The sequence below is a fragment of the Elephas maximus genome, chromosome 8 (assembly GCF_024166365.1).
Source record: "Elephas maximus indicus isolate mEleMax1 chromosome 8, mEleMax1 primary haplotype, whole genome shotgun sequence".
Lineage (NCBI taxonomy): Eukaryota > Metazoa > Chordata > Mammalia > Proboscidea > Elephantidae > Elephas > Elephas maximus.
Window position 1 is genome coordinate 65,224,432 of NC_064826.1, and position 144,179 is coordinate 65,368,610.

Genomic DNA, 144,179 nt, shown 5'->3' on the forward strand with positions numbered 1-144,179 from the left:
GTGGAGACTGGAAGAGTTTTAAGGTGCCTAATGGAAACCATGGTGACATAGCAGTTAAGAGCTTGGCTGCTAACGAAAAGATCGGCAGTTCAAATCCACCAATTGCTCTTTGGAAACTCTATGGGGCAGTTCTACTCTGTCCTATAGGGTCACTATGAGTCAGAATCTACTAGATGTCAATGGGTTTGGTTTTGGGTTTGAAATAGTAAAAGCCTAGATTGCCTTGAAGAGACCATTGGTGGAATTATGGACATCGAAGGTAATTCTGGTAAAGGCTCAGAAGGAAGTGAGGAGAGCCGTAATACCAGGGATGGCGCAGATGGCAAGAAGTAGCAGCAGAGAAACAGCAGGAGCAGAACTGGGAGACTGGCATGAGATGGTGTGGGAGCCAAACTATGGAGTAAGAGAATGGGGTGCCTTCTTGATGGAGGCTTTCTGGTGGAGTGGGGTGCCTCTGGGGACTTATTGGTGGAGTTAGGCTTGCCAACCCACAGAGTGAGAGAGCTTATTGCCTTCAGGCAGAGGCTTACTGGTGGGGTTGGTGCTCCAGGCACTAAAGAGCTTTGTAACATTTGCCTGAGCAGGGCAGAGGCTGAGTTGACCCAAGAAGCCTGAGGACCAAGGGGTTGAGAGGACAAGGAACCAGAAAGCAGAAGCTGACGAGATAAGGAACATAGGAAGCACAGCTGCTTAGGTCTCAAAGGGTAGGGCCATGATATCTAGGGTCTCAAAGGGTGGAGCCACAGCCTGCTGGGACTCAAAGAGTGGGGCCACATCCTCCTAGGTTTCAAAGAGTCAGATCTACACCAACTCAGTTCCGGAGTGTAAGGTTACCATTCATAAGTGCCCGGGGCTTGGGGCTGAATCTGCTGCCCAAATCAGAGGGGGTGGGGCTGAAGAATGGGGCCTACCAGGGCAGAGGGGGTAGGGTTGCCACTTAGATGGACTAGGTGAAGCTGAAGCCCAGGGTCAAGGACCCTCCACCCAGAATCCAGAGAGCATGGCCAACACCCAGAGTCTGCAGAGCAGGAGCATTGCCTAGATGATCTCAGAGAACAGAGGATTATTTTCAAGCCTCGAGGCACTCAAATACAACTGGGGGAGAGCTGCCTCCTCAAAGTAGAGTTGACCTTAATGGCATGGATGGAATAAAGTTTCGGGACCTTCATTTGCTGATGTGACATGACTCAAAATGAGAAAAAACAGCTGCAAACATCCATTAATAATCAGAATCTGGAATGTATGAAGTATGAATCTAGGAAAATTGGAAATCATCAAAAATGAAATGGAAGGCATAAACATTGATATCCTAGGCATTAGTGTGCTCAAATGGTCTAGTACTGGCTGTTTTGAATCAGACAATCATATAGTCTACCATGCCGGGAATGACAGCTTGAAGAGGAGTGGCGTAGCATTCATCGTCAAAAAGAACATTTCAAGATCTATCCTGAAGTACAACGCTGTCAGTGATAGGATAATATCCATACACCTACAAGGAAGACCAAACAATACAACTATTATTCAAATTTATGCACCAACTACTAAGGCCAAAGATGAAGAAATTTAAGATTTTTATATGCAATCAGGATGCATTGATAATTAATGGTGATTGGAATATGAAAGTTGGGAATGAAGAAGAAGGATCAATAGTAGGAAAATATGGGCTTGGTGATAGAAACAATGCTACAGATGGCATGGTAGAATTTTGCAAGATCAGGGACTTCTTCATTACAAACACATTTTTTCACCAATATAAACTGCAACTATACACGTGGACCTCACCAGATGGAAAACACATGAATCAAATCAGCTACATCTCTGGAAAGAGATGATGGAAAATCTCAATATCATCAGTCAGAACAAGGCCAGGGGCCAACTGTGGAACAGATCATCAATTGCTCCTATGCAAGTTCAAGTTGAAACTGAAGAAAATCAGAGCAAGTCCATGAGAGCCAAAATAGGATCTTGAGTATATCCCACTTGAATTTAGAGAAGACCATCTCAAGAATAGATTTGATGCATTGAACACTAATGACCAAAGACCAGAGGAGTTGTGGAATCACGTCAAGGACATCAAACATGAAGAAAGCAAGAAGTCACTGAAAAGACAGGAAAGAAAGAAAGAACCAAGATGGATGTCAGAAGAGATTCTGAAACTTGCTCTGGAATGTCAAGCTGCTAAAGCAAAAGGAATAAATGATGAAGTAAAAGAACTGAACAGAAGATTTCAAAGGGCTGCTCGAGAAGACAAAGTAAAGTATTATAATGACATGCGGTGGAGATAGAAAACCAAAAGGAAAGAACAGACTCTGTGTTTCTCAGGCTGAAAGAACTGAAGAAAAACTTCAAGCCTTGAGTTGCAACAGTGAAGGATTCTATGCAGAAAGCATTAAATGACGCAGGAAGCATCAAAAGAAGATGGAAGGAATACACAGAGTCACCATACCAAAAAGAATTAGTCGATGTTCAACCATTTCAAGAGGTAGCATATGATCAGGAACCTACGGTACTGAAGGAAGAAGTCCAAGCTGCACTACACTGGTGAAAAACAAGGCTCCAGGAGCTGAAAGAATATCAATTGAGATGTTTCAACAAATGGGTGCAGTGCTGGAAGTGCTCACTTGTCTATGCCAAGAAATTTGGAAGACAGCTACCTAGCCAACAGACTGGAAGAGATCCATATTTATGATTATTCCCAAGACAGGTGATCCAACCAAATGTGGAAATTATCAAAAAATGTCATTAATATCACACCCAAGTAAAATTTTGCTGAAGATCATTCAAAAATGGCTGCAGCAGTATATCGACTGGGGACTGCCAGAAATTCAGGCCGGATTCAGAAGAGGATGTGGAACCAGGGATAACATTGCTGATGTCAGGTGGATTGTGGCTGAAAGCAGAGAATACCAGAAGGATGTTTACCTGTGTTTTATTGACTATGCAAAGGCATTCCACTGTGTGGATCATAACAAATTATGGATAATATTGCAAAAAATGGGAATTCCAGAACACTTAATTTTGCTCATGAGAAACCTGTACATAGATCAAGAGGCAGTTGTTCGGATAGAACAAGGAAATACAGAGTGGTTTAAAGTCAGGAAAGGTGTGTGTCAGGGTTGTATCCTTTCACCACACCTGTTCAATCTGTATGCTGAGCAAATAATCTGAGAAGCTGGACTATATGAAGAAGAATGGAGCATCAGGATTGGAGGAAGACTCATTAACAACCTGCATTATGCAGATGACACAATCTTGCTTGCTGAAAGTGAAGAGGACTTGAAGCACTTACTAATGAAGATCAAAGACCACAGCCTTGAGTAGGGATTACACCTCAACATAAAGAAAACAAAAATCCTCACAACTGGACCAATAACCCACGTCATGATAAACGGAGAAAAGATTGAAGTTGTCAAGGATTTCATTTTACTTGGATCCACAATCAACAGCCATGGAATCAGCAGTCAAAAAATCAAAAGATGAATTGCCTTGGGCAAAACTGCTGCAAAGGACCTCTTTTAAGTGTTGAAAAGCAAAGATGTCACCTTGAAGACTAAGGTGCACCTGACCTAAGCCATGGTATTTTCAATCACATTGTACACATGTGAAAGCTGGACAATGAATAAGGAAGACTGAAGAAGAATTGATGCCTCTGAATTGTGGTGTTGGTAAAGAATATTGAATACACCATGGACTGTAAAAAGGACCAATAAATCTGTCTTGGAAAAAGTACAATCAGAATGCTCCTTAGAACAAGGATGGCATACATACTTTGGACATGTTGTCAGGTGGGGTCAGTCCCTGGAAAAGGACATCATGCTTGGTAAAGAACAGGGTCAGTGGAACAGGGGAAGACCCTCAATGAGATAGATTGGCACAGTGGCTGCAACAATGGGCTCAAGCATAATGATAGTAAGAATGGCACAGGACCAGGCAGTGTTTGGTTCTGTGCTACACAATGTCACTGTGAGTTGGAACTGACTCGACAGCACGTAACAACAACAACAACAGTGCCCGTTATTCCTTTTTTCCCTCCAATTTCTCCCATGTGTAATGGAGATGTCTACCTTGTGCCTGTTCCACCATTGTACTTTGGAAGCAAATAACTTGCATTCTAGATTTCACAGATGAAGAATTTTGCCCCAGGATAGAATTTGGACCTGGAGTTGATTTAAGACTTTTGGGATGATATGATGGGGCAAATATGTTTTACATGTGGCAAGAGTATGAATTTTGGGGGCCAAAGGGTGAAATGTTTTTACAATTGGGAGGTGTTATGGATTGAATTGTGCCCCCCGAAAATGTGTATCAATTTGGCTAGGCCATGATTCCCAATATTGTGTGTTGTCCACCATTTTGTGATCTGATGTGATTAACCTATGTGTTGTAAATCCTAACCTTTATGATGTGGGTTATGATGTTAATGAGGCAGGATTAGAGGCAGTTATGTTAATGAGACAAGACTCAATCTATAGGATTAGGTTGTATCTTGAGTCAATCTCTTTTGAGATATAAAAGAGAGAATCAAGCAAAGAGGAGAGAGGCCTGATACCACCAAGAAGGAAGTGCTAGAAGCAGAGTGCATTCTTTAGACCCAGGGTCCCTGCACTAAGAAGGTCCTAGACCAGGAAAAGATTGATGACAATGGTCTTTCCCCAGAATCAACAGATAAAGACTTCTCCTGGAGCTGGTGCCCTGAATTTGGACTTCTAGCCTCCTAGACTGTGAAAGAATAAATTTCTATTTGTTAAAACCATCTATCTACTTACAGTATTTCTGTAATAGCAGCACTAAATAACTGAGACAGGAGGTAAGCAGAAGTGATGCGTGTCATTTCTAGCTCTTGGTCTTAAGACATTAGGCATTCTGATCACATCAGAATCACATCAGATAACAAAATGGTGGACAATCACAAAATACCAGGAATTGTGGACTAGCCAAGTTGACCCATTCTTGGGGGACACAATTCAATCCATGACAAGCAGTTTCGCCTTACTCTAATTAATAGAGTAAGTTATGTTTTTTTTCCTAGGAGTTTGTCCTTTTCATAAAGTTTTCAAATTTGTTGAAATAAAGTGGTTCATCAACTTCTTTTTATATTTGTATGTTTATAGCAACTGCGTGTCTCATTTTTCATTTCTGACATTGGTTGTTTGAGCCATCCTTTTTCTTGATAAGTCTCAACAGATGTGTATTCATTTTTATTAATCTTCTTAAAGAATAAACTTTGACTTTGTCCATCTCTCCAGTGTATGTTGATTTTCTGTTTTATTAGGTGTATTAGTTATCATAACAAATTACTCCAAAACTCTGCACCTTAAGACAACCAGAAATTTTTATCATGATACACGGTTTCTGTAAGCAATGTGGATACTGCCTTTTTTTTTTTTTTTCCCTAGCCTTGGAAGTTACACATCATTTCTAGACTACCCTATTGGTTACATGTCAGTCATATATGATGTGGGATAGAACTATGCAAGGACACTAATGGCAGGAAGTAAGGATTACTGTGGGCCATCTCGGAGCTGGTTAATTATCTACATTAAATTTTGCTCTTATCTTTACTATTTTGCTTCTTGAATTTTCTTTGGGTTTATTTTTCTGTTTTTTTCCATGAATTCTAATGAATTTGCTTACTTCTTTAGTATCAGCTTTCTTCTTTTTAGTGCATACATTTAAGAGTATAAATTTCATTCGTGTCAATTTTAGCTGCTTCCTATAAGATTTCCTATATAGGAATTTTTTTATTTTTCACTTAAAATCATTTTTTAATTTCCATTTTCTTCTTTTGACTCACGGGTTATCTAGAATTGTTACTTGATTTCCAAATCTATGGGATTTTCTAAGTTTTTTGAAAAAAAAATTGAGTCCAAGCTTGACTGTATTGTAGTCAGGCAACATATACTGTTATTGAGACTTACTTTATGGACCAGGATATAGTTAATTTTTGTAGATGTTCCCTGTGAACTTGAAAATGTGTATGCTCTATAATTACTTGGCACAAGGTTCTATATAAGTTCATTAGGTCATATTTGTTAATTGTGTGTTTTTAGCATCTGTCCTTACTAATATATTTTTATTTGCTACTTGTATCAATAAACAAGAAATGTGAGATGAACTCCACCATTGCTATAGTCTGTTTGTATTTTTCTCCTCACAATTCTGTCAATTTTTGCTTTATATACTTCAAGGCTGTATTAGAAGTTACATAAAAAACAAAAAATACCTGTTGCCATTCAGTCAATTCTAACTCATAGTGACCCTTTAGGACAGAATTGTTATATCTTCCAGGTAATCTTTTTTTATCCCTGGCAATGCTTTTTCTCTTATGGTCTATTTTGATTGATAAGGATATAACCCACCCTTGGCTGTTTTAAAGTTTTTGAGTTTAATGTCCTGAAGTTCCACCAAGATTTGTCGAGGTGCGGTTTTCTAATTCTCAGCAACATTACTTCAAACATTTTCTCAACCCAATTTTTTCTTTTTAACTTTCTTTCTAGGGGTGCAATTTGCTATTTGCTAGATCTCACTTTAACTTCCATATCTCTTTCAGATTTTCCATCTCTTGGTTTCTCTGTGTTATATTGGGTATAATCTGTTTTGAACTATTTTCATTTCACTAATGATCTCTTCAGCTCTACCTAATCCCTAGTTAAATTCAGTAATTGTGGTTTTTCTTGTATTTTATAGTCCCTTTTAGTGCCCTTGACTCTGAGTTGGAATCAACTCAACAGCACACAACAACTACAAGAGCCCTTGACAACACCCATGATGCTTCTTAAAGATTGACCTCAAAAGGTTAAGAATGAATTCAGGTACCCTTACAATAAAAAAATAAAAAAATAATTTTTTTTTTTACAATAATTAGCCCACATGCATCAGCAAGCCATATCGTTAGGATTGAAAGAGACTTCCCCAACTGCTCATCCTCAGAAGGGAAATAAAAATCACCCAATCTCCCCCTAATAAAAGTCACAAAAAGGGGAGACGGGTGCTTGGGTATACTGAATCCCATTATTGACTTGCTAAAGGTTATCCTGGTTTTTGACCTAGAAAGGAATACATCTATTCATTTTCATTATACTAAGTTTGATTTGGTTCTTAGGCAGGACTTTAGGCTGGAACTGTGTTATTCATTTCTAATTCCTTAGGGCTAAGTCTGTTCAACGTTGCCTAATAAGTATTTTTATTGAATTAACCAGATGAGCAAGTTGAAAACGGTTGAAGATAACTACCCTGAGGCTTCATTCAGATCCAAGAGATTAGCAATACTTGATATACACGTGTCAGTAGAACTACTAACTTATTACAAATGAATAGATACATCCAGCCCTGCTCTACGATAGCCAGCGAAGCTCATCTCTGACAGAGTTCCCAGAATCTGATGCCCTGTGCATCCGTACTCAGAAAGAATGCAAGTTAGAGGAGGGCTTGGACCATCTCGTAACACCAATGCTTGCTTTTATCTGTGGAGCTGAGCACTTGATTAGCAGTTTATGCCCAGCACAACTGGGGAAAGAGGAGAATTGCAAATATTTGAACATTAGCTTCTCTCCTGGACTGCAGGAGGCTCATAATATCACAGTCGTACATGGTAATTTTGCTGTCACACTTACCAAGGGGCTTTAGGTGGGCATGGAGACCTTGCTTACCAAACACCACAACATCTTATTGTAGGAGTGCTAAACAAAGAGTTGAGAGGTTTGGCTTCTGCTTAGACTGTCACTAATTTGACTTGCAATTTGGTAGATATTATGTGTTCTTTTACTTCTATGCATAAAAAAAAAATCCAGACACACGCTTGTTGGTGTTTGTTATTTACTGACAGTTCCAATTTCCATACACTTAGGGGTTTTTTGTTTTTTTTTTTTACTTTCATGAATATCTGGAGTCTAGAGTTCACAGTACAGAGCTCCATGAAATATCGTGCCAATGAGAAGTTTTTCATGATACATGGAAGCCACAGTACTGCCCTGAAGCACAGAGCCATTATTTGCATATACTGTGCTCACCCTGGGCTTCTTGGACAGCACATTCTGGATGCGAAGTACCTGTCAAGAGAAGACATTCATTAGTATACAGTAGGAATACACAGCCATCCAGTAATGCTTTCCTTCCCAAATTCCAGGACTCAATTTTTCAGAGATCAGTAAACTAAAATCTGTATATCTTCAATAGTTTTATCTTATTCTGATTAAAGTACTAATGTCCTAACGATATCTATCTACTAAAGCAAATTGGTTATCTGATATTAGCCAAATCCCTCAAAATATGGTTTATGCAATTTCAATAGTTTCAGGTGTCTCTTATAGAAGGAGGTAAGAGCCAGTGGATGTCCTTATCTAATTATTGAACAGACAATGGCCCTCCCTCTGTAGGAAGGTTCTTGCCTTTGACTGAGTTCCACAGCATGGGGAGGGAAAGATAGGACAAAATAACAAAGATATAATCCAGATACCCAACCAACCCAACTGGGTAATCAGTGGGATGGCAGTCGTCACAGAGCGGGGCCCTCACACCCACAAAGTGGTGAAGGAGTTTAAGGAATAAATACTTTGAAATTCAATCTAACACATCACTGCCTAATACTGTAACTGATCCCCATGGTTAATACACTTTGCTAATTGGTAAATATATAAGAGCTCGTGTTTCCAAGCAGCCTGGATGTAGTTCTCTTAAACAGAACAAAATAGGAATTAAAAATAAAAAAAATTGGAAATTTATGTGTCTATCCCAGACCCAGTGCCCTCGAGTCCATATAAACCAGAAAAACCAAACTCATTGCTGTCGAGACAGTTCTGACTTACAGCAACCCTACAGGAAAGGATAGAACTGCCCCAAAGAGTTTCCAGGGCTGTAAATTTTTATGGAAGTAGACTGCTACATCTTGCTCCCACTGAAGGCTGGTGGGTTATAACCTGCCAGTCTCTTGGTTAGCAGCCAAGCGCTTAACCACTACAACACCAGGGTTCCTATGAGTCTGTGTTGACATTTCTTATTAGAATAGAGGTTTATTTTGTTTTTGTTTTTTGTCTTTAGGAAGATTGTACGCCTTGATTTCAGGTTTTTTTACACAAAGATACTCAAGCTTGGATCTTTGTGTAGAAAACATGAGATTCAACTGAAGTAACGGGTATCAGTGATTTGGAAGTAAGAAGTCTTATTTAAAATATACAAACGATTAAACTTGAAAATAGGTATAAAAAAGGTACTCCAGACTATTAATTTTCAAATCATTCTATAGATCATATTTTCATTTCCTTAAAGCAGACATGAGGAGTCCCTGGGTGGCATAAATGGTTACACACTGGACTACTAACTGAAAGTTTGGCAATTCAAACCCAACCTGTGGTGGCTTTAAAGTAAGGTCTGGTGATCTGCCTCTGAAAGGTCACAGCCTTGAAACCCCTATGAAGCAGTTCTGCTCTGCACACATGGGGTCATATGAGTTGGAATTGATTCTATGGCAACTAACAAAATAAAACAAAAAACATTGTTATTGGGCATTTGGGGGAAAGGTTTATCTATGACTTCTTAAGGCATATTTCTGAGGCAAGGGTAACTTGCTAGCTTAGGGTAGCAATTCTTTGACTCTAGGCTCAGGCTGCACATCTGTTTGTTTTTATATTTTCTGGTGTTCTATTTTTAAGAAGCTATGAGTTATATGTCAATAAAAGTCTTATTTTTTTAACTGAAGAATAGCAATGTTGGAAGCAAAATAAGTACATGTTCTAATTTAGCCACTGGGCCAATTCTTGGCCTAGTATTTGAATCTCAATTTCTCAACTCTCCAAATCTGGGTCCAAACGTTACGGTTTTTTTTTTTTTTTTTCCCCAAATCTTCCCTTCTCAGTGAGGCCTACACTGATCACTATATTTAATCATGGGAACTACCCATTGCCTTGTTCACAGCAATCTTGATCCCCTTTACTCTGCTGTATTATTTTTTTCTATAGACATTATCACCTTCAAACATATCATTTACTTATTTCTTATGTTTATTGTTCATCATCTGTCCCTCCTCCTTAAGAGCAGGTATCTCTGTCCTTTTCCTTTTCTGATATATCCTTAGAACAATGCCTGGTACTTTACAGGTGCTCAATCAATTTTCGTGAATAAATCTCCCAAAGCATATGTGCCAAAAAATTATATCTATGTTTAAATTCATTACAGCTTTTTTTTAAAATCCTAAACTCAATGTCATAGAAAATTCAGTAGTTTATACTATTGTTTTAGAAGAGATATTTTAAATAACACGAATGATACCTTTAATATGAGACGTTAACCAACACCATCATGTATCTTAAGACCTGTAGGCAAAAACTAATTTCATTTTGAGACTATAGTCACTTAAACCCTTTTATCTGAGCTTCATGACTCTCCATTTGCTTAACTGCTAGGCCTGCTCAGAGCCTACATTCTGCCTGGAGATATGATATGGCAACCTAGGTCAGCATAAATAAACAGGATCATGTTTTCCCATTACTGCCAATAACAAGTTAAACTCTTGCAATGAAGGGACGTGCTCTCTGGCACCCACTGGGATTACTTCGGCACCTGGTGGCCATATCTCCCCATCCCACCAAAATCTTTAGTCTTTCCTCATGTAGGTTTGTTCCATTCTAGAACATGAAATATGACCTGCTTAAATTCTCCTGTTACCTCAACAATTTTTTTGTTGCAGGTTTGTGTGTGAGCTGAGAGAAGTATAGGAACTTACTTCTGACCCTGGAGGATCCTCGGGGTTACAGACCAGCAGCTTCATGGCATTAGGATGGCAACCTGCTAAAACATCTCCCGTGGCAGGATCAACAGTTAAGTTATCCACTAAGGTGTTCAACTGTATTACCTTCCAACGAAGAGGAAGTAGTGAAGACATTTTCTTAACTTCCTTCTCTGTACCCCTCCCTCCCACCACCACCTTTTTACTTCAGAAATTGATATTTTTCATGGGCATTTTAGAAGTGAAAGCACAATCTTACTAGCATTCCTGTAAAATCATCATGTTTCCTTCCCTGAAGGAGCACATTCTGAGGTCAAGTGTGGAGCTAATATAAGAAGCCATGTTGTGTGATCAATCAGGGTGCTTTTACCTTCTGTTGAGTTAAACCCCAGTTGTCGTCTCTTTTCATTACATGAATGTTCTTAGCAAATACATCAGCTACATAGACATACCTTTGAAGTAAACAATATTTTCATTTAAACATGCAGTAATGAGAGATGACATTAATTTTAGTTTGGAGAAGAGGCATAAAAATTCACAGTAGTTCAAAGTATCACTGCAACACCTTTCTAAACCACAGTAAGATAATGGAGTGGTATTTTTAATATTCTTGAAATGCTTTAAGTAGGCTTTGAATATGAGATATGACTGTAGAGTAATAAACCTGGTGTTTTTAGATGACATATAGGCTCAATCTCACTACTTTGGAGTCCCACTTTTTTTTTAAGCGAGCGAAGATAAGTGGATCTGTTACCAGGCCATAAGGACCTATAGCTCCAAACACAAGTGCTTGAAAAGAAGTATCTGATGATCATGAAGCTCAGTCACAGTCATTTTTTAAGAGGAAGAATACTTAGAGTTGTTTTCCACAGGGAGCATGTCTGTTCATTATTTCAAAATTACATGTTAATATTCATGGTACTTTTTTTTAATCTTCTATTTTTAAACATTTCTAAAGAGTATTTTCTCTTAAAATTTCCTGCTGCATAAAATAAAGAGTACTTCCTCAGAGAATATTCTGCTGTAAGATATCGGCAAGTCTGTGACTTACACAATCACATGCCTAATCTAAGTTGGGCCTCCCTCTCTAAGAAGAGCTTTTGAGTAACTGAACTTACTATAAGGGTTAAACCCCTTTTAGCCTCATTACAAAGGCAGAGGTATTATACATTTGTTTTCCTCTTCAGTGTGCTAAGTGTGTTGATGCAAGAATTTGGAACAAGGACCTTAGATCCTTGAATCCAAATCCCTCATTTTATTGGGGGAAACTTGAAATTCCAGAGAAAAATGGCTTGCTTAAGATGACACATTTAGTGTGAGCCCTGGGCGAGCCACATATATTGACTACTTAAGCCTAAGAAAGGAGCCATCTGTCTAGGGAAGGAGTCCACTAGAATGTCAATGGCCAAGAGGAAAGGGTGGGAAAATTCTAAGAGAGCTTACTTATTGTCTAGTGAGACAGTGATTCCATTGGCAGAACTAAATCCCTGAGCCACCACTTTTACTTCTTGTGGACTGTAGAAAAGAACATAAGTCCAGTGAAGGTCCAAGACCATCTCTAACAGTGACAGGAAGAAGTTGGTAAAATAGTGGTCTCTGGTGGCATAGAACTGTTCTGGTCCAAGAACCACGATGTCATTCACACTGAAGTGAAAAAAGAAAGAAAGAAAGAAAGAAAAAACCCATGAGGTATTGAAATATTCTGATCATTTGTGAAAATCATTACAATTCTATAAAGACTAATCTGTTCATCAGTTTTAAAAATTATACATGAATTAGTAGGAATTTGGTAAAGTAGGGGGTCAATGAAAAAGAGGAAGACCCTCAATGAGATGGATTGACATGGTGGATACAACAATGGGCTTAAACACAGCAACAATTGTGAGGATGGTGCAGGACTGGGCAGTTTTGTTCTGTTGTACAAAGGGTTGCTATGATTCAGAACTGGCTCAAGGGCACTCAACAACAACAACCCAAACCAAACCAAACCCACTGCTGTCAAGCCAATTCGAATTCACAGTGACCTTATAGGATAGAGTAGAATTGAGCCATACGGTTTCCAAGGCTGCAATCTTTATGGAAGCAGACTGCCACATCTTATCCCAAAGAATGGTTGGTGGGTTTGAACTGCTGACCTTTTGGTTAGCAGGCAAGTGCTTAACTGTTGCACCACCAGGGCTCCTCAACAACAATAACAACAGTAGAATTAAATAATTTCAGAGAAAATGCATGATATTGCATTGCCCTGATGGATTTTCTTTTAAACTTTTATTATTTTATCACTCTTCTCTTCCCCAGCAGTGAGCAAAACATAAATAAACATACAGGTAAACCTCAAACTCCAAAATATGTTGATTTGTAAATGTTAATAATGGTTACCTGTGGTGTCGTTTCTGGTTCTATTTTTTTTGGGGGGAGGGGGAATTTTACTTCTCTATCCCCTTGAAGCTAGGCATAACCATGTGATTTGCTTTGGCCAATGAAATAAAGGGATGTGTGCAGCTTCCAGGTGGAACACTTTAAGAACCAGTGCATGATCCACCGTGTTTCCCTCACTCTGCCACAGAATTCAGCAACTTTGCTGAAGATAGAGGGTGTCATTCTTCTAGGGTCCTAAGTGAGGAAAATATGAAACTGAGTCCCTGAGGCACCCATGTTGGATATGTAGCATAAGTGAGAAAACACAACACAACAAAAACAAAATAAAGCTTTGTAGTTTTGAACCTCTAAGATGTTAGGGTTTTTTTCTTTTCAGTTATTGTAGTATAACCCTGTCCATCCTGACCATTACATTTTCTTTGAGTAGATGGGTGATCTTCTTTCTTATTTATGTTCTTTGATACCATTAAGGTTTTTAAACTAAGCAAGTTTTACTCTTACAACCAATAAAAAACAATAAAGTCATTTCAATTTTGGAAAAAAAAAAAGAGCACAATGACTTGGAAATGTTAAAAAAGGATTAAGCAAGAGGTGAATGGAGAGGTATTGCTTAAAAGGTATTGAGTTTCTGTTAAGAGTGATAAAAACTTTAGAAATGAATAGTGATAATGGTTGTACAACACGGGAAGTTTAATTAATGCCACTGAATTATACATGTGAAAATGGTTGAAATGGTAATTGTTTTGTTATATATATTTCACTGCCACCACAACAAAAAAAGATTAAACATTTTTAGTTTAAATTTTAGGAAAGAAAAAGTTGGGTAAATAAGGAAATACTTTGAGGTTCTGTGGTACAATGACTTTTGCAAGGTCATTGGGCTACTTATTTTCAGGTCTCAGCTTAAATGTCCCTTCCTCCAAATAGTATTCCCTGACACCCTAGATTAAGTGAATTCTCTCACAGTTGGTTCCAACAGCTTGCTGTTCTGCCCTGTTGTGATTTCCTGGTCAATGTGCGTATCTAGGCATCTCTTGAGCACCCTAGATGAAGTGATATTCCCTCACAGTTGCTTCCAGTAGCTCACTGTTCTGCTCCCTTGTGATTGCTTGGTCAATGTGTGTATCCAGGCACCTCCTGAGTACCTCTTCAGATTGTTGCAGCTTCACCTGCCTTGTTCCAGCATCTGTCCTTTGATCAGCTCTATACAGGATCTGACAGACTTCCCACAGATGCAACCTGATAGTACCTTCCCTCATGCTCAGTGTGGGCCTCCTGGCTTCCTTGTTGACATCGAAGCTTAGGGTGCCACAAGATGTGACTTGCACATGTACAACCAGGAATGCAGGGGTTGCAAGGGTCCCTAGAGTTAATGCCCCTTGAGGCAAACTTCTGACTAACAGGAGATGGGGCCAGTGGATAAATTCTTCTCTCTTTCTTATCTTGGCCAGATTGTCCTGAAGTAAGGTTCATTTTGCTTATTAGAGGACAACCCCATGATTTCAATCACTCAATTGCACTAAGAAATGGTTGACCTGATGATACATTTGGTATAGGCTCTTTCCCCTTCCCTGCCTCAGGCTGTTCTCTCATTTCTGCTTTCTGGAATTGTACACCCTAATAAAGTAGTAGGTTAGCCCTGGTGGCATGGTGGTTAAGAGCTATGGCTGCTATCTAAAATGTTTTCCCTTAGGTTGTGCTTTCTGTGGAACTCTTTTTTTTGTGAGGCTATATGTTATTGCATTTGATCCTCGCAATCTACAGTTAGGTGAGTCAGTCACTGAGAGAACCCTACTTTGCTGAGGAAATTCAGACACAGAAATATTGTCTTATTCAGTTTCCCAACCACCCTGGTCCTCACTGCAGCCTCAAACTCAGCACAATGTACCACAGAAGGAGTTCAATAACTTCAATTTCCCTGACTTCTGCTCTCTGCTCTTGTTGTCTCCAAATCCTATGGGGATAAATTCATAAGTGATGTTTAGAAAGAGAGTAAAGGTGGGACAGATCAGCTTCCTTTCCTTTTCTTATATTCCTATCCCATGGAAAGGTCAACCTCCACCGTTTTAGAGCTTATCTTTTAGTATTAAGTCCATTTTATAAAACACAAATTCTTCATTGTTTGTTCCAGCCTTGAAGCAGGCAGTTCATCCATTAAAAACGTATTATTTTTCTGAACACAATAAGAAAGATGTTCAATGTTGAGATAAAAAGCCCCAGTTTGAATTCAGATGAATCTAGGTTTACACTCCAGTTCTGCCACTTACAATTGTGCAACTTGGGCAAGATACTTAACACAGAGCTTCCTTGAGTCTCAATTTACTCATGTCTATTACTACAGGCTGTTGTGAGAACTAAATTAGTATGTTTGGCGTAATGCCTGGGATGCAGTCAATGCTTAATAGATGTGAATTTATATCAGTGCCCATGGACTCTTTTTCAAATCCTACTTTAAAGCTCAAGCGAACAAAGAAATGGCCCATCTGGAGGTTGGTTATAGCACCCAGCAGGTGAAGCTCTCAGAATATAACCTACTAGGACAACTAGAAAAGAGTGTAGGTGTTTAAAGAGTGCCCTATAGTAGGTATTAAGTTGCTGTGGTAAACAGGATGGAATTAAAGTGGGGAATCTAATTGAGCACCTTTATAGGATTAAAATGCTTTCAAAATGTTGGAGAATGTAGGGATATTCAATACTGAATACAGCAATTTCTAGTAAGGTGCTGGGCAGTGTTACCATGGGAACCTTTGGAAAACTTTATTAAAAAATGCTACTAAACAAAAGTTTAAGAAAGCCTGCTGAAGCAAAGAAAACAAAGCACACAGCAGAGGTGCAAAATAAATAGAAGCATAAAATACTTTAATTCCATACTTTCTGAGAAGTTCATGTTTTATAGTTTTCAGGTGTACGAGAGAACGTTGTTGTTCCTCAAATTTAAATATCTCCACTGTGGACTTCATGTGGGGATGATTCACAACATAAAGATACACAGAATGGTCTAAAATGAAAAGAAGGCATAATTTAAAGTTTACTTCTATTGCAACACCATTATTAAACTTGTTGTACAACTTTGCCATTTCCAAGGACTTTTCTCAAACATCTTTCATTTGATACTTAGAGCCCACCTGTTAGGTAAGTCAAGGAAATTCTAGAATCCTCATTTTATTAAGGAAATTAAGGCTCAGAAGGTTAATGACTCCTCAGCCATTTCACTACTACCATGAGGCAAAGCCAAGCCCAGGACGTTTCTGCAATGGTCTCTTCAGCATGACCTGCAAATCCTCTCTCTACAGTGGTGCATAAACATGGATGTGGTTTCCCTGGGTGGCCCTTCAACAAGAGAAGTAGGTGCAAACAAACAAAAATCTGCTGAGAGTTCTTTCTTGTGACAATTGTCTACATTGCAACACAAGTTCAATAAATGTCAAGGCTGTGCAAATACCTTAAAATAAGCAACATTTCCCATCTAGAGAATGAGCTTCTGACACGAGTGAACTACCTGAGGTTGCAATAATAACAACATTTAGTGAACCCAGTGGGTATGGAATGTAAATATGAATGCAAGAGAAAACAAACTAGACAATTCCAGGTATTACCAAACTGAAGAATGTGCATCCATTTGTTTTCATATTGGAACGTGAACTGCTGTGAACAGCATTGAGTACAGTAACCTGGCTTCTCACAGAGCTGTTTTCTGGGTATCAGGAGCTCCAGGCAGGATGATCTCTGGAGTTTTAAAGGACATGGCCCCACCCTCCCACAGTGGGACTTGATCTGTTTTCTTCTTTATTCCTTTCCCTGACACAGTTTCCAAGCATGCAATGGAGCAAGCCCAAGTCCTGATATGCAGAGCTTAGTTCCCTGAAACATATCGGGCAACTTTATGCAAATTAGGGAAAGGTGCTCTTGTAGATTCTGGACTGACCCAGCTTTGTGCCAGGGCCCGGAGTTTGGCAAGCAGAGCAAGGTCTGGACCTCAGCCTCCATGAGTCCCTTCAAGCACGTACTCTGTTGCTGGACACAGACTGAACAAATCATATGTGCTGCCCTGATTTTACGCCTTCAACTCCTGGACCCCTCTTCCATATCAAATATGCCTGGTGAGAATGCTTTTGTCCTCTATATTCTCATCCCACTTCTATTTGTAGGTATAATGTTTTGCCTTATAAATTAGATATTCAACAAAGGAGGGTGACTAATAAATAAAATAAGCTGTCAATAACAACATATTCAACTTGTGAAAGCCTGATTATATATGCCAGAGGGTCAATCTGTAAACAAGTCTCATCTCAGTAAAACAAAAGTAAAAATACAACTAAAAACATCCCTAGCACTATCCTATGCAATGAAACAACCCTAGGTTTATCTGATCATTCATTATACCCACTCAAATAATGCATCTTATGTCTAGTATGGTATCAAGCAAGAAAGTGGTGACTTTCGAATTGTTTAAATAAAGCTTGGAACACAATCCCACCCCTGGAAAGGGCACACTATTCTAATACTGAATCTGGTTCTAATTCTGAATCTGCTATTAACTAACTACTGAAAAGAAGTCCCACTTGAATGTGTTTCTCTACACCTCATTTTCCCCATCAAAAAAAAATTTTTTTTTTATAAAATGGAGTATTAATATCTGTTCTGCCTGTTTCCTGGGGTTCATTCATGTTCATTTAACACATGTTTACAGAGCACCTACTGTGCACCAGATACTGTTCTAGACTCTGAAAATCCAGGAAGGAACAAGTCACATACACCTTTATGGTGCTCATATTCTAGACAGGAAAACAGGGAGGAAGTCATTAGTAAATAAATTAAAAACACAAATTGGAGTGGGGAGATGCCTTCTTTACAGCGTCACTAGCTGAGAGTGACAGTTAAGCTTGGATCTGAAAATGAGAAGGAGCTTGCTATAGAGCAACAGCGGGAGAGAGAAAGAACATTGGTATCTTTTAACAATAAAAAACATTAATTACTATTTTAATGAGTGCTAGAAGGAGAAGTGCCTTGAGAGGGAATATAACAAGGTACATAACCTGGAACCTGGTGAGAAGGCTTCCCTGAGAAGGCAACCTTTTTAGTTGAAGCCTGAATAATGAAGATGTGTAAGCCAGAGGTAGTGGAAAGACATTCCAGGTAGAGGACACAGCAGATTCAAAGGCCCTGAGGCATGAGGCATTTTATAGAACTAAAAGAAATTTAGTGTTGTTGGTCTAGAGAATCAGGTGGAGAACAGTGTCCAGAGAGGCTGGAGAGAGCACACAGAAACAGAAGGTAAGGGTAGAGTCCACAAATCCAGACCATTCTGGAGATTGGGGTATTTATCTACAGAGTAAAGGGAAGCAATATGGAGAATTTTAAGAAGAGAGTAACATGATCAAATCTGCATAAAAATAACTCTGGCTATGAAAATGGACTGAAATGGTATAAAAGGAAGATGGGGAGGTATTTAGGGACCACTGAGGGATCCAGGGGAGACATGACAGGAGCTTGGACTGGCATGGTAACAGTGAAGATGGGAGAAGTGGGTAGACTGAAGGGATATTTGAGAGGTAGGTTGGACAGAACATTGTGACGAGTTGAATGAGTAAGTCAGAGGAGAAGGAAGGTGTCAAGTTTGGTCCCCAGGGTTTTATTTAGAGGAATAAATAAGCTGTTATATATGCAAATGCTTTGTAAACTATAAAGCAATACCTACTTGCTAGGTACAACTATCTTTTAAAGCAGGATTTACTAAGCAAATAAATAGTATATATGCAATTTCAGGGTTTACGGTACCTAATAGAGCAGTATTCAAACATTTTAAAAGCAACCCATTTATTTACAAATGAAAAAAGTCTGTGTTGATTCAGATCAAAGGAATCAAACAAAGATCTGCTGGATAAGTGGACAGAAATAATTATTAATCATTCCATTCTATTCATTAAAATCATTCTCAGCAGAGTTACCGTGTAACTCCAGTATGTACTTGGAGCATTAAAATCCCATTTCTTTAAAAATTCTGAATTTCAACACTCCAATTTGGCTTCCCTTCCTGTCGTAACAATTGTTTTTCTATAAGCTCTACGGACCTGCCCCCCCTCCCAAAAAAAACCAAACCCAGTGCCGTCGAGTCGTGTATTTAAAAATTAAATTAGTCTGGAGTTGTGAACTATGAACAAGTCAAAACTAATATTAGAGATTATTGTTTTAACATGAATGAATCTGGAGGGTATTATGCTGAATGAAATAAGTCAATTACAAAAGGACAAACATTGTATGAGACCACTGTTATAAAAACTCATGAAAAGATTTACACACAAAAAGAAACAATCTTTGATGGTTACGAGGTAGGGAGGGGTGAGGAGGGAAAAATACTAAACAGACAGTAGATGAGTGGTAAGTTTGGTGAAGGGTAAGACAGTACACAATAATGGGGAAGCCAGTACAACTTGACCAAGGCAATGTCATGGAAGCTCCGTAGGCATGCCCAAACTCGCTGAGGGACCAAATTACTGGGCTGAGGGCTATGGGGATGACCATCATCTCTTGAAACATCTAGCTCAACTGGCATAACATAGTTTATAAAGAAAATGTTATACCTTCTACTTAAAAGCTTGTGAGTGGCCATTTAAGATACTACACTGGTGTCACCCTGTCTAGAGCAAGGGAGAATGAAGAAAACCAAAGACACAAAAGAAAGATTAGTCCAAAGGACTAATGGACCACAACTACCACAGCCTCCACCAGACTGGGTCCAGCATAACTAGACGGTGCCTGGCTAGATGGTGCCTGGCTACCATGACCAACTGACCAACAGGGATCACAAAGGAGGGTCCTGGATACACCTGGAGAAAAACGTAGAACATTTTTCTCAAATGCAGAACATTCTAACTCAAAAAAAAAAAAAAGACCAGACTTTCTGGTCTGACAGAGACTGGAGAAACCCCAAGAGTATGGCCCCCAGACACCCTTTTAGTTCAATGATGAAGTCATTCCTGAGGTTTACCCTTCAGCCAGATTAGACAGGCCTATAAAACAAAATGGGACTAAATGGGCACACCAGCCTAGGGGCAAGGACGAGAAGGCAGGAGGGGTCAGGAAAGCTGGCAATGGGGAAACTAAGGTTGAGAAGGGAGAGTGTTGACATGTTGTGGAGTTGGCAACCAATGTCATAAAACAGTATGTGTATTAATTGTTTAATGAAAAGCTTGTTTGCTCTGTAAACCTTCATCTAAAGTACAATTTAAAAAAATTATTGCTTTAAAGGATATATAATGTACTAATAACTATGTTATATTTTCTTTTAATAACAGCTTTGTTAAGATCTAGTTCCTATATCACACAATTCACCCTTTTAAAATGTACAATTTAGTGGTTTTTAATATCATAGTTGTGCAACCATAACCACTATCCAGTTTCAGAACATTTTCATCACCCCAAAAAGAAACCTTTATCCGTTAACTGTTACTCCCCATTCCCTACTTCCCCCAGCCCCTGGCAACCACTCATCTACTTTCTGTCTCTGTGAGCTTCCCAATGTGGACACTTTATATAAATGGAATCATACAATATGTAATCTTTAGTGACTGACTTTTTTCACTTAGCATAGTGTTTCAATGTTCATCCACATTGCAGCATGTCAGTACTTCATTCCTTTTTATTGCCAAATAATATCCCACTATATAGTTATACCATATTTTGTTTATCTACTAGTCAGTTGTTGGGCATCTGAGTTGTTTCTACTTTTTTGGTCATTATGAATAATACTGCTATGAACATTAGTGCAGTTTTCTGTGTGGACATACGTTTTCAATTCTTTGGGTACATACCAACGAGTGGAAATGCTAGGTCACGTGGTAACTATATGTTTCATATTTTGAGGAAGTACCGAGCTGCTTTCCACAGGGTCTGTACCATTTTACATTCCTACCAGCAACATATGAGGATTGCAATTTCTTCACACACTTGCCAACACTTGTTATTGTCTGCCTTTTTTATTATAACCATTCTAGTGGGTGTGCAGTAGTATCTCATTATGGTTTTTATTTGCATTCCCCTAATGACGAATGATGTTGAGCATCTTTTCATGGGATCATTGGTATATCTTGTTTGTAGAAATGTCCACTCAGATATTTTACACATTTTAATTGGATTGAGTTATAAGCATTCTTTATATTTTCTAGATATAAGTCTCTTATAAGATATATAATATGCAAATGTTTCTCCCATTTTGTGGGTTATCTTCTCATTTTCTTCATGGTAACATTTGAAGCACAAAAGTTTTTAATTTTGATGAAATTTATCTATTTTTCCTTTGGTTATGTTATTTTTTTTAATGTCACAGAATTGTTCTCAAGGAGCCCTTAGTTTATACGTTAAATTTCTAAGAACAGTATTCAAGCTGGCTGTGATAGCCAAATAAGAAAGAAGAAGAGCAGGAGAAAAAAAAGAGATCATCTACAGCCAAAGGTATTAGTCTGTGTTCTTTAAGGTAATGTTTAAATTTTTTTTAAAAACACACATCTTGTTATAATATACATCTTTATGGTAAAATACCATCCCCCTACCTTTACATAAATTTTGAGTAGTTGGGCATGTGTGGTTTGGATATTCTTCATTTCCCCCTTATTCTTATGCATCCAGGCTTTACCTTTGTTGATGAAAGTACTGATTCCATGTGGATTAAATGATGCTTTGTCAAATCCATCAGTGATTTTTAATGCCTGTGCCCTTGGGTTTTGCTCATTCAGGTCCATCAAAAAGATTTCTCCCGGCTTATCTGGTGCAAAACTTGGCATGCCTGGGTATTTTAATCCCTTTGAAAAACAGAGAACAAGTAAGTACACATACACATTTCAAAACATCATTTTTATGCTGAAGCTAAAATCTCGAAGCCAAACAAAAACACTGAGAGCTCTAAACTTCTTTTAGATTTCTGGAAGTTTTCATGCTGTCAGCTGTTGTCATTATCTGATCTGGGGAGCTACCAGTGTCATCTAAGCCTTGGCCATGCATATGGGAAGAATCAAGATAAGATAGAATTTTCAATATGAGTGAGTAGGAATTAAGTCAAAGAGTACTGCACAAAAGACTCAGCTGTGTTTACTTGTATGAGTCCCATGACCTGCCTGTGCCCCAGGTTCCTCATATATTAAAATGAGGAACTTTAACTAAGTGATTGCTAAGATCTTTCTAGTCCCGATATTCTATAATTAACCTTTCTCAAAGCAGAGAGAAAGGATGTATAGTTTCATTTGATTGATTCCATTCCCAGATTGGTTATTGTATGTAGTAGCAAGTAGTAGAATCAGGCCAAGAATTAACATAGGGAGGAAAAACTGATTCCACTAATTTGAAGACTAGCTCTTTTTACTAGAAGGACCAGGAGTTTATCAACCAATAACAGGCATGCTAAATGTATCGGGACTTTGCTCTGTCACTGTGTCAAAACGTGGGGTTGGTTTACTCTACATCAACCACAAAACGCAACGTACTTCCTCCCCATGTCCCTCCTCCATTACTCTGACATACAACATTATCAACAACCTTATATTTTCTCTTGGACCACCATTTCCATTTATGCACAATTTAAAATCTCCCCTTCATATTCTCCCTCTGTCTGTCTCTCTCACAAACTTTTTTTTTTTAATCCATTTTTATCCAAATTTACAATAATACTGGGGCCCTGGCGTGCAGTGGTTAGGAGCTCGGCTGCTAACCAAAAGGTCAGCAGTTCGAATCCACCAATGGCTCCTTGGAAACACATTGGGGCAATTCTATTCTGTCCTACAGGGTCTGTACGAGTCGGAATTGATTTGACAGCAATGGATTTGGGCTTTTTTTGGTTTTATAATAATACTATTATTGGCTCTTCCACTAGGCCCCCTTGGGGTAGTCATTCTTTTCTGAACAAACTTACCTATATCCTCAACCTTTTTCTTAGAACAGTTCCTTCCTTGCCTACACCTTATGGAAAAGCTGGCTTTCCCCAGGCAGCACTGCCCAGCAGAGAAGGTGCCTCTTTCATTCTTATGTCACCACACCTGCAGGAGGAATCAGCATGCCCCTGGCCACAAACCCTTGCTTCCAGACCTCAGTTGTATCATCATACATCATAACAGCCCTTCTTCTACGGAAGTCACACCCTGTGCTTACTGTTTCCTTTTCAAATTCTGCACCAACTCCCTTTTCTCTGGCCTAGTTCCTACATAAACCAAAACCTGTTGCTGTCCAGTCGATTCTAACACATAGCAGCCCTATAGGAAGGAGTAGAACTGCCCCACAGAGTTTCCAAGGAATAGCAGCCAAGCTCTTAACCACTGAACCACTAGGGCTCCTAGTTCCTACATGGGGCAAGTCTAAAATCATGCTAAAAAACTCCACTACAAAGTAGTTATCCCAACCTCAGTCACACATTCAATACTGTTTATCAATCCTGTGTTCATTCTGATAGCTAACCTACTGCATTTCTCCAAGTATCTGTTCTAAATTTGGTCCATTATCTTCTAGAGCTCACCTCTTCTGCCTCTTTATTCTCAGTGGATGACTTCACCTCTGACTTCTGCGAAAAGATCATGCCATTTTAAATGAATTTCCTCTGATTCCCTTCTTTCTGTCTCAGTATTCTTTCTTCATTTTTATCTATCCTTTCCTTCCTCCCTTTTTCTCAAGGGAGAAATATTCCTCTCCTGTTCTTAGGTTAACACCTCCACCTGTTTTCTTGGTTCACTCTTCTCTAGGGCCTGTCTTTATTAATTATAATCCCTTTCTTTTGCTTTCCCACTCATACTTCATCAGAGGTCTCTTATTTGGCCTGCAAATCGCTCATGTTTCTTCTTCCTTGAACCAAATCTTCTCCTACCTTTGCTACCTCTTTAAATACATATTTATCTCTCCTCTTCACCACCAAATTTCTTATAAACATCATCTGATCTTATTGCCTGATTTAAATGGCTTAACTCTCAATTTCTTGAATTTAGTATCTACTACAAATTTTTTTTTTTTTTTTACTACCAGTTTATAGAAACAGCTCTATCAAGATCATATCCATGTTCTCCAAAATATCTTGTTTAATAACTCCTCTAACTATCTTGGAGCCTGGCGGCACAGTGGTTAAGAGCTACAGCTACTAACCAAAAGGTTGGCAGTTTGAATCCACCAGCCGCTCCTTGGACACCCTACGGGACAGTTTTACTCTGCCCTCTAGGGTCACTATGAGTCTGAATCGACTCGACTGCAATGGGTCTACTGATCTTTATCTGCATATCTGTAGCATTTAATGCTATAGTATACCCCCTTATTTCTTGTCAAAAAGTCAAAAGCAGAAAGAGTTTCCAGATAGAAGAGCTGATTTTCTTCTTGTTTCTTGGATTTCTTCCTTCTCCAGTCCTCACCCTTCCCTCCTCTCTTCTCACTCTGTATTCATTTTTCGTGGGTCTCATTCATAAGGTTTCAGCAGTTTCAGGCAGTTTCTCTGTACCACTGTCTACCAGAGCTCACCAAGGCTTTTAAAATATTCATACTTAGCTGTAACCTCTTTCTGTAACTGTAGCTTGCATTCCCAGCTTCCTTCTGAGGGCAGCTCAAAATCTTGTCAAAATCAAAATTCTCCTCTCGAATCCTTCTTGTTTGTATCTATTATTCTTGTCTAAGAGCATCACTATTCTTCCCAATGCCAGGCCATATAAGTCAGTCTTCAAGTCCACCTTTCCCGCAATAGTCAGCCTGTCACCAAGCCTAGTGACTTAGAGAATTTGGCACTGGAAAAAAAGGTCAAGATCGTCTAATCCCACACCTTCCCTTTTCATGTGAGGAAACTGAAGCCCAGAGAAGTGACTTGCCTAAATCATCAGATTGTTAATTGTACAGATCTCTGAAAGTAGAGACTACTTCTCAGGAAGTCAGCTCATGGCAGAACACCACAAGGAGCCTTGGGGACATGTAAGGATACTGTCAGCTAGTGGAAGGGCAAGATGCTCTGGAAATGGAAATGATCTGATATGGAGGTGAGGATGGGGCAGTGCAAACAAACTTGGCCTATATTATATGAAACTCCTCTGACAAACAGCTGCACACTCACTTAGTTTTCTGTTCAAGACAGTTGGGTAAAAATTTAGGGCAGCAGCCCCACTGGTGTCTACCGATTGTAAGCAATTCTTTCGATATCATTCGCCACTGAAAATGGTGAAAATCACTTGGAGTTGCAGGCATTTTATTTAATACAGGGACTGAAAGCCTCCACTACCCTCATTCATGATTGCATGTGTTCAGCCAATGTTTAGTAAATATTTCAGCACTTGCATATGCCAATGACACACCAACAAGCAAGCACATCAGTATGGTAAAAAATTGCCTAAGCACAAAGGATGTGGGAGACCACAGAAGAGATACCTCACCCAGCAGAAGAGCGCTAGTGAAGACTTTCTGGAAGAAGTAAAATGCCCCCACAGGAAGACTTACACAGAAATAGAAGTTAACCAGCAATGTGTGAAGAAGGGCGCAATCTTGCAAGCAAAGAACAGCATTCAGGGAAGCACATAACATGTTTGCTACCTCTAAATAGACTAGAAGCACCTATTGAGTGGAATTACTCTCTAAATCAGTAGCTTCCAAACCATGTTCTAGAATGGCAAGAAAGGGCGGTAAGAGAAACCGAAGACAATGAGGACTTGAATTTATTATAGTGCAGAAAGATTAAAAATAAGCAAAGAACATGCTCCTTTGCCTATAAGCATGGGTTGTTAGTTTACAAAAACAGCTCTCTTATTTAGAGCTTCATGTTCTGTTTCTCATGGAATTCTTTGTGACGAAAATCTCTACTTTCTTTACAGCAATAATTCCGTGTTTTCAGTTCCAATGAAAATAAAATAAAAGCATACAGTAGGAATGACAAATATGATTTCCTAACAGAAAAGAGATCTCCTAGCTATAGAATAATCATTTTAAAAAGGCTATTTGGCATAACATTGAAAATATAAGTTGACAATAGAAAATTTAAATCAGCAAAGAAACGCTGTTATAGACAGCTTTGTGTTATCTTTGGTTTTGGTGGAAAAGTAAAGAAATGAAATCCCTTTCACACACAAGTCCACCACCATCACCAGCCTCAGCAGTTTAATCCACAGATAAGGTCTTCACTGTACTCTACTGTAGGGAGCCCTTGTGGTGTAGTGGTTAAGCACTTGGCTGTTAACTGAAAGGTCTGCAGTTTGAACCCACCAGCCACTCTGTGGGAGACAGATATGGCGGTCTACTTCTGTAAACGGTAAATCCTTGGGAGCCCTATGGGGGCAATTCTGCTTTGTCCTATAGGATAGCTGTGAGTTGGAATCAAACTCGACAGCAATTTTTTTTTTTTTTAGTATACTTTACTGTGCACCCTGAAGAATTTCGAAAATTCAGGCTGCTAAATGTTAGTATGGATCCCTGGTGGCTCAGTGGTTAAGAGCTCAGGCTGCTAACCAAAAGGTCAGCAGTTTGAATCTACCAGCTGCTCCTTGGAAACCTTATGGGGCAGTTCTACTCTGTCCCATAGGGTTGTTATGAGTCAGAATTAACTCACCGGCAATGGTTTTAGTTTTGGTTTAAGGGTTACTATATACGCCCCTTGTTTGGAAGCAAATATTTAGATTTTAAAATAACCTATTCTTTGGTGGTATTCTATTGGTGAAAATGGAATATTAGACAAGCAATTCCAGTAATAAGAATCCACATTGAAAATGGGATTTATCTTTTCAAAATCTATTTCCTGCTCCAAATTATAATTGATTTAACAAATACATGATAGTTTTCAACATCTTCACAGTATATGCATTTTTAGTTGATTGAAATTCAGTCCCTCATATAGCTTCCTGATCATCACAAAACCTGTGAAGATGGTATTGGGAATAAAGGTAGGCTGTTCTCTACTTTTCTTTCAAAGACCTGGAAGAAAGGGCAAGGAATGCAAGGTGGAAAGTGTGTAGGGTTTGGAATCAAGTAACATGGTATCATTCTATCTGCAAACACTTACGGAGCTCCAAACTCAGGCAAGTACAGTGAGATGAAGACTAGTTAGTGAGAAGACGACTAACAGAGGCTGAGGCCTGGCCAAGTAAGGTGATGATGGGGATGGAGAGCAACAGGACAGATTTAGAGACTATCCCAGGAATCAACTTGAAATCGATATGCATTTACTGAGACCCTACTGAGTGTACATCTGCCCACAGGAAGCTGCCCACCATGGGTCAGGCAAGGCTGGGCCTTCCTGTGGTGTCCTGATTAGTTCTCCAGAAGCCCGTTGAGGCATTTTTAGTTGACTGGGTTATGAGTCAGAATCGACTTGATGGCAATGGGTTTGGGTTGAGTTTACCAGGAGGTGGTATAAATGTGTAGGGGTCCATCTGGCAACTCTGGCAAACAACATTAACGCACTGTCTATATAGCTATTGATATGAGCATCTGAGGGGCACAGAAAATACTTACACTGGAGATAAAAGCCAGCCCACTAGGAAGTATATCAATATCTTCAGAGCCAGTTTCTGCAAAAGAAGTGTGGGATCAAAAAGATGCATGTATGAAGGCTTAAAAAATAAATCTCACAGTCCAAACTTTGAGTTTCTTTTGGAAACTACATTGACTGTTTCAACCATTTTCTTGGGAAAATATTAACTTTCAGGAATACCACAGGCATGCTACTCTACAATAAAACCTGAATCAGACTCCTCAAATACTAAATTCTTTTTTTGGAACTCCGCTTTCAGGAGAAAGAGACAAATAACTAGAAAACAAATTCATAAGCTAAATTTATTCTCTAAGTAACAACGTCCAGGGTGTGTCCTGAGCATTGAGCCTTATTCTCCATGCAAGGCTGGTCAAACAGACTGAGTGAGAAAATTTGGAAAGTCATCATTATGAAGCCCTTTCTGTCAAAATTCTTTCCTCTTCCAACTTGCTGTTGAGACCTAAAAACGTATTATATAAGCATATTGGAAAATTATTGAAGAATTGATCTCTGTTATAAAAGTAACAGGTCTAAGGTCAGACTACTGAGTATAAATAGATTTGAAAGAGTCAGTTCTATCTTCCTCATTGAGAGTGGATCTGGAGCATTCCCCTGTGGAAAAGGGCAAATAATAGGTTAAATTGTGAACAGGATGAAAAAGGTGCTCCAAGTAGAGAGAGAGACTCTCACACCCTAAGCAGGCCGTGTGAAGGTGATGGGTATCCAATGTATCAGACTGTATTTTAAAAATATGGCAGCACCAATGTATATCACAGATACATGATCTCCAAATGTGATGTTGACACCCTTCTATCAAGAGGGAGGGGCCTCCAGATACCTTTGCATCTGCCTTGACCAATGGAATAAGGTGAAAGTGATGCTAGGAGATTTAAGGATAAGTCATAAAAAGTGGTAGGGCTTCCATCTGGCTCTCTCTCTTGCTCTCTCTTTCAACTTCTCTCTCTTTTGCTCTCTCTCTCTCTCTCTTGCTCTCCCAAGGCACGAACCTTGCAAGCCCTGAACCAAATGTAAGAAATCTGCCTTCTCTGAAGCTACACAGTGGAGGCTACAAAGAGTCTATAGAGACACACAGAGGTTCAGAGAAAGGCTTGGGGAGCCACAGATGACTCCAATTATCAGTGTTTTAGTCACCTTAGTTGGTGCAAATAGAACAGAGATGAGCTGTCCTACTGAGCCCTGCCAAAATTGTAGATTTGTTAGAAAAATAAATATTGTTGTTTTCAGCTAATGCTAATTTTTGGGGTGGTTTATTACACAGCCATAGTAATTAGAACATGTGGGAAAATGGTTACCTGGGGAAATGGGTTCCTAGAGTGCCAATGGGCAATTGGGAGAGCTCTGGGGAGAATTCAGAAAATAAAAATGGACAAAGCCAAAGAAAATGCAAATTTGAATCATTAGAATGGTGGACAACAGGCATTGAAAATTGGAAAGCAGATATTTAATTTTATTCATTATACTAAAGGTTAAAACTCATCCTCAATTAGTAACCTGAAAATTAATTTAATAAGAACTTCTATTTTCAAAGAATTCTGGTTAATCAAGTTTTACCTGTAGATGATACCTTCATGGCCTGAAATATTTAATGCTATTTCCAAATGGAGTAACATTGACATTGGGAAAATCCAATGAATTAAATTAAAAAATTAAAAAAATCATATTGAACACTGCTTGGTTACTTTTCTGCTGTTTCTCCTGCCTCTCTGAACACCCCTGCTTGTCTTCCTTTTACCCTAACCTCTTCCCCACCTCTCTCTTAAATGTGGATATTCTACAAGCTTTGCCCTTGGCTCGCTCTTATGGCAGAGCATCCATTCCACTGCATGATCTACTCCACTACCATGGCTTCAGCTTCCTCCAGCATGCTCTTGACTTACCCAGTCTCTAAATCAAGCCCAGATCTTTCTCCCAAGTTCTAGACCTCTGAATTCACCTGTATTTTGGCCATTTCTACCTGGATTTCTCAAAGTTAACAGGTCCCAAACCGACCTGGACATTTTCCCCTTGAATAAGCTCCATTTCTTTTATTTCTATTTCATTGGATGGCACTTCTATTCTTCAAGTACCCAAAACAGACCTTTTGGAGTTTCTTTAATGCCCCCCTCTTCCCCAAATTCAATGGCTCACCAGTTATTTAAACTCTAGAACTCCCTCCTAGAGTTCTACAATAGGTTCCTAATAAGTCAGCTTTGCTCCCCTACAATGATCCTCTGCACAGCAGATTGAATCATTTTTTTTAATCTCTGAGTTGACCTTGTCACTCCCCTGCTTAAAACCCTTCAGAGGTTCACCAGAGATTGTTGTGTGAAGCCCAAGCTCCTTGGTCTGGGATCCCAAGCACTCTACATCTTGGTCCCAGGCTCCATTCTTGCAGTTTACACACTTTACTCCACATTCCAGTTGTGCTAAAGTACTCGTGTTAATAGCTTGTAAAATGTGCAGACTCCTCACCTGCATGCCTACGCACATGCTTCTCTCTCCTTCTTGGCACACCCGCACCTTTCCCACCACACCCTCACCTCCCCTTGGCTGAGTACCTAAGTTCTTGGGGATAACCATGGGAGCCATGCCCTCAGCCTTTCCTACCTCCTTGGGGCCTGAGTCCCTTTTATGTACTAATACTGTCACCTGTGACTACCTCCATCATCAGATATTTCACATTGTGCTGCAATCATCTGTTTACTTATTAATTTCCTACTAGACAGTCAGCTTCCTGGAGACAAGGACCGGGTTTATTCAGTACTGTATCCTTGTTGTCGTTAGGCGCTTTTGAATAGATTTTCGACTTGTAAAGACTCCATGTGACAAGTAGAACTGCTTCATAGAGAGTTTTCTGGGCTGAAGTCTTATGGGAATAAATCTCCAGGTCTTTTTCTCATGCTGTACCCTTGCACTTAACTTAATGCCTACATTTTCACTGCAAAAGTATGCAAGAAGTGCTGGTTAATTGAATAAACAAGACAAACAAGTTTAGTTTCTTGTACTTTGAGTTTCGGGTTAAACGGCTGCAAGAGAGTATTAATTTCTGAGAACAAAATATCCTGAGTTGCTCTCTGGCTTGGCTTCTTATTCCAACACCATTTTGCATATTTCCTAAGACAACATAAACCTACCCACTCCTATAATAACAGGAGTAGGCAGTTTTTCAGAGAGGTTGTACCTGTTTTTATTTACTCATTCCATCTAGAACATGGGGAAGCTGGTACTTTGCATTCAAAAGTGGAAAAAATTACCCTTTGACTGCACACTATTCCCGTTCTTTCCTACCCCTGCCAACATTGTACCTGCTTCACAGGGCCCAGTGTATCTCAACAACAGTGGCACCTATGGGAATATGACACTGTCCTGTGAGTCTTCCCTACTTACTCATTAGCCTATGCTCAACTATCATTAAAACCCCAATCCTAAACTTAAAATCAGCCTCATGAATAGTTATTGCTGTTAGCCGCCATTGATTCTGACTCATGGCAATCCCATGTATATAGAGTAGAACTGCTCCACAAGGTTTTCATGGCTGTGACCTTTCAGGAGCAGACTGCCAGGCTTTTCTTCCAAGGCACCTCTAAACAGGTTCAAAGGACCAGCCTTTTGGCTGGTAGTCGAGCACTTAACTTTTTGTGCCATCCAGGGTCTCTGCTTTTGACCCGTTAATCCCAGTATTTGGTATAACTTCATTTCTTTGGCCTCCAGCTATTCCCCTATACACTGGAAACTACAGGAACCCTGAGAAACGGTCACATCAAAAATTACTACCAGTTAATATCATCATTATCATTTCACAATTTGGAGAGAGGATTCTGAAAGCCAGCTAAGAAAACAACTGGGACCGTCTTTGGGGTGGAACCATATCGTGGAGAGTGGAGAAGTCAGAGAAAGGGAGAAAAGACCTCCTAAGGGAAAATAGGAAGATATAAATTACAAGGGTTATCCCCTTGATAATTCTGCCCAGGGCAGGCCCTGATAACGTTATTCATATTTCAAGTTCAGCTTTGGTCAAATGTCAAGGACAGCCAAAAAACTTCCTGGTTAAAACAACCCTTGACCTTCAAAGTCTTGGAACAAAAATATGCTTCATACAGAAACATCTGTAAGATGTGATTCTGGAGGGAAAAGTAGTTCAATCTTCCAACCTTTCTTTCCAGAAAGAATACTGGGGAAGGAAAATTAAAAAGAAAAAAAGGAAGAGTTTCTTCCACCAATAAATTTGACTCCAAATGTCTGGGTCTTGAAGAAAACATAAATCAGAACTTTCCCCCAGCTCTGTTACTGCCCACCACACCCCTGACAAAAATACTTCAGTGGTTTTCTATTGCTTATTATAGTCTTAACAGATATCTTTATTTGAATATTTAGCTTGCCCTTTTCAGGGTTTTGGTCAGCTCCTATTTATTAATATTTCGTTTTTTGGTCTCAGATTTTGTTTGCTGCTGCTGCAGTACTTCTTTCCTGAAGGTTCCATAATAAAAATGTGTTGTCAGTAGATAGCAAAGACAGTGTCACACAACAGAAAGTCCACAGGCATAGAAGAAAAAAACAACCCTAGGTTCATAATCTAGGCACGTCGCCCACTAGTTCTGGATCACTGGGCAAGGAACTTAATTCTTCCAACTGTCAGTTTCCTAATCTGCAAAGCACAGATAGCAGCACTCACCTTACAGGAGGGTTGAGAGGATGACACAGGTGTTTGTATAGGACTCAACAGCCAACAGCATGCTTCATAGACAGTAAGCCTTTGATAAGGCAGCTGCTTTTTTTTTTTTTGCTAGTATTGATAATTTTTATTGTTGTTACTGGAATGGCATCATATTTTATATATGTTTAAACTTTTTTGTGGTAAAATGTATATAACAAACATTTGCCATTTTAACCATGTTAAGTGTACAATTCACTAACATTAATTGCATTCACCATTTTGCACAACCATCACCACTATTCTATTTCAAATGTTCTTCATCACCCCAAACAGAAACTCAAGAACCCTTAAGCAATAACTTCCCATTGCCTCCCTCTCCCAGCTCCTGATAACCACTAATAAAATTGTGTCTCTATGCATTGGCCTGTTGTAGAAATTTCATGTAAGTGGGATCATAGAATATTTATTCTTTTGTGTCTGGTTTATTTCACCCAGCATGATATTTTCAAAGTTCATCCTTGTCATAGCACGTATCACAACTTCATTTCTCTTTATATACATTGTATGTATGTACCACATTTTGTTAACCCATTCAGTTGAAAGACACTTGGGTCGTTTCCACCTTTAACGGTTGTGAATAATGTTGCAATGAACATTGATGTACAAATATCTGTTTGAGTCCCTGCTTTCAAGTATTTTGGGTATATACCTAGGAGTAGGATTGCTGGGCCATATGGTAGGTCTATGTTAGCTTTTTGAGGAACTGCTAAAGTGCTTTCCACAGCAGTTGCACCATTTTACATTCCCACAGCAGTGCATGGGGGTTCCAATTTCTCTACATTCTTGTCAACATTTCTTATCCTCCCCCCTTTTTTGATAATAGCCATCCTAGTGGGTGTGAAGTGGCATCTCCTGGTTTTTATTGGCATTTCCATAATAACTAATGAAAGAGCCCTGGTGGTGCAGTGGTTAAGCACTCAGCTACTACCAGAAAGGTTGGACTTTTCAACCCACCAGCCAATCCCCTGGAGAAAGATGTGGCAATTTGCTTCCATAAAGATTTACAGCCTTGGAAATTCTATGGAGGCAGTTCTACTCTGTCCTATAGGGTCACTACAAATTGGAATTGACTTGATGGCAACAGGTTTAGTGGCTAATGATGTTAAGTACCTTTTCATGAACTTATTGGCCCTTTGTATATATACACACTTTTTTTTTTGAGGGGGAGGAGGGTGTCTATGAAAGTCCTTTGCCCATTTTTTAATAGGGTTGCTTGTCTTGTTGAGTTGAGTTGTTATTATATATATATGTATATATATACCCACACCATATACACACACACATATATATAATATCAGTGTTGCCCTATTGACGAATGTCCTATAATCATGCCAGCTTGCTTAGTTCAAATATGCCAATAGACACAAGAAACATGGCATTTTTTTCTTCTCCCAGCCAGCTTCCAGCCATTTAAGTCATTCTATTTAAAATATTTGGATAATCAGAACTTTGGCCTATGTCTTACAATATTAGCTAAAGGTTCTTCTCAGCTCTGGTTTAATTATACAATTTGAGAGCCATATCAGACCTTAGCAATCATCTTGTCTAACTACCCCTCTAACTTACTGGGCAGACTCATATTTTTGGAGAGGTATATATACTGCAAGTACGAATATTACTCAACAAAACATTAAATAAATGAATGAATATCATGTTTTGTTATTTTTTAAATCAAATTCAATCTGACCTTGAGCCCACATTTTACTAGGCTGATCAAAGCGATTACTGTGTCTCCTTGCTAGGGTGTGCAAAGATCCTAGGTTGTAGGCCTTAAAACTGGGCGGAATATTTTGCAAAGATCATACGGTCTTCATTTTACACTAGCCACCACTGATTACTCACTGCCATGCCCATGTGGTCTCTTTACATTAGATAGCTCTGTCACTTTCATGCCATGTTTGGGTGCAAAGTCTTTGAGATACACAATGCAAAGGGTCTAGCCTCCTTAAATATACCTTGTATCCATTCCTTCTGAGGTCTTGCTCCTTCCCCAGAATGCTACCAGGCATTGGGGCAAGAGTCCTTGCTATTAAAAAAATCCACGTATTCTATCTTTTCTCCATCATAGTCCCTAGAAAGAGCTCAGGTTTTTGAAAACAAAAGTCAGGAAGGGATTTGTCTTCAGCTACTTCTACTTTTCACCCCATAGCACAAACCTCTCCTGAGACTAAGGAGCACAAGGTTCTTTTTTTTTTTAGAAATTAAGAGGAAGAAATTAAAAAAAGAAAAGAAAAAAAAAATCATGAAAGGCTCTTATTCTTTCTGTCTCTTTTATAGTAAGGAAAATAAAACACAAATTCACATCACAATCAGTGATACACTGATAAATGTGGCACAGTCCTTGACCCCAGGAAGTTTAAAATCTGATAGGGAGAGTTAGAGAGAACACTCAGAGCTCCAAAATAAACAAGTGTGGTTGATGTCGTAAGTAAATCATAGTTGCAGAGTGCTGTGAGAGTTCAGAGGAAGGAGAGGAATTTGCAGCTGCTTTTCTTTTTTTTTCAGCAAGGAGAGACAGAGAAATAAGTGGAGAGAATTCATGAGCAAAGGCGAGACACTGAAGGAACACATTCCCAGAACAGTGAACAGAATCTAACTTGAAGTTTTTTTTTTTTTTTCTAGTAGCAGTGCCAGGGAGAACTGGAGGGTAAGAACCCAGATAAGGAGTTCTGACAGTGGCTAGTAGATAAAATGAGTTTTGTGTGGAGAGACAGAGAAGAAAAATCATGGCAGCATGTCATACATGGAGTATGAGGGACAAAGGGAAAATAAACGGTCCCTGGATTCTAAACGGAGTCTCTTGAGAATGGGGGTGCCTTAAAGAGGAGAAATTTTAATGAATAGATGGTTATGAGCTGGGAAATGAGGAAGGAAATTACAGAAACATGAAGTAGATTTTACATTAGGCTGAGTCTGAGGTGGAACTACCCTTTAAAAATGAAGGCCTGCAGTTTGAGAGTTTGGGGATGAGGCTACAGCTTTTAGGTTTATTTTTTTAGAATTTCAGTAGGCTGGAAGGTTCTTAGAGTAAGGGCTAAGTCATATTCTTCTTGATACTTGCAGATAAATTTTGAAAGAAGTCACACTTGAAACAAGAAATGTCATCAAAGAGAGGGAGGGAGGGAGAAAAGGAGGGAAGGAAAAAACAAACAAACAAAAAAGCAACACAGGCAACAGATATGAGATATCACCAAAGGGAAAGGAGTAGTCATTGACATTCTTCAAATGGCAGAGAGACGTTAGTAAGGAAAAGGACTGAGAAAAAGCCAGATTTGGGCATTCAGGAGATCCATGGAGACCTTGGATGGAGTAGCTTGGGTAAAGTGAATGGGGATAACAACGCTACTATGAGGGTCTAAGGAGTAATGAGGCTTAACTTGGCACTCAGGCGGATGGTGATCAAGAAATTGTGCTGGCCCCTTTTGGTACTGCACATACATACCAATTCCCTCAATCAGGTGGCAGTTCCCAGGCTCTACTGGCTCCACTTCTCGTGACACATTCATTCTTTGTCTGTAGCAGACAAAAACCAACACTGAAGGTCACTGTACAACATCCAAAATCAATGTCTAAACGTGGCTTTCCTATTGGTTAGGGCTATTAAAATTCAACGGTGACATAACAAGTAAATTTTTGGAGCCTCCTTTTATTTACTGGTAAATGTGGACACTATGTAGATAATAATGCTAACTTCACTCAGTTATTACAAGATACAAATCTGATTATATAAGGAAAATACTTTGCTGCCCAAATAAAGGACAAAATTTAATAGTACCTCATTGAACAATATTATTAATTTAAATATACAAAATAACATTCTCTAGTTTGCCAACGTACTATTATAAATATGCACTTTCCCCCCGAACCCCAATATTTTGCTTTTTGAACCCCTCAACTGCCTTCCCCCAAATCAATAGGGTCTCCCAATAGCTATATCCTTTAACTTTTACTTTAGCTTTATTTTCTTAATTTTATACTGACTTACTTTACAAGTACGTAAATTCATTAACCTGACCACAATCTAAGCAACTGGCCAAATTATTTTTCAATATAGTCTTCTTGTTCTCACATTGAAACACTCTTCTAAATACAGGGATAATTTTTTCAACTTTTATTAAACTGTGTTCAGAAAGACTTATACTTACTGTCACTTCGAAAAATACCTCTTAATCTTTTTTTAAAATGATTCACTTGGGTACACAGGTAGCAAATATAATAATAAATACTCTCAAGCTGGACTAGAAATTATTGCCAAAAGGCATTAGGCACCTCAAGAAATTCTCGATGTAAAACCTGGAGGATACCAGATTCTACTTAGGGAAATAAATAAAAACAATACGAAGACAACCGAAAGCTAGTAGAGGCTTTAGAATCACTCAGGGTTGCATATCATCACTTAATATTTCTGCTTTCGAGCCCAGTATTGACTTTCCTGAGGCATTTCTGAGATGGATATTACCACCTGATCTTCCGCTTAAAAAGGCTGGATACCCAGAATATGCCGGATCCCTCCTGCTCATTTCCCCCGTCTGGCTAGCTCTTTTAATCTTGGAGGGTTCTGTAACCGAGTACTTCTCAGTGGTTAACCAGGCTTGGGCAAAGCCTGTGTCAGCCATAAACACGCAGCTGGGAGCCTGGTCTCCTCCCCCACGGCCAACACTTCCAAGCTGGAAGTTTAAGTTGGAAGTTTGTTTCCGCACGAGCGGAATGGCAAGGGCGACCTGAGACAGGGGATATGACTTTCAGAAAATAAACGGGGGCACCCTCTTAGAAAGTACAACAGTCCACTTTCCACAAAAGAAGCTTCCCAAGGGATCGGAGAGGAGTGAGGCCTCGAGGGGGCACCGGGCAGCCCTTGACCAACTTGGAAGAGGCCAGAAAGGGGGCAGAAGAAGCCCCCACCAAAATGCCAACTCACCTAAACGCCAATAGCCTCTCCCCAATCAGGGCCAGGCCGACCCCCAGCAGGGTCAGCGCCACCAGCTTCCCCATGGTCTAGGGGTGCCAGGCTGCGGCGAGCCGACTCGGGGCGCTGCTTGACGGCGCTGCTGGCAGGCAGGCTCCCCAGCCGGTTGGTGCCCGCCGGCCCCGCCCACTGGCCTCTCCCGGGACCGAAGCGCGGCCCGGGCGGTGCTGCTCTGCGCAGGGATTCCCGCCAGTTCTCCGCTGTTTGGGGTTCAAGGCCAACTTTCAAGATTCAAGATCTGAAAGTTTAAAAGTTCCGCCCAACCTCCTTCCCCCCTTCAAGGCTGAACTCCCAGAGAGGGAGCCGGGAGAAGGTCTGGCGTTCTCTGGCAGCTTTGGCACCAACACATCAGCTGGTGGGACGGTAGAGGGGACTTGCTGTTAACAGTCGCAGCATTCTACCTGAGCTCCTTAAATCGACGGGGGGGGGGGGGGGGGAAGGAGGGGTGAAAGAGCAGAGTGGCGGGGAGCTTGAGTTCAGAACCCGGAACTTCGAGCTTCTGGACCGACCACCGGTTATGAGTTGAGATACAGAAATGCGCTCGAGCTACACGGAGGCGTCGAGGGAAGGGATAATTGAAGCGAAGAGCTTCTCCAAGATTTAGGGCACCGGACCTTGTCTCATGGCCTCCATGCCCTACCTGAATGTCGAAAACGGGGCGTACCAAGTTAATCTTTGTGAATACCATTATCTGCCCCCATTGTTGATGGGATTAACAAAAAAATTAGAGGGAGAGAAGGAAAGGAAATAAGATAGGAAAAAGGAAGATGAGCAGGGTTCCTTGGTAGGTTAGGCTTTCAAAAGACTTGATCTTTGTTCTAGGCCTTCAGTTCCTCTAGGCGAGAAATGCCCTTTCCGCTTTCATAATGAAGATCACCTTGGAGGGAAGCGGCTGGACCAATGGCAGATGATGGGGAAAATTTGAGGAGTTTGAGCACAGCAAAGTAGAATCTTCAAGCATGATCCGTTTTTATTTACCAACAGAAAGAAATGGTAGCCCTATTGAGTTTAAGCATAAATATTTCTTGTTGAGAGACCAAGGTTTACTAGACCTGGAGATATTAAAAAATTTGGTCCCTACCTATGGGATACATAATTATAGTATGAATACATAATTACACTGTGAGTAATGAAGCCTAACACTTAACACAGCTCACACTAATTCAAAGTTTAGAATTTTGAACTTTTCATATGTTAATGATTTTAATTCTCAGAACAACCTCCGAGGTAGGTAACATTATCCCAGTTTTATAGATAAGAAACTGAGGAACAGAGTGGTTGAGTAACTTGCTCTAGGTCACTCAGTGGCAGAGCCAAGCAGTCTGGCTCCAAAGCCTGTGCCCTTAACAGTGCTGCCTCCACCATGCTACCTCTGTTAAAGCTAAGGAAGATGGATTGTCCTAAAAGAACACTGTAAAACCTATAGATTTTTAAAAGAATTTTTAACTTGATTAATTTTAAAAGAGGATGAATTTGATGTTGTTTTCACTAGGACTTAAGAGGAAAGATATGACAAAGAGAGGAGGGCCCTGGAGCTGTGGGGCCAAGAGTGTGGTGCAGGTGTGTGTGCAGAATTTGGGCTTGGGAGCCAAGTCACTGGGTTTGGATCCAGCTTGGAAAAGCTTACTCTTTTAAGCTACAGATTGTTCTTCTGTAAAATATCATCCACCTCATAAATTTCTTATATGAGTGTAAAGTTCTCAGCACTGTGCTTGCTACATTGTAAGAGGTCAATAAACATAATTATTAAGTCTGAGCCACCCTGGTGGTGCTGTGGTTAAGCATCTGGCTGCTAACCAAAAGGTAGGCAGTTTGAATCTACCAGCTGCCCCTTGAAAACCCGATGGAGCAGTTCTACTCTGTCCTGTAGGGTTGCTATGAGTCAGAATAAACTTGGCACTAATGGATATTAAGTCTGAAACTCCATGTGAGATTGTAGGCTCAGTTGTGGGGAGAGGTCCCATCCCATTTATCACTGGGTCTTCCAGTGCCAGCCATAGCACCTTGCACTTAATAGTTGCTCAATAAATATCGATTAGATTGATGGATACAAAGTATGGACTTGGGAGAAGGAAAAAATGGAAAAATAAAAAAAATGGAATGCTCAACAACAAAAAGACAAACAGCCCAATTAAAAAATGGACAAAGGACTTGAATAGACGTTTCTCCAAAGAAGATATATAAATGGTCAATAAGCACATGAAAATATGCTCAACATCATTAGTCATTAGGGAAATGCAAATTATAATCAGGAGATACCACTTCACACCCACTAGAATAGCCATTATAAAAATAAAGGGGGAGGGAGGTGTAACGTTGTGAGGACGTAGAGAAATTGGAACACCTGTGCATTGCTGTGGGTATGTAAAATGGCGCTGCTGCTACGAAAAGTACTGTGGCAGTTTTTCATATCACCCAGCAATCCCACTCCTAGGTATATACCCAAAAGACTTGAAAGCAGGGATTCCAACAGACAGTTGTACATCAGTGTTCACTGCAATATTATTCACAATAGTCAAAGGTAGTAACAGCCCAAGTGTCCTTCAACTGATGAATGCATTAATGGTGCAGTGGTTAGGAACTCGGCTGCTAACCAAGTGGTAAGCAGTAGGAATACACCACCGCTCCTTGAAAACCCTATGGGACAGTTCTACTCTGTCGTATGGGGTCGCTGTGAGTCAGAATCAACTGATGGCAAAAGGTTTTTAATGGGTATACACATACAAATGGATATTCTTCAGCCATAAAGAGAAATGAAGTTCTGATACATGCTATGACAAGGATGAACCTTGAAAACATTATGCTGAGTGAAATAAGTTAGACACAAAATACTGTATGATTCCACTTATATGAAATATCTAGAATAGGTGAATGGGAACAAACGCAAACAAAAGTTTATAAGTGGTTATCAGGGGCTAGGGATGGAGCGGGGACTTATTGCTTAAGGAGTACTGGGTTTCTATGTGGGACACTGAAAACTTTTGAAAATAGGGGTGATTGTTATACAACATGGTGAATGTAATTAATGTCAGTGAATTATACACTTAAAAATGGCTAAAATTGCAAATTTTTGTTATATGTATTTACCACAATATTATTTTTAAAGAAGAAATGGCGTAGAAGAGAAAATAGTAATAATCATACTATATGCTAAATGCTTTACATGCTCTATCACATTATGTTTTTGTTATCCTTATGTCTTAGTCACTAATGCTGCTGTAACAGAAATACCACAAATGGACGGCTTTAACAAAGAGAAATTTATTTCCTCACAGTCAAGTAGGCTAAAAGTCCAAATTCAGGGCGTCAGCTCCGGGAGAAGACACATTCTCTGTCGGCATTCTCATCAATGTTCCCTGGGACTAGGATCTTCTCCGCCCAGGGACCTTGGGTCCAAAGGATACGCTCTGCTCCCAGCACTGCTTTCCTGGTGGTATGAGGTCCCTCTCTCTCTGCTCGCCTCTCTTGTATCTCAAGAGATTGCCTCAAGAACACAATTGAATCTTGTAGATTGAGTCCTGCCTCACTAACGCAACTGCCACCCATCCTCCCTCATTAACATCGTAGAGGCAGGGTTTACAACATACAGGAAAATCACACAATACCGGGAATCATGGCCCAGCCAAATTGATCCACACATTTTTGGGGGGACATAATTCAATCCACGACACCTCGTTTTACAAATAAGGAAAGTGAAGCTTGGAGAGGTCAAGTAATAACTCACTTGAGGTTATATAACTAAGAAATGTTACAGCATCCATTTGGACTCCAGTTAAGTGACTCCAGGGTTCATGTTCCTCATATTGCTTGTTGCCTCTCAACACAGCATGAAGAAGGTAGGAAGGGAAGAGGCAGATTTGGAGGCAAGTGATTGAGTGAGCTGTGTTATCTGTAATTCGTTTAAAAATTCTTCATTTTAGCCAGAGGGATATGTGTATGTGTACATTAACTTTAAACCTGAGAGTGGTTAGTTACCATCTGAATACGATAATAAATAATGCACAACCCCAGCATGGTTAGTTAGAATTGAATTTCAGACTCTGGAGGCTGCCCTATCAAGTGACATCATCTGAATCTGCACATGGACAGTTCATTCATTTGTACAAGAGATTAGAAATAATTATTCATAGTGAAACAGGTTTTGTCTGAAGTACGTGGATGGGCAAGATACATTGTACAAGCAGCTCTAGAACCCTGTTGGGTGCTGTGTTCATATGACTAACCAAAGAAGATTATTTTCTGATCTGTCGCTGTTGTTGTTAGGTGCCATGGAGTTGCTTCTGACTCATAGTGACCCTATGTACAACAGAACAAAACACTGCCCAGTCCTACACCATCCTCATGATCACCATTATGCTTGAGCCCATCGTTACAGTCACTGTGTCAGTCCATCTCGTTGAGGGTCTTCCTTTTTTGCTGACCCTCTTTACCAAACGTGATGTCCTTCTCCAGGGCCTGGTCCTTCCTGATAACATGTCCAAAATATGAGATGAAGTCTTGCCATCCTTGCTTCTAAGGAGCATTCTGACTGTACTTCTTCCAAGACAGATTTGTTTGTTCTTTTGGCAGTCCATGGTATATTCAATATTCTTTGCCAACACCATAATTCAAAGGCATCAATTCTTCTTTGGTCTTCCTTATTCATTGCCCAGCTTTTGCATGCATATGAGGTGATTGAAAACATGATGGCTTGGGTCAGGTGCTCCTTAGTCCTTAAAGTGATGTCTTTGCTTTTCAACACTTTAAAGAGGTCTTTTGCAGTCGATTTGCCTAATGCAATTTGATTTCTTGACTGCTGCTTCCATGGGTGTTGATTGTGGATCCAAATAAAATTAAATCCTTGACAACTTCAATCTTTTCTCTGTTGATCATAATGTTGTTTACTGGCCGAGTTGTGAGGATTTTTGTGTCCTTTATGTGGAGCATAATCCGTGACTGAAGGCTGTCGTCCTTTGATTTCACTAAGTAAGTGCTTCAAGTCTTCTTCACTTTCAGCAAGCAGGGTTGTGTCATCTGCATAACAGGTGGTTAATGACTCTTCCTCCAATCCTGATGCCATGTTCTTCTTCACATAGTTCAGCTACTCAGATTATTTGCTTAGCATACATGTTGAATAAGTATAGTGAAAGGCTACAACCCTGATGCACACCTTTCCTAACTTTAAACCACGCAGTATCACCTTTTTCCGTTCAAATGACTGACTCTTGGTCTAAGTACAGGTTCCTCACGAGCACAATTAAGTGTTCCAGAATTCCCATTCTTCATAATTTGTTACGATCCACACAGTCGAATGCCTTTGCATAGTCAATAAAACACAAGTAAACACCTTTCTGATAGTCTCTGCTTTCAGTCAAGATCCACCTGATATCAGCAAAGAGATCCCTGGTTCCATGTTCTCTTCTGAATCTGGCCTGAATTTCTGGCAGTTCCCTGTCAATATACTGCTGTAGCTGCTTTTGAATGATCTTCAGAAAAATTTTACTTGCCTGTGATACTTATGATATTGTTTGATAATTTCTGCATTCAGTTGAATCACCTTTCTTTGGAATAGGCATAAATATGGATCTCTTCCAGTTCTGACCAGGTAGTGTCTTCCAAATTTCTTGGCATAAACGAGTGAGCATTTCCAGCACTGGATCCATTTGTTGAAACATCTCGCTTGGTATTCCATCAATTCCTGGAGCCTTGTTTCTCGCCAATATCTTCAATGCAGCTTGCATTTCTTCCTTCAGTACACGGGTTCTTAATCATATGCTACTTCCTGAAATCCTTTTTGGTACAGTGTCTCTGTGAATTCCTTCCTGAGATGAGCTAAATCTTTTCAGAATTTTGTTGCCTTTGCCTCAGACTGAAACTTTTTGTCAGGTGCTTGCTGAAATAATGAAAAGAACTGAGCTGGGACATTGCTGAGCTTGCCAAACAAGCTATAGGGCAAATTTTTACACCTCCTTGTTAATAAATATTTGTGTAGCAGATTTTCTCTGAGACTTGTGGTTATTGGACCATACCACCTGGTAGTGAGATTGTGGGGAAGGGGCCTTCATCCAGATCTTATCTTTGAAGTCTACCCAGTCCCAGTGCCGTCGAGTCGATTCCGACTCATAACGACCCTTGAAGGCTACTGATGGCCCAAAACCGAAAAAACCAAACCCACTGCCATTGAGTTGATTCTGACTTATAGCAACCCTATAGGACAGAGAAGAGCTGCCCCACAGGGTTTCTAAGGCTGTATATCTTTAAGGAACCACACTGCCACATCTTTCTCCCGAGGAGGGGCTAGTGTGTTCAAACCACCAACCTTTTGGTTAGCAGCCAAGCACTTGAACTGCTGTGCCAGCAGGGCTCCTTACTGATGGTCAGTGAGCCAAAAAAAAAAAAAAAAACACAAAAAAAACTCTGACAATAGGTCAAATTGGCTTCATCCAGAGACCACTAGGTACATTGGTATATAAAAAGCGCTTGTTGTCAGTGAAAGAGAGGACAGAGGAATTCAAAAGTGGGGCTGCGGGAGGAGGAAATGGGAGTTATTGCTGAAAAAACACTGAGTTTCTGTTTGCAGTAATGTAAAACTTCTGGAAATAGATTATGGTGATGGTAACTCAACATGGTCAATGTAATTAATGTCACTGAACTATACACTTAAAAATGGTTAAAATGGCAAACTTTCTGAGAGAGAGATACATATATAGTTGTTTTGGGTGCCACTGAATTGATTCTGACTCATAATGACCCCATGTGACAGAGTAGAACTGCCCCATAGGGTTTTCTAGGCTGTAATCTCTATGGGAGCAGATCTCCAGGTCTTTCTCCTGTGGAGAAGCTGGGTGGGTTCAAACTGCCAGCTTTTTGATTAGCAGCAGAGTGCTCAACCATTGTGCCACCAAGGCTCCTTATATATATTTTAGCACAATAAAATTTAAAAAAGAAATTGGGATTCCATAGAGAAATCAGTACCTATATGCCACCACTAGCGGCACATCTATTATTTTTAATTTCTCTTGCTCACTGTATTGGGTATTCATGTTCCCACCCAGCCATTGTCAAAGAGCTGAGGTTTTGTGAAAAATCAAAAGGATATTTTTTTGACACTGAACAGGATCCTAGATTAAAACACATTCACATACACACAAAAATATGGCACCTATATCCACCTAGTAGTGGCATATTAAAAAAAAACAAAACCAAACCTGTTGCCACCAAGTTCCATTCTGACTCATAGAGACCCTATTGGCAGGCACTGATTTCTCCAAAGAATTCCTTTCTTTTCTTTTTTTTTTTTTGGAATCAGTGGTGGCTGACTCCAAGTCTGGAGGAGAGAAAGAACAGAGTCTGGGACATGACATTGTGCCAAAAAGCAAGGGGGGCTCTAGTATGATAGGCTTATGTCATGACAACACTGGAGCCAGCTTGATGGGCTTCTTCTGGCTCAATGTGAGAGAAGCTGAATATCCCAAATTACCATTATAACTGATTATAACTCACTGAATAAAAAAATCCACAATCCATAACTGATACAGAAAGAGAGACACACAGAGAGAATACACAAGAGCCTGAGGGGCAGAATGAGAGCAGTGCAAAGAGAGTTTTTTTTTTTTTTTTTAAATAGAGTACTGCCCACCAATATATGTACAAAAAAATGGTAGGAAAAAAGCACTATTTTGCAATATAATACAGGTAGCCCCTTATTTACAATGTATTCAAGTGACGACAAACCACACTTGGGACAATCTGTTTATTTTTTTTTGTACACCTTATTGTTAGTAATATGTACTACATACAGTGTTGCAGTACATAATTTGCTGATGTTATAATTCTCAGATGTTCACTTGCAAATGTTCAATGCTATGATTTATAAATATACCGAAAATAAAAGGCAATAATAATGAAAACTTAAAAAAAAAAAAGAGGTATTCGAATTACATCAGAGCCAACTTGCGATGGAGTTGTCAGAATGGAGCTCCGTTTTAAGTCAGGGACTACCAGAAACTGATCAGGCCAGAGTCATTAATATGTGCTAAAACTACTGGTTGAAAGATTTTAGGGAACAGGGTATTCATCCAGATTTATAAATAGAAAAAAAAAATTATCTTTATAGAGCTGGTGATCACCACCTTAACCTATTGTTCAGATTTTGTATCACTGATAGTGGAACTAGGAGCCCTGTGGCACAAAAGTTAAGCACTCAGCTGCTAACCAAAAGTTTGAAGGTTTGAACCCACCCAGTGGCTCTGCAGGAGAAAAGGCCTGGCGATCTGCTCCTGTAAAAATTACAGCCTAGAAAACCCTATGGGGCAGTTCTACTCTGTCACATTGTGATGCTATGAGTTGAAAATCTATTCCACGACACCTAACAACAACAATAGCAGAACGACTTGTCCTTATATTCTGATACAATACAAAATGAAACACATATAGCTTGTGAAGTTTTCTTGCCAAAATTGGCAAACCAGAATCTAATTAAGCCTCTAGTAACTTCCAATTTACAGGGAATATAAATGATGTTGAATTAAGACCTCCAAGAAGAAATAAAAAAATAAATCCAGAATGCAGGACATTCCACAAAACATCTTGCCTGCACTCAACAAAAGGTGGTGCCATGAAAAACAAAACAAAAAAATGATAGAGTAACGTTTTTAGATTAAAAGACTAAAGATATAACAAGCAAATATGAATCACGAACCTTGACTGGATCCTGGATTAGAGATGGGAGAGAGAAAGTAGCTATTAAAGACATCTGGAGACAACTGAAGCAATTTGAATCTGGACTAGATATTAGATATTATCGAAGTATCACTCCTTTTTCTTACCTGCTATGATAGCATTGGGAGCCCTGGTGGTGCAGTGGTGAAGCATTCAGCTGCTGACCAAAATGCCGGCCGTTGGAATCCATCAGCTGCTCCTCGGAAGCCCTACGGGAGCAGTTCTATTCTGTCCTTGTGGGGTTGTTATGAGTCAGAATGGACTCAATGGGAACGTTTTTTTTTTTTTCTTTAAATGATAGCATTGTGATTATGTGGGAGAGTGACATTATTATTAGGAGTTGCAAGCTGAAGCATGCAGGAATGAAGTTTCACGTATCTCCATCTTGCTTTCAAATGGCTCAGAAATATAAAAACATCTATACTCAGGAAGGTAAGGAAAATGTGACAAAGTGATAATTGATGATAACAGATTATAGGTAGAGTATAAGGAAGTCACTGCGTTACTCTTTCAACTTTGCTGTAGACTTAAATTTTTTTTATTTGATTTCTCCAAATTATCCTCTAATCACATTTCTCTGTGCTGTTCCTTTCATCATCACTCCTTTTGTTTTGTTTTGTTGCTCGTTTGTTGAATCTCCCACTAGAAATACAAGCATTGTGTCTGGTTCACTGTTGTATCCTAATGGTTAGCTCAGGACTGGCCATATGAAAGCCATTCAATACACTGAAATTTAAAAAGTTAACTGAAAATGGGCAAAGGAGCAGATAGTGCACCAAAGAAGACATTCAGGAGGCTAACAGACACATTGAGGAAATGCTCACAATCAATTACTAGCCATTACCCGCTACTGTCAAGTCAATTCCTACTCATAGCAACCCTATAGGACAGAGTAGAACTGCCCCATGGAGTTTCCAAGGAGCACCAGGTGGATTCAAACTGCCAACCTTTTGGTTAGCGGCCATAGCTCTTAACCACTATGCCACCAGAGTTTCCCACTAGCCATTCGAGAAATGCAAATCAAAACCACAAATGAGATACCACCTCACCCCAACATTATTGGCACTAATCAAAAAACCAGAAAATAACAAATATTGAAGAGATTGTGGGGAGATTGGAACACTTATGCTATGCTGATGGGAATGGAAAATGGTACAATCAATTTAGAAAACAGTATGGTGCTTCCTTAAAAAGCTAGAAACAGAAATATTGTATGATCCAGCAATCCCAGTCCTAGGAATATATCCTGGAGAAATAAGATCTGTCTAATGAATAGATATGCACACCATGTTCACTGCAGCATTGTTCACAATAGCAAAAAGATAGAAACAACCTAAGTGCCTATCAACAGATGAATGGATAAATAAACTATGGTTTAAACACAAAATGGAATACTATGCAAAAATAAAGAACAATGATGAATCTGGGAAACATCTCACAATATAGATGAATCTAGAGGGTATTACGCTGAGTGAAATAAGTCAATCGCAAAAGGGGAAATATTGTATGAGACCACTATTATAAAAACTCATGAAAAGGTTTACACACAAAAAGAAACAATCTTTGATGATTCTGAGGGAGTGGACAGGTGGGGAGGGAAAAACACTAAATAGACAATAGGTAAATGGTAACTATGGTGAAGGGTAAGACAGAACAAAATAATGGGGAAGCCAGTACAACTTGACCAAGGCAAGGTCATGGAAGCCCCATATGCACAAACAAACTCCGTGGGGGACTGAAATGCTGGGCTGAGGGCTGGGGACCATGGTCTCAGGAAACATCTAGCTTAATTGGCATAACACCGTTTGTAAAGAAAATGTTCTACATCCTATATATTGTCATTGAATAGGATCTCAGATTTAAAAGATTAACACACACACACACACTCAAATATGTCACCTATGGCCGCCTAGTGGGGACATATCCGAATTGCAGTTTCAATTCTTTTGAATGATCTGACCTGTCAATGACCAAACTGTTAAAAGTCCGTAAATGATCACAATAAGATCACCATACATAGGTGCACAAAAATACTTATGATTTGATGAAAAAGACTCCCTCATGGCACACAGAGGCCACAAATCAAAGTTTATTTTGAAAATTCCTATCTCAAATAAATACATATATTTATTAACTTATATCTACTTTTGCCAAATAAAATTTTTAACAAAGATAATAAGTAATAAAGACAACAGAAGTTTATTTTTTGCCTATTGTATTCAGGAACTTTTTATGAATAAAGCTTTATAGGTAATCAATGTTAGAATCCCTTAAAATCTAAAAGACATACTTACTGGTTTTGGGTCAGTTGGTGAAAGATATTTAATCTCGCTGTATTCATCTGTGACTTAACACTTTCCAATAGAGACAGCAAAAAACAGTAATTATTTTAGCATAAACTATATCCAATATACATTATTAACAGATTATTTTAAAATATAAGTAAAAGCACAGGCCAAATTGACAGAGGCCAAATTGAAGAATACTTCTGTAAAATTATATTTTAAAACCATTAGTACTATGGTAGTAGCTTCACGTAGTATAAGGGTGCAGGCTCTGGGATCAGAGGTAGATTGAGAGCCAACCCTTACTAGGTGGGTATCTTGAATGTCTGTGAACTGTTAGTCCTACTCCCTCAGGGCTCTGATTAGGATTAAATGAGATAATGCATGTAATCATTATAGGTTATTATCATGCACATCTGGAGACCTGCTGGCACACTGGTTAAAGTGCTCAGCTGCTAACCAAAAGGTCGGCAGTTCAAACTATCAGCTGCTCCAAGGCAGAAAGATATAGCTGTTTGCTTCCATAAAGATTTTGGCCTTAGAAACCCTATGGGGCAGTTCTACTTTGTCCTATATGGTCGCTATGAGTTGGAATCAACTCCACAGCAATGGGTTTGGTTTTGGGATTTTATCTGGCACACTGAAAGTAATTAGCAAATATTTTGATGATGATGAAGATGGGAAAAAAGTATGAGACCTGAAGTAAAGTGCTTTGAGAGGTTGCAGTGTAGAGAAACATATGAAAGTCTCTCTCCAGGTTTAAGATGGTCTTCTGGGAGGTACAATGAGTGGAAAGAGCTCTCCCCTATGAGGCAGGCTGATCCCAGCATTGCTGCTGGTTATTCTTGTGGCCTGGACTGTTGACTTCATCTCTCCTGGCACCAGTTCACACATCTGTTCAGTGAGGAGGCAGGATGATCTGCCAGCTCCAGCCTTTTATTTCCTCTTTGTGTCCAGGGTAGGTTCCCATTAGGGAAGATGGCTGGTGGAATACTCAATACTAATTGAGAATTCAAGTTACAGTATTTAGTTGATCTTTTGTTTCATTTCTTTTTTTTTTTTTAAATAAAGAGCCCATTCACATTCAGCTTTCAATGAGAGAAATTAACATTGCCATGCCCTCCTTTTCCAAGGAAACACCATACAGAAGCAGCTGCCTTGTCATTCCTCCTGAGGGCATGCCTTGTGAATTAAATACCGACATAACTCCTACTTTAGTTAGTCTTTAATATAACTCCAACTTGTAAGCAGTAAACAAAATTGTAAGGGCAAAACATCAGTAAATGTTCTCTATCAGTAGTTCTAAACAGTCACAGTGGTCTCACAGTTGGAACTGAGGTCCCTCGCATTTTAAGGAAATAAAACTCAACGGAGATCAGTGGAATTCATGCTCTGGCATTAGGAAGGCAAAGTTGAGGCTTATTTTGTGCAAAGGGTATTTACTTTACCCGAAAGCAGCTTTCTTCTTTCATTCTTGGCATTTTTTTTTAAGTGTTCATTTTCCTCTTATATAAAAAATGTTATAAGAATTGAAGGGGACTTTCCTTACTGAAATAAAATGAACTATACAGTTGTCCCTCAGTATCTGCAGGGAAGTGGTTCCAGGACCCCACACATGGATACAAAAATCCAAGAATGCTCCAGTCCCTTAGATAAAATGGCATAGGATCTGCATATAACCTACGTACGTCCTCCCATATACTTTAAATCATCTCCAGATTACTTAAAATACTTAATACAATGTAAACGCTATGTAAAATAGTTTTTATAATGTATTGTTTAGGGAATAATGACCAAAAAAAAAAAGGTTTTTTTCTGCCCCGAATATTTTCAATCTGTGGTTGGTCGAATTCACAGATGTGAAACCTGCTGACACTGAGGACTGTGCATGCCATACATTTCTTGGTGAATTTTGTGGGTAGATTTGCTCAGAATTAGCAATTCCTAGAAAATTGTTAAGAGAAGTCCTATTTGCATACCAAAAGTACAATTTAGAGTTCACAATACAAGGCTCTGTGGTATAAAGTGCCTATGAGTAGCTTCCCATCATATACTGAGGCCACGGAGCTTCCCTGAAGAACAGATCCATTGTTGGCATAAACTGTAGTCACCGGAGGCTTCTCAGTTAGAATATTCTGGATACGGAGAATCTGTTCAGGAGATACAAAGGATTACTACAGAACCACCATACATACGCCCATGTCACTCAATCACCTAGTCCCTGTCTTCCACAATGACACAATGATTAAGAGGACTTGCTGTTGAAAACAGCAGTTACCAATGTTTTTAATGTTTAAATTGAAGTACTTTCTCAAATCTTCAAAGAAAGTACTTTCTTAAACCATCTAGTTATCCCATGACAATACAGGATTTAGTGTCATTATACTTATTCAGCATTAATAAATATACTTCCACAGTAATGTATGTACTGTCATGCCACTTTAACATGAACAAAAATCATGTCATGTGGTGACCTGACAATAAGCCAGGTATTTAAAACATTGCTAGTATACCATACAAGAAGGACATGTCTTTATAAAAATGCTTTTTGACTAGTTTCCACCATAATTGAACATATCAAAAGATTTACCCTTGTTAAAGAACACGCACAATGTTAAAATCTGCCAATTATTGGCTTAAAGCAATTACAAAGCCACTACATAATACTTTAGTGAGTTCTAGGTTCATAGGGACTAAACAAACCCCCCATAACAGTTTACTGTATTATTAGTTCAAAAATGACTTGAATAAGGTTGAAAAATTAAAAACATAAAAACCTCTGATGAAGGAGGATTGTCCGGATCATACACAAAGAGCTTCTGGCCATTAGGATGACAGCCTACCCAGATGTCCCCCGAGGAAGGATCCACAGATAAATTATCCACCAGTGTATCCAACTTGAGTACCTTTCAAATTTAAAAATGTCAATATCTAAATGATGACATGAGAGACTGGATTAAATAATTCAGGGCTAACCTTTGCTGCCTCTGTGCATGTGGGGAAATTACACACATCTCTATGCTTCCATCTTTCTGGCATCAATATTGCTTAAAATAAAATTAATAAGTGGGTTTGGAACCACTTTGCATCCTTCCCTGAGATTAAGGAAGTTAGGGTGATAATCAATCTATCTAAATATCTGGCTCAAAAAATGAACTCCTTCTCCCTTAAACGATGCACGATGAACATTTAGCTCAAGGAACTCAATCAAAGCAAGATCGGAAATTCTTAATCAGCCTAAAATATGTGTTGTCAAGCAGGAAGAAAATAATAATGGTGTGGAATTCAATTTCTACCTCATTTATTATTGAAAGAACTGGCAACATGCATAAGTCTTCATTTGAGAATTCATCTATTAGTCTTTTCAATTGTGGAAATTCTTATTGGAATTCATCTCTTGCCATCAGTCCTTCATGGAACCCAGTGCCCTCGATTCCCTAAATCTGATGCAAATATCACTCCCAACCCACTGCTGCATGGTCATGGTTGGGAACAAGAGATTTCTCTAGTTGGAAGAAGATGATCCTAAAAAACAACAAACAAACAGCAACAACAAAAAACCCAGAATAGTTACACCTGGCATTCACATTCTGTTCTAAATAAGATGATGATAAAATGTATTATAGTTATATAATTTCAAAATACAACAGATGAAAATCTGCATTACATATATAAAAATAATTTACCGGGGGGCGGAGCCAAGATGGCGGACTAGGCAGACGCTACCTCGGATCCCTCTTACAACAAAGACACGGAAAAACAAGTGAATCGATCACATACATAACAATCTACAAACCCTGAACAACAAACTCAGATTTAGAGACGGAGAACGAACTAATACGGGGAAGCAGCGATTGTTTCCAGAGCCTGGAGCCAGCGTACCAGTCAGGTACGGCACAAGCACAGAGAGCTGCTCCACCCCCCTGAACTAACCCCAGGAGGGGGACCAGCCGGTTCCACGGGTGGCGTGGGACGCAGCCGGTAGGAGAAGTCCCCTGGAGGCAGTGACTGGTCTTGGAGCAGAAAGAGCAGCGTCCGAGCTGGGGAACCGTCCCGCAGGGATTTGGACTGGACGCAGGTACGGCATAAACACGGAGAGTTGCTCCACCCCCCTGAACTAACCCCGGGAAGGGGACCAGCCAGGTCGCGCGGGCGGCGTGGGACGCAGCCGGTAGGAGAAGTCCCCGGGAGGCAGCGACTGGTATTGGAGCGGGGAGAACAGCATCCCAGCCGGGACACTCAGTCACGGCACAAGCACGGGGAGCTGCTCCACCCATCTGAACTAACCCCGGGAGGAGGCCCAACTGGCTCTCGGATGCGGCACGGCCACGCGGCTGGAGGGACGAGAAGTCCCCGGGAGGCAGCGACTGATTTTGGAGTCGAGAGTGCACCGTCCCAGTAGGGGAGCCTTGACGCTGGGTGTGGGGCTGGAAGCGGAGGATCTGACCGTGACTCCAGCGGGCCAGACCCCCCGGGGGCAATCTCCACACAGCCAGCACACATAGGCGATGTGCCCCGCGGGAATCTCAGATATAATAGTCATTCCAAGCAAGACAAGCAACTCTGGCTATATTCTGAGGTGCTACTCTCCTATCTCTCTGTTCCCTCCCCCACCCTCCCCAGGCGGCTTCATTAACATCTGAATAGCCTGAGCCAGAGGGAGAACTCTGATAGGGATCTGACTGCATTTTTTTTAGCGGATTTTCTGGAAAAACTAGTTTCCCAGTGATGGCTCGGAGACAACAATCCATATCAAACCACTTAAAGACGCAGACCATGACAGCTTCTCCAACCCCCCAAACAAAATAATCAAAATCTTTCCCAAATGAAGATACAATCTTGGAATTATCAGATACAGAATATGAAAAACTAATTTACAGAATGCTTAATGATATCACAAATGAAATTAGGATAACTGCAGAAAAAGCCAAGGAACACACTGATAAAACTGTTGAAGAACTCAAAAAGATTATTCAAGAACATACTGGAAAAATTAATAAGTTGCAAGAATCCAAAGAGAGACAGCATGTAGAAATCCAAAAGATTAACAATAAAATAACAGAATTAGACAACGCACTAGGAAGTCAGAGGAGCAGACTCGAGCAATTAGAATGTAGACTGGGACATCTGGAGGACCAGGGAATCAACACCAACATAGCTGAAAAAAAATCAGATAAAAGAATTAAAAAAAATGAAGAAACCCTAAGAATTATGTGGAACTCTATCAAGAAGGATAACCTGCGGGTGACTGGAGTCCCAGAACAGGGAGGGGGGACAGAAAACACAGAGAAAATAGTTGAAGAACTCCTGACAGAAAACTTCCCTGACATCATGAAAGATGAAAGGATATCTATCCAAGATGCTCATCGAACCCCATTTACGATTGATACAAAAAGAAAAACACCAAGACATATTATCATCAAACTCACCAAAACCAAAGATAAACAGAAAATTTTAAAAGCAGCCAGGGAGAAAAGAAAGGTTTCCTTCAAGGGAGAATCAATAAGAGTATGTTCTGACTACTCAGCAGAAACCATGCAGGCAAGAAGGGAATGGGACGACATATACAGAACACTGAAGGAGAAAAACTGCCAGCCAAGGATCATATATCCAGCAAAACTCTCTCTGAAATATGAAGGCGAAATTAAGATATTTACAGACAAACACAAGTTTAGAGAATTTGCAAAAACCAAACCAAAGCTACAAGAAATACTAAAGGATATTGTTTGGTCAGAGAACCAATAATATCAGATATCAGCACAACACAAGGTCACAAAACAGAACATCCTGATATCAACTCAAATAGGGAAATCACAAAAACAAACAAATTAAGATTAATTAAAGAAGAAAAATACACATAACAGGGAATCATGGAAGTCAATGGGTAAAAGATCACAATAATCAAAAAGAGGGACTAAATACAGGAGGCATTGAACTGCCATATGGAGAGTGATACAAGGCGATATAGAACAATACAAGTTAGGTTTTTACTTAGAAAAATAGGGGTAAATAATAAGGTAACCACAAAAAGGTATAACAACTCAATAACTCAAGATAAAAACCAAGAAAAACATAACGACTCAACTAACATAAAGTCAAGCACTATGAAAATGAGGATCTCACAATTTACTAAGAAAAACACCTCAGCACAAAAAAGTATGTGGAAAAATGAAATTGTCAACAACACACATAAAAAGGCATCAAAATGACAGCACTAAAAACTTATTTATCTATAATTACCCTGAATGTAAATGGACTAAATGCACCAATAAAGAGACAGAGAGTCACAGACTGGATAAAGAAACACGATCCATCCATATGCTGCCTACAAGAGACACACCTTAGACTTAGAGACACAAACAAACTAAAACTCAAAGGATGGAAAAAAATATATCAAGCAAACAACAAGCAAAAAAGAAGAGGAGTAGCAATATTAATTTCTGACAAAATAGACTTTAGACTTAAATCCACCACAAAGGATAAAGAAGGACACTATATAATGATAAAAGGGACAATTGATCAGGAAGACATAACCATATTAAATATTTATGCACCCAATGACAGGGCTGCAAGATACATAAATCAAATTTTAACAGAATTGAAAAGCGAGATAGATACCTCCACAATTATAGTAGGAGACTTCAACACACCACTTTCGGAGAAGGACAGGACATCCAGTAAGAAGCTCAACAGAGACATGGAAGATCCAATTACAACAATCAACCAACTTGACCTCATTGACTTATACAGAACTCTCCACCCAGCTGCTGCAAAATATACTTTTTTTTCTAGCGCACATGGAACATTCTCTAGAATAGACCACATATTAGGCCATAAAACAAACCTTTGCAGAGTCCAAAACATCGAAATATTACAAAGCATCTTCTCAGACCACAAGGCAATAAAACTAGAGATCAATAACAGAAAAACTAGGGAAAAGAAATCAAATACTTGGAAAATGAACAATACCCTCCTGAAAAAAGACTGGGTTATAGAAGACATCAAGGAAGGAATAAGGAAATTCATAGAAAGCAACGAGAATGAAAATACTTCCTATCAAAACCTCTGGGACATAGCAAAAGCAGTGCTCAGAGGCCAATTTATATCAATAAATGCACACATACAAAAAGAAGAAAGGGCCAAAATCAGAGAACTGTCCCTACAACTTGAACAAATAGAAACTGAGCAACAAAAGAATCCATCAGGCACCAGAAGAAAACAAATAATAAAAATTAGAGCTGAACTAAATGAATTAGAGAACAGAAAAACAATTGAAAGAATTAACAAAGCCAAAAGCTGGTTCTTTGAAAAAATTAACAAAATTGATAAACCATTGGCTAGACTGACTAAAGAAATACAGGAAAGGAAACAAATAACCTGAATAAGAAATGAGAAGGACCACATCACAACAGAACCAAATGAAATTAAAAGAATCATTTCAGATTATTATGAAAAATTATACTCTAACAAATTTGAAAACCTAGAAGAAATGGATGAATTCCTGGAAAAACACTACCTACCTAAACTAACACATTCAGAAGTAGAACAACTAAATAGACCCATAACAAAAAAAGAGATTGAAACGGTAATCAAAAAACTCCCAACAAAAAAAAGCCCTGGCCCGGACGGCTTCACTGCAGAGTTCTACCAAACTTTCAGAGAAGAGTTAACACCACTACTACTAAAGGTATTCCAAAGCATAGAAAATGACTGAACACTACCCAACTCATTCTATGAAGCCACCATCTCCCTGATACCAAAACAAGGTAAAGACATTACAAAAAAGGAAAATTATAGACCTATATCCCTCATGAACATAGATGCAAAAATCCTCAACAAAATTCTAGCCAATAGAATCCAACAACACATCAAAAAAATAATTCACCCTGATCAAGTGGGATTTATACCAGGTATGCAAGGCTGGTTTAATATCAGAAAAACCATTAATGTAATCCATCACATAAATAAAACAAAAGACAAAAACCACATGATCTTATCAATTGATGCAGAAAAGGCATTTGACAAAGTCCAACACCCATTCATGATAAAAACTCTTACCAAAATAGGAATTGAAGGAAAATTCCTCAACATAATAAAGGGCATCTATGCAAAGCCAACAGCCAATATCACTCTAAATGGAGAGAACCTGAAAGCATTTCCCTTGAGAACGGGAACCAGACAAGGATGCCCTTTATCACTGCTCTTATTCAACATCGTGTTGGAAGTCTTAGCCAGGGCAATTAGGCTAGACAAAGAAATAAAAGGTATGTGGATTGGCAAGGAAGAAGTAAAGTTATCACTATTTGCAGATGACATGATTATATACACAGAAAACCCTAAGGAATCCTCCAGAAAACTACTGAAACTAATAGAAGAGTTTGGCAGAGTCTCGGGTTATAAAATAAACATACAAAAATCACTTGGATTCCTCTACATCAACAAAAAGAACACCGAAGAGGAAATAACCAAATCAATACCATTCACAGTAGCCCCCAAGAAGATAAGATACTTAGGAATAAATCTTACCAAGGATGTAAAAGACCTATACAAAGAAAACTACAAAGCTCTACTACAAGAAATTCAAAAGGACATACTTAAGTGGAAAAACATACCCTGCTCATGGATAGGAAGACTTAACATAGTAAAAATGTCTATTCTACCAAAAGCCATCTATACATTTAACGCACTTCCGATCCACATTCCAATGTCATATTTTAAGGGGATAGAGAAACAAATCACCAATTTCATATGGAAGGGAAAGAAGCCCCGGATAAGCAAAGCACTACTGAAAAAGAAGAAGAAAGTGGGAGGCCTCACCTTACCTGACTTCAGAACCTATTATACAGCCACAGTAGTCAAAACAGCCTGGTATTGGTACAACAACAGACACATAGACCAATGGAACAGAATTGAGAACCCAGACATATAAATCCATCCACATATGAGCAGTTGATATTTGACAAAGGCCCAGTGTCAGTTAATTGGGGAAAAGATAGTCTTTTTAACAAATGGTGCTGGCATAACTGGATATCCATTTGCAAAAAAATGAAACAGGACCCATACCTCACACCATGCACAAAAACTAACTCCAAGTGGATCAAAGACCTAAACATAAAGACTAAAACGATAAAGATCATGGAAGAAAAAATTGGGACAACTCTAGGAGCCCTAATACAGGGCATAAACAGAATACAAAACATTACCAAAAATGATGAAGAGAAACCCGATAACTGGGAGCTCCTAAAAATCAAACACCTATGCTCATCTAGAGACTTCTCCAAAAGAGTAAAAAGACCATCTACAGACTGGGAAAGAATTTTCAGCTATGACATCTCCGACCAGCGCCTGATCTCTAAAATCTACATGATTCTGTCAAAACTCAACCACAAAAAGACAAACAACCCAATCAAGAAGTGGGCAAAGGATATGAACACACATTTCACTAAAGAAGATATTCAGGCAGCCAACAGATACATGAGAAAATGCTCTCGATCATTAGCCATTAGAGAAATGCAAATTAAAACTACGATGAGATTCCATCTCACACCAGCAAGGCTGGCATTAATCCAAAAAACACAAAATAATAAATGTTGGAGAGGCTGCGGAGAGATTGGAACTCTCATACACTGCTGGTGGGAATGTAAAATGGTACAACCACTTTGGAAATCTATCTGGCGTTATCTTAAACAGTTAGAAATAGAAATACCATACAACCCAGAAATCCCACTCCTAGGAATATACCCTAGAGATACAGGAGCCTTCATACAAACAGATATATGCACACCCATGTTTATTGCAGCTCTGTTTACAATAGCAAAAAGCTGGAAGCAACCAAGATGCCCGTCAATGGATGAATGGGTAAATAAATTGTGGTATATTCACACAATGGATACTACGCATCGATAAAGAACAGCGACGGATCTCTGAAACATTTCATAACATGGAGGAACCTGGAAGGCATTATGCTGAGTGAAATTAGTCAGAGGCAAAAGGACAAATATTGTATAAGACCACTATCATAAGATCTTGAGAAATAGTAAACCTGAGAAGAACACATACTTTTGTGGTTACGAGGGGGGGAGGGAGGGAGGGTGGGAGAGGGTTTTTTATTGATTAATCAGTAGATAAGAACTGCTTTGTTGAAGGGAAAGACAACACTCAATACATGGAAGGTCAGCTCAATTGGACTGGACCAAAAGCAAAGAAGTTTCCGGGATAAAATGAATGCTTCAAAGGTCAGGGGAGCAAGTGCAGGGGTCTGGGGAACATGGTTTGCGGGGACTTCTAAGTCAATTGGCAAAAAAATTCTATTATGAAATCATTCTGCATCCCACTTTGAAATGTGGCGTCTGGGGTCTTAAATGCTAACAAGCGGCCATCTAAGATGCAGCAATTGGTCTCAACCCACCTGGAGCAAAGGAAAATGAAGAACACCAAGCCCACACGACAACTAAGAGCCCAAGAGACAGAAAGGGCCACATGAACCAGAGACCTACATCATCCTGAGACCAGAAGAACTAGTTGGTGCCCGGCCACAATCGATGACTGCCCTGACAGGGAGCACAGCAGAGGACCCCTGAGGGAGCAGGAGATCAGTGGGATACAGACCCCAAATTCTCATAAAAAGACCAAACTTAATGGTCTGACTGAGACTGGAGGAATCCCGGCGGCCATGCTCCCCAGACCTTCAGTTGACACAGGTCAGGAACCATCCCCGAAGACAACTCATCAGAAATGAAAGGGACTGGTCAGTGGGTGGGAGAGAGACGCTGATGAAGAGTGAGCTAATTATATCAGGTGGACACTTGAGATTGGGTTGGCAACTCTTGTCTGGAGGGGGAATGGGAGGATATAGAGAGAGGGAAGCCGGCAAAATTGTCAAGAAAGGAGAGACTGAAAGGGCTGACTCAAGAGGGGGAGAGCAAGTGGGAGTAGGGAGTGAGATGTATGTAAACTTATATGTGACAGACTGATTGGATTTGTAAACGTTCACTTGAAGCTTAATAAAAGTTATTAAAAAAATAAATAAATAAATAATTTACCTTCACTTGAGTTAAATTCATATTAGTGTGTTTTTCCAAAACATGAATTTCATGAGCCAGCATATCAGCAACATAGATGTACCTTTGCAGAAAGGACACACTGGTTAGAGACCCATGCCAATATAAAGCTTCATTAATACAGAATGTAAGAATAAGTCTTAACAACCTGTCAAGAAGTTAATCAATGATAGGCCCTCAAGGAATGCTTGATAAAGGTCAATTTTTATTTAAAAAGTAAGCTTTCAAAATCAATTCAGTGTTGTGACAATAATCACGAAACTCTTAAATTATTTTTCAAAAGGTCTGTAAAGAATAATAATCTGACATTATTTTGAATATAAAATTCATGATGTGTGTCACCGAAAGGACAACCAAACTAATACGTTCTGGCTTCATAAAAAAAGTTTCTGCAGTCCATATTTTAATTTGATATTTCTAGGTATAATTTACGTGTAAAAATAGATGATGCATGTACAGTTTAGTAAACTATTCATATACTGAGATTTTTAAGAGTTAAGAGATAAGCATCTAGTTAGAACAATCTGTCTACATCTAGGAGGGGATGAATTAAGCGGCTACTGATTTTGTGCAAGTAATGCATGCCAATAATGGATGCCTTCTACATTCGTTTGCCAACTGCACCCTCCCCCTACAAGGTATTTTTGTAAGCGCACTATGCTAATTTTTTTTTTTTAACAGCATAGCAGCGCTTATGAAAATACTTCATGGGGAGAGGGAGCAGTTGGCAAATAAATGTAGAAGGCGCACATTATTTGCATAAAAATACAGTATTTTTAAGGTAATTTTACTTTTCCAATTGTTTCATAAGCATCTATTGAGCAATTACCATGTGTAAAGCTGTGAACTCAGTGGTTGTGGAAGATAAAAACATGAGCAAGACACACTTCTCGGTCCTCAAAAGTTTTACGGTGTGTCGGGAAGATCAGACTGGTTCGTGCACCTTAAATACCTCAAACAGCATAATTGGTAGTATAAGAAGTTTTTAAGATCAAGAAACTGGAGCAATAACTAGGTCTTGAGAGCACAGAAGGGCTTACAAAAGAGAAAGCAGTTACACCGAATATGGACATGGAGACCGGATTTGAACAGAAGATTATTAGGATGAAGCAGCTTTCAGGCCAAAGAAAACATGCACAAAAGCACAGAGGCAAGAACAAGGGATGCATGTTAATAAAACAATGAGTTCTTTATCTGAAGCATGGCAAGTATGGGAACAGTAGAAAAGGGAGGTTGGAGTTAGCCTGTTTAAAAAGTCCTGCCTTAAGCTGATTAGCAACTGCAGTCCACTGAATTTTTAGAATAAAGAAGTGGCACCATAAGAAATGGTCAGTTCTGTCCCACAATTACTGGGTATTTGCTCTGTGCGTGGCACTGTGCTCAGTGTGAGGAGCCAAAAGTGAAGATGACAGAGCACCCTCTTATAAAGCCCTTAAAGGGCAGTGGAATATAAAAAGACAAAACTGGTAACGATGCAAAAAATGCAAGTGGACTGAAAACAACCTGGAAGAAAGTTTAATACTCTAGCCAGAGAGAATGCAAATCTAAGCCAAGGTGTCAAAGGGAAAGGAAAGGGGGATGAGAGTGGGAGGAGGAGGCACAGGTAGAATCCACAGGACTTGCTCACTGGTTGGGTATGGATATGAAAGAGAAGAAGGAGTTAAACCTGAGCCCCCTCCTCTTTTATTTATTATTATTGTTTTTAGCTTGGGTGACTGTAAAGTTTGAGTCTCATACAGAAGTTTGAAAACTAAGGAGAAGAACAGGTTTGGCTGGAGAGGTTGGACCAGTTTGGCTATAGACTATTCAAATGATTCCACATTGGGAAATTTAGTTGTCAGAAACTGTCAAATTTATTTTGTTGTATTTTTTAGTAGTTTCAATTGTTCTAGGCAGTAAGGTAGTAGAAGAGAAAGCTAGTAAAGAATTTAATATCCTTTCTTATAGGCATATAAAAGTAGTAAGATAATTTTGGAGGGCAATTTGGCAATATCTATTAAAGTTAACATTTAAAGTGTTAATATTGTTTGAGCAAATAGTTTGGGGCCTGTTCTACAGAAATGCTTGCACAAAAGTGCAAAGAAGTGGGGCTCCTAAAACCACATTTAGCTGGTGTCCTAGCTGGGATCTGAACCCATGTCTGTACGACTCCAAAATTGACAAACTTAACCATTACACTATAATGCTAATCTTCTTCAGCTAGATAGGTATTATCATTATTATTTTGGTGATGGAAGGTGACAGAGCTAGCAGGATTTCTTCCTAAAAAGATAGTTGGATAAGTTTCAGCAGTAAATAAGAATTATACAACGGTTTAGAACAATAAGATCGTAAATAACCTGACTATCCATCAACAGGAAATTGGTTAAATTAAGGGTTATCCTTATAATAAGATACAGCCAATAAAAATGAGGACATATTTATTTGAAAGAAAAGACCTATCAGATTTTTTAATACGTATAAATAAATATTACACCATTCTGTAAAAATTTACTTATATAAAATTAAATTCTACAATGACAATGTCCAAAATTTAACTGGTGTTTGTATCCACATTGTTGCTTTTTGTCCTTGTATGATTCCACGGTCTCTATATTCTTTTTACAATAAGCATATATTATTTTTATAAGAAAAATGTCAAGAAGGATATTTCCATACTGAGAAAAAAAAAAAAAAACTTGGCCCACCACCATGATTGAGAAATGAAGATATTTCTGTAAAGGGTCATACTTCTTATCAGGTGAAATACTGATGCCACTTGCTGCATCAAATCCGTCTGCTGCCACTTTAACTTCATTTGGACTGTAGTAAATAACATTTGCCCAGTTTAAGTTCAAGTATGTTTCCAAATACTTTAAGAAAACGTCAGAGAAATAGTGGTCATTGGTGGCATAGAAATGTGCAGGTCCCACAGCCACAACATCATTCACGCTGAAAAAGAAAAATAACATGCTTAAAGAAAAAAAAAGCCTTGTTTGTCTCTGTATTAAAGATTAAGTATCCAGAAGGATTACACATAGGCTTTAAATTTTTGAAAGATCAGCTCAAATTACAAGACTACAGTCGTATTGGAGCCCTGGTGGCACAGTGGTTAAGAGTTTGGCTGCTAACCAAAAGGTTGGCAGTTTGAATCCACCAGCTGCTCTTTGGAAACCCTATGGGGCAGTTCTACTCTGTCCTATAGGGTTGCAATGAGTTGGAATCGACTTGACAGCAACGGGTTTTAACGGATTTATAGTCATATGCAATATACTATAATATTGTTTGCCAGAGAACAATTTTTTACTATACCAGGTAATTTGAAGACAGGTCATTTAGCAATTATGGCAGGATTATCATTTTTTTTAGCTACCAGGGTATGTTTTTTAATGGCAAAAAATGTAAGGTTCAAGAAACAATATGTAAGGACAGAGCTGTCCATGGTATAAAGACGGACAGAGCCTGGTTTGCTGGTGAGCTGGTCAGGCAGTCAATAACATTCACCTAGCTCCTTTTTTTAGCTCCCATTTACTCAGTTGCTGGATTTTCCTGAGTTCCACTGCTTAGTTATTAGTCAAACTAAGCTTGACTGTTCAATTTCTACCTTACTCACAAAGCCAACCTGCTGAGAATGAATAGGTACTCAATAAACACTTGCAGAGAGATGGATGATGAAATTGCCATAGTACAATGTTTCAGGTGAGAGAGTTCTACACCAAAAACAATTCCATCTTTAAAAGCAGTTAGGCAAGGGTGTTATTAAATTTAAATTGCAATTACCTTATGCAGAAATTTCTGAAAGAGCTGCTTTATCCTTTGTTAAATGAAAAATAACAAAGCTACAGGGAAGATGGGTCCCCGCTTTCTAAAAGAGCACCATGATGCCTGAAAGGTATTTATGCTCCTAGTTATTATGATGTGCATTTATGGAAGAATAATCAGAAGTAAACATGCTTAAGCCCTAGATAGGGAAGTAGAAATTAAAAATATTCATCAAGTTTAAAATAAAAGAAGCAATATGCTAATGCAAGCTTAGTCCAGGAGGTACACAGGATTCTCTTTTCAGCCACATTATCAGCTAGCTTTCTGTTCTCGAAGTAGTGGTGACTCACTTCCAACTCCAATCCCTCCAATTGTGCAGGCCCATTAGCCCAAGCCCCCACTAACCCTGTGAAAGCTAAAGTCTCATACAAACTGCATATAAAGCGGGCTAATCTTCTTCAGCTAGATAGGTATTATCATTATTATTCTGGTGATGGAAGGTGACAGAGGTAGCAGGAAAAAATGGTGAAGTTTGTCTCCACTCTCAAGATGGACCCAAACAGCTCCTCCTCTGTAGCCCTGCATTTCATCCTTTCTCAAAGAAGTCCACACAGAGCATTGATTATTATAATGGCTGACATCCACTCTCATATGTCTTGTTCTCCCTGCTCTAAAGACTATATTTTTTTGGTTCTTATAAAAGTTGAGAGGACCACCACGGGGAAATATATGAAAATACTAGAGATAAATTGGAGAACGAACAAAAGGAGCAAGTACCTTGGAAGAAGCTCATGTTTGACTGTTTTTATATGCAAAAGAGAATTTTCTTCTTCTTCATATTTAAAAATTTCCACTGTATTCTTGCTTTCTGGGTGGTTTACAACAAAGAGATAAACTGTGTCATCTAAAAAATGGAAAGAACAGAGTTACAGGCAGTTCCCCAATTATGAACAAGATCTGTTCCTAAATCTATCTTCAGGTTGAATTTGTAAGTAAGTTGGGACAGTTACATATGGCTCATATCTAAAGTCAGTCAAATGTTTGTCTTAGTATATAGTGTACCTTTCCATATATATAAAAAACATTAAAGAAACATTTCCAGTTACACTAAAACATCTTTAACATAATAATAGAGTAATAATAATAACGTTTTGATACGCATTGCAAAGTTGCATCCATTTGTGATTACGAACCACTGAATTTTTAATATAATAGGCTTCACAGGGATTGGTTCATAACTACGGGCTGTACCTACACTGGATGTTCCTAATTCAGGGACTGCCTGTAATGTACTAGACATAACCATAGGACCTTTGGGCAGACACTGACATTTAAATGCCACAGGCAAGGAACGGTTGAATGTATTAGCTGTTACACAACCTAAGGAAGCATTCTTCTCCCCATCTTTCCCATCACTGTCTATCTGGTGTTATCTCTGATCAGTGGTCCTCTGACCTTTAAGATAGAATGTTTCCCACTCCATAGACAGAATTCAGGAATAATCTGTTTACTGTTTAGTTCAGGAACATAGCCATTTTTAATGCTTTGATCATAGGTATATGAAAAGTTTAAGAAATCTAAACCATCCTTTAGGTATTAACTGTTAGAATTTCAAAATGTAGCATAACTTACTGCTAGCCGAAGAGTCAAACAATTGACTTATTTGCATAAAGAAAAACACAGTAATTCATAAGCTAATTGTTCTTCTCTTCCAATCAATACGATCCAAATCTATTTTCCATAGTCATGTGTAAACAATTATGTTTCTTAATGTTTATAATTCTTTAGCTCTTACCATTGTCTATAAATGTGCTGATGCCATGTGGATTAAATGAAGCCAAATTAAACCCACGGCTGATTCTTAATTCCAGTGCCCGCGGTTTTTCTTCTTTCAAATCCATCATTAGTATTCCTCCAGGCTTATCTGGTGCAAAGCTGTGGAGTCCTGGATGCTTTAGACCCTTTTTCCAAAACAGAGGGGGGGAAAAAAAAGCTAAATACAAATGGCTTAAATAATTTAATGAACTAAAGTGAGAACTACAAATAAATGATAGGGACTTTGGTTAAAGATCATGGCAAAAAGCCACAAACACAAAGAAAACAGAGGAAACAATAGAAACAATCTGAAGCTGGAAAGTAACTGATTTTGCTGGGTTGGGGAAGAAGATGGAGTTTATTCCCTTCAGAGGGTAAAACAGAAGGTTGGTAGGCATGAGACACTAGGCAGAGTTGAGAGTGAGAAAAAGTGAAAGTTTACATACTGACTTAAGCACTGGTCTGTGATTTGCTTCCAAATGCCAGTTGTTGTTGTTGTTGTCACGTGCCATCGAGTTGGTTTCAACTCATAGGGACCCTTTGTACAACGGAATGAAACACTGCCCAGTCATGCACCATCCTCACAATCATTGCTATGCTTGAGCTAACTGTTGCAGCCACTGTGTCAATCCACCTTGTTGACAGTCTTCCTCTTTTTCTCTCTACTTTACCAAGAATGATTCCTTCTCCAGGGCCTGATCCCTCCTGATAACATGTCCGAAGTATGTGAGACCAAGTCTCAACATCCTCGCTTCTAAGGAGCATTCTGGCTGTCCTTCTTCCAAGACAGATTTGTTCATTCTTTTGACAGTCCATGGTACATTCATATTTCTTCACCAATACCATAATTCAAAGGCGTCAATTCTTCTTCAGTCTTCCTTATTCATTCTCCAGGTTTCGCAAGCATTTAAGGCAACTGAAAACTCCATGGCTTGGGTCAGGTGGGCCTTAGTCTTCAATGTGACATCTTTGCTTTTTTAACACTTTAAAGAGGTCTTTTGCAGCAGATTTGCCCAATGCAATGCACCATTTCATTTCTTGATTGCCAGTAATCTTGGTCAATGGAGTAAGTCTGGACTCACTTCCTTGTCTCACATCCCATATTCAATCTATCAGAAACCCCTTTTGACTTTACCTTGAAAATTCATCGATTTATGAGGAATGAAGATTTCTTACTGCTTTCACCATGATGGCCCTGATCCAAACCACCATCACCTATTATATCAGGCACCATCACTGGCCTTCCTGTTTCTGTCCTTAACCCCCTACAGTCTATTCTCAAGTCAGCATCCAGATTATGTCAGGTTATATCACACTCAAAACTCTCTAATGGCTTCCCAACTCATTCAGATTAAGAGAGGCAATTCTTACTATTACCTGAAGGCCCTATATGATCTGCCCTTCTCATCTTTCATCATTCTCCCCATCCCAAACACCTCATCTCTTTGCCCTTATCTCTACTACTCTTCTCCTCAATCAGGCTACTTTGGCCACACTAGCCTTGATGTTCTTCAAACCAGCCCAACACATTCTCACTCAGGGCCTTCATACACACTGTTTCCTCTGTCCAGGAATGCTTTTTCTCCAGAGATCTGGGACTCCCTCCCTCAATTTCTTCATGTTTGTGCCCAAAAGACACCTTCTCAGTGAGACCATCCCCAACCCAAACGCCTCCTTGTCCTGCTGCTCCCTGTCCTCCTTACCCTGGTTTACTTTTCTCCACTACCCGTATCACCATATGACATATATACATATATAAATACTATAAACTTAAGGGTTTACGAGTAGAAACAGAAAAGCTAGTGAAAAAATTACTGTTGTCCCTTAAGCACAGCAAGCTCACCTCCTCCTCCAAGCTTTTGTGCTCCTTTTCTTTCTGCCTGAGTCTCCTCCCCCAAATCTGCAAGGCTCACTTCTTTGCTTCCAACTGATATCTGATCAAATGTCACTTTTCAGAGAGACCCTATCTAAAGTGCAACCATCTAAAAGTAGCAGCGTGACTCCATCCTCACCATTGCCTCACCCTTCTTTATTTTTTGTTAAAGCATTTACACTATCTAACATATAGAACATCTGTTCATTATCTCTCTCTCCCCATTGGGACACAAGCTCTGTGAGAACTGAGATTTTTGTCTCGTTTGTTTACTGCTGGATTCTGGTGCCTGGAGTAGTGCTTGGCATCTAGTCCACCCTATTCCACTAATACCACCTTTTTCATGAACCAGATCACCATTTCCATGTTGGTCTGCTTGGGGAGTCTGTTATGTTGACTTATCACACCCAGTCCTGCGCCAATATGCGACTTTTTTAATTACTACGGCCTTATCGTCCATTCTGACATATAGAATGACAAGTCCCCACAGCCTTGTTGCTTTAATTTTTCAAGACAGTCTTAACTGTTTCTGCTCATTTATTCCTCTGTATAAATGCTAGAAATTAATTTGATATTCTGGATAGAACTTGACTGTTACTACATTTTCTAGTTAATTTTTGCTAGTGCATAGGAATGTCATTGAGTTTTATATGTTCATTCTGAAGCCAATCATTTCACTAACCTTTCCTCTTAGTTCTAGAGTCTGTTAGTCTCTTGGATTGTTTTAAAAAAGAGGTATTTACATTGTCTGAAACCAATGGCATTTTAATTTTACTTTCTATCTCACACTTCTTTTTCTTGTACTGATAGTTGTGTCGTTATTGAGTATTTTCTTCTTACTCTGTACGTTAATGGGAAGGCATGTAATGTTACACCATTATGTGTGCTATTTGCCGCAGGTTTCTGGGAAGTTTCCTTCTATTTCTAGTTCACTTGGAGCGTTTAGTGAAGAATGAATGTTGAATTTTATTTAGTGCTTCTTCAGCACTCACCGGAACGATCTAAGCCTTTTCTCTTTTAAATCAGTTAATTCGTAAATTATATACATTTTATGCTGATTCATTCTTACAGTCTTAAGTCTTCTTGGTGAAAATGCATTGTTGTCGTTTTGTTTTGTTTTTGTTTTTTAATACATTGTCTTACTGAATTAACTAACAAAATGCAATTCTATTTCATGTACACTTAAAAGAATGCAAAAAAAAAATAGTAAAGCCTTACATTATGCACAAAATTGGACACAATAGGAATTCCCTTCAATTCTTAAAAATCTATCAACCATGACATAATTTGAAAGCTGGCAGGCCCAGTAAAGAGAATAAACTGGGATTATGCTATTGCCAAGGAGCCCTGGTGGCACAGTGGTTAAAGTTTGGCTGCTAACAGAAGGGTCAGCAGTTAGAACCCACCAGCTGCTCCGAAGGAGAAAGATGCGGCAGTCTGCTTCAATAAAGATTTACAGCCTTGGAAACCCTACGGGGCAGTTTTGCCCTGTCCTACAGGGTCACTATGAGTCGGACTTGGCCACGTGGCAGGGGGTTTGGCTTGTTTTTCTATTACCGTATGACAGGGATGCTTCGCTGTTAATGATTTCCATTCTTCATCATCAGTATCCTATAAACAATAGCATGGTTTACATGCATAGGAAGCTCTACCAGTGATGGTGATAGCTATTCACGGTTCTTTGAATGCTCCCTGTTATTTAAATCTTTTTTATAGCAATGTTGTCCAATCCCTCCCTGAGTGTGGTGTTAGTTATGAGGTGACACTCATACCCATAACTGTGGAATAGGATGGGTTAGATGGGCTAAAATGCTAGGAAGAAGGCCAAGTAACTGCCATGAGTACCTGCTTTTTACTTAGAGGGCAGTGTACTTTGGGAAGTACTAACGACAAAGCTGAATAAATTAAAAGCAGTATTAAAATGAAAACATTTTTAAATATGCAAAAAAAGTCATAAAACCAAAGAAGGATAGCAGGAAAAATGTGGAAAAAATTCTGTTCACATGGCTACAAGATCACTGTCACTGTAGCCTGCCCTTCAGCTAAAATGGCTCTAGAAGCCTACACAAGCCATGGCCTGAGACCAGAAGAACAAACTAGATGGTGCCAATTGCCACTACTGATCATTCTAATCAGGGCAATAACAGATGGACCCTGAGAGAAGGGGAGAAAAATGCAGAGCAGAACTCAAATTCTTAAAAAGTCCAGACTTGCTGGACCAGTTGAGACCAGAGGACTCCCTGAGACTATCACTAGGAGATACTCTTTCAACCTTGAGCCAAAACTATTCTCTGAGATTACGTTTTTAATGAAATAACAGAGTGGCGCACAAAATAAAGGATATTACCCATAAGTATGACGATCTACTAAAAAATCATCTATATGAGATTAAAAGGTCAAGATTTACTGTAAAGCAAAGATGAGAAGATAAGGGGGCAGAGAAACTGGAATACTGGGAACAGAACAACCAGAACACCATTAAAGAGAATTCTGACACATTGTGAAAAATGTAACTAATGTATGCACTGAACAATCTGTATAGAAATTGTCCAAAGGGAACCTAATTTACCATGTAAACTTTCACCAAAACACAATAAAATAATATTTAAATAAAAAAAGAATCAAAATGGCTGTAGAATTACAGGCTTGGAGACCATACTCCTCCTACTTCAGATTTATTCCTACGAAGGAAAAATCTTGAAATAGGTAAACTCTGGATTACACAAATCTTTGAGAACACATTCTCTGCAAAAAAAAAAAAAAATAAGCAAAAGTAACTGCCTTCTACTTCCTTCAGGATTTTTGTATTGTAATGCATGAATAATTTTGACTTGCAGTCCCAGTGTGTTTTCTAAGCCTATAGACACTTTATATAGACACAGGCGCAAGCACGTGCTTCCAAATAAACCCAGGGTCCTCTCTCTATCACTTTATTCACTCTGTGTAGGTAATTAGGTAAAACTTTTCTTTTGAAACTGTATTTCTTTTTTTCATTAAGTATAAATTTTCATGTTTCTGCTAAAAGTTCACAGTATTTCTTCTTCCTCTCAGTGGTAACAACCAGCTGCTCACAGTCTTTCATCTAATAACCACAGGAGACTGAAGAGTGTTCTCTCATTCCCTTCTAAGATACATTCTCTCACCTTTCTCTTAAATCTGACCACTATTTTATTAGTTGTCTTCTAAAGTATCTCCACCTTTCTCATATTTCTTTCGAGTTGCAGAGCCTGAAAATAATGGGTGCTGAGAGAGAACAGAATAATTACAGGCCACCTTCAGAGGTGGATATTTGCTTTCTCAAGAAAAATGGACCCATGAAGATGCCCCAGACTCTCACTGCTGGCCAAGCCAGGAATGAAGGTGGTCAGAGCCTCCTCATCAGGCCACTTTCATGGATTTCCAATCAGCATGGATATAAGTGTGGGCCAGCATCACCAAGGTCAATCAATTTTAAAGTCTTTTATTATGCGCCCAGAAAGGATGTTATTTTTCAGAATGAAAAACATGAATGAAGGCAGAAGTGAAGCATATAAATAAACTTAGTCAATGGCTTTTACTTATGATAAGCTATTCAGAAAGAAGAAATAAAGGGAAATGAAACAAAACAATAAAACAACCTTACATCTCGGTTTGGGAGAGCCGGTACATTGTTCGAAAATAAGTAACAGCAAGAATATTTGTTTAAACTTGAATATCTAATGAGAGGAAGTGTGGATGTAGTATTTAAAACAATGTAATGATAGTATCTAACGTGCACAATAATGCCCAAATATCTTTTTTAATGGTACAGTTTTAACATACTGAATGTGCTGGAACATTTTAGTGCAATGCAGAGGGATATAAAGAGCAATAAATCAGCTGGTGAACACTTTCGAGCTGTATGTTTAGATCAGCTTGAGGAAATTTCCCAAGAGCCTGTTAGACTTGTCTTTTTACCAGGACACATTTCAGAAAGTGATGGAATTTTGGGAAAACAAGTTATTGCTCTGCAGGCCTAGTCAAATACCCTTGCACCTCCCCTCCTGAGATCAGGGAAGGAAGAAGATACTCACCACACTAAAGAAAGCCAGACCATTGGGAAGTATGTCAATATCTTCAGAGCCAGCTTCTGTAAGTTCAAGGAGTAGATAAATGTCATACTCAAATTCTGTTATTTGTTAGGTAGGGCATAACTAGGGCTCTGTTTACTTCATCAGAGTGTATCTTTAGGGATGGTTCTGATTTTTTCCAACGAATCACTCTCTTTAATAAACGTCACTCTAAACTCCTTCCTGCAGTGAACTGCTGACTTTAAATATTAGATATTGCATGTTTACTCAAATCAAAGTCAAGCAATCACCGCATTTACAGCTACAACACGGAAAAAGTTGACATCTGCATGATCTCATGATAAACATCCAGATGTCTGCCTAAAAGTAATTGACATCAGGGGAATATTACTTTCAGAAGGAAGGACTCATAGTCATTTAACCATGCAAATATCCTTGTCCCCTTCTCTGCTCATTCAAACTGAAGTAAACACAGACATTTCCCTCATTAACAAAGAAGAAACACCTGGGATTACACATGCCCTCTTTAAAAAAACAATGCCTGCTTGTTCTCATAAACAAAGAAAGCTTTCCATTTAATCTTTAAATTTAGACTTTAAATTACCGAAAAAACTAGCAAAAGAAAATTAATGAAAAATACCAAGTACCTAAGCCAGTTGAAGCTTCTAGCTCCTGTCTCTGAGGCAGGCTACAGTTACTATTGATTGTTTATTGATTGTCTGCAGTACATTCCACGGAGCACAGCAAATAATTAGACATAAGACTTTCCCAGCGGCCTTACTGTGTAAATTCTGCAGATAGATAATAGACCCAAACACAAGAAAAAAGGAATAAAGATGGCTTAAATTAAGCCAAATCATGGCACATTCTTTGAGTCCAAAAAATCCAATCTTCCCCTCCAAAGGATTTCTTCAAGATTATTTCTAGGTTGTCAAAACCCAACAGCGTCTACCTATCCAGCCATTTTGCTTTTGATTCATGACCTTGCATTTAGCCTGTTGTCTCCAGTGTTACTGGCTCCACAGAGTGGGAAAAAGCAAAAACGAAGTACAAATGCCAAGAACTTCACTTAGTAAAGATGATCCATCTGCCTGTTCCTTAAAAGTAAGAAAAATATAAGTTTATCCATAGTATAGTGAAGGGATTCTCAATCTGCGGCCTGTGGATTCCCAAGGAGCCTAAGTGGGCTTCAAAGGGTCTATGAATCCCCTGAAATTCTATGCAAAATTTCCTGTGTACATGCAGATGAGAATTTTTCTGTGAAAAGGGACCTTGGCTTTCAGCAGATTCAAAAAAGGATCTGTAATCCCCCCAAATGGCTAAATCCTATAGTGGTTCTCAACTGGAAATTAACAGGTGCCTGGGTTTTTTTTTGTTTGTTTTTGGGGGGAAAATCTACACACACACACACACACACACACACACACACACACACACACGGTCAAATTCTAGTCCCACTTTTGCTTTCTAGATACTTTTAGTATGAGCTCAATTAATTAAAATTTGTTTTTCCTGAAAATTTAAGAAAATGAATTCAATGTGTATATGCTTTTACAGATAGAAAAAAAAAAAAGATAGGATTTTAAGAAAATTAAGTGTTTCTTTAAACCTTTTAATTCTTTAAAACTTTGTTTAAATTTTTTCTGAAAATAGCACGTACTATTTTAATAATCAAAAAAAGAAGACTATTTTTAAAAGATATTTTCATTTCAACCATATTGTAACTTCTTTCCCCTTAATCCCGCTGCCTAATTTCAATGAAAAGACTGAGTAGTACCAGTAGTTTTCTTTGCAATATTTTCCAGACTGACTTTCCCCTCTTCATTTTCATTCATATAGTTACTACCACACTAGGCTTTTATCACTTTGTACTACCTCTTTGGTCTGAGATATTTTTTCTCTTCTAATTCCAATGATAATAATAATGATGATGGTAGTAATAATAATAGCCACTAACATGTATTAAGTGCAAACTACCAGGCTCTTTGCAAAGTGTTTTACAAAGAGGGTTTCATATTATTTTCATAATCCTGAGAAGCAATGTTATTATCCCTTATTTTAGGCTTAAGAATATAGAGCTTTTGAAAGGTTGAACAAACTGCTCGTAGTCAGGAACTACAAAGTGCGAAGCTGAGACTTAAAACCTTTTGGTCTGACTTAAAAAGTAAATCAAAATATCCAACCTAACATTGAACAATATACTTTCAGAAACACCTTTGTTAGAACCACCTCTCCAAAGACACTTCATTTTGTAAATTCCACTGTGGTCAATTCCATCTGTTGGCTTTCTCCCTCAAATTCTTGCTTCTATGCTTCTCACCAAGGATAATTTCCTTACTTCTCCTCATCAATTCAAATCCCTCACTTTTGTTTAAAACCTCTCTCAAAACCCTTTTTTTCTCTAGAAAGGCTTCCTAGCTTAGCACACCTGATTTTGATCCCTTCTTATTCCTTTAGAAAATATGTATCTGTGTCAGAGATGACCAGCTAGTCCCCAGTATTCATATTCCACTTCTTCCTTTTTAGCAATAAGCCCATGACAGCATAGCTACAGATATTTCCCATCGTTTCTTGCTGGTAGATGGCCATGCGTCTAAGTGTGGGTCACAGGGATGTGAAAATAGCTGCCATATGCAACTACTGAGTCAAAGTAAAATAAAAAGAACGTTCACATCCTTTTTCTTTCTACTCCTATCTACCTGGGAAATGGCAACAACTGGAGTTCTGGCCTTGGACCAAGATGGAGGCAGTAAGTTGAAGATAGCTGTGTTGCTTCCCCAGACTGAGTCCCTGAATGACCACACGGAGCACAGCTATCTAACCCCCAACAGTCTCTTGCTTACCTTTGGACTGCTATGCAAGAGAAAAACAAACCTCTCTCTTCTCTAAGTTTCTATAATGTCTTAACAGCAACTTAGTCCTTACCATACCCAATAGAAAATGCAGTACGTGGACTATTGTTTTCTACTTTTTTAGTTCATTAGTACCTTGGTGGCATAGTGGTTAAGTGCTCAGCTGCTAACTGAATGGCCAGTGGTCTGAACCCACCAGCCACTCCAAGGGAGAAAGATGTGGCGGTCTGCTTCCTAAAGATTTACAGCCTAGGAAACCCTATGGGGCAGTTCTACTCTGTCCTATAGGGTGTGTAAGAGTCAGAGTCGACTCCACAGCAGTGGGTTAATGGAGCAACCTATGTATGTTAATCACCCTGGAAAAAGATACTAGCTTAGAAAGAGAATTTGCAAAAATTGCTTAACCTGAGCCTCGATTCCTTATCTGTCATCAAAAGAAAAAACCTAGACCTATATCTCACCATGGTGGTTATTTTGCTTGTTTGTTTTCCTTTTTTTCATTAAAAAAAAATCATAGGAAGATTGTAAATTACATGACAAAAAAGGCCACAAATTCTTATTAAAAAAAAAAAAAATTTCCTGATCAGCAGTTATTGCGAAGCTCTTAACTACTAAATGCATAAAACTCAAGAGACATAGTCCATTCGAAATTTTGTTTTAGTCCAGCATTCAGAATGCCAGTGTTTTCAAAGACATTTAGAAAATAAGATGTTTTTAACTTTTGAGTCTCAAACAGAATTAACTAGCTCTTGTCATTACAACTTTTATTATTTAGATGTTGACATTATGCCAAATCTTGGGGGTGTAAAAGCTTAGTTTCTGCCTGTATGATAGAGTTGGAAGGGGTACATAAATGGAATAAACAGTGAAATTACTTTCTGCCCCCTAGAAGGCACATACCCTGTATGATACATGGTAGATGACTACTCAAAGAGAAAGAGATGAGACAAGCACCAAGAGTTGGAAAGAGTTCATTTTCAGTGATGGTGAATGTAGCATTGTAGAGTGTTTGTGTGTGTGTGTGTGTGTGTGTGTGTGTGTGCACTTACACACACAAACATTTATGGAGGTAGAGGGCAAGGGGGGAGTGGGTGAGGGATGTCACCTCAAGGGCATGGCTACTACTGTTTCCAAAGTAGAAACTAAAAACAACTCTCTACCCTTGCTGCCTACCTTAAGAAGTTGCTTTTGTCTATATGGGAATGTATGCCTAGCACACTGTTACTTCTTTGTAATATCAGAGTATGAATAAGCAACTGTTGTTAAAAATATATAACCACAAGTTATTATTAACCATTACGTATCACTAATACAGCATTCAACAAATGTTCATAGGGTATGTGCTAACCACAGAGGAAAAGTAAAAAACCACAACTCTAATTAGATCTAAAAATGTATCCCAGATGTGTTTCTAATCACTCATCCTCTCTGCTCTATTGCCTTTTGAAGTGCCTCAGAGGCATTAAACACTTCACAAGAGAGGCCATAGGTGACATATTTCCTCATTCTTTGCAATTCCAGACAGCAGCTCACACACATCACAACATAAAGGTCACAAACACAGACAGATGCCTGCTTGGAATACAAATGTTGCTCGGCTTGTTGTCTTCTGAGGAGCCCTCCACTCAGTGAGTTGTAACTGCAATACACTTGGCAGTTTGTCCTGTAATGTATCTGGCTGTGCCTTAGTGTCCACTCTGAGACTTGATTTCACAGAAGGTGGGCTTCACAGGACCAAGGGCTGTTTAATAATTTGGTAATTATTAACTCAGTAGCAAAAGTAACCTCAGAGATCACTGATTCCACCTCCTAACCTTGTATTACACCCCTGACACATGCCATCTGGCCTCTACTTGGTGACCACTTCTCAGGGGTCTTTTCTTGGTTTTGGCCAGAAGGCAGGATAGTCACTGGGTTTCTTGGAACTCCAGAATAACCTTTGTTCTAGAACTGTCTGCATTATCCAGCACAAATCTAGTCAATCTTGTATGTGGTAATGAGTTTGTAACCTCCTGCTAAGGGTTTGGAAACCCCTGGTGGCATAGTGTTAATAGCTATGGCCACTAAGCAGAACGTCGGCAGTTCGAATCCACCAGGCTCTCCTTGGAAAGCCTATGGGGCAGTTCTACTTCTGTCCTATAGGGTTGCTATCAGCCAGAATCCACTTGACGGCAAAGGGCTTTTTTTTTTCTTTTGTTTTTGCTAAGTGTTTGAGCAACTGAAATGAAGAAACCTGAAGAGAAAGAAGTGAAGCAGCCGAGGCAAAGGGAAATAGGGTTGGAAAAACACAAAAGTAGCAATGGAAAAAAGAAAAGGAGATAAAATCTGGGAAACAGATGTGTAAAGGATGAGAGGCAAGTAATAACCGCAAAGAGACTGAAGCTGGAAAGGATGCTCTGAAACCGATGGTTTCATGAAAGTGAAGCCTTCTTGTGTGTGTTCCAGAGAAGGGTCACTAGTTTGCTTTTCTGAAAAGTGCATTGTAGAAGCCAGTCTAAAAAAGCTTGCATATGCTATAATTCCAACTATATGATATTTTGGAAAAGGCAAGTAGAGACAGTAAAAAGATCAGTGGTTATCAGGGATTCAGCGGGGAGGACAATAGGGATGAGGACAGTAGGGATGAGGACAAGGCATTTCTAGGCCAGTGAAGCTATTCTGCATAATACCATAATGGTGAATACATGACATTATGCATTTGCCAAATCCGAAAAAACTACAACACAAAGAGTGAACCCTAATGTAAACCATGGCTTTTAGTTAAGAATAATGTATCAATATTGGCTCCTCAATTGTAACAAATGCACCACACTAATGCAAGAAGTTAGGAGGAACTGTGTGCAGGGGGAAGAGGTGGCTTATGGGAGCTCTGTACTTTCTGTGCGATTTTCTGTAAACCTAAAACTGCTCTAAAAAATAAAACCTATTTGAAAAAAAAAAGGGCATTGTGAATGCTGTTTGGAGTGAATATGGTTACAAAGGTGAGGTAATGAGTTTTTTAGTTTTGCCAATTAAAGGGCAATTTAGCAAAGATTATCACGATTTTAAACATATATGTCAATTGAGCAACAACTCTATCGCCAAGGATCTTCCCAACAGATACGCAGATACAAGAACTATATGTACAATGATGTTTAGTGATTTGTTTGTAGTTGCTAAAAACTGCAAACAATCCAAATGCGCATTAAGAGGGAATAGGTTAAATAAATCATGGTCCCTGCAAATATTTTAAGAAATGAGTTAAGTTTATGTGTGCTGATATGGAAGGCTGTCCACATTGTATTATGAATAAAGTACATTGCAGAATATTTATACAAAGATGCAATTGTGATAAAAAGACATATGAGTATGCATATATTTTGTGTATCTTTGAACATTTCTAGAAACTCTATTTCTGGGGTTGTTTTGATAGGAAGGTGGAGAGTTTGCTGAGAGATTATTATTTTCCATTTTATGTCTTTCTGTACTGCTTTAACACGTATTGTCAGCATGCGCATGCGTGCACGTGTATAATACACACACAATTTAAAAATACTGTGTAGTTGTTAAAAAAAAGACAAAAAACTCCATTTGTACTGACATAAGTTTCCAAAACATTAAGTGTAAAACACTAGTTCTGAAATGTTATGTGTATAATTTGATCCCATTTGTGTTTTTTTTTAAACTGTGTATGTGTGTGTGTGTGTGTGTAAGAATTCATATATGAAACTCAAAAATTGTTTAACAATTTTACTTATGAGGAGTAGGACATGTCAGTGTAACCTGAATTTTAATTTCTTAAAAAACAAAACATTAAACTGTTTCTCCCATTTCCAGAAAGGGATATAATTATATAAGGGCTAGAAGAGACATGGTGGTAATCTAATTATTTCCACACTGTGGCCCTCAGAGTAAAATTGTAAATAAATGGTTCAAGATTTTTGAAAGTCTAATCACACATTAATCATCCCAAGTGAAAAACGCAAGGGCCAGCTTTGCCCAAGGTCACTGTCTTAGTCATTTAGTGCTGCTATAATGGAAATGCCACAAGTGGATAGCTTCAACAAACAAAAGTTTATTCTCTCACACTCCAGTAGGCTGGAAGTCCAAATTCAGGGTGTCAGCTCCAGAGGAAAGCTTTCTTTCTCTGTTGGCTCTGGAGGAAGGTCTTTCTCTTCCCCTGGACTAGGAGCTTTTCCACGCAAGGACCCTGGGTCCAAAGGACATGCTCTTCTCCCTGCACTATTTTCTAGGTGGTATGAGGTCCCCGTGTCCCTCTGCTTGCTTCTCTCTTTTATATCTCGAAACAGATTTACTTAAGACACAACCTAATCTTGTAGATTGAGTCCTGCCTCATTAACTGCCACTAATCCCACCTCATTAACATCATAGAGGTAGGATTTACAACACATAGGAAAATCACATCAGATAACAAAATGATGGACAATCACACAATACTGCGAATCATGGCCTAGAAAACTTGACGCAAATTTTGGGGGAAACCGTTTAATCCATGACAGTCACATTGCAAATTTGTGGCAGAACCAGAAATAGAAACTAGTTGTCTTGACTTACAACTCTTTTTGATTCTATCCTACCTTGAACTATCTCTAAGAAAAGCCAATATTTTTATTGTTCATTATTAATTCCATGATATTTACTGTGTGTCTATTACATACTAGGTACTTTGGTAGATGGTAGGGGGTACAAGGCAGTGCAAGACATGGATTCTGTCCTGGAAGAACTTGTAGGCAAGTCGAGGAGACCCTCAGTGGGAGGAGTGAATCTGGACAGGCCCCTCTATCCACAGGAGAACGAAGGCTTGTTCCCAGGATCCCCCCTCAAAGACTCTGGCACTATGTGCATCTGCACAGAGTCAAGAGGATAGGGCAACCCCACAATTTTTCTCCCTCTTCAGCCACAGCTTTAGAAGATAAAATAAGAATAATTTTTTTTTCAATACATATTTGTGAAGCCCCAATTATGCATCAAGCAGACCAGATGCTGGTTACAGGGTAGCAAGCAAGATAAACACTACTACTGCCTATATGAACTTACCTTCTTTCTGACTTACCTTCACTAACTGATCGCTAAGCTAACAGAACTTAGACTTCAGTAGCCACACGTGACAAAGATCACAGAACTTATAAAAATAGTTCAGAAAAGTCACTAAACAAGCAAGAAATCAAACAATAAACATAAGATTATATAAATAATAAATTACAGTGAGGGTATGAGAGAAGAAATACAAGGTCCATGAGATCAAAAGAGATTGACCAAAGACATTTTTTGTTCATCTGGTCTGATTTATAAGCTGGAAAACGTTAACTGCATGCCAAAATCCTGGTAATGATTTTTTTTTTTTAGTACTGGCGGCCACACGATGCTTGTATAATAAGCATTTTTTCATACATACCAATTCCTTTAATCAGGTGGCAGTTTGGAAGGTCTACGGATTCTACTCCTCCAGAGGCTCTAAGTCGATTTCTGTTTTAAAAAAAGAAACATCTATTTGTTTATGTATTCCCTGCCTTGTTTCAGAAAGGACTTAAGGAGGCTTACAGTAATATATAAAATACAGCATAAATCTAAAGCAGATGAAAGAAGCTAGAAAAACAAGGATAAGAACATAAAATAGCAACGGAAAACAAGTTAAAACAAAAAGTGCATATCACACAGTTCTATAGGGATAAGGTGGCAAAAGAAAGCCAATAACTCATCAAATAAAACTTCCAATGCAAATTTCTCTGCAAATATAAACATGACACCAGGTCATATTTCTCACAGCTCTAGTGCCTGGGAAAAGAGTAGAATCCGAGGCCATAGAGGAGCCAAACAACATTCCAATCCTCTGCAAAAATGACCATATGAGCATCATACAGTGATGGAAAGGAGACCAAGAGGAAATGACCTTGCTTAGAGCCTGGCACACAAAAGAAACCCCACAAGTATTTATTAAGAAATAAGAGAGAGGAGAAAGTATCATCCCCATGACAGTATTTACTGGGATGGGAAGGCTGGAGAACACCAACTACTTAACAAAACATGAGTTTTGGTGGTGTTGTTTCAAGAAAACTACGATCAAGAAATAATGAGAGGAGGAGGGGCCAAGACGGCAGAGTAGTCAAACGCTTCATGCAGTCCCTCTTAAAACAAGGACCAGAAAAAAACAAGTGAATTGATTAAGTATGATAATCTAGGAGCCCTGAACATCAACGGCAAAGTTGAGGAATCAGACTGAGTGGCAGGGGGAGGGAGAGATAGTTCAGAAGCAGCAAGAAGTTGCCAGACCTGACCCGGCAGGAACCAGCACCCTGCAGGCTGGATCAGCTGGTGTGCATGGTGAGGCAAGCAGTGGCGCTCAGGACGCATTTTCCACATCAGGAGAAACTGAGCAGTGGAGAGTCTGCTCAACCCTCCAGAACTGGAGAGAATTGGCACTCAGTCGGCAAAAGAAAAGTACATGTGTCTAAATAAGTACCTGCGTCTAATCTACTATGTAGATCAAAAACACCCCATTTGGGAAGAACCTCTCTCCCATTTACCTGCCCCCTTCCCACTCTGCACTGGGTCTGGGCCGGCTTCAGCATTAACATGTCCCCTGGGCTGGAAGTAGTGTGCCCTGAGCCATTCTCCTGGCTTCAGAGAGGGAACAAATTAGCAAACAGGTAAAAATAATCTGCCACCTCCTCTAAGCTGAGAATTCAGGGCAGGAACAGCTCCTTTGCCTAGGAACAGACAGAAGAGGTCCACAGACCTTGAATGCCGTCCACCCTTGCATAGACCTGTATGGGCTCATTTCAACAGCGTAGCCCTCATTAGCACAATGCAACAGTCCCTGAAGCCTAATTTCAACTGTATCACATATAAGGTAGAGTGGTAGGTTTGAATCATTTGACATTACTCTGCCCATTAAGCAGGGTCCTCATGTACCCACATCAGGGGCCTGAGGACTGGTGGATCCACCTATACTACCTAACCACCCATGACAGTGGTCCACGAATAAGTGGTGCCTCCAGTCCAGGACACCTGAGCTGAATTCATATAAGAAAAGTAAACAGACTCTGGGCTCACATACCTAGTAGTAGCTCTAACCACCGGGTGACAGGATGTGAGTGGCACCAATAATCAAACTAGCTCACACAAACAGCCTATTTGGGCATATCAAAATGAAACAAAACAAGAATCTAAGACACATTAAGCAAACATAAACTAAATAAATATAATAACTTATTGATGGTTCAGAGACAAGAGTCAATATAAAATCACATAAAGGGGCAGACCATGATAGATTCAGCAAGCAATTTTTTGGAATTACTGGAGGTAGAATTCAAAAGATTAATATACAGAGCACTTCAGGAAGATCAGGAAGAAGAAACTGTCAACAACACACACACACACAAAAAAATACATCAAAATGACAATACTAAACTAATACCTATCAATGATCACGCTGAATGTAAAGGGACTAAATGCACCAATAAAGAGACAGAGAGTGGGAGAATGGATTAAAAAAAAAAACAACACAATTCACCTATATTCTGCCTACAAGAGACACAGCTTATACTTAAAGGCATAAACTAAAACTCACAGGATGGAAAAAAAATATATCAAGCAAACAACAATCCAAAAAGAGGAGGAGTGGCATTATTAATCTCTAACAAATTTTTTTTTTTTTTTAACAAAATAGACTTTAAAGAAAAATCCACCACAAAGGATAAGGAAGGACACTATATAATGATTAAAGGGTCAATACACCAGGAGGACATAATCATAATAAATACTTATACACCCTACAACAGGGCTCCAAAATTTATAAAAGAAACTCTAGCAGCATTGAGAAGAGAAATAGTTCCACAACAATAGTAGGAGACTTCAACACACCACTTTTGGTGAAGGACAGGACATTCAGAAAGAAGCTCAATAAAGACTCGGAAAATCTAAATGCCACAATCAACCATCTTGACCTCATAAACAGATAGAGAACACTTCATCCAACAGCAGCCAAGTATACTTTCTCTTCCAACACACATGGAACATTGCCCAGAATAGCCCACATATTAGGCCATAAAGCAACCCTTAAGAGAATCCAAAGCATTGAAATATTACAAAGCATCTTTTCTGACAATAAAGCCATAGAAGTAGAAATCAATAACAGAAAAAGCAAGGAAAAACAAAAATCAAACCCATGGAAACTGAACAACACCTTGCTCAAAAACTACTCTGTTATATAGAAGAAATTAAGGACAAAATAAAGAAATTCATAGAATCAGATCCTTTGGGACAAAGCAAAAGCTGTGCTCAAAGGTCAATTTATGGCAATAAATGCATACATCCAAAAAGAAGAAAGGATCAAAATCAAAAACATTAACACTACAACTCTAACAAACAGAAGGAGAGGAGCAAAAGAAGCCCTTGGGCACCAGAAGAATGCAAATAATAAAAATCAGAGGAGAATTAAATGAAATTGAGAATTAGAAAAACAATTGAAAGAGTTAACAAGACCAAAAGCTGGTTCTTTGAAAAGATCAACAAAATTGATAAACCATTGGCCAAACTGACAAAAGAAAAACGGGAGGAAGCAGATAACCCAAATGAGAAATGAGATGGATATCATAACAGACTCAACTGAAATTAAAAGAATCATAACAGAATAGTATGAAAAACTGTACTCTAATCAATTTGAAAATCTAGAGGAAATGGACAAATTTCTAGAACATATTACCTACCTAAGCTAACACAAACAGAGGTAAAACAAATAAACCTATAACAAAGGAAGAGATTGAAAAGGTAATCAAAAAACTCCTAACAAAAAAAAGCCCTGGCCCTGACTATTTCACTGGAGAATTCTACCAAAGCTTCAGAGATGAGTTAACAACACTACTACTGAAGGTATTTCAGAGCATAGAAAAGGACGGAATACTCCCAAACTCATTCTATGAAGCCAGCATAACCCTGATACCAAAACCAGGTAAAGACACCACAAAAAAAAAAAAAAAAGAAAATTACAGAACAATATCCCTCATGAACATAGATGCAAAAATCCTCAACAAAATTCTAGCCAATAGAATTCAACAACATAACACAAAAATAATTCACTATGGCTGTCATGGACTGAATTATGTCCCCCCTCCTCCAAATGTATGTATCAATTTGGCTGGGCCATGATTCCCCATATTGTGTGGTTGTCCTCTATTTTTTATTGTAATTTTATGTTAGAGAAGATTAGGATGGAATAGTAATTTTATGTTAAAAAGAATTAGGGTGGGATTGTAACATCCTTCCAGTTCACATCCCTGATCAACTGTAAGGGGAGTTTTCCTGGGGTGTGACCTGCACCACATTTTCTCTCTCAAGAGATAAAAGGAAAGTGAAGCTAACAGAGAGTGGGGACCTCATACTACCAAGAAAGCAGTGCCGGGAATACAACGTGTCCTTTGGACCTGCGGTTCCTGCACTGAGATGCTCCCAGACCAAGGGAAGACTGATGTATCACAAGGACCTTCCTCAGAACCGACAGAGAGAGAAAGCCTTCCCCTGGAGCTGACGTCCTGAATTTGGACTTGTAGCCCACCCAACTGTGAGAGAATAAACTTCTCTTGTTAAAGCCATCCACTTGTGGTATTTCTGTTATAATAGCACTAGATGACTAACACAGTGACCAAGTGGAACTCATACCACGTATGCAGGGATGGTTCAACACTAGATAAACAATCGACGTAATTCATCACATAAATAAAACAAAAGACAAGAACCACATGGTCTTACCAATTGATGTAGAAAAGGCATTTGACGAAGTCCAACACCAATTCATGATAAAAACTCTCAGCAAAATAGGAATAGAAATGAAATTTCTCAACATAATAAAGGGCATTTATACAAAGCCAACAGCCAGCATCATTCTAAATGGAGAGAGTCTGGAAGCATTCCCCTTGAGAATGGGAATCAGTCAAGAATGTGCTTTATCACTACTCTTATTCAACACTGTGCTGGAGGTCCTAGCCAAAGTAATTAGGCTAGAAAAAGAAATAAAGGGCATCCAAATTGGCAAGGAAGAAGTAAAAGTATCTCTATTTGCAGATGATACGATCTTATACACAGAAAACCCCAAAGAAAATTCACAAGAAAACTACTGGAACTAATGGAAGATATCAGCAAAGTATCAGGATATGAGACAAACATACAAAAATCAGTTGGATTCCTCTACACCAACAAAGAGAAGATTGAAGAGGAAATCACCAAATCAATACCATTTACAATAGCCCCCAGGAAGATAAAATACTTAGGAATAAATCTAACCAGAGACATAAAAGACCTATACAAAGAAAACTACAAGACACTACTGCAAGAAATCAAGAGACCTACACAAGTGGAAAAACATACCTTGCTCATGGATAGGAAGACTCAACATTGTGAAAATGTCTATTCTACCCAAAGCAATCTACACATGCAATGCAATCCCGATCCAAATTCCAATGGCATTTTTTAATGAGATGGAGAAACAAATCACCAACTTCATATGGAAAGGGAAGAGGCCCCGGATAAGTAAAGCATTACTGAAGAAGAAGAAGAACAAAGTGGGAGGCCTCATATTACCTCATTTTAGAACGTATTATACCACCATGGTACTTAAAACAGCCTGGTACTGGTACAACAACAGATACATAGATCAAGGGAACCGAATTGAGAATCCAGACGTAAATTCATCCACCTATGGGCAGCTGATATTTGACAAAGGCACAAAGTCCATTAAATGGGGAAAAGGCAGTCTGTTTAACAAATGGTGCTGGCATAACTGGATATCCACCTGCAAAAAAATGAAACAAGACCCATACTTCACACCATGCACAAAAACTAACTCAAAATGGATCAAAGGCCTAAAAACAAAATCTAAAACAATAAAGATCATAGAAGAAAAAATAGGGACAATGCTAGGAGCCCTAATACATGGCATAAAATACAAAACATTACTAACAATGCACAAACACCAGAAGAGAAACTAGACAACTAGGAGCTCCTAAAAATCAAATGCTTAATATGCTCATACAAAGACTTCACCAGAAGAGTAAAAAGGCAACCCACAGAGTGGGAAAAAATTTTTGGCTACGAAAAATCTGATCAGCATCTAATCTCTAAAATCTACAAGATATTCCAAAACCTCAACAACAAAAAGACAAATAACCCAACTAAAAAATGGGCAAAAGATATGAACCGGCACTTCACCAAAGAAGACACTCAGGCAGCTAACAGATACATGAGGAAATGCTCACAATCAGTAGCTACTAGTGAAATGCAAATCAAAACTACCATGAGATACCATCTCACCCCAACGAGGCTACCATTAATCCAAAAACCACAAAATAATGAATGTTGGAGAGGTTGTGGAGAGACTGGAACACTTATACTCTGCCGGTGGGAATGTAAAATGGTACAAGCACTTTGGAAATCGATTTGGTGCTTCCTTAAAAAGCTAGAAATGGAACTACCATACAATTAGCAAACCCACTCCTTGGAATACATCCTAGAGAAATAAGAGCCCTCACATGAATAGATATTTGCACACCCATGTTCACTGCAGCACTGTTAACAATAGTAAAAAGATGGAGACAACGTAGGTGCCCATCAACGGATGAATGGATAAACAAGTTACGGTATATTCACAGAATGGAATACTACGCACTGATAAAGAGCAACAATGAACCCGCGAAACATCTGATAACATGGATGAATCAAGAAGGCACTATGCTGAGTGAAATTAGTCAGTCTCAAAAGGACAAATATTGTATGAGACCACTATAATAACAACTCAAGAAAAGGTTTAAACAGAGAAGAAAACATTCTTTGATGGTTATGAGAGTCAGGAGGGAGGGAGAAGCAAATTCACTAACTAGTAGTAGACAAGAATTATCTTAGGTGAAGAGAAGGACAATACACGATACAGAGGAAGTCAGCATAGCTGGACTAAACAAAAAGCTAAGAAGTTTCCTGAATACAACCAAACACTTAGAGGGACAGAGTAGCAGTGGTAGGGGTCTGGGGACCATAGCTTCAGGGGACATCTAGGCCAATTGGCATAACAAAGTTTATTAAGAAAATGTTCTGCATCCCACTTTGGTGAGTGGCATCTGGGGTCTTAAAAGCTATCGAGTGGCCATCTAAGATGCGTAAATTGGTCCCAACCCACCTGGAGCAAAGGAGAATGAACACCAAAGGCACCAGGAAAATATGAGTCCAAGAGACAGAAAGGGCCACATAAACCAGAGACTCCAACAGCCTGAGACCAGAAGAACTAGATCGTGCTCAGCTACCACCAATGCCCTCCCTGATAGGGAACACAGCAGACAGTCCCTGATGGAGCAGGAAAAAAGTTGGGTACAGAACTCAAATTCTCGTAAAAAGACCGGACTTAATGGTCTAACTGAGACTGGAGCGACCCTGAAAGACATGGCCCCTGGACTCTCTGTTAGCCCCAAACTGAAACCATTCCCAAAGCCAGCTCTTCAGGTAAATATTAGACTGGACTACAAGACATAAAATGATACTTGTGAAGAGTGTGCTTCTTAGCTCAAGTAGACACATGAGACTAATCAATGGGTGTCTCCTGTCCAGAGGTGAGATGAGAAGGCAGAAAGGGATAGGAGCTGGTTGAACGGACAAGGGAAATCCAGGGTAGAAAGGAGGAGTGTGTTGTCACATTATAGAGAAAGCAACGAGACTAATTTGAGAGACTAATTTGAACTGGAAACTTGCACTTAAAGCACACACACAAAGAAAAGATCATGTATCAAGCCAAATAGTGTTGGCTTAGAAACATATTACATCGTTGCACAATCCTGCACTCTTTATCTTTTTTTTTTTAATATTTATTCATTTACTTTAACTGCTCCTCCTATAACATTTCTTCCCTTGATATAAATAAATAGATAAAAAATAATAATAATGAGAGAATGTTGAACACGAATAGGGTATCTTCCCCCTTCCTCTCAAGAAGCAGTTTGGGCAACCACATGTGGGATCTATCGTTTTGAAGGAAACACATAGGTTTTCTCACCTTCTCTTTCTGTTCTCTATTGCCGTAAATAATAACAGTAGCCACTTGCAGAGTACTGCACCCAGTTTGTTCTCAGACTGCGTGGCTGTTTCCACTCTGCCGCCATGCGAACGTCATCAATCACAGCAGTCTTTCCCTTTCACCCAGAGCCAACTTCAGAGGGTGTTCAAGGCAACCACTACTAATCTATTAAAATGGACACTCAAGATGAGACCTATTTGCTTTATCCGTTCTAGGTTCCTTCAGTTTTTCTCTCTTTTCCTTCATTTTTTGGTTTTTTGTTTGCTTTTCCACTGGAATTCTGTTATTTTCCTTTTAATTACAATTATACAGTGGGTATAATACAGCAAAGAAGCCCTCGTGGTGCACTTGTTAAGTGCTCAGCCACTAACTGAAAGGTCAGCAGTTCGAACCCACCAACTGCTCCATGGGAGAAAAGACCTGATGATCTGCTCCCAGAAAGATTTCAGAGTAGGAAACCCTATGGGACAGTTCTACTTCGTCCTATAGGGTCGTTATGAGTCAGAATCGACTCAACAGCACACAACAACAACATAATTCAGGAAAAAGCATATACAGTACTGGCTTCCTTCAATTATGCTGGCAGTCACTGCCCAAATGACCCTCACAGGAAACATGTGATCAGGGTTCTTACCAGGGGTCCACTGACCTTCAAAAGGTCCACGGACAGAATTCAAGGAACTTGGGTCGTGAAAAAAATAATCTCTATTTTAATCTCTAACGGAAAATGAGCATTTCCTTTGACGATGAATGTGGGCAACAAACCACAGTGCTACCAGCAGTATCTTTGACTCTGTCACGAAGAAAAATTACAGATATTTTTATAACATATTTCAGTTGTAGATATCTCAAATACCATTTACACTAACCACTTTGCCAAAATATCTACTGCTAGATATCAATCTACATCTAGATCTTTTATTACTTTTACATTAAATTCTATTCAGATACTTTAAAAAGAAACAATGTTATTATGTCATAAATTAGATTTTAAAAATAGTTTGATGACAGTATTTAAATATGGTTGGCTTCCTTTGCAATCCTATGTATTTTATTTTATGCATTTAAAAACATTATGCTGAGGAGTCATCAAAGCTTCACCAGACTGCCAAAGGGGTCCGTGGCAGAAAACGTTCAAGAACCTACGTTGGACATCATTGTCATCATAAAACCAGGTGCTGTCAAGTCAGAATCGACTCATATGTGTCCGAGTAGAACTGCACTCCATAGGGTTTTCAAAGGCTGATTTATGGAGGCAGATCATCAGGCCTTTCTTTCAAGGCACCTCTGGGTGAACTGGAATCTTCAACCTTTCAGTTAGCAGCTGAGTTGCTTGTTAACTGTTGGCACACCCAGGGACTCCTACTGAGCACTTACTATGTGTGTGCACGGCACTGAACCCACACGCTATTCTAAGTATTTTGCATGTATAAAATCATCTATTTCTCACAATCCCACTCCATGGCAGGTGGTATTATTATCTCCAGCCTACAGATTAAGGAGCTCTGGTGGTACAGTGGTTAAGCGCTCAGCTGCTAAGCAAAAGGTCAGCAGTTTGAACCTACCAGCTGCTCTGCAGGAGAAAAATGTGGCAGCCTGCTTCCATAAGGATTACAGCCTTAGAAACCCTATGGGGCAGTTCTACTCTGTCCTACAGAGAGAGTCACTATGAGTTGGAATGGACTGGAGGGCAATGGGTTTGGTTTGGTTTAGTGGAGTCAGGAAATTAGTTCAGGCTATCTGCCCTAAAGCACAAACTCTTAACCAGCAGTTATTAACACGAAATCAATCTCTATTTCTTTCACTTAAGAAATAGCATTCCCCATCCCGAGTGGAATGAGACTGTGTGGTGTTCTTTGGGGTTGTTAGTTACCCTCTTGCATCACCGTGCATTTGCTGTACAGCAAGGGTACACTGTGCTGTGGCGCCACTATCCCTCGGCCAATTGGAAATACGGTGTTACCACCTGGTGTTACTTTGTTCCACATCTCACTGCCTTTGGGTTCAGAAACACTGGTTTGCAATCCGTAGATTATGAAATCCTTTTATATACACATTTACATACAGACGAACTAGAGCTTTATCTTTTATACACAGACTTTGCAAAGCTCCTGGGGCCCCTGTGATACCTACACTAATTAACTACGAATTCGGGCTTAGGCATGTAAAGCTGGGAGAAAATGTGCTCCAGTGGCAGAAAATCTTCCCACAGAAAATAAGAGTCTGTGGAGGAACTAGGCAAACTGTGTTTGAATTCAGAAGGCCTAGCTTGGAGTCAAGGTTCCAGCACTACCTACCTGTCAGACTAATTAGTTAACCTCGCCGAGCCTGCTCTGACATCTATAATATAGAAGTGAAGACATCTCTGAAGGCTGAATATAGTGAAGGCATAAATATAAAAGGGCTTTCTTCCCAAATGTCAGATACTTTGGTCTAATATAAAGAACTTTCTACACTTTGGGACTTTTTGGACAGTGACCAGCACATAGTAGCTACACAATAAATGGTGAGGATGGTGGTTAAAAAAAAAAAAAAAAGGAGGCTCCTTCAGAGGTGTGTTCAAATGCAGACTGGATAGCTTCTTGGTGGAGCTGTCATAAAAGGTCTCTCTCTGGCATCCAGTGAAATGTTCAGACAATTTTTTGGGGAGTTCCTGCCCTCTCATAGGTGTTTGATGCACACTAGTATCTCGATTCATTCCAAGTCATGCACCTTGCAATAGCGAGCCACTGGCCTGGGAATATTTGTGTATTTCCATTTCTCCTTTATTGCTCAACTAGGGAGGGGTAGAAAAGGTAGGTGTAGTATGTCATCTTCCCCTGGGAACCTTAGCCAGTTACTGTTCAGAAGGAAAATGAGGCAACTCTAATTACATTTATTTATCCGGGACATTAAAAAACAGCAACAACAACAAAAAACAGTTGTTGTTAATTCCGACTCATGGTGACGTATCATGTGTTTCAGAGAAGAACTTCACTCCACAGGGCTTTCAATGGCTATGATCTTTTGGAAGTAGGTTGTCAGGGCTTTCTCTGAGTGGATTCAAACCACCAACCTTTTGGTTAGTAGCCAAGCGCTAAATCACCTGCGCCACCCAGGACTCTCATCTGGGACACCTTATACTAAAAAACTATCCATTGTTGGTCTGAAATTCAAGTTGAAATTTATCTGTGCATTTCTGGGGAGAAAAAAAATAACTTTAATGACAAAGCATCATCTTCAAAAATAGAATAGTGAAATAGGAGGCACCCGACTGGAGTTAAAAACAAAACAACACAACAACAAAAACAGCCTCTGTCCTTCCCTCTTCCTCTGAAGATTCTTTCCTTTTTGGGAAGGTAGGAACATGCTACTTTTGCAGATAGACTCTAAGCTTCCCAAAGGAAAAATGTCATGCTTTTGAGCACTCCAGCAAACTCTGTAAAGAGTGGGCTCCTGTCCTCATTCACCTCCACATAGGACTGCCAGGTAAAATACAGGATGCCCAGGTAAATTTCGAATTTCAGATAAATGATGAATTATATTTTAGTATAATGATGTCTCAAATATTTCATAGTTATACTAAAAATGATTTGTTGTTTATCTAAAATTCAAATTCAACAGCCAGTCTGTATTTTTATTTGCTAAATCTAGCAACTCTCATCCCAAACCAACATCCTCACGTCAGCTTATTTGGGGCTTCAATTATCTAATAAAGTTGTTGCTGTTGGGTGCCATCGAGTTGACTCTGTCTGAGTCATAGCAACCATGTGACAGAGTCGAGCTGCCCTTAGAGGGTTTTCTTGGCTGTAATCTTTACGGAAGCAGATTGCCAGGTCTTTCTCCTGTATAGCCGCTGGGTAGGTTTGAACCACCAACCTTTCAGTTAGCAGCCAAGTGCTTAACCATTCTACCACCAGGCCTCTTATCCAATAAAGTTACTGCCCTATAAAGTTATTACCCAATAAAGTTTATCATACAGTCATTATTAAGAAAAGATGAATAAATTATAAATTACCTATCAGGCGTGTTCTATGTCAATAAGCCTTATTTACCTTTTCTTAGTTTGCAACTATAACAGTTTTCATTCAAGGGCTTAAATTTAAAACCTTAAAATTAATAAGAAGAGAAAAACATTTACTGTTAATGGAGAAAACTCTAACTTGGTAGTGTGAACATCAGTGACAACTTAACGGGCTTGTGAATTTGGGTGGTTGCTATGAGTCGAAATCAACTAGACAGCAACGAGTTTGGGTTTTTTGATTTGTCTTTGAAACTGAGGGTAGGACAGATTATACAAAATCATCCAATTCAGGAATGGTCTGCAGAGCAGGATTGATATTTACATAACATGAAAGGTAAGCTCAGGAGGTCCATATCCTACCTCTAAGCCTCCTCCTTCATATCCGGCACCCCCTACCCATACATGTAACTCCTCTCCTTGCATCCTTTTTTCATCAGATGAAGCCACTAGACAGTTGAGTCCAAAACTCTAGTATCACCTTTGACTTCCCTGTCATCCCTGGGATTCAGGAGTTTGGACTTTTGTTATTCTCTCCAAAGTACTGCAGTGTCTTAACTAGTTTCCCTGTATCTATGCTCTCTGGAGTCTCTGAGTGATGCAAACGGTTAACACGATTGGCTGCTAATCAAAAGGTCAGAGGTTCTAGTGCACCCAGAGGCACCTAGGAAAAACGGCCTGGTGATCTACTTCCAAAAAAATTTGTCATTGTAAACTCTATGGACACAGTCCTACTCTGTCACCATGAGTTGGAGTTGACTCCACAGATAACTAGCATACTCTTCTGTGTTCTAGTACTTCTAACCCTGACTGCACATTAGAATTATCAGGAGAGCCTTTAAAAATAAAAACTACCAATGCCTGGGCCCTACCCTGACCAAATGAATCAGAAACTCTGGGAGTGAGACCTATACATCAGCCTTTCAGCAGACCCAGATGTGCAGCCGGAATGGAGAACCACTGCTCTACTCCACTCCATCCTTCCAGGTTCATCTCTAGAAAACGTAACTGGTTACCTACCAAACCCACTGCCGTTGAGTCAACTCCGACTCACGGTGATCCTAGAGGATGAAGTAGAACTACCCCATAGGGTTTCCAAGGCTTTAAATCTTTATGGAGGCAGACCGCCACATCTTTCTCTTTCCGTGCAGCTGGTGAGTTCAACCTACTGATCTTTTGGTTTGCAGTTGAGTGCTTTAACCATTGTACCACCAGGGCTCTTTCCAACTGGTTACACACAATCCTTTTTAAAAAAATATATATCAAGAAATATATATATATATCAATAGTCTCCCTTTGCCAACTTTTCAACCTATATTTTAACAGTCTCGAAACCTATCCTTACCCATCCTCTACTGTTCTCATCCCTTAACTTTATACTACTCTCCAATAGGTCTATTTTTAGTCTCCTAACTTTCCCATCTTACTGCCCTTTCTCACACTGCACTTTCCATCTGGTATGGCCTACTTCATCCCCAGAGTGCTCCACCCATCCTTCAAGGCCAATGTCAATGTCTCCTCCTCCTTCTTCAACTCCATCTTCAGTGAAGGTAATCCCTCCTCTTCAAGCCTTATAGGGGTTTGCTTATATCTGTCCTGGATATATATTTAATTTCTTCCTCCCTTACAATACAGTAAATGCCTTAGGACTCTATTACAAGTACCTAGAAAAGCATATTATCCATCGTTAGGTGTTCCAGATTTCTTGAAATTTTTTTCATGAGGCTTATAAGATTTGAATTGGTACCTTAAAAAAATATGATGTCTACCCACCAGCAGTTTTTTTTTTTTTTTTGGCTATAACCAAAATGTGAGCTGTAGTAGTGCCTGCATGTATTCGGCATTCTGAACTTTAGGGTTCCCAAGTGAATAGGTAAATACGGAAGTGATGTAGGAGCAGTAGCTGAGTATCTCAAGTGTTTTTGATCTACAGGGCCAGGATTAGAGAGCAGAAGTTTCTCAAACTATGCAGAGAAGCATGAAGAACAATTTTACTAAGGACGCGGGCTGGCGTGAGCAACAAAAGAAAAGCAATACCAATGACCTCAAATAAGTCTTTATAATTAAAGTTTCAATGCATGAGTAATTACTTTTGTTCTAAGTTAAAACATTACGTTAAAGCAACAGCTTGTCAACCTAGGCTGAAAAGAAAGCAGCAGAGGCTTAGAAACTGTCTAGAAGGTTGCCCAGATTCTGTCCTAACTTGGCTGGTTTAACCAAAAGCTGAGCGTGGGGGCGGGGATATTCAACTAACTAGTGAGCAGAGACAATCAAAAGTTCTTCAACTCCTGCCGAGGGTCCCAGGCCCCAGAATCGCGCCTCTGGAATCCCGGCCTCCGCCCTTGCCGGCGGCTGCCTGCGGGCTCCCGCAACCGAGCCTGGGGACCCAGGGGCCCGGGCAGGCTGCCGGGGAGGGGTGTCCGGGGGCACACCTCGCTGGCCTGGCTGCGCGCACGAGGGCTCCATTGGAGAAGGCCTCACCTACCTGAGGGCAAGGAACCTCTCGCCCAGGAGCGCCAGCGATATCCCCAGCAGGCTCACAGCCACCAGCCGCCCCATGGCGCGGGAGCCGGGCGCACGCCTCGTCCGGCCTGGGCAGGGAGTGCAACGGGCGGTGCCCGCTTCCCTGTTACGCCGGCGCCTGGCCGGGCTCCGCCCCGTCACCGGCTTCTGCGGGGCCCCTGTCCCGGGGCCACGGAGGCTCCGCCCTCGGCCCAGCCCTCGGCCTTTGTCCCCAGAAACCTATGTCCCCCAAAGCATACTTCCCCAGATACTTTCCATGGCACGGGGAACCGTCCCCCATGCCCTGGTCTAAGCTGACGGCTGAAACTTGGAATTCCCTCTCCTCCTTTTCCGAACAACCAGCCCACACAAAACCCAAAAGCAGTATGCGTACCATTCTCACTTCCCACTCTTCCAAGAGGTTCCTTACGCGCTATTCTGATAAGAAACTAATATTTTTTATTTTTTAATTACCAGGAAAAAAAAAAAGGAAACGAACATGTAAGTATCTCACGTCGGAATTACCACTTTTTACAACAGGATGGTAATGAGAGGAAAGGAACATCCTGTTTTTAGTAATACTTCATCTAGCCTAGAGACCTAAGGATTTAGACACTTCTTTTTGATCCAAACCCAGTTTATGGGACTAAAAGTTTTTTTTTTAATTTATTTTTAACTTTACCAACGTGAAGAAATAAAGGAAAACATATACATATGTATATGTATCAAAGAGAAACTTACCCACTAAGCCTGAGGCAGTTATACATGAGTAGATCAGAAATAAGCTGCTAATGATTTTCAGTGTTTACTTTTCACCCTATAGCCTGTGGAAGGTCTGATAGCGGAGACCCAGGCACCGCTAGGTCACCGTTGCCTTCCATTTTGCCCAGCACCACAGTATGTAGGCAGAAATGTCACAGTTAAAACAATTCTCAACAACGATTTCACTAACAACCAGTAAATAAAAGCAGACGCCAATTTCTCACCTTCCCCCTAAGGCCTCCCTCCAAAAATGACTCCCCTCCTTCTGTCTGTGCTTATGCCTAATTCAGGCCTAATGAATATTGAGTTCTACTGGATGGTGGATACAGTTGTCCTTCGAAGGTCCAGGGGCTTTACCTTTTTTGTGTGATATGCCTCTTTGACAGTCTGGTGAGCCTACAGATACCTTCTCAGAATAATGTTTGTGAGTGTATATAATAAAATACATAGGATTGCAAAGGAAACCAATGACTCGAAATGCAACTATCAAAATATTAACAAAAACAATTTTTTGCTATAGTATTATGTGTGCTACATTATTGACATATTAAATAACAAAATGGAGCACCATTCTTTCAAATAGTGATAAGCCTAAATGTTATTTCGAGATATCTGCCATAACTGTAATGTAATAATGAAAATAACTGCCATTTCTATTTGTAACAAAGTCAGAAGTACTGGTAATACCACTGAGCTTGTTGTCTACTTTCATAATTGACTCATGGCAACCCCATGTGTGTCAGAGTAGAACCATGCTCCATAGGGTTTTCGATGGCTGATTTTTTGGAAGTAGATAAGCAGACCATTCTTCTGAGGTGCCTCTGGGTGGACTTGAATCACCAACCTTCTGGTTAGCAGCCAATCATATTAAACATTTGCACCATGTGAAATTAAAATTTTTTTTTTCATCCAGGTGTATGAACCCCACTGAATTCTATCCTTTCGTAACTTGCGTTAAGAATCCTTCCTTAACCAAATTGATAACAGCAACTGGAAAGATTAGATAGGAGCTTTAGGGTACAGTGAGTTTATGTTAGTGGGGGAGGAAGAACTCAAAAAAGCAAGGTGAGAATGGTTGCACAACTCGAATGTAATCAATGCCACTAAATTGTACATGTAGAAATTGTTGAATTGGTGTATGTTTTTCTGTGTATGTTCTCAACAAACAACAACAAAAGAATCCTTCCATAGGGTAAAGCTATGTCTGTGTAGGTAGGGGTGGAAAGGGGCATATCTGTATAGGTAGGCAGGGACGTTTTTTGATGTCAATCACTGGAGAAGTGAAGAGCCTCAAATATTAAATCAGAATGTAAAATGAGGACCTAAAACAGAGTGTCGGTAACAACTGCCTGTGCTTCTCCCTTGGCCAGTCTGCAAGCCTTATTCTCAAGGATTCCTGGATACAGGCAATACAAAAACCTATGCCTCATGGACTCTAAATCAGGAGCCAGACTCAGAGGACTCCCTACATGTGTCACAAAATGAGAAAACCCAAGATTGTTTAAATAAGATAAACCTAGTTGCATGCTGGAAACCTTGGTGGTCTAATGGTTAAGAGCTACAGCTACTAACCAAAAGGTCGGCAGTTCAAATCCACCAGGCACTCCTTGGAAACCGTATGGGGGCAGTTCTACATTGTCCTATAGAGTCGCTGTGAGTGAGAATCAACTTGATGGCAGTGGGTTTGGTTTAGTTTTAGTTGCATGCTATTCTATAAGGTTATTTCCCTTTTATCATTCCCCATTTTTAGAAAAGTCATGTTCTTCATAGTTTGGTCTGTTTTTTGGCTATTACACAGAAATTAAAGTGTAGAATGTCTGCATTTTTTAGGCTGGTCTCAAGATTGTAAAAAAAAATAGCTCTAGTGCTGACTCCTCCCCTTGCCCATGTCAGACATCACTAATTTCTTACCAAGACCAGACTTGTCCTCACAATCTTTTCAAAAAACAAAAGAAAAAGAGAAATACAAATCCCTGAAGTGGCCACTGACAGATCTCAATCCAGGATGAACCCTATTTGCCATCTTGGTGCTGGGAAGTCAAGGAGAACCAAAGCCAAACCAAACCTGTTGCCGTAGAGTCAATTCCAACTCAGCAATCCTATAGGACAGAGTAGAACTGCCCCATAGGGTTTCCAAGGAGCAGCTGGTGGATTCAAACTGCTCACCTTTTGGCAAGCAGCCAAGCTATTCCAAAGAGAACAGTGTCCTGGAATTTAGCACAGAGGCAGTTGTGGTAAAGAACCAGGGCTTTCGAGTCCAGCAAAACCTACCTAACCACAATCTTAGAGAATCTTAGAGAAACGTCATTTCAATTTTTACTAACATGACCAATGAGCTCCCACAAGCTCTATCTTCTCAGCCCCACTACCATGCTAGGGCTAGAAATCATCATTTCTCACAGGTGGGTGGGAAGAGATATTTTCCGATTAGGAAATCAGAAACATATATCTTTTCCAGTTGTTACGTTATGGGGTTTGTTGCTAGCTGCCTCTGAGTTGCTCCCAACTCATGGTCACCCATGTGCAATGGAAGAAAATGCTACTGGTCCTGCACAATCTCCATGACTGGTTGCTGATTGGACTGTTGTGATCCGTAGGGTTTTCACTGGCTGATTTTTGGAGTAGATGGCCACGCCTTTCTTCCCAGTCCCTATTATTCTTGAAGTTCTGCTAAAACCTGTTCAGCATCATAGCAACACACAAGCCTCCACTGACAGACAAGTGTCACGTTAGGTTCACCGGCTGGAATCAAGCCCAGTTTCCTGTAAATATGGCAAGAATGTCACCACTGAACCATCAGTGTCCCCAAGAATGTCATAAAACCCATTGCCATCAAGTCGATTCTGACCCATAGCAACCCTATAGGACAGATCAGAACTTCTCCACAGGGTTTCCAAAGAGTGGCTGGTAGATTCAAACTGCCAACCTTTTTGGTTAGCAGCTGTAGCTCCCCATAGATCTTAACTGCCGCGCCACCAGGGCCCCTAAAACTAAACCCATTGCCATCTGACTCACAGCAACCCTACAGGACAGAGTAGAACTGCCCTATACAGTTTCTAAGACTGTAAATCTTTACAGAAGCAGACTGCCACATCTTTCTCCCGTGGAGCAGCTGGTGGGTTCGAACAAAGAACATTTTGGTTAGCAGCCCAGCACTTTAACCACTGTACCACCAGGGCTCCTCTAAGAATATTATATCTGTTATTACTGGCTATTAAATGTTATAAGAGAGCTTAACAATGTTTTGAGATAACTGGGATTTATAGGCTACACCAAGAACATAACCCCCAGTTTATGTTATTTCATGTGGAAAATTGGTTCTGAGTACCAAATAACCAAGTTACTGAATATAAAACAAATTTCCCTGGAACCTGTTTATATGCTGGCAACTCCTTATACTTGGTATGAACAGTCTTTATCAAATAATAACTTAAGATTAGATTATAATTAGAAATTTTATGGTTTTTAAGCAAAATTTCAAAAATAATGATACCTTATGTCAGTGCTTCTCAAACTGTCTAGTGAAGGACGAGTTTTTCTTTATTTCCAATTTGTCACAGACTGACACTTTTGTAAAATACAATGAAAAGGAATAATTAGAAAATGAATGAAAAATCAGACATAAAAAATACAAACCCAAATCTTTTATTATTTGATTCAACAGGCATAGTATTACTTTGTCAAATTTCTGTAACGTTTTCTAAATGCTTACTATCAATTTTCATACTTACCTCACCATGGATCAAAAACAGAGTTCACAGACTAAAATGGTCCTTGGACCCTACTTGAAGTGGCACTGCCTTTTATGATTGTACTTTTAACTCTTTAAACCTCACTGCAGTGTATTATCACATATAATATTTATGGTAATTTTGTGAAATAGATGACTCAAGATGATTGTCCTTTTATATGTGACAGACAAGGTGGTCCCTCCATATCCCCTTTATTCTTTCCACTCCTTACCTCTGTTTTAAAAAGAGGGAAGATCTTTTAACACAAAAATACATTGAAGAGATGTTATAAAATATGCCTATTATTAGCATGAGAAAGATTTTCCTTGTTATGTTCCACTCCAGGGCTTCTCAAGCCATTTTCTAAGAATTCCAATATACTAACAAATCCAGAAAAATGATTGTATATTTTTAATATTTATACTTAACAAATTAACCTTCTTCAAATTTTATGTTAAGCAATATGAAATTGCTGTTTGTAGAGGTTAAAAACATACTCAAAACCCAGAACCCAGTGCCGTCAAGTCGATTCTGACTCATAGCGACCCTATAGGACAGAGTAGAACTGCCCCATAGAGTTTCCAAGGAGTGCCTGGCGGATTCGCACTGCCGGCCCTTTGGTCAGCAGCCGTAGCACTTAACCATTGCGCCACCAGGGTTTCTAAAAACATACATGAATATAAAACAAGACATAATGTGCTAGTCACAAAATCACTGTACATTTATCACTGGTTTACTATAGGACGAGTTGTCTAGTAACGGAACTCAAGTTTAAAATGAATGAGATGTTGTTATGGATTGAATTATGTTCCCCCCAAAAAATGTGTGTCAGCTTGGCTAGGCCATGATTCCCAGTATTGTGTGATTGTCCACCATTTTGTCATCTGTGATTTTTCTGTGTGTTGTAAATCCTACCTATATGATGTAAATGAGTCAGGATTAGAGGCAGTTGTGGTAATGAGGCAGAAATCAATCTACAAGATGAGATTGTGTTTTGAGTCAATCTCTTTTGAGCTATAAAAGAGAGAAGTGAGCGGAGAGATAGGGGGACCTCATACCACCAAGAAACAAGAGCCAGGAGAATAACGCATCCTTTAGGCCGGGGTTCCTGTGCTGAGAAGCTCCTCTACTGGGGAAGATTGATGACAAAGACCTTCCTCCAGAACTGACAAAGGGAGAAACCTTCCCCTGGAGCTGGTACCTTGAATTCAGGCTTCTAGCCTCCTAGAGTGTGAGAGAATAAATTTCTCTTTGTTAAAGCCATCCACTCGTGGTATTTCTGTTATAGCGGCACTAGATAACTAAGGCAGATATGCTTCTTTTTTTTCCTGATCCTGCCAATGTACCTCTAAACTAAACCAAACACCCTGCTGTCGAATCAATTTCAACTCATAGCAGCCCTACAGTACAGAGCAGAACTGCCTTATAGGGTTTCCAAGGCTGTAAATCTTTATGGAAGCAGACTGCCATATCTTTCTCCCATGGAGCAGGCTAGTAGCTTCAAATCATCTACCTTTTGGTTAGCAGCTGAGTGCTTTAACCACTGCAGCATCAGAGCTCCTAATGTATCTCTACGATGTAGGAATAAATGAATTCTGAGATAAAGTTCAAAGTCAATATTTAAGGTCCTTGGTGCGCTTGAAGTCTAGGTCAGATAGCCCACTTGTTCCTATCAGACACAACCCTACTTCTATGAGGGCCGTGGGACTTTGCAGCCCCTCTCCCAAGAGCAGTGGAACCCTGAGGGAGAGAGGACAGAGTAGTAGAAAAGACTGGGAGAGTGAAAAGGGAGAGACAGAGACAAAAGCTCCCCAACTTCCATCTGAGACTGACTCTGTATGACCTGAACTCAATGGAAAAAATAAAGACATGTTATGGATGGAATTGTATCCTCCCCAAAATTATGTTGAAGTTCTAGTCCCTGCACGTGTAAATGTGACCCTGTTTGGAAACAATGGTTTTCTTTTGTTATGTTAATTAGGTCATACCTGAGCAGGGTGGGCCCTAAGCCTAATCACTTCTGAGAGGTGTCTTATAAGAAGACACTGATACCAAAGAACACCAAGGAATGCTAAAGAATGCCAAGACACTCCTGGAGCTACCTACGAAGGAAGGACTCTACCCTAGAGCTGATCTCCTGATTGGGACTTCTAGCCTCCAAAAACTGTGAGACAGTACACTTCTGTTCTTTAAAGCCATCACTTGTGGTATCTTTTGTTACAGTAGCTCAAGGCAACTAAGGCAACGTATTTCTCCATATCCTAGGAAATCCATGCATATTTCCCAAATCGATTAGCAAAAAAAAAAAAAAATTTTTTTTTTTTAATAGCAAGATTGTATCTAGTTTTCTATCAATAAACCATATGTGCAACCCTTTTCAGAAACCACAGGGATTAGGGTCAGCTGAAACAATAATCACAGAGCACTTCCTACTCCATACACTATACATACACCATTTCATTTAATCTCCGCAACCACCATTGGAATTAGGTAATACAGGGAAACCTGTGACAGCCAGAATTTGACAAGACTGCCTTGTTTTTCTGGGCCTCACAAATTTTCTACTTTTGACAGGATGCGGTCTTACCGCTTCCCTGTTGCTTGTTTTAGTGGGAAACATTTGAGTTTTCCTTCTTGGATAGGTTTCTGCCTTACACAGATTACGGCTTCTGCAGGTTTTGCTGTATTATTATTCCCATAAGCCTGGAACATAGTGGAGCCAGGATCAATATAAGAAATCTATATGCAGACCCCATCCCCGCTTTAATGAATCTTTTGTTATTTGTCAAATAAATAGATTTCTTTTCTTTTGCTACCCATGGTAAGAGCAGAGATGAATGAGCTGATACAATTGTAAACAAGCTCATATAAATTCTCATAAGAGAGTTTAAAACTCAGCTGTTTTTTATGTTTTTCCTCTGCCTGCTTGCATTAACTCACTTAACATCACGTTCTGTACTGGGAATTCAAAGATAAAGGAGGCATATGTCTCCTGCCTCGATGGTGGTCACGGTCTAGCGTGACAGGTTACACACCTAGACAAACACATAGACTGTTATGTGTCAGGGACTATGAACTTTGATCTTTATCTCGTATGCACTGTAAAGCCACTAAAGGCATTGAAGGGATGGAGAAACATTCACGTTTTGCAAAGATCACTCTGATGGCTGTGTGGAAGGTAGGTTGGAGTCTACGCTTCAAGCCTACGTAAGAGAAGATACAGACGCAAACAAGGCGGAAGTAGTGGGGAAAGAGACGAAGGAACAGATTTAAGGAATCTCAGAGGTTGGATGAATAGACATGGTTGACTGGTAGGATGTGGGGAGAAAAAAGGAATTGAAGATGACTTGGGTTGTTTAAATGGGTGAATGGGAATATGCTCCTTAGAAGAGAGAATGGTGAGACTGTCTCATGTACTTTTGGACATGTTATCAGGAGGGCCAGTCCCTAGAGAAGGACATTGCGCTTGGTAAAGTAGAGAGTCAGCAAAAAAGAGGAAGACCCTTAACGAGGTGAATTGACACAGCGGCTGCAACAATGCGCTCAAACATAGCAACAATTGTGAGGATGCCACAGGACCGGGCACAGTTTCTATGTGTTGCATGTAGGGTCCCTATGAGTCAGAACCACCTCAACAGCACCTAACAACAACACTGGGACGGAGGAGGACCAGATTGGGGGGGCAGAGTTGGGGGAAAGATGATGAGTACAGTTTGGGACACGTCATATTTGGTGTGTTTGAAGCTCAGGAAGCAATTGCAGACAAGTGTCTGGTGCTTAGGAATGAAATCTTACCTGGAGGTGGAGACTTGGGAGTCATTAGCTGAGAGCTCAGCAAGCTGAGTGGGTGACCTTCAGGAACATTTGAGGCTGTAACCTGAAGTGAGGTGGTAAATGTAAATGTTGTAAAAGCTTTAAAAAAAAAAAAAAAATTATGGGTCTGTTTAAATGGCTAGGAGACAGGTAGGAAGTGGGCTAGAGAGTTAGGAATTAAGCTTTAGGGTTCACGCTAAACTAGGGAAAGCAGATTCTGGCATAAATGCAGCCATTTTCCCTTTCCCATGAGTCTGGATATGGGGACTTGAAATTCTTACAACATAGCTCTCAAGGTAGTGTCTACCAGTCCACAGAGAATGAAACCTTTTTGCCATCCCTCCACCGAGCTTGGAAACCACATGGAATATGGCGTGGGGGGAGAAACTGGAAAGAATGTCCAGGGTTAACTTGTGCTTGACATAAAAAAAAAAAAAAACACGTAAGACAGCCCCTTTCCCAGCTTCTATAATTCCATTTGTAAGAGTGACAAGGGAGAATTGGAGCATGTTTCTGGCTCTGGCAAGACCTTTCTCTTCCTCATTCCTTCAACACATTGGCTCACCTCTAATATCTGCATAATCTCATTAGATCCTTTATCTTTCTGTGGTCACCTGCTGAAGCCCAGATTCCCTAGTCAACCTTTATCCTCAGACTCTTGTCTCCACATGGCTGAGTACTTTGCCCCATCTCTCACTTCTCCCCCAACTTCTGAAACTCTTTCTTGTGTTCTCTGAAATTTAGTCAGTCTTTAACAAAATCCCCTATATCCTCAATGTCTTTTATAAATATTCTCTTCAACTTGATGTGCTGTCTACTGACCTCCATTTCAGGTCACTTTCCCCTCTGTCCTTGAAGATTCTAGCCCCTGGCTCATGATCACTCCCTGTTACACTACACCGTCAAAATTCTTGATTTCCATATATGTAAAACCATTCCATACCCTAAGTTTTCAGTTCCATAACCTCCTTTCCTCCAGTGACCTTGTCTCCACCCTTCTCTGCCACTTACTCCTGGTAGGTATACTCTAAGCCTGTGCCATTGACAGTAATTATAACACCTCTAAAATCTCAATTTCGAGATCCCATTTTCCAATCGCCACCTACATTTTTAGCTCATTCTTTCTAGTACTCCACCTTCAAAAATTCTTTGAAACTGCAATGCACTAATTATCACCTTTTCACTGTCCCTGATTCCTGTCATGTCTTCTCTTCCCACTTTATACAGCTCAGATTCCATGATGTGTCATTATATTCACTCCCTTACATATGTCTCGGTTCCCTTTCCTCCCTTTCTCCTTTCTGTGTACTTTCTTGGTAACTCTCCAACCCTGGTTAAATCTAGTTTTTATGCTATATTTGGAAACCCTGGTGGTGTAGTGGTTAAGTGCTACAGCTGATAACCAAAAGGCTGGCAATTTGGAAATTCTATGCGGCAGCTCTACTCTGTTGTATAGGGTTGCTATAAGTTGGAATCTACTAGATGGCAACGGGTTACACTATACTTACCCATGTACAGCTGAATTGGCTGGAGAAAAACATATAACTGCACTGACTCCTTTACATCAAATTCATGGCCACTAACCTTGGAATCGACTGGATGGTAACTAACAATAACAATAACCACCTCAGATATGCGCTTAAAGCAGCCCAGCAATCCTAACACCTTTCATTGGTCCACTCATTGTCCTACTCTTACATCTCCATCCTTACCCCCAGCTACTTTGAACTGATAACATTGCTCCCCAATTTACTGAACTTATAGATACCAACAGAAGATTTTCTAATGTTTCTGCTGCCACATCAACCCACCTACTTGCATTTGGTCCCAAATATTTATCTTCATGCCTAATTGCTACTGAGGCCATTTCCCTATTTGAGCACCTGGATACAATCCTCCCTTGTATACCCAAGGACATATTGCCAACAATTGTCCCCATGTTCTCCTGCATCATCATTTTTTTCTTCTTTACTGCATCATTCTCAACAGTACCTAAACATATTGTAATTTTTGTCCTTTTGAAAAGAAAAACCCTCTGGGTCTCACTTTACCCTTCTCATGTCTCTGCTCTCCTTTATAGCAACATTACTTGAAATATTTATCCAGGCCCAACACTCACCGATTCCTCTCTTTCCATTTTCTCTTTATACAGCCGAACACTCCTGGACCCTTTTTCTGATTCATCTTCTCCAGTGCATAAATCTCTTTAGGCAGAATAAGGCCTATTTTTTCAAGCTATCTCAATTGCTTCTCTTCAGTCCACTGTTACCTAGTATGTCTCATTAGGTATACAGGATGAGTCGGAATTGTTTATCATTCCTGATATGGTGGTTGAGGTGGCCGTGCTGATGCCTGATTTAGCTCCATGCTGTCTCCAAAGCTTCCTACCTTGGCTGAGACTCATGAAGCAGGGAGAAGTCATCTGAAGTGAAGTGTTAGAGGCAGTTTCCCATCTTCCTCAGCCAGAGTGTCACCCAGACCATCATAACCCTGTCCTTACTGGCCCCTTGCCTCCACTCTTAAGCTTCCGAACCATCCACCACTGTCAAGTGATCTATTTATAAAATCATTGTCTTTTAAACTAATACTCTTCAGGTTTTTGACCCCCTCACTTTAGTGAAACTGTTCTCATCAACGTAATTAAATGATTGCTTTGGTAAGTTCTCATTTTACCTGACTTACGAGCAGGTCACTCCCTTGTAGACATTTTCACTTGGCTTTCACTGTACCATACTACCACCATCACCAATTGCTATCAAGTCAGTTTCAGCTCATGGCAACCCTGTGTGCGTCCCAGTAGAACTGTGTGCCCCATAGGGTTTTTATTTTATTTTGTTGTTATTATTGAAAATAAACACAGCAGAATGTACACCAATTCAACAGTCTTTATCTGTGCAATTCAGTGACATTGATTACTTTCTTTGAGCTGTGTAACAATTCTCACCCTCTTTTTCTGAGTCGCTCCTCCCACATTAATATAAACTCATTGCCCCCTGAAGTTCCTATCTAATCTTTCAAGTTGCTGTTGTCAGTTGGATCCCATATAGATAGCTCTTAAGAGAGCATAATGCTCAAGGCAGGCCTTTTTTACTAGGTAACCTATTGTTTGGTTTTAAGAAGACCTCAGGCGATATTTTTGGTTTAAGGTTTAAAAATTATCTCACGACAATAGTTTCAGGGGTTCATCCAGGCTTCATGGCTTCAGAAAGCCTGGAGTCCATGAGAATTTGAAATCCCCTTCTGTATGTATTTTCTTCCTTTTGATCAGGATTCTTCTGTAAAATCTTTGATTAAAATGCTCAGCAATGGTAGCCAGGCATTATCCAGTTCTTCTGGTTTCATGGCAATCAAGGCAGTTGTTCATGGAGGCAATTAGCTACACGTTCTATATCCTCCTTCTATTCCTGACTCTCCTTCCTTCTTTGCTTCAGACAAACAGAAACAAATTGTGCCTTGGATGGCTGCTTGCAAGCTTTTAAAATCCCAGGCACTATGCAAGGAATTAGGAGGTAGAACAGAAGCACTATGTACTTTATTAGCTCGACTAACTGTGATGTCCCATAAAACCATGACCCTAAACCTCCAAACCAAGGAACCAAATTCCATGAGATTTTTGGTTGTACATAAGCAGCCTCCGAAGCTACACTTGTTTTTTTTTTTTTAAATCATTGTTGTAAATATATCTATCACAACTTTTGCTAATTCAGCTTTTACGGGTGCACAACTCATTGACAGCAATTACGATTGCATTTGGCTGTGCAACTTACCCTTAATCAATGTGATTTTTTTCATTAAATTAACCGTTCCCCCTCTTTCCTGCTCCCTCCTGCCCCTGGTAACCACTAATAAACTTTGGCCTCTATACATTTGCCTTTTCTTGCCTTTTTATATAAATAAGGTCCTGCAATATTTGTCCTGTTGCGATTGACTTATTTCACTCAACATAAAGTCTTCGAGTGTTTTTAATGGCTGATTTTTTGGAAGTAAATCACCAGGCCTTTCTTCTGAGGCACCTTCAGGGTGGACTTGACCCTGCAACTTTTCTGTTAGCACTAAAGCCTGTTAACCATTTGTACCACCCAGAGAGTCTACACTATACCCTACCCTCTTAGTTTTCCACCTACCTCTCTGACCACTGCTTCTCAGTCTCCTTTGCTAGGAAACCCTAGTCTCTTTTCATGCCCCAGGGATTTGTGCTTCAACATCTTTTTTTTTTTTTTTTAATTCACTTTTCTTTTCTTGTTGATCTCATCCAGTTCATGTATTTAAGTACCACCTATGTATTGATGACTCCCATATGTATTTCTTCAGCTGGGACCTCTTTCTTGACTTATTATCTCATGTTGTCAACTAACTATTTGACATCTCCACTTGAATGCTAAGTAATTTCCAATTTATCTAGGTCAAAATCAAACTTGATCTATGCTCCTTCCCAAAGCTGTGTCTCCTGTTGTTTTCCTCATTTAAGTAAGTGGCAACCCATTTATTCTCCTTACCTGGCCAAAAATCTTAGTTATTCTTAACTCCTTTCTTTTTTCCATACCCCACATCCATATTTTATTTTCAAAATATATCCAGAATCTCACTATTTCAATATTACCAATCTACTCGAACATCGTCATCCTTTGCCTAGAATATTTCAAAGGCTCTTAACCATTCTCCCTGCTTCCATATATATTCAAAAACTTCTACTATGAGTTAGGCCTTTTCTAGGTCCTGGGGCAAAACAAATAAAAATCCTTGCTTTCATACTTTCACTCTGAGGGAAAAGGTGGACAATAAACAGCCAACCAGTTCCACTGACTCAGCTTCAACTCATGGTGACTTCCGTGTGTCAAATTAGAACTGTGCTCCATAGGGTTTTCCATGGCTTTTTTTTTTTTTTTTTTTTTTGGGAAGTAGGTCTTTCTTCCAAGATGCCTCTTGATGAACTCAAACCTCCAACCTTTTGGTTACCAGTCATGTGCAAGGACTCCAAACAGATAAGTGAAGTACGTATTATGTTATTTGGTGATAAGTGCTGTGGAGAAAAACAAAGCAAGAAAGAAAACGAGAAATGCCAAGGGTGGGAAGTGGGATTGTTATTATAATAAGGGTGTTTCTGGAAGGCTTCACCAAAAAGCAACACTGAATAGCTCCTTGAAGAAGTGGTGAGAGTGAGCCCTGTGGTTATCAGGAAAAAGAGGAGGTAGAGGGTACAAAGGCCACAAAGCCTTGAGGAGGAAGCATACCTGGTGTTTTTGAGGGACAACAAGGAGGCCTGGAGCAAGATAGAGAGTAGCAGGGGGAGGTCATACCATGAAGATCCTTGTTGGGAATTATATAAAGTTTAGCTCTTACTCTGAGCAAGATGGGAAGGCACGGGGTAGGAGTGCATGGCTGAGCAGAGCAGTGACTTACCTGCCTCATGTTTTAACAGAATCACTCTGGCTACTGTGTTGTCAATAAACTGTAGTGGGGCAAGTTTGGAAGCAGGGACACACATTAGGAGACTGACAATAGCGTGTGGACCAGGGTGGTCACACAGGAGATGGTGAAATGTGTTGGGATTCTAGATAGCTTTTGGAGAGAGAAGAGACAGGATTCACTGATGAACTGAATGTGAGAAACGAGAAAAAGAGAGGCATCAAAGATGAATTAAAAGTTATTGTCCTGCAGTTGAAATGATGGAGGTGCCATTAGCTGAGATGGGAAAGACTCACATAGAGGGATTCAACAAGTGTTTATTAAGTGAGTAAATAAATGGGATCAAAATGCAGTAAACTTTTACATTTAATGGGGACAGAATAGAGAAGAGGACTTATGTTAAATTATGTCCATTGGAAGGAAATGACACTACTTTAATGTCTGCCTTCTTTTTAAAATATGGTAGCCTCTCACTTCATACATACTCTATTTAATCCTTCTTTGCACAGTGCTAATTTTTATAATGCAATTTTTTTTTACTGAAATATTTTCATCTTACGTATGTTGTTGTTAGGTGTTGTTGTTAGGTGTTGTCGAGTCAGTTCCAACTCACAGCGACCCTATATACAACAGAACTAAACACTGCCTTGTCCCGCTCCATCCTCACAATTATTGTTAAGCTTCAGCCCATTGTTGCAGCCATTGTCAATCCGTCTTGTTGAGGGTCTTCCTCCTTTTTGCTGACCCTCTACTTTAGCAAGCATGATGTCCTTCTCCAGGAACTGATCCCTCCTGATAACACATCCAAAGTCTGTGAGATGTAATCTCACCATCCTTGCTTCTAAGGAGCATTCTGGTTGTACTTCTTCCAAGGCAGACTTGTTTGTTCTTTTGGCAGTCCATGGTACGTTCAATATTTTTTACCAACATCACAATTCCTCTTACATACATATACACATAAAATAGCCCATCATGGTACATTATTAAGTATTTTTTTCTTAAGCTACAAGGGCTACCATGTACTCTCATCTAGTGAGAACTAAAGCAAAAACTTCTGATAATTCCTTCTAGTAATTGTGCTATCCCAAGGTGAGTTTTCTGAAATGCTTATCATTTTCTTCTTTAAGGATCCTTGCCTGCTATTTGCTCTATGTTCTGGTGAACAGTTTTGATTCATACAGGCTGACAAAAGGAATGCAAATGATAGAACTGGGCCTGCCAAAACGAAACAAAGAATACCATGGCAGATGTCATTTTCAGATGAGGCACTCAAAGCATGTCTAAGTAAACATTGGAGGAACAGGGTGTAAAAATCAGGAGACCATCAGAGACTGGGGGAGGCCTTGACATTGTGAGGGGCCTCAGGAACCTGACTGTAGCCTGGGAGGACAGGCAGCATTTTAGTGAACAGAAACCAAAACAAACCACAGTCTGAAGCAGAGAAAAAACAGTGATAGTCCATAGGAGATGCCAGAAACTATTGCTGTAATGACAATACTGTAAAAACCCTGAGACTGCTCATTCTTTTCATGCTCACTTCTAGGAACCCATCGCCTTTGCTAAATGAGGTATCTGTATAACCGCACAGAGAAGCAAGATGAATTTACATTTTATTTCATATGCATTATATAAAGAGAATAGATATAAGAGTAGTACAGAATTGCTTTTGGAGACATCCTTCATTTCCTTTCTACCTTTCTTTTTTTTTCCCCTCCAAACAGTTTATTATTATTATTATTTCTTTTTAAGCCTGAGCATTTTCTTTCCATTATTTTCTATTTCACAAAAGCTGTGGAGCTTGAATTTTCCTGGATGCTTAGAGGGCAGGTGAGCTCCCTTTTGGCATGGGAGTTAGCTGCATGCCTATTTCTTATTCTCAATGCAGGTAGTGCTTATCATATATGTTGACTTAAAGTAAGCAAATATAATGGCTGTTTCCACGGAGTATGATTAATTGCAGAGGAGAAGAAGGTGTTACATTAAGTTCTCAGTATCCTTTGTGGCCTTATCTCTCATTTCCAATTATCTCCTTCCATGTGGAGATGAAATAACCTCTTTTATTTTCCTTAACAGTAATATATATCAGAAAAACAATCTTAAAAAGTCTATGACTCTTTTGTAAGAAGAGGCCGCAGTTACTTCAGTGTCTTGAGAGAAAGAATACAAGCCAATCTGGCAATGTGGGGCACTGCTTAGAGGCCCACGAGTACAAAAAAATCAAAGGAGTATGTCCTGGCAGGTCAGTGGAAAACGGAAAATGTCTGGTAGAGGAATCGGACAAAGAACAGTGAGGAGCAGACAGGAGAAGTGGGAAAGAGGACGGAGGGCTTGTGGGGCAGTAGCCTCAGCTCAGACTCCAGGTTTGTGCCTGCCCACAAGAGTGGACCGCTGACTCCTCCAAGCCCAAAGGCAGCTTTAGAGGTGACCTGGAATTTGCAGGTGTCCCCGTGGCACCCCAGAAAAACAGAAAAACGCACCTAGGCAGTCTCCTAGATCCTTGGTAAGTGACCACCTGCCACCAAAGAAAGAAACTGCAAGAAAAAACACATCAGTCACTCAGTTGTCCTGTTTACAAGGACTGTGTGTGTTTCTTTTTCATTTGTTTGATTTAGGTTGGTGTGACCACAGACTTTACATTGGGCATCCATTTTTAATAAGTCTACCACTATCTACCACTATTATTGGAGCTCTGTTGGCATAGTGGTTGAGAGTTTGGCTGTTAACCAAAAGGTGGGCAGTTCAAATCCACCAGCTGCTCCTTGGAAAAAATATGGGACAGTTCTACTCTGTCTTATATGGTCACTATGAGTTGGAATCAACTCCATGGCAACAGGCTTGGCTTGGACCACTATTATTAACAAGAAAAGAAATTTCTTTATGCATTGAAGCCACCATGTGTCTGTCAGTTTGTTGTACTGTGGTCGCTTGGGTGTTGTTGTGATACTGGAAACTTTGCCACTGATATTTTATGTACCAGCATGGCCACCCTTGGAGGACAGGTTTCAGCAGAGCTTCCAGAATCAGACAGACAAGGAAGAAGGACTACTTCTGGAAGTCTACTTGTGAAAAAATTGGCCAATGAAAACATTTTGAATAGCAGCAGAACATTGTCTGATATAGTGCTGGAAGATGAACCCCTCAGGTGGGAAGGCACTCAGAATACAACTGGGAAAGAGCTGCCTTCTCAAAGTAGAGCTGACCTTAATGATATGGACGGAGTCAAGCTTTTGGGACCTTCATTTGCTGATGTGGCATGACTCAAAATTAGAAGAAACATTAATAATCGTAATATGTAATGTACAAAATATGAATCTAGGAAAATTGAAAGTTGTCAAAAATGAATTGGAATATATAAACATCACTTTCATAGGCATTAAACCCATCACTTTCATAGGCATTAGTGAGCTGAAATGGACTGGTATTGGCCATTTGAATCAGACAATATATGATTTCCTATGCTGGGAATGATAAATTGAAGAGGAACAGTGTCGCCGTCATCATCAAAAAGAACATTTCAAGATCTGTGCTGAAGTACAACACTGTCAGTGATAGGATAACATTCATATGCCTATAAGGAAGACCAGCTAATATGACTATTATTCAAATTTATGCACCAACCACTAAGGCCAAAGATGAAGAAATTGTAGATTTTTCCAAATTCTGCACTCTGAAATTGATCAAACATGGAATTGAGATGCATTGATAATTACTGGTGATAGAAATGTGAAAGCTGGAAACAAAGAATGACTGGTAGTTGGAAAACACAGCCTTGGTGATAGAAACAATGCCAGAGATCGCGTGACAAAATTCTGTAAGACCAATGACGTCTTCATTGCAAATACCTTTTTTCAATAACACAAACAGGTGACTATACATGTGGACCTCACCAGATGGAACACACAGGAATCAAATTGACTACATCTCTGGAGGGGTGATGGGAAAACTCAATATCATAAATTCTGAACAAGTTCAGAGGCCGACTGTGGAACAAACTATCAATTGCTCCTGTGTAATTTCAAGCTGAAGTTGAAGACAATTAGAACGACTCCATGAGAGCCAAAATACTACCTTCAGTATATCCCACCTGAATTTAGAAACCATCTCAAGAACAGATTTGATGCATTGAACACTAACGACATGAAGAAAGCAAAATGTCGTTAAAAAGACAGAAAAGAGAGAAGAGACTCTGAAACTTGCTCTTAAACTTAGAGTAGCTAAAGTGAAAGGAAGAAATAAAGAAGTAAAAGAGCTGAACAGACAATTTCAAAGGACAGTTTGAGAAGACAAGTAAGATATTATCATGAAATGTGCAAAGACCTGGAGTTAGGAAACCGAAAGGGAAGAACACACTTTATACTTGTTGAGCTGAAAGAACTGAAGGAAAATTCAAGCCTTGAGTTGCAATATTGAAGGATTCTGCAGGGAAAATACTAAACGAGGCAGGAAGCATCAAAATAATGTGGAAAGAATACTTGGAGTCACTGTACTAAAAAGAATTGGTCAACACTTTACCATTTCAGGAAGTAGCATATGATCAAGAACTGATGGTACTGAAGGAACAGGTCAAAGCTGTGCTGAGAGCATTGGCAAAAAACACAGCTCCAGGAATTGACAGGATACCACTTGAGATGTTTCCATAAATGGATGCAGTTGGAGGTGCTCACTTGTCTATGCCAAGAAAATTGGAAGAGAGCTACCTGGCCAACCAACTGAAAAAGATCCGTATTTGTATCTATTCCAAAGAAAGATGATCCAACAGAATGAGGAAATTATCAAACAATATCATATGCAAGTAAAATTTTGCTGAAGATCATTCAAAATCAGTTGCAGCAGCACATCGACAGGGAACTGCCAGTAATTCAAGCCAGATTCAGAAGGCATGGAATGAGGGATGTCATGGCTAACTTCAGACAGATCACGGCTGAAAGCAGGGAATAACAGAAAAATGTTTACCTGTGTTTTATTGGCTATGCAAAGGCATTCGACTGTGTGGATCATAACAAATTATGGATAACATTGTGAAGAACGGGCATTCCAGAACACTTCATTGTGCTCATGAAGAACCTGTACATAGAACAAGAGGCAAGCAGAACGAGGGGATAATGCATGGTTTAAATTCAGGAAATGTGTGTGTCAGGGTTGTATTCTTTCACCATACTTACTCAATCTGTATGCTAAGCAAATAATCTGAAAAGCAGTACTACATGAAGAAGAACGTGGCATCAGGATTGGAGGAAGACTAATTAACAGCCCTCAGTATAGAGATGACACACCTTTGCTTACTGAAAGTGAAGAGAATTTGAAGCACTTACTGATGAAGATCAAAGACCACAACCTTCAGAGTGGATTACACTTTAATACCATGAAAACAAAATTACTCACAACTGGACCAATAAGTAATATCATGATAAACAGAGAAAATATTGAAGTTGTAAAGGACTTCATTTTTCTTGAATCCACTATCAATGCTCATGGAAGCAGAAGTCAAGAAATGAAACAAAACATAGCGTTGGGCAAATCTGCTACAAAAGACCTCTTTTAAGTGTTAAAAAGCAAAGATGTCACTTTAAGAACTAAGGTGCGCTTGACCCAAGCCATGGTGTTCTCAGTTGCCTCACATGCGTGGGAAAGCTGGACAATGAATAAAGAAGACTGAAGATGAATTGACGCCTTTGAATTGTGGTGTTGGTGAAGAATATTGAATATACCATGGACTGCCAGAAGAATGAACAAATTTGTCTTGGAAGAAGTACAGCCAGAATGTTCCTTAGAAGCAAAGAAGGAGAGACTTCATCTCACATACCTTCGACATGTTATTAGGAGGGTCCAGTCTCTGGAGAAAGACATCATTTTTGGTAAAGTAGAGGGTCAGAGAAAAAGAGGAAGATCGTCAGCAAGATGGATTGACACAGGGACTGAAAAATAACCACGGTTCTGAGGATGGCGCAGAACCTGGCAATATTTGTTCTGTTGTACATAGGGTTGCTATGAGTTGGAACCGACTGGATGGCATATAACAATAAGAAATTGAGTGATGTTAAGGAATATTGGGGGTAGACAAGCTGATATATAAATTCAGTGATAGAATGGATGGATGGCTAGATGGATGGATGGATGAAAGTAGAAAATGAATCTGAGTCCACTGGAATATGTAGAACCATCTTTGAGCTCTTCATTTATCCAAGTCTGACTGGCGTCAATGGTTAGCTAATACACATGCCAGCTTTCTGCATGGTCTCCGGACCTACAAATTTTGGAGTGTCATTCACTTTAGTATGTTTTTTAAACTTGTTCAAGCCACACCTCACTTAATCTACTGCTCCAAATATCTCCACAGTTTCCTGAGGTGAAGTTTGTTTACACTGAATTCTGCACCTGTTCTCTGTGTCTTATTTCTTGTGTTTCTTCTCTTCTCTCCACCCTATGACATTCAGCCTCTTTCCCTTTTTTTTAATTTTAATTCATAAAGAACCACTAAGATAATAAATGTATATGCCACTGGGTACTGAGGATGGGTGGGGAGTTCTCACAGCACAGCCAACTACACAATATAAAAGTTATTAGTAAATATCCTTATTTTGCATATCCTTGTTCCAGCTGCCAGTTGTCCTCACCACCAGGCATTTCTCTCTGGTCCTAATTTCTCCTTGGGCCCAGTGGTCCCCCATTTTGTATTGCCATTAATCCATTTCTCTGGCATTCTTTCTCCCTCTCGGATCTGCCTGGGGAAAAAGCAAAATTTTGTGCATTTTCTTATTGTCCCAGGAGAATAGTGAAGGATGTTTCTCTGTTGTTATTAGATGCCATCAAGTTGGTTCTGATTCATAGTGACTCTACGTGCAACAGAACGAAACACCGCTTGGTCCTGCGCCATCATCACAATCATTGTTATGTTTGAGCCCATTGTTGCAGCCTTTGTGCCAATCCATCATATTGACGGTTTTCCTCTTTTTCTATGACCCTCCCTATTTTACCAAGAATGATGTCCTTCTCCAGGGACATGATAACATGTCCAAAGTACATGAGATGAAGTCTCTCCATCCTTGCTTCTAAGGAACTCTCTGGCTGTATTTCTTCCAAGACAGGCTTGTTTGTCCTTCTGGCAGCCCATGGTATATTCAATATTCTTGGCCAATGCCATTTCTGAAAGGCATCAATTCTTCAGTCCTACTTATTCATTGTCCACCTTTCACATGCATATAAGGGAACTGAAAATATCATGGCTTGGGTCAGGTGCGCCTTAGTCCTCAAAGTGGCATCTTTGATTTTTGACACTTCAAAGGGGTCTTTTGCAGCAGATTTTCTTTTATTGTGATCTAGATGAAAGTTTACAGCACAAATTGGTTCCTCATTAAACAGTTAATACACATTTTTTTTTTTGTGACATTGATTGCCAACTCTAAGATGTGTTAATACTCTCCTCTTCTCCACCCCAAGTTCCCTGTTTTTACTGTCCCTTCCTGCCTTCTTGGCTTTGATTTTGGGATGGTGTGCCCATTAGTCTTGTATACACGATTGAACTATGAAGTATGTCCTTCATGTGTGTTATTGTTGGCCCTATAGGACCTGTCTAATCTCTGGATGAGGGGTGAACCTCGGGAGTGACTTCAGCACTGAGTTAAAAGGGTGTCCAGCAGCCGTACTCTCAGGGTTTCTCCATTCTCTGTCAGACCCACAAGCCTGGTCTTTTTATTTTATTTTATTTCTTTGTGAATTTGAATTTCATTCTACATTTTTCTCCCACTTTGTCCGGAACTCTCTATTGTGATCCCTGCCAGAGCTGTCGGTGGTGGTAACCAGGCAAAATCTAGTTGTTCTGGGCTCAGTATGGTGGAGGTTGTGGTAGTTGGGGTCCATTAGTCCTTTGGACTAATCTTTCCCTTGTGTCTTTGATTTTTGCAGCAGATTTGCCTAATGCAGTATGTCATTTCATTTCCTGACTGCTGCTTCCATGAGTGTTGATTGTGGATCCAAGGAAAACAAAATCCTTTACAACTTCAATATTTTCCCCATTTATCATGATTTTTCTTATTGGTCCAGCTGGGAGGATTTTTGTTTTCTTTATATTGAGGTGTAATCCGTACAGAAGGTTGTAATCTTTGACCGTCATCAGTAAGTGCTTCGAGTCCTCTTACCTTTCAGCAAGCAAGTTTGTGTCATCTGCATATCACAGTTAATGAGTTAATGAGTCTTTCATCAGTCCTGATGCCCCATTCTTCTTCATATAGTCCAGCTTCTCTGATTATTTGCTTGGCATACAGATTGAATAAGTATGGTGAAAGGATGCAACCCTGATGCACAACTTTCTTGATTTTAAACCATTCAGTACCCCCTTCAAAAGACTGCCTCTTGGTCTACGTACAGGTTCCTAATGAGCACAATGAAGTGTTCTGGAATTCTCATTCTTCACAATGTTATCCATAATTTGTTATGATCCACACAGTTGAATGCCTTCGTGTAGTCAGTAAAACACAGGTAAACATCTTTCTGTCAAGATTCATCTGGTATCAGCAGTGATATCCCTTGTTCCATGTCCTCTTCAGAATTCAGCTTGACTTTCTGGCAGTTCCATGTTGATGTACTGCTACAACCGATTTTGAATGATCTTCAGCAAAATTTTAATTGCAAGTGATATTAATGATATTGTTTGATAATTTCCACATTCTATTGGATATCCTTTATTTGTAATATGCACAAATATGGATCTCTTTCAATCAGCTGGCCAGGTAGCTTGTTTTCCAATTTTCTTGGCATAGATTAGTGAGTATCTCCAGCACTGCATCCATTTGTGGAAACATCTCAATTGATATTCTGTCAATTCCTGGAGCCTTGTTTTTTGCCAATGCTTTCAGTGCAGTTTGGACTTCTTCCTTCTATACCATCAGTTCTTGAAGACATGCTACCTCCTGAAATAGTTGAATGTCAACCCATTCTTTCTGGTACAGTGACTCTGTGTATTCCTTCCATCTGCTTTTGATGCTTCCTGTGCCATTCAGTAATTTGCCCATAGAACCCTTCAAAATTGCAACTTGAGGTTTGAATTTTTTCTTCAGTGCTTTCAGCTTGAGAAATATAAAGTATGTTCCTCCCTTTTGGTTTTCTAATTACAGGTCTTTGCACGTTTCATTATAATTTTTTACTTTGTCTTTTCAAGCTGTCTTTTGAAATCTTCTGTTCAGCTCTTTTACTTCATTTCTTCCTTTCACTTTTGTCACTCTAAGTTTAAGAGCAAGTTTCAGAGTCTCTTCTGACATCCATTTTGGTCTTTTCTTTTTTTCCTGTTTTTTTAACGATCTTTTGCTTTCTTTGTGCATGATGTCCTTGGTGTCTTCCCACAGCTAGTCTGGTCTTCAGTCATTGGTGTTCAATGCATCAAATCTATTCTTGAGATGGTCTCCAAATTCAGGTGAAATGTACTCAAGGTCATATTTTGGCTTTTGTGGACTTATTTTAAGTTTCAACTTGAACTGGCATGGGAGCAATTGTTGGTCTACTCCTCAGTCAGACCCTGGCCTTGTTCTGACAGATGATATTGAGCTTTTCCTGCATCTCTTCCCACAGACATATTTGATTTGATTCCTGTGTATTTCATCTGGTAAGGTCCACCTGTATAGTTGCCATTTATGTTGTTGAGAAAAGGCGCTTGCAATGAAGAAGTTGTTGGTCTTGCAAAAATCTAATCATGTCACATCTGGTGTAGTTTCTATCACCAAGGCCGTATTTTCCAATTACCAATCCTTCTTCTTTTCCAACTTTCACATCCCAATCACCAGTGCATGTAGACTGCTTTTTTTTCAATTTCAGACTGCAGAAATTGCTAAAAATCTTTAATTTCCTCATCTTTGGCATTAGTAGTCAGTGTGTTAATTTGAGTAATAGTCTTATTAGCTGGTCTTCCTTGTAGGGGTATCAATATTACCCTATCACTGACAGCATTGTACTTCAGGATAGATCTTGAAATGCTCTTTTTGACAATGAAGGCAACACCATTCTTCTTCAATTTGTCATTCTTGGCATAGTAGATCGTATGATTGTCTATTCAAAATGGCCAGTACTGGTCCATTTCAGCTCACTAATGCTTATGATATCTGTTTTTATGCATTCTATTTCATTTTTGATGATTTCCTAGATTCATAATTGGTACCTCCACATTCCAATTACTAACAGATGTTCGCAGCTGTTTCTTGCCATATTGAGTCATGCCACATCAGCAAATGAAGGTCCTGAAAGCTTCACTCCATTCACGTCCTTAAGGCATGAGGAAGCAGCTTTTCCCCAGGCTTATTTTGAGTGCCTTCCCACCTGAGGGGCTCATCTTCCAGCACCATATCAATGTTCTGCTGCTATTCATAAGGGTTTTACTGGCCAATTTTTTCCATAAGGACTGTCAGGTCCTTCTTCCTAGTCTGTCTTAGTCCAGAAGCTCTGCTGAAAACTGCCCTCCAAGGGTGACCCTGCTGGTATTTGAAATACTGGTGGCAAAGCTTCCAGTATACAGCAACACATAAGCCACCGCAGTAAGGCAAATTGACAGAGAAGTGGTGGCGTTTCTCTGTAAATAATCTTAATTTGCTTTCCCTCCATTAATTGTACATTAACAGCCTGACTAGGTGGGAACAGAAATGATTTTTATTGTTGCCCTCTAGTGGGACTTGGTAGAGGAAAGCCCCTGCTTACCTATGGGGGTGAGGGAGCCCTGCAGATATAATTGTGCCTAAGTGGTTGGCTGTCTCACCTGAGCAGACTGGGATTCTTGCTCTTCTAAGATGTTAAAAAGAAAAAAAAAAATGCCCTAAAGTCAATTCCTACTCATAATGACCCTATAGGACAGAGTAGAACAGTCCCATAGGGTTTCCAAGGAGTGCTGGTGGATACATGAAGGCAAAGGAAAGTTGCACCAGGCCTTTCAGCTTCTTGATCCAGTTTCTAGGTCGTGGGGTTGGGGGGGGGGGCGGTGGGGAGGGAAGGGCTATGCCTGATCAGTTTTTAAACAGAATTTTAGCAAGGTGTTTTATAATCTTATACGATATTACTAAAGCCTTATCAAGAAAGGCAATATACTCTAGTGACTTAATTCTTAAGGGGAAAAACAATTTAAAACCCCACAATTTTACAACCTAATAGAATGTTTTGGTGTCTCTAAGCTAAGAGCTTGGCTGCTAACCAGAATGTCAGCAGTTGGAACCCGCCAACTGCTGGAAGTTGGAATCCACCAACTGCTGGCAGTTGGAATCCACCAGCTGCTCCTTGGAACCCTATGGGGCAGTTCTACTCTGTCTTATAGGGTCGCTATGAGTTGGAATTGACTTGATGGCAGTGATTTTTTTTTTTTTCTTTAAGTGGCACAAATGGTTACCGTGCTTGGTGGTTAACTGAAAAGTTGGAGATTTGGGTCTACCCAGAGGCTCTGTGGAAGAAAGCCTGGCAATCTGCTTCTGAAAAATCAGCTATAGGAACCCTGTGGAGCACAATTCTATTCTGACTCACATGGAATTGCCAGGAGTTGGAATTGACTCTATGGCAACTAGTTTGGCTTTGATAATAATATGTTTTAACTTAATCACAAGTTTTCAGCAGGTAGCTCCACCAGGGCTCCTTAGCAGTAATTTTAATAAAACATCCTGTCTTTTGCAAACTTTTGCATATAATAGTGTCATTTTATTTTGCTGATTTCTTCTTGTTTTATAGTTTATTTTTGTTTTTGTTTTTGAGAATGTACAGCAGAAATAGACCAATTCAACATTTTCTACTTGCACAATTCAGTGACATTGATTACATTCTTCTAGCTATGCAACCATTCTTACCCCTCCTTTTCCAAGTTGTTCCTCCCCCATTAACCATAAACTCACGGCCCTCTAAGTTTCCTGTCTAATCTTTTGAGTTGCTGTTGTCAATTTGATCCTATATAGATGGACCTTAAAAAGCTCAATGCTCCAAGGCGGACATTCTTTACTAGTTAAGGCCAGCTATTGTTTGGTTTTAAGATTTCAGAGAATGTTTTTGGTTTAAATATTATCTCAGGGCATGCTAATTTTTTCTTTAAGAGAAGATTATAAGCCACAATTTAAAAAAGGACTTTGCTCTAGGATGAAATCTATAAACCAAGAATTTCTACCTTCCCTCTGTTCTGCCTTCTCCTCCAGACCATGACCCAAAGCCTATCATTTCACAACCAACTGCCTGTTGTTGTTTTGCTAACAAACAAGAGCTTCACATTCCTAAGAGGAATCCTGTCGTATAGCCCTTTGAAACTAACAAGTGCTTTCTCCTGGTTATATCTGGGAAAAGGTGGCACAATGGTTAAGCAGCTGGGCTGCTAACTGAAAGATTGGCAGTTCAAACTTGACACAGAGGTTCTGTGGGAGAAAAGACCTGGCAATTTGCCCCTGGTGATATTACAGTCTGGAAAACCCTATGAGGCAGTTGTACTCCGTCACATGGGTTCACTATGAGTCAGAATTGACTTGATAGCACCAAACAACAATATTTGGAAAATGTGGCCCTGTATGACAGTTGTTCCCCAGTCTGGTGCCCCTTTTCAATCGTGCTTTCCTACTTTTTTCATAGGTATTCTCTAAACTATTTTGCTTCTTGTATGGTAATATTGACACGTACAACTAAGCTCTCAACGTTAGTACCAAAATTACCTCTGGAGTCCTGTTTATATTTTTTTAGTTTTACTTATTATATAAAGCCCCTCAAACAGGATAATGGTTGGAAATGGTAGTGCTAGGAGAACAAATCTTTGTTAATAATAAAAGAAGTGAGGTTAATTCAGCCTGACACAGACTCATTTTGAGACAATACAGAGTCAGAAGTATGTTGACCATGATTATTGAATCCCAAATGGTTACATGTGTCGTGCCAAAGAATTTTCTTTAATATTTTTACTTACACAAGCAATACCTGAATGCTTTCTCACTGTAAGAATATTCAAAGATGACAGATAAAATTAAAGTCTCCTTAACCTTTCTCCAGAGCAAAACGCTGCTTTCAATTTCTTATGTATTCTTTTCTTTGCCTGTTATTTCCTTATATATGTACCAATAGAACCATGGTTTTATATTATGTGTGTGTTTATTAAAAAATATTATTAACTCATTTTTTCATGTCTTGAAGATTTTTTTTTTTGCTGCAAAAAAGACTTTTAAGAGAATTGTCACTGATTTTAAAAATTAACAGCTTATTAAAATTACAGATTATGAAGCTTCATTCTTACTTTTAAGGTAGGCTTTACAAATCTTATTATTCTTTTCAGGAGTCTAGGAACTTTTAACAATCACTAGTAACAGGTCTTTGATTCATGTTAAGATCTTTTTATAAACTTAGACTTTATTTCAAACTACATTCATAATGCCGATATATTCTATTTCTTTTTAAATTCTAAATTGTCTGTTTAATAAAACTTTCCCGAGTACTTAAATAACTCATAAATAAAATAAATTATATTTATAAATAGGTGTTCCAAGAATGTTTATGAAGCATACACATTAAATTAAAATCACAAATCTAAATAAATTACCCAACAATGCAGTTTAAATTGGAATCACAAAACTGTTATTCTAATAAATAACTCTACTCGACCAAGTTCTAAACATTACAGGTATATAGACTATAAATATGCACAAATTTCTCAATACTAATTTATTGATAATACAATTTTTTTATTTCAACACTTCTATACTTAATTTTAAATCTTTTTGTGGTTGAAAGACTACTAAAGAAAAATTGTGTCATCTCACATGATTTTTAGGGTTACCTTTCTACATAATTTTGGGATTGCTTTCTTTGCTTGAAGAAATTTTCTAACAAACAGAGGATACAAACTGGGATGTGATTGGATCAGTGTGACAGTGATGATGTGTACTGAACCCTATTTATATGAATAGTTGCAGCATCAGTGACTCTATAGCTTCTTAAATGGGTTGGCCACATATGAAGCTTACATCCCTGAATTTGAGTCATATCATTATCTATCAATTAAATCAGATTTTTATTGTTTGTTGTTGTTAGATGCCATCAAGTCAGTTCTGACTCATAGCGACCCTATGTTATCACAGAACACTGCCTGGTCCTGCACCATCCCTACAGTCTTTGTTATGCTTGAGCCCATTGTTGTGGCCGCTGTGTCAATCCACCTCTTTCAGGGTCTTCCTCTTTTCTGCTGACCTGGCACTTTACCAAGCATGATGGCCTTCTCCAGGGACTGATCCCTCCTGACAACATGTCCAAAGTCCATGGTGTATTCAAAATTCTTCACCAACACAATCCGAAGGCATCAATTCCTCTTCGGTCTTCCTTACTCATTGTCCAGTTTTTGCATGCGTATGATGAATTGAAAATACCATGGCTTGGGTCGGTCTTCAAGGTGATATCTTTGCTTTTCAACACTTTAAAGAGGTCCTTTGCAGCAGATTTGCCCACTGCAATGTGTCTTTTGATTTCTTTACTGCTGCTTCCATGGGTAATTCCCATCCAGTTGGCAATATCTCTTGATTTAAATTTTGCATCCCTATGTATAAAATGAAGGATCCCTGGTGATGCAGTGGTTAAGTGCTTAGTTGCTAATTGAAAGGTTGGCACTTTGAACCCACCAGCCAATCTAAGAGAGAAAGATGTGACATTGCTTTTCTGTAAAAATTACAGTCTTAGAAACTCCGTGGGGAAATTCTACCTATTCTTACAGGGTAACTCTGAGCCAGAATTGACTTGAGGGCAATGGGTTTGTTTCTAACTCTAAATACTTTTCAGTTTTCCTGATTCTTCCTAAATTTTGTTTCACATACCACCTACCAATACTGCCTATCACCGAAGCTTACAAAACTCTTACAGATATTTAATTTATATCTGAATGAATTCTGCAAATCTCTGAATGTGTGCATATTTTCCATGTTGGTGCTAGTTCTCATAGTGGCACCTGATTCTTTGATGTATAGTATTCCACTCCGTGAATTTGCTGTAGTTTATCTAACTGTTCCTCTAACAGCAGGCATTCAGATTGTTTTCAATTTTTTTTGCTATTATGAATAATTCTGAAAATAATTATCTTCAATTTGTTTCTTGTGCAAAAGTACAAGTGTTTTTATAGAGGAAGTGCTTAAAAGTAGATATGCACATTTTTAGTTTTCATTAATTACTGTGCTGCCAAATTACTCCCCAGAGTGGTTGTACTAATATACCAGCAGTATGAAAATACCCTTTTTTTTTTTTGCTTCTCCTCACCAATAAGCCTTTTATTTTTTGCCAGACTGTTGTATGGAAAAAGGTGTCTAGCTTTCCTTTTTTGTTTATATCCTACTGAATCTTCCTGAGGTCAAGTATCTTTGGAAACTGATTTGCCATTGTAATTCTTCTATTATTTGGTTTTCATATATATTCATGGATCTATTTTGGGAACCTTAATTTGTTTTTATATTGGTCTTTTTTTTATTGTGCCAATAACACACTATTTTAATCACTGTGGCTTTATACTACAATTGGGCTTTCAGTTGAACAAATTTTATTGCTCCAGCCCAGTTACCTTTTTTTAGCAAAAATATCTTAGCTATTCTTCAAATTTATGCTTTAGTATAAATTTTAGAATTAACATGTAAAAGTTTATGAAAAATTTTAATGAGTTTAGGAGTGGGATAAACTGAATATATAGATTTTTTTTTTAAGAATTGGCATTTTTAAAATAGGGAATTTTTCCAACCGCTAACTTGGTATTTGTCCATTTATTTAGGTCTTCTTCTTATCTTTCTGTAAAAATACATTTTTGTGTGTGTGTGTGATCACACACATGTATAATTGGGTTTATTCCTAGGATTTTATAGTTCTCGTGGTATTATGAATGAAAACTTATTATTTCTGACATGTTTTCTAACTTGTCACTAACTGGATATAGGAAAGGTATGAATTTTTTGTGTATAGGTTTTATTTCTGGGCTCCTTGCTGAAAATACAAGAATACATCTTGCCAACGTTTCGTTGAGTTCACTTGAATTTTCTAAGAGATAAATATTAACTGCAAAAAGATCAGTTTTACATCTTTTTTTCTCACTGTTTATACTTTATTTTCTCTACCACTTTTTGTTGATTAGAACTTCTAATAAAATGTTGAATACCTTTCTATTTATTCAAGTCATCTTTTGTCTTTCAATAAAGTTCATATTTTCTCCACAAAAGTCTTATATGTATTTTAAGTCAGGTTTATTTCTAGGTACTTTATGATTTTGTTGTTTATTTGAAAGACAACTTTTAAGCAGGACTAGGCAGTGTTTAGTTTTGTTGTATGTCTGGTCATTATGAGCAGGAACTGACTCGATGGCACCTAACAACAACAATTTGTTTTTGATGATATATAGAAATATTATTTTTTAAATTGACCTTGTATCTTCTTTTTACTTCTAAGGGTTTGTTAGTTTATTGTTGTGGATTTCCTAGTAGAAAATAATCTCTTCCACAAATAATTAGAGTTTCCTCATTCCTTTCCCAGTATTTGGAGCCCTGATGGCACAGGGGTTAGGAAGTTAGCTGCTAACCAAAAGTCGGCAGTTTGAATCCACCATCCGCTCCTTTGAAACCCTGTAGGGCAGTTCTACTCTGTCTTATAGGGTTACTATAAGTCAGAATAGACTTGATGGCAACATTTTTTTTGTTCTATTATTTACATTTGGTATTTCTTTTTCTTAGCATTATCCAAGCCCTCCAAGATATATGAAATATTAGCAAAAAGAGTAGAAATAATTTGTTTTTGTTTGCATATTTGATTTTAAAAACTGGAATGTTTTTAAAGTTCCATCATTAAATATGACTTAGTACCTTTTTTTTAAAATCCAGATTAAATTTATCTTACATACCTAATATGCTATGACCACTTTAAAAAATTAATTATAAGTGGATGTAGAATTTTTTCCAAAATTTTACTTGTATCATTTTCGATAATCATATTACTCCATCTTTAACCCAGTAAAACTGTAATTTACATATATTGCTTTTGTTTTAATAGTGAATTTTTGATTTGCTAATAAAAAAATTTTTTTTTTTTTTTTAATATTTCCTTAGGACTCTACCTCTATGCTCTCACTGAGATTGACCTCTGATTTTATTTTGGCCAATATTAGCCTGGTTTCTGTTTTGAGATTACAATATCCTTATAAAATAACAGTATATCTTTATTTCTTTTTTTAATCTTGTAGAGAAATTCTTATGTAATGTGTTTTGCACATCTGGACCCAGTACCTTGTGGTGGAAGAGAATTTGATCATAAGTTCATTTTCTTTAATGATTACTTATCTATTTTGATTTTTTACTTCTTTTTCAGTAAATAATAAATATATTTATTCTAGAGAATTGTATATTTTGTCTATTACAGGTTTTCAAATTTATTGGCTTGAAATTTCTTATGTTATCCACTAATTTTGAAAATGTCCTTGGTGTCTACGGTTTTGTCCCATTTATTTAAATACTTGTCTTAGTCATCTAGTGCTGCTGTAACAGAAATACTACAAGTGGATGGCTTTAACAAGAGAAGTTTATTCTCTCACAGTCGAGTAGGCTAAAAGTCCAAATTCAGGGCGTCAGCTTCAGAGAAAGGCTTTCTCTCTCTCTCAGCCCTGGAGGAAGGTCCTTCTCATCAATCTTACCCTGGACTAGGAGCTTCTCCATGCAGGAGCAGAAGCCCAGGATCCTAAGGATGCACTGTACTCCCGGCGCTGCTTTCTTGGTGGTATGAGGTCCCCCACTCTGCTCCCTTCCCTCTCTTTTTATCTCTTATAAGACAGAAGGTGGTGCAGTCCACACACCAGGGAAATTCCATTTACATCGGATCAGGGGTGTAAACTTAGTAAGCGTGTTACAGCCCCACCCTAATCGTCTTTAACATAGTCTAATATTGCCTCATTAACCACAGGCAGGGATTAGGATTTACAACACATGGGAAAATTACAATCACAAAATGGAGGACAACCACACAATACTTGGAATCATGGCCTAACCAAGTTGACGAATGTTTGGAGGGGAACACAATTCAATGAATGACAATACTACTTTTGTCTTGTCTCTTTTTTTCTTCACCAATCTGGCCAAAGGTTTATCTACTGAAAAAATTTTTTATATAATCAAATTTTGCTTGGTCGTCTCCCCTCTTTTTTATCATAAGTCATTAATCTTTCCTCTTAATTGTCAAATTTCTCCCTACTTTCCTTGGGTTTACTCTGTTCTTTTCTCTCTCTCTCTTTTTGTTTAAGTTGAGCCCTTAGTTCATAAATTTATAAATTCTAAATTTTATAGATACGGCTTTAGCAGCATTTCCTAAGTTTTTATATTTAATAATTTAGATGTTTTATAAGTCCAAATATTTTATAATCTCTCCTATGATTCATAGTTTAGTCTATGAAAATGTAAAGCTTTTTAAGCATAGAAAATGGGCTTAATATCTTTCAGGACATTTGTGCGTGTGTGTGTGTGTGTGTGTGTGTGTGTGTGTGTGTGTGTATGTTTATTTGATGTCGGAGACATAGGGTGATTAGCAGCCTGAGAATGGTAGTGATTATTTTGATATCAACACTGTAGTCTTTGTAAAAATGAGCTTAGCCACTCAGTTAATCACCTTGTAAGGTGTTTACATTCCAAAGTGCTTGTTCCCACCACTGTGTTTAAATAAATAACACATTAGAGATACGATTAAAATCCTGTCTAAGCTGTCCCAACTCTAATCTTCCCTCTTTTTCAGAGGTAACAACTGTCCAGAATTTGCATGTGCTTTACTACAAAAATATTTATAAACAATGTGTTACATTGGTTTTCATATGTATAATCTTTAAGTAAATATTAGTATATTGTATATAACTTTGTGAGACTATAGTTTTGAGTTGATACATGTGGGTTGTATATTTCTATGAAATTACCAAAATTTTTGATCTACTTATCTACTGACCTGCCTTTAAGTAGAGTCCATATTTTTGCTATTAGCAACGATACTTTATTTTTATTAGGGTAGCCTTTTGCTTATGTACCAAGAGTTTCTATGGTATGTACTAAAGAGTCCATTTTTGGGTATGGTTATCTCAGCTTAGGAGCGCTGGTGGTGCACTGGTTAAGCACCAGGCTGTTAAATGAAAGGTGGGTGGTTTGAACCCACCAGCTGCCCTGAGGGAGAAAGATGTGACAGCTTCTGTAAAGACCACAGCCTTGGAAAATCTATGAGGCAGTTCTGCTCTACCCTATAGAATTGCTATGAGCCAGAATCAACTCGACAGCAATGGGTTTGGTTTTATCTCAGCTTCACTAGTTAATGTTAAATTGCTCTCCACACTGTGTCAACTTACATATCCATCAGCAATATATGAGTGTTCACTTTGCCATCTATACTCTCTACTACCTGGTATTGTCATTTTCCCTCTCCCAGTCCTGTGCAAGTGAAACAGCATCTAGTTTTGTTAACTCATAAACTATTTAGAATATTCTTTAATTTATATAGTTACGGGATTTTTAAAAGGTATCATTTTATTGCTCGTTTTAAATTTTATTGAATATAGTTAGAGAACATTATCTGTATCATGACTTTCCTTTGGAATTTTTGTGTGTGTGTGTGTGTGTGCTTTACATGGAGGTTTACAGAGCAGATTAGTTTCTCATTAAAAAATTAATACACGTATTTTTTGTGACGTGTAGCCAAGCATGCAACATGTCAACACTCTCCCCTTCTCAAGTTTGGGCTCCCCATTGCCATTTGTCCTGCTTTCCTGTCCCCTCCTGTCTTCTTGTCAATCCTTGCCCCTGGGCTGGGGTGCTCATTTAGTCTTGTATACATGGTTGAGCTACAGTATATTATTGTTTGTTTTATGGGCCTGTCTAATCTCGGGCTGAAGGGTGAATCTCAGGAGTGCCTTCAGTACTGAGCTAAAAGTGTTTCAGACCAGCAAGTCTGGTCTTTTTTTGTGAGCTTGAATTTTGTTCTGCATTTTTCTCCAGCTCTGTCCAGAATCCTCTATTGTGATCCCTGCCAAGGCAGTTGGTGGTGGCAGCCAGACACCATCTAGTTTGCTGGACTCAGTCTGGTAGAGGCTGTGGTAGTTGTGGTCATTAGTCATTTGGACTAATCTTGCCCTTGTGCCTTTGGTTTTCTTCAATCTTTGTTAGATGCGTCATAGCCAAAAATTTTATCCCAGTCTGTAGGATCTCTTTTTACTCTTTTGGTGAAGTCTTTTGATGAGCATGAATGTTTAATTTTTAGAAGATTTCAGTTATCTAGCTTATCTTCTGGCATTTGAGTATTGTTAATTATGGCTTGTATCCTATTTATGCCATGTATTTCTCTAACTGCTAATTATATTCATTTTCTATTGCTGCCATAACAAATTATAACTTTAGTAGCCATAATAACACAAATTTATCATCTTACAGTTTTGTAGGTCAGAAGTCTGATATAGGTCTTTCTGGGCTAAAATCAAGGCGTTGACCCTGTTTTTTCTTCTATGACCTTTATAGTCTTTGGTTGTGTATTTAGGTCTTTGATCCAATTGGAATTAGTTTTTGTGTATGTTGTGAGGTATGGGTCCTGTTTCATTTTTTTACAGACAGACATTCAGTTTTGCCAGCACCAACTGTTAAAAAGTCTGTCTTTTCCCCATGTAATACACTTTGGTCCTTTGTCAGCTTTCTGAACTTTTGCCCCTTCCCCCTTATATTCTAAACATTTTGGCTTCCTTGCTGTTTGTCAAACATTTGTAACACATTCACTTGCTCCTCTCCTTGCTTGCCCTATTCTGCCCCCTGGATGTTGTAAGGTTTCTTCCTGCACATCATTCAGGCCCCTGTTCAAAAGCCACCTCATCAGAGGCATTCACTACTTTATCTAAAGCATCATCTGATACTCACACATGCCCCACATTCTGTCTCCATCTCTTTCCCTTTCCCTTCTTACTGTTTTATTTTTGCCCAAAACATTATTTTGCTATCTTTTACTTTGCTATTTTTTTCATTATTTGTCTCCATCAGTAAATTACAGTGTTTGTGATAGTAAGCACCTTGCCTACTTTGTTTATTGTGATATTCCCGGATGTCAAGCCTGGTACACATTAAAGAGGTTTGGTAAATATGCGTTAATGAATTAATGATGGCATATCTAAAGTTCAATTCTGCCTACTCTGTTGACGATTTGTGTATTTTTCCATCTTCCCTGCCTCTCTCTCTTCAACTGATAATTGGTTACATGTACATCTTTGTGCTTATGATGCCCTATTTGACCATGTGAAAGCTCTATTTACCCCTGCCTTCTTATGGAAGAGAGTTCTGAAGTGATGTGGGAGCAGCAGATTGCCTCCAGTCACTCTGGGGGAGATGCAGCTTAGGCTGCTGTTTAGATGTGCCTGTACCTATTCTCCAGGAGCCCTGGTGGCTATTCTTTGGGCTGGGGGCTCCTCATTCCTCCTGAGTATTACCATTCTTTTAAAGTCCTCATCCTTCCTTTCCAAGGAAGCCCCCAAATGTATTGCTTCTGCCTGAAGGCAGGCACAACTCGTTACTGTAGTAACTCCACTTAATCTTTCTGTTGGTTGCTTCAGGGCTTCCTCCAGCTTCAGAAGTCTTTCACCCATGTGAGTGGAGCAGCACACATAAAAAAATAGCTTTTTATTTTGAAATAGTTCAAGACTTACAAAAAGTTGCAAAATGGTATGGAAAATTCACATGTACCTTTCTCTTAGCTTCCTACTGCTGATAATATCTTATACAATTCCATGAACGTAGTTCATTGTCAAAGCCAGGAAACAGCTGTGGATATAATATTAACCCAGGTGAAAACCTCATTTTCACATTTCACCAGTTTTTACATGAACTCTTTTTTTTTTAAAGCAGCTTTATTGAAATAAGATACACCATATACTATGAAATTCATATACCATAAAGTTAAACCATCTTAAAGTGTGTACAATTCAATGGTTTTTACTATTTTCAGAGTTGTACAACAGTCACCACAATCTTATTTCAGATTATTTTCATCACTCCTCACTCCCTCTCCTTCTAGCCCTAGTCAATCACTCATTTTACCTTCTGCCTTTTAATTTATATTCCTCTAACTGCTAATTGTATTCATTTTCTATTGCTGCCATAACAAATTATAACTTTGGTAGCCATAATAACACAAATTTATTATCTTAAAGTTTTGTAGGTCAGAAGTCTGATATAGGTCTTTCTGGGCTAAAATCAAGGCGTAGGCAGGACTGCATTCCTTTAAGGAGGTTCTAGGCCAGAGTCAATTTTGTTGCCTTTTCCAGCTTCTGGAATTGGCCTGCATTCCTTGGCTCATGGTCCGCTTCTTCTATCTTCAGCGCAGCACTGTTGCATCTCTCTGAACTTTTCCTGTTGTCATATTTCTCACTGACTTCAGCCTGGAAAATTCTCCCCTTTAAGAACTCGTATAATTACATTGCACCCACCTGGATAATCCAGCATAATTTTTCCATCTCAATGTCCTTAACCTTAATCAATCTGCAAAATTCTTTTTGCCAGGTAGGTGGCATATTCACAGGCTCTGGGGATTAGGGAATAGATACCTTTGAGGGGAGGCATTATTCTGCCTTCTATGCCAATGTCTTCTTATGTGTTTATTTGCCATCCATATATATATATCTTTTTTTGGTAAAGTGCCTGTTAATTTATTTGCCCGTTTCTAGTTGGGTTATTTGTTTTTTTACTGTTGAGTTTAGAGAGTTCTAGATATAAATGCTTTATTGCATATATGATTTGCAAATATTTTCTCCCAGTCTTTGGCTTATATTTTCATACCATTAACAGGGTTTTGTTTTGTTTTAAATTTATTGCATTAAATACATACAGCAAAGCTTTTGCCATTTTATTCATTTTTAAGTGTACAGTGATAATAATTTCATTCACCATGTTGTGCTACCATCACCACTATTCATTTCTAAAACTTTTTCATCACTCCCACAAGAAACTCTTAATAGGGTATTTTGAAGAGCAAACCTTTTATATTTTGATGAACTCCGATTTGTTGATTTTTTTTCTTTCAAGAATCAGGCATTTGGTTTCATGTGTAAGGACTTTTCACCTAACCTTATGTCATGAAGATTTCTCCCAAATGTTTAATGACTTTACATTTAAATCTATGAATTGATTTGTCAGGAAACAACTAAAATTTTCAACTTTCTGCACAGTCAGGGCTTTTTAAGCAAAAATTACTGGCAGCTTGGGCTAAAGGATAAACTTTGAGTGGTTTAAATTTCCCTCTAAGCACTGTGTTAGTTAAGTCCCACAGATATTTTTAACTGATGTTTTTAGTGAGCTAATTGTAGATTCACATGTAGTTGTAAAAAATATACAGACAGATTCCTTTTACAATTTTTCTAGTTTCCACCAATGATAATATTTTGCACAATTATTGTGTAATATCACAGCCAGGGTATTGATTTTATTTTATTCAAATTTCCCCAGTTTTACTAATACTCGTGTGTGTGTGTTTGTCTGTTAAACACTATACAATTTTATCATTTGTGTAGATTTGCATATCCACCACCACAGTCAAGATCCTGAACAATTCCTAGATCATAGGATCATAAAGATCCTTCGTGTTGCCTGTTTATAACCACACCCATCTCTCTCAGAGCTCCTCCCTTTTTCCTCCTTCCAAGCCTGAGGCAAACCAGTTTGTTTGTTTAGCTCTTCGCCCACTGAAGAACATTTGGGATGATTCCAGTTTTGGGCTATTGCAAAGAAAGTGGCTATAAATACTCATCTGTAGGTTTTTGTATTAAAATAGTTCTCATTTTTCTAAGGTAAATGCTCAGGAGCACAGTCACTGGGTTAGATGATAATTGCATGTTAAGTTTTTAAAGAAGTAGCCAAAATGTTTTTCCAGAGTAGCTATACCATTTTACAGTCCCACCAGAAATAGATGAGAGATCCACTTTCTCTGAAGCTACCATTTGTTGTTGTCACTATTTTTTATTTTAGCCATACTGATAGGAGGATAGTGATATAGTCATTTTCCACAGATTATGGTGTGCTGTATTTTCATTTTGTTCTTTTTTTTTATTATTATTATTTCTCCTGCTATTACCTCATGGATTATTTAGAAATAGATTGTTCAATTTTCAAGAGTCTGGAGATTTTTCTTTTGTCTTTCTATTGTTGAATTCTAGTTTGATTCCATCGTGATCAGAAAACATACTTTGTATGACATCAATTCCTTTTACATTTGTTAAGGTTTATTTTATGGTCCAACACATGATCTCTTGTGACTATTCCATGCACACTTGAAAAGAATGTATATTCTGCTATTGCTGGGTGGACTGCTCTTATGAATACCCATTAGATTTCTTTGCTTGTTATTGTTCAATTCTTTTAAATCCTTGTTGACCAAAAGGTTGGCAGTTTGAATCCACCAGTGGCTCCTTGGAAATCCTGTGGGGCAGTTCTACTCTGTCCTACAGGGTCGCTATGAATCAGAATTGACTCCAGCCCAACAGGTTATTGCAACTTTCTTTTGATGAGGGTTTGCACGTTTGCATGTTACATCTTTTTCCATCTTTTTACTTTTAACCTACCCATATCATTACATTTGAAACGAGTTTGGTGGACAGCATACAGCTGGTCATTTTTTTTTAAATTCCTTTCTGCCATTTTTTGTCTTTTGATGGGTGTGTTTAGGCTGTTTAGATTTAAGGTAATTGTTGATGCTTTATAATTAATGTCTGACATTTTGTTACTTGTTTTGTTTGCTCCCTCTGTCTTTTCATTCCTGTTTCTCCTTTCTGGGTTACTTGAACAGTTTTTAGCATACTCACGCCCCGCATAACATCTGTCAGGGCAACGTCTGGCCACATATATGTCTCTGGTCCCATAAGGTCTTTTTTTTTTTTTTAAGAGAGAATGCAGCTTTCCTTTTGTTTATTATCTACCCCTAATGATTTTAAAGACCCCAAACCCAGACTCCTGGCAACACTGGACTATGGGTAGAATACAAGCTGGTGAGGCAGAGGACATGGCTGTGGACATGGACTCTCAGGCTTTTTCCAGGTACAGGGTGGCGGTGGAGGTGGGGGCTGCGGGGCCCAGGCTGCTCCTGCTCTTCAAGCTGGTGGAAGAGGATCGGGGCTGGGTGCACTCTGTTCCCTCCTGGCTCATTTCTTCTCACTCTTCTCTCACCACCCTCTCAGCCAATGCTGCAGCCACTGCCTGTTCCTCCGTCTGCCAACTGCTCCAGCAGCAAGAACGGCAGCAGACGTGGCAGCAGTGGTGAGGAGGACAACCGGAAGAGAGTTCCCATCAGGTTTTAATATCATAGGCTTTATAGGGGTCAGTTTATAACTATAGAAAAAATAACTATAGATTGTATGTAAATTAAACATTCGTAACCTGGGGACTGCCTGTAGGTACTATGGTGTTTGCACAATGTCCAAATCACATAAAGTCCTATTTCACAGAATGTATCATGGACGTTAAGCAACCATGACTACTCTATTTTACTTTATCTATAGTGTTTCATAAGTGTTTATCTCGAGTGTACCTCTTCATAGAGTTTTTTTGTTGTTGTTTTACGGCGTGTCTTAGTCATTTAGTGCTGCTATAACAGAAATACCTTGGGTCCAAAGGACTTGCTCTGCTCCCAGCGTTGCTTTCTTGGTGGTATGAGGTCCCCGTGTCTCTCTGCTTGCTTCTTTTTTCTATGTCTCAAAAGAGATTGGTTTAAGACACAATCTAATCTTGTAGATTGAATCTTGCCTCATTAACATAACTATGGCTGATCCCACCTCATTGACATCATAGAGACAGGATTTACAACACACAGGAAAATCACATCAGATGACAAAATGGTGGACAATCACACAATACTGAGAATCATGGCCTAGCCAAATACACATTTTGGGAGGACACATTTCAATCCATAACACAGGGGTTACAGTAAGTATGTAGTTTATTGTTTACTGGTATGAATATTTTACGACTTCAAGTGAAATGTGGATACATTATGACCATTTAGGCCACTTTACCTTCCCCCTTAATGTTGTTGTTGTTGTTAGTTGTCTTAAAATATTACCTCTATATACATTGAGAGTCAGAATCGACTCAAGACAATGGGTTTGGTTTGGTTTTACACACTGATAACCATATCAGACATTGTTATAATATAATAATCAGACATTGTTATAATTTACTTTTAGCTGTCAAACACAGTTTTAAAAAATAACTAAGAAAAGAATAGTCTATTATACTTACCCATATATTTACTCCTTAATCTGTTCTTGTTTCATTCCTAATGGTCCAAATTTCCTTCTGTTATGATTTCCCTTCCATATGAAGAATTTCCTTTAGCTGTTGCTTTGCAGGAGGCGTGGTGGTGATGAATTATTTAGTATAGTTCCAACGTCAGTATCATCTCTATGTTGACATTTGTTGATTGCCTTTTCTCATTGGAGTTGAGATTTTTCTGGTTCTTAGTGTAATGAGTAATTTTGTACTGTATCCTGGACATTTTGAATATTGTTTTAGCTTTTCTTTGAGTGTGTATTTATTCTTCTTATTCTTGAAGGCTGTTTTTGCTGGAGACAGAATTCTGGGTTGACAAGTCTTTCATTTTTTTTGGCACTTGAACATTTCTTGTACCACTTCCTTCTGATGTGTAACCCACTGTCATTTGAATCCACATACTCCTGTAAGTAATGCATCCTTTTCTTTTTTCCTAGAATCTTTCAAGATTTTTGTTTGTTTTGTTTTAAGTTTTCAGAATTTTAACCATGATATATTTAGGTGTGAATTTCTTTGAGTCTGTCTTGTTTGGGGTTCACTCAACTTTTGAATTTGTAGGTTTATATCTTTTGCCAAATTTGGGAAGTTTTAAACTGTTTTTCCACAAATCCCTGGGGCTCCACCATTTTTGTTTAATTATTTTCTGTCTGTTTTTTTTTTAGATTGAAAGATTTCTATTGAACTTTCTTGAAGTTCACTGATTCTTCCTTGTCATCTACATCTGCAATGAGTCCATCCAGTGACTTTTTATTTAGGTTTCTGTATTTTCCAGTTTTAAAATTTTTATTTAGTTTTTTTTATACCTTCTGTTTCTTTGCTAATATTTTCTATTATTTATTTTTCAAAAATGTTCAGTTGCTTGCTGGAGATTTTTTTTTTTTTTTTTTTGGACAGTTGCTTTAAAATTCTTTTCAGGTAATTCCAACATCTGTGTCATCCCCATGTTGGCATTTGTTGATTGTCTTTTCTCATTTGAGTTGAGATTTTCCTGGTTCTTGGTATGATGGGTAATTTTGTACTATACCCTGGACACTTTGAATATTATGTTATAAGACCCTGGCTCCTATTAAAGCTTCTATTTTAACAACCTGTTTGAGCTTAAAACATATTCTAGTGCTCTTTTTTTTTGTGCTGTAATTCAAATGTCAATTTAGTTCTTAAAGTCTCTGCCATGATCTGCTCCACTTCTTGTGTGTTACCCAGATGACAGCACCATCTCTCAGTACATACTGTACAGAGAGGTGCCACCTCTTTACTACCTGGTGGGGATGAAAGACATGATTTCACCTATGGGTTCAGTTAGGGAGGGTCACTTCCAGTTATTGAAGAGGGATTATAAGAGTTCTACACACATGCTTTGTGGGAAAAGGAAACCTTCCTGTCACTGAAGTCGGAGGGTCAGAATTAGAGTTCCGTCCAAAGGCTTTGCAGGGGTGGAGGGCTGCCCTAGTCCTGCAAGGAGCCTGTGGAAGTCAGAGTTCTTTCCACAGACTCCATGAGGGAAGGGCACCTTTTTATTACTTAGGGAGGATAGAAGTCAGAGTACTGCCCAAAATTCTATGGGGGAGAGGTACCTCCTTCTTACTATACAGGAGAGGGTGGAAGATAAGGTGTTGCCCACCGGTTCTGCTACTGTAGTGACCATCATGGTGGGGAAGGGGTATGGTGGTTTTCCTGGTGTTTTTCCTAGAAAAAGCAGGTGTGGTTAAAGGGTTCCTGTCCTGTTGGGACACCGTTTTCCTCGTCCTTTGAATAAAGAGAGCAAGCTTTTCTTGGGGCTATTTTTTGTCCATGATTGTTAGTGTTTCTAAATTGTGGCTTCATCACGCTGAGAAAAAACTCAGGAAACTCATTGCCAGGTTGTTCTTCAAGTCCCGAGGTCCCTAGCCATACCGCTTTCTTTCCTTTCCTTTTCAGAGTTATCCGGTATTTTTCAGTCTTCAGGGTTTTTTTGTTGTTGTTGCTGTGATTAGCACTGGGAGTAAAATGGAATGCATTCACTCCATCTTGTCCAGAACCGGAGGCCTCCAGAGCACACCATGTGTTAGTTCATTTTTATTTATGTTTTAGCAGTTTTTTCCTCTCACATTTAATCCCATCCTTTTTTTTTTTTTAACCTTTTTATGATTCCTCTAAGAGTTACTGTCCATTCTTCCCTCTGTAGTAATAGATTTAAAATTCACATTTTTTTTTTTTTAATTTCTAGATATTCAGGATAGAAGTGAGACATCCATATGGGCTCAGCATAGAAGTGAGACTTCCATATGGGCTCAGCCTCATCTAGAACCAGAAAATAAAGAATCTTCTTTTTTTTGTGAATTTATATGTGAAAGCTCTGCAAAAATATAAAAAATTAAATTATTTAAAACTCATTTATCAAATCATGCTTATTGAGAATAGCAAAATCATAGGCAAAGAAATACTAATTAAAGTGAAAAAGTATGCATCAGTTAACATGATGTTTAAATATTTAAAACTGAGATTATTTTGGTTTTACATGTATGAAAAAAATGCCACGGAGAAAAACTGAACTATTGGCTTGAGCTGCTTGTGAGAAATCAGACTGTTATTGATTTGGGAATCATTGCTCTGGTTGAATCCATGGCAACAGTTGAGATTATACAAAAGGCAAATGAAAGGGGGAAAATAAAGGGTTTAGGTGAGAATCCCAACAGAAATCCTGGTTATCCCTTGGGCATACCTAGAGCACTTCAGGAAATTAAATGACACCTTAGATGAATTAGAAAAAGATTAATACTAGGAAAAGAAGGAGGAAGACGGGTCTCAGGGAGCCTTCTAAGAAGATTTGTCAGAGGTCTAAGAAGAAAACTGGAAGATCAGTGAGTTCTCTATAACCATTGGGATAGAAATAGAATCATTTTGAAAAGCAACCCTGGGTTGGTATAAGTTGTTTTCAACCTAATCATCCATTATAATAATTACCATTACTTATTATTTTACCACTGGAAATTAACATGGACAGTTTCAGAAAAAAAAAATTATTTATGACAGCTATAGACATGTAAAGATTTTAATTAAAGTGGAAAAGATGCCCTATTGCATTAGATAGGTTGGATAAATTATTTTATCTGATGAGTGTAAGTTTAAGACCAATGGATAAAAATCTTGTAGCTTAGTTAAAAAAAAAAAATTATTCTGATTCTTCAATATATTTGTAAGAAAGTTTTATTTATTCATTTTTCTTCATAGAAGTTCATCCTTCAGTAGATAGTTGAGAGTGCGAATTTAGAGATTTTCTGTTAAATCTTTTTAAGTAAATTAAAAGCTAACACACAACCTATAGTGGTAAAAAAAAAAAACAGTGGTAGGTAAGGTTTAATTACCTTAAAAATTCTGAATTATATTATTTTGAACATAAGTATATTTATACAATTTTATGTAATTAGAATAACATTAGTGATGTCTAGTAAAACATTATTAGAGATTCTGTTAGGCCTAGATGCATAAATGGATTAAAATTATAATTAGCAGCTTGTGAGCAAATGGTACTTGGAAACAAGAATGCAAATAGTGCTTGGAAACAACGCTTTAAACACTTCCCATATTCTGTCATTATTAATTAGCAAACTACTCTTTCAAAGACTGCATCAAGGTAAGCAAACATCAATGTAGCTAATGAAATTATCGTACATTTGAAATTAGTCTGTCCTGAGTTGTATTCTATTCTAAAGACAAAAGTTTGATTAACATTTTAAAATTTCAACACTTTTAACTTTCTTCCTCTTAAAGCTTCCCTCAAGTCTGACTATTTTGTTAATAGTCAATTCTTCTCCCTAAGAGACATATTAATAGTGAATTGAACAAAATTAGGGTTGTTTTACAACTCTTGGAGAACTCTTTGAAATTACTGGTATAGGAGTTTTGTGCACCAGATTTGAAGACATTTTATGTTACCCGCCTTGAGTTACAAAGATCTCAATTTACTCAAACTAGGGAAAGATACCATCACTAGTCTGTGCCTCAGATGAGCCCCTCAGAGATCCAGCAGTATTTCGTTCTGTCGTTCATAGGATCACTATGAGTCAGACCCAACTCAATGGTACCTAACAACAGGGAAAGATAAGGCTATTTATTTATTTAAATACATCATTATGTTTTTGGTGAAATTTACACAGGAAATTAGGTTCTCATTCAATAATTTCTATACATATTGTTCAGGACATTGGTTACATTCTTCACAATATATCTGCGTTCTAGCTATTTCCATTTTGGTTGCTCTGTTTCCGTTAAACTAGCTTCCCCATTCCCCTTTCTTTTGTTTCATTTTGACAATTATTTTGAGGTGGACAGCACTCACAGGTGATATTTATTTTATGGACAAATCAGTCAGTTGGTTGAAAGATGACCTCTGGGAATGGTTTGGGTTCCAAGTTTAAAGAGTATCCCAGGGCGATAGTCCTAGGGGTTCATCTAGTCTCTACTGATCCAGTAAGTCAGGTCTTTTTTTTTAGGAATTTCAGTTTTGTCCTACATTTTTCTCCCATTCCATCTGGAAATTAAATGACATTGTAGAAGAATTAGAAAAAGGTTAATACTAGGTGCTAAAATATTTGAAAACGCAGTATTCACTCTTTTCTATTCCATTTCAAATACAATTCCATACTTACTATCCTTACATTGTTATGGAAATATACCATTGTAATTATTTGGGCATAACCAGGGCACAGCATGGCACAACTCCAGGGGGTGCCATTTACAATGAATGCAATATGCATGGTGCCCCCCTTGAGGCCCTGGCTCTTGGGCTTGCTCCTGTGCTAGCTACTTAGGTGTCAAAGATCAATATGATGCTATCAGTCTAGCTGGAGAAAACAGACATGTGAAAACGTAATTTTTATGGAATACAGAAAGCAATAATGAAATATGTTCAAAAAGCTATGGTAATACAAGGAAAGAATTGATAAAAATATCTCTGAGGGAGTTGCAGAAGACTTCCCAGACTCACGGTCTTTTTTGCTTTACTTTTTTATTATTATATTTTAGATGAAGGTTTACAGAACGAACTAGCTTCTCATTAAAACACTTAGTACACATATTGTTTTGTGACATTGGTTACCAACCCCATGACATATCAACACTCTCTCTTCTCAACGTTGGGTTCCTTATTACCAAATTTCCCGTCCTTTCCTGCCTTCTAGTCCTTGCGCCTGGGCTGGTGTGCCCCCTTAATCTCATTTTGCTTTAAGGGCCTGTCCAATCCCTGGCTGAAGGGAGAGCCTCAGGAGTGACTTCATTACTGAGCTGAAAGGGTACCTGGGGGCCATACTCTTAGGGTTTTCCAGTCTCTGTCAGGCCAGTAAGTCTGGTCTTTTTTTAATGAGTTACAGTTTTGTTCTACACTTTTCTCCAGCTCTGTCCAGGACCCTCTATTGTGTTCCCTGTCAGGGCAGTTGGAGGTGGTAGCCTGGCACCATCTAGTTCTACTGGACTCAGTCTGATTGAGGCCATGGTAGTTGTGATGCATTGGTTCTTTGGACAAATCCTTCCCTCGCGTCTTTGGTTTTCTTCATTCTCCCTTGCTCCCAATGGGGTGAGACCAGTGGCGTATCTTAGATGGCCGCTCACAAGCTTTTCAGACCCCAGACGCTACTCACCAAAGTAGAATGTAGACCATTTTCTTTATAAACTATGTTATGTCAGTTGAGCTAGATGTTCCCTGTGACTGTGGTCCCCACAGCCTTCAGCCCAGTAATTCGGTCCCACAGGGAGTTTGGATGTGTCTGATTGTCTGTGGAGATTACATGACCTTGTCTTGGTCAAGTTGTGCTGGTTTCCCAAGTATTGTGTACTGTCTTACCCTTCACCCAAATTACCGCTTATCTATTGTTTATTGTTTTTCCATCCCCACCCCTCCCCTCCCTCCTAACCATCAAAGGTTGTTTCTTTTTGTGTGTAAACCTTTTCATGAGTTTTTATAGTAGTGGTCTCATACAATATTTGTCCTTTTGTGATTGACTTATCTCACTCAGCATAATGCCCTCCAGAGTCATCCATGTTGTGAGATGCTTCGCAGATTTATCACTGTTCTTTATCGTTTCCTAGTACTCCTTTGTGTACAAGTACCATAGTTTCTTTATCCATTCATCTGTTGATGGGTATCTAGGTTGTTTCCATATTTTGTTATTGTGACAATGCTGCAATGACCATGGGCGTGCATATGTCTATTCTTGTGACAGCTCTTATTTCTCTAGGATATATTCCTAGTAGTGGGATTACCGATCATATGGTATTTCTTATTCTAGCTTTCTAAGGAAGCACCATATTGTTTTCCAAAATGGTTGTACCATTTTGCATTCCCACAAGCACTGCATAAGAGTTCCAATCTTCCCACGGCCTCTCCAACATTTGTTATTTTCTGTTTTTTCATTTGTGCCAGTAATGCCAGGGTGAGATGGTATCTCACTGTGGTTTTGGTTCGCATTTCTCTAATGGCTAGTGATTGTGAGCATTTCCTCATGTGTCTGTTGGCCACTTGACTGTCTTCTTTGGTGAAGTGTCTGTTCGTTTCCTTTGCCTATTTTTCAATTGGATTGTCTTTTTGTTGTAGAGGTGTTGAATTTTCCTGTAAATTTTAGAGATTAGACCTTTGCTGGATTCGCCATAGCCAATTTTTTTTTCCCCAGTCTATAGGTTCTGTTTTTACTCTTTCGGTGAAGTCTTTTGATGAACATCAAAGTTTAATTTTTAGAAGATCCCAGTTATCTAGCTTATATTCTGGAGTTTGTGTGTTGTTAGTTATGGTTTGTAACCTGTTAATGCCATGTATTAGAGCCTCTAGCATTGATCCTATTTTTTCTTCTATTATCTTCACAGTTTTTGGTTTTATATTTAGGTCTTTGATCCATTTTGAATTAGTTTTTGTGTATGTTGTGAAATATGGGTCCTGTTTCATTTTTTTGTAGATGGACATCCAGTTTTGCCAGAACTATTTGTTAAAAAGACTGACTTTTCCCCATTTGAAGGACTTTGGGCACTTGTTGAAGATCAGGCGATGGTAGGTGGATGGGTTTTGTTCGCTTTTAAAGAAATATCAACTGAGGGCCAGACTTCACAATTAGAACAGTCTAGTTTAATTGTAATAATACACTACCATTTACTGAGTTCTTGCTATGTAACAGGGTCTATGCCAAGTAATTAATGTACCCTTTTTTAATAATTCATACAACAATCTCATGTTAACCCCCATTTTACTGATGAAGAAATGGAAGGTTGGAGAGGTGAAGTGGCTAGTCAAGATCACATAGTTCTTATAAGAGGTGGGGATAGATGAAATGGTGGGGAGCTGGGTTTCACAGATATTGACACTTCACAGAGGCCTCTTTAAACACGCCAGAATGTGTATACTGACTGGTTTCTATGTGGGGATTGGTACATTATGACTGCGATCAGAGTTGTGGATACTGCTCAGAGTTGTGGATACTAAAGTGTGTCTTTAGTGCAGTTTAATTACAATAATATGATAAAATATATAAAATCCAGCCTGGAGAATAACATCCTAGAGTCGTGGATTTTGTAGGGATTGTACAGCCTCCTGCTACACTGAGTGTTTGAATTCAAATCTTGATTCCACTTATATAGCTTGTGTGACCTTGTAAAAGTTATTTAACCCTTCAACTGTTACTTATTTTTGTGAAAAATAAGTGAATTATTCTTTGTTAAAACTCAAGAAACCAGTTGTCCTTGAGTCCACTCCAACTCACAGCAACCCCATGTATTTCGCAGGGTTTTCAATGTTTGATTTTTTGGAAGTAGATTGCCAGGACTTTCTTCCCAGGCACCTCTGGGTGGACTCAAACTTCCAATCTTTCAGTTAGCAGCCAAGTAGGTTAAACCTGTGCACCACTTTCAAGTTCTTATGATTGACCTTAGAGAGCGGGTGTGGTGGGATGGTGAGAAATCATGAATCCTCAAAACACTGTAAAATTGTGTGTGTATGTGTGTGTAGAAGTATAGAGGGGATGTGAACTGGCATCTACACTCATAAGTATACAAAAATGTCACGTTATTTGTTGTTGTTGTGTGCTATTGAGTTGATTTCAACTCATAGCGACCCTATGTGACAGAGTAGAACTGGCCCCTAGGGTTTCCCAGGTTGTAATCTTTATGGAAGCAGATTGCAAGGTCTTTTCTCCTGAGGAACTCCTAGTGGATTAGAACCACCAACCTTTCGGTTAGCAGCTGAGCACTTAACCATTGCTTCCCCAGTGCTCTTTTCACATTATTTAATAAATTTTAAATGGAATTAAACTTGATCTCAAGCCCCCATTCTGCCTCACATGGCAGGAAATCCAATCTTGGTCATTGCTGATACTTTCCCAACCCTTCCTTAGGCAGGACAAAGGTTCCATCCAGGGAGCAAACTTTCTGGGAGGCCCCTAGTGAATGGACGGGCAGGTTATGCTCTGCAAACCTCGGGGACACCATTCACGTCTCAAGAGGCTTGACCACATTCCTGGAACAGGAGGGAGGGAAAAATAGAGCATAAAACAACCCACCAATTAACATTTCAATAAATGATCCAGCCACGTGCATTTTTTTTTTTAAGAAGGGAGAGTCCATATCTTCATTACACTCTCAAAGCAAAGAGAGGCTGATTTGATCCAGCAAAGAGATGGGTGTCAAACCCCTATGCTCCACAAGGCAGGAAAACATCACATTTGCATTGATTATAGACCCTTTTCATAGTGCTGACACATCTATGAGCTTTGAGTAGCCTCATTTTTTTATTAAATTGGGTCGGGGTGGGGCCACCCATTCAACCTAAATGCAGATGGGGTGATTGTGAATGAACTGCAACATACACAATAGGTAATAAATTCTGGGAAATGAAATCTTTCATTAGACTACTTTTTCACATAACAAAACATGAGATGGGGAATAACATTGGGACTTGAGGCCAAAAAAAAAAAAAAAAAAGGCTCCAAGATAAAGAGGCAGAATTGCATTTATTGAGTTATAAAGCATTTGGGGGCCCCTTCTAAGGACAGAACATGAAAGGGCCACTATTGATTCAGTCAAATGTTTATAAAACTACTGAACAGAAGACCATGTAGGTAAAGGAAGGAGCCTGTGGAATACATGATGGCTTAACAAATAAATGTGGACACCTGGCTATAACCTCATTATCAGCTTCATCTTCAAATACAGGGAGAGAGAAAGAGCTTTCAGAAGAGAAGCAGGAAAAACACTCAGGTTAATGAAGAAAGCCTGCACTATGTGGTATCTGTCATTTTAAGTGCTCATTACAATGATTATTTTTACCAGCATTTAATTTTTTACAAAATTCAATTGATCAGACCTAGAGCCATGATTAATCACTTGAGATGACTGGACATAAGTGAGCACTAATGAGCAGCGAGAGAATGTCCAAGGCTCATTTTTAGCATTGTTCTTACATTAAGTAGCGTCCACTTTCTACATCCCATTGCCTTCGGGTGAATCTGGAAGCTCCTATTTCTTAACAGATCAGTTGAGGTTTTTTTTTTGTCACTTTGATGTCAGAGTTATTTAATAATTTAAAAATTATTTTTATAATAATATATATTTTTTAATTCTTAGAGTTTTCGACGTGCCATACAACCACATTTTCCATGTCTTTATCCTCATAAAACATTATCTGTACAGGTTAGCTAAAGATTTTTCACTAACGAATGGTCAGCATGGAGTAATGGAAAGTACGTTATATTTGGAGTTGGACAGATTTGAATATGCAACCTGTTGGAGACTCATTTTCTTCATTTGTTAAGCGAAAAAATAGCACCTAATTCACAGTGCAATAGATAATATACCTAAAACATCTAGGATGGGTCAGAACACAGACGGTAGTGAATAAATAATTGTTTCCTTGCTTCAAAGTAAAAGTACAACATCACTGGTAAACAGCCAATTTTATCTTGCAAGTTCTGGAACAACAGAATTTCTGTAACTTTAGCACAAATGTTTATTTTGTAGTACAAAAGTCCTCAGTGCAAACTTTTATTTTACAGGGGAGGAAACTGAAGGTCTGAGGAGGCAAAAAGACTTGCCCAAGGTCAAATATCTAGTTTCATCATTCAATAACTATTGTTGAATGAAGGAAGAACGTTATATTATCACCAGAAACAAATTTCCTGTGTGTCAGGTAATGATCTATTTCCTACAAGCATGGCCTTTGGGCTGCATTATGGTAACGTAAAATGGTAAATGTGAAAAAGAATGAGAAAAATTTGTATGAATTCCTCTTTTTACATATTTTTTAATTGAAAAATATGCATTGATGGCACTTCATGCTAATTTAATTTGCTTATTCAGTTAAAACCGACACTGATTTATTGTTCTCATCAATTACCTATTTATACAATATATATATTATATATGTAATATAATAAAGAAAAGGACTAAGTCACACATGGCTGATTATGAGAAATAGCCATTTACCATTTAATTGCTGGTCCTTTGCCCATTCATAAAAAAACTAGAATTGTTGCAAATAAATTCACTGGTATATAACACAGTTCATTTGGCATACTCCTGTTCTCCTGTTCAGAATTTAGTAAATTTTATTCTCCATTATATCAGTCTTATCAGATTTATATACAAATACTACTAAAACGGTGAATTTCCATATAAAAGAAGAGGGCATTATGATGTATGAATTTTAAAGTAGTGCTTTCTGAGAAATTGCACTGTGGCAGTCCTGCCTTCCTGGGGTTATTCAACAGCACTTCAGCTTATATAATTACCACACATGCCTGCCTTACAGAGACCACGAGGCGCCCAGGTCCGTCACCATGGCAACAGATTCTGAATCTGAGTAGCCCCATCCTTAATACTAAACAGAGAGCCTCTTCTTGGAAAAAAAGTTTTGTTTTTTTAAACACATCCCCCAAATGACAGATAAAACAATTTTGGAATATTTGTTCTAGTTTTCTTACAAATGTAATCTTATTATTGAAGGTCCGGGCATACAAAACTTCTTGAATAGCAAAGGAAATATAATGTAAACATTTAAATACACATTACTTTTTCATTCTGGGCACCATTTTGA

General features: G+C 38.9%; 2 protein-coding genes across 2 annotated transcripts; both read right to left on the reverse strand.

Moving 5' to 3' along the window:
• Positions 1-7,798: 7,798 nt before the first annotated feature.
• On the reverse strand, positions 7,799-37,514 carry PON3 (paraoxonase 3). The gene is made up of 9 exons (XM_049893813.1): positions 37,196-37,514; positions 35,720-35,790; positions 27,545-27,600; positions 21,732-21,897; positions 15,971-16,097; positions 12,164-12,364; positions 11,091-11,172; positions 10,718-10,846; positions 7,799-8,048 (listed from the first exon to the last, which is right to left on the reverse strand). The coding sequence occupies exons 1-9, from the start codon at positions 37,267-37,269 to the stop codon at positions 7,890-7,892; spliced, it is 1,065 nt and encodes a 354-aa protein (XP_049749770.1). The 5' UTR covers positions 37,270-37,514; the 3' UTR covers positions 7,799-7,889.
• Positions 37,515-45,031: 7,517 nt separating this feature from the next.
• On the reverse strand, positions 45,032-93,343 carry PON2 (paraoxonase 2). The gene is made up of 9 exons (XM_049893655.1): positions 93,155-93,343; positions 79,014-79,084; positions 70,770-70,825; positions 64,825-64,990; positions 63,807-63,933; positions 62,019-62,219; positions 59,271-59,352; positions 51,006-51,134; positions 45,032-50,378 (listed from the first exon to the last, which is right to left on the reverse strand). The coding sequence occupies exons 1-9, from the start codon at positions 93,226-93,228 to the stop codon at positions 50,220-50,222; spliced, it is 1,065 nt and encodes a 354-aa protein (XP_049749612.1). The 5' UTR covers positions 93,229-93,343; the 3' UTR covers positions 45,032-50,219.
• Positions 93,344-144,179: the final 50,836 nt, after the last annotated feature.

What these genes read in the sequence shown, in the direction of transcription:
- PON3 (XM_049893813.1), bottom strand. Translation starts at nt 37,269, where the DNA reads ATGGGGAAGCTGGTGGCGCTGACCCTGCTGGGGGTCGGCCTGGCCCTG. An exon ending in ACTGTCTCACTAGACAATAA is followed by an intron (nt 11,173 to 12,163) that starts GTAAGCTCTCTT and finishes TTTACTTCAAAG; the next exon opens with GTATGTCTATGTAGCTGATG. An exon ending in GGGGTTTAACTCAACAGAAG is followed by an intron (nt 10,847 to 11,090) that starts GTAAAAGCACCC and finishes CTTCGTTGGAAG; the next exon opens with GTAATACAGTTGAACACCTT.
- PON2 (XM_049893655.1), bottom strand. Translation starts at nt 93,228, where the DNA reads ATGGGGCGGCTGGTGGCTGTGAGCCTGCTGGGGATATCGCTGGCGCTC. An exon ending in CAGCACATTTATAGACAATG is followed by an intron (nt 63,934 to 64,824) that starts GTAAGAGCTAAA and finishes TCCATTTTTTAG; the next exon opens with ATGACACAGTTTATCTCTTT. An exon ending in AAACATGAGCTTCTTCCAAG is followed by an intron (nt 62,220 to 63,806) that starts GTACTTGCTCCT and finishes TTTCTTTTTCAG; the next exon opens with CGTGAATGATGTTGTGGCTG.